The 144,179-nt window shown below is 45.2% G+C and overlaps 2 protein-coding genes across 10 annotated transcripts; both read right to left on the bottom strand.

Annotated features, from left to right (window-relative positions):
• Positions 1 to 1,106: 1,106 nt before the first annotated feature.
• On the bottom strand, positions 1,107 to 62,543 carry LOC135538986 (SEC14-like protein 1). 8 transcript variants are annotated; one of them, XM_064964905.1, is made up of 21 exons: positions 62,388 to 62,543; positions 61,271 to 61,396; positions 60,439 to 60,595; positions 59,579 to 59,754; positions 58,538 to 58,707; positions 57,630 to 57,789; positions 46,681 to 46,770; positions 14,422 to 14,571; positions 13,633 to 13,764; positions 12,242 to 12,370; positions 11,344 to 11,650; positions 11,077 to 11,186; positions 10,680 to 10,869; positions 8,600 to 8,688; positions 8,433 to 8,503; positions 7,581 to 7,752; positions 7,287 to 7,421; positions 6,962 to 7,096; positions 6,051 to 6,308; positions 5,554 to 5,732; positions 1,107 to 4,075 (listed from the first exon to the last, which is right to left on the bottom strand). In XM_064964905.1, exons 7-21 carry the CDS (start codon positions 46,741 to 46,743, stop codon positions 3,970 to 3,972), a joined length of 2,226 nt encoding a protein of 741 aa, XP_064820977.1. In that variant the 5' UTR covers positions 46,744 to 46,770; positions 57,630 to 57,789; positions 58,538 to 58,707; positions 59,579 to 59,754; positions 60,439 to 60,595; positions 61,271 to 61,396; positions 62,388 to 62,543; the 3' UTR covers positions 1,107 to 3,969. The 8 variants fall into 8 exon arrangements, with proteins under 8 accessions (XP_064820977.1, XP_064820940.1, XP_064820950.1 ...); XM_064964868.1 differs by having other exon boundaries at positions 10,680 to 10,914; XM_064964878.1 differs by having other exon boundaries at positions 10,680 to 10,914; positions 61,267 to 61,396.
• A 2,155-nt stretch (positions 62,544 to 64,698) lies between these two features.
• LOC135526521 (immunoglobulin kappa light chain-like) lies at positions 64,699 to 66,907 on the bottom strand. Of its 2 annotated transcripts, none has more exons than XM_064954972.1 (4): positions 66,745 to 66,907; positions 66,221 to 66,525; positions 65,907 to 65,949; positions 64,699 to 65,296 (listed from the first exon to the last, which is right to left on the bottom strand). In XM_064954972.1, the coding sequence occupies exons 1-4, from the start codon at positions 66,791 to 66,793 to the stop codon at positions 64,959 to 64,961; spliced, it is 735 nt and encodes a 244-aa protein (XP_064811044.1). In that variant the 5' UTR covers positions 66,794 to 66,907; the 3' UTR covers positions 64,699 to 64,958. The 2 variants fall into 2 exon arrangements, 1 of the variants encoding a protein (XP_064811044.1); XR_010453297.1 differs by having other exon boundaries at positions 65,240 to 65,296; positions 65,907 to 66,021; positions 66,472 to 66,525; positions 66,745 to 66,781.
• Positions 66,908 to 144,179: the final 77,272 nt, after the last annotated feature.

Genomic DNA, 144,179 nt, shown 5'->3' on the forward strand with positions numbered 1-144,179 from the left:
ACTGTATTTCAAACAACTGAGACAAACTCATAAAATATGCATTGTACAAAACGTGCAGTTCAAATCCTAAATCCTAACTGTTCAAATCTTAACTTGTCTTTTGGACCCGCATCCTGACTGGTTGCATAACTGCCCGGTACTGCAACTGCTCGGCCTCCAACCGCAAGGCACTACAGAGGGTCGTGAGTATGGCTCAGTACATCACTGGGGCCAAGCTTCCTGCCATCCAGGACCTCTATACCAGGCGGTGTCAGAGGAAGACCCTAAAACTTGTCAAAGACTCCAGGCACCCTAGTCAGACTGTTCTCTCTGCTACCGCACAGCAAATGTTACCAGAGCGCCAAGTCTCTGTCCAAAAAGCTTCTGAACAGCTTCTACCCCCAAGCCATAAGACTCCTGAACAGCTAATAAAATGGCTACCCAGACACCTCTTTTACACTGCAGCTACTCTCTGTTATCTATGCAGTCACTTTAACTCAACCTACATGTACATATTATCTTGACTAACATGTATCCCCACACAGACTCTGTACCGGTACCCCCTGTATATAGCCTCACTATTGTTATTTTACTGTTGCTCTTTGTTTTTATATTTTTTGCTTAAGCAAGCATGTCACTGTAAGGGTCACTACATCGGTTGTATTCGGCACGTGACAAATAAAATGTTGATTTGACTGTGCATATTCTGTTTGATATTTGATGATTGCCACCTACTGGGCATTAGGTAGTAGTACCTTGGACAGCTCCTCAATACCTATACAGTAATTAACTATTTTCATGTTGCCAAGAAAGCACTTTCAAATGAGATTTTAGGCTTCATACAGTCCCTTAGTGCATACTATCTGCTTGTAATTCAGAGACCATCTTCCATTCCAGTCTAAAAAACCCAGCTTGCATGTAATCCTGTCCATCCATTGGTTCACCTATTCAACCACTCAATGTTCAACTCTTTCTGCTTATCATTTTGCCTGAGATAGCTCAAGTCACCTACATACAGATAACAAAATGCATCCACATTGACAGTCAAATGGAGTTTAAACTGAGATTGCTGCGTGCATTGCAGGTTGAAGCCAGATCAAAAGTAGAAAGATATGTTACACAAACAGGACAACTTTTAATTCTCATAATTCAAGTTTAATGGTTTGAAAAATTGGAAAGGCGCTATTTTATATTAATTCGAAGTTATTTCTTTAAACATAATTATGAATTTCCAGGGAAATAAAGATATGCAACATTATCGTTGTCTTACAGGTTGGGAGGCTAGATGAGAGAAATGGAGAAATCAGGATATGGTTGGTGACAAACAAGACAGAAATAGCCCTCATATGTAAATGAGTTAAGTAAAAGTGAAGGTTGACAAGTAGAGCAAAGCAGGTTACATAGCAGATACATTTCAGTAGTAGCAGTGACATTATGTTGAGGTCAGTTGAAACTGAAAGGTAACTGAAGACATCGGCCTCTGGTTTAAAACAACAGTGAGCCACTTCTAAAGCACTGTTCCAACTCAGCTAAAGGAAAAACTAACATCGTCTCCTCTCACACGCATGTCGTGTTCAAAGAAGACTGGAACCTTTCTCTAAAGCTTGGTGAACCGTTGAGCACGTTACACATTGTGTTGATATTATGCTACACATTGTGGGCATTATGAGTTTCCTTTGATAGAGAGCTGGAAAGTAGGAAACTATGCTAATCACTCTAGACATGCTTCAAGGTGAAATTGAGTACAGAAGACAATAAGTACAACTATACATCCTCAGTCCTGACATGGGTGACACCCTTACAGACATTTAGTTACTCATTATTCCATTCATTCAATAACTTAATGAGTTAGTTCTGAACAGCTCTCGTTCTGAGCAGGTCCTTTCCTCAGTGAGCAAAGCATTTCATGCTATTCCAGTTAGACACACACTGTACATTAGACTGTTCACTTTGACCTTGGGTTTTCGTTATCATCGTTAAAAAAGTAGCATCTCAAAAAGCTGTTAAAAACAGACGTGCTGCTCGCCTGATTGGCCGATAATCCTTGAAGTGAGATCCAACGCCCCATCAACAAACACGTCTTTGGCCATCTTAACGTCAAGCAGCAGCATGGTGACTTGTCTTGAGAGCCTCAGCTTGTAATGCAAGGCAAAAGCTTATCGAACCTTTGAAAACAGCCGACAGTAATCTGTAGAGAAGTTCAATATATCTCTTTTGTGAGCTTGAAGCTCACAAAATATCCCCTAAAAACACTCGAAAATAGTTTGACAAAAAAACAAACAAACATGGAAACTATAAGACGGAACAGTTTTTTGTCGTCGTCTTTGGTGCTTTAGAAGCACAAGGTGGCTGTCCAGAACATTTGCATGGGTACGTTGCATTACAATGGAAACATCCTCCACTTCGCTCAGTCGAGGCAAAGGGGGTGTCCCCTAACCAAGCAGATATATTTCTTATACACATGGTTAGTTACAAAGGCTAAAATGGTGCTAACAAATGGCTCATGAGTAGCTACTATGGTAACTCCTAAACTAAAATCAACCATATCCCAATATGAACATGCAGCAACCCACTTCACTTTCAATGAAAACTAACAATCCAACCAGCACTAGCCCAAGTACATGTATGCATCAATACATTTCCATGAATGGCGCAGGAGCAAATGATAAACTTCACCACAAAAAACATTCACTTCCTCCCTCTCTATATCTACCCCTCTATAAAGAATAGCAGTTAGACCTAGACCTGTGACCCTGACAGTTCGGGGGATTCCATTGGCTAGCAAAAGCTCACCTGACCATCAGTAGCACATTCAAACCAATGACCACAACCACACCTAGCTACGGGTCAGGTTCATTCCTGCAGACAGGGACAGATGGGAAACACTCATTTTGGGGTGGAATCCAAGTCAAAGTAATTGAAATTCAATAATTTAAACGTAATCACTGGTTAAGTGTCTTGAGCCCAAAAGAGACTGGTAGATGTGTAGATGCATTTGCAAACACATTCAAAATGTGTCAATTCAAATTTCAAAAATAACCTCTGGCAATTTCTTTTGGCTATTTCTCCAAATGAAAGTTCAGCTAAATTAAATGTCTGTCTGTCCATCTCGTCACCCGGGAACTGGAAGGTCACCTATACATTGCACATATAGCACCCATGAGGAAAAACCTCCATACATAAAATTTTCATGGTAAATAGAAAAGTAATTATTTCAATAGTTGATATTTGAACTCTGCTTATTGCTTCTAAACGATACCTCGCTACGGCTTTACCCCCAATCCTTACATATAAACAATTCACCAGGTAGAGACCAACCCCACTGATGATATGGCAAATACTATGTTTCTCTGCATGTCATTTCAGGTGTGTTTATGGTCTGTGTCTATACAGTATGTGAGTGCGTGTGTCTTCCTATGTTTGAACATGTTTTGTCTGCAGGTAACGACGCATCCCGTTTCTTCAACCTATAAAAAGTGTCCATGTTCTTATGTAACAGCGCATCCAGTATCACCAATACCTTGGAAGTGTGCACGTGTGTGAAGTGTTCTAATGCACATATGTATCGACGCATCCCGTTTTTATCCAGTCCCACAGCTCCTTAAATGAGTGTGACAATTGCTTGAACTGACATTGCGCTCCATGGGTGCGACACTTCCCACACCTACCAAAGTCTCAGCAAGCAGAAAACGTTCTGCCAACGTTCTGTTCAGCAGCCCAGGAAAAAGCTGGGAAGAAATATACATGGACTGCTGCAAGAAAATAGGAGCCCTTTAAAATCACAAGTCTTTGTTTTCAGTTTTTCAACCGCCGACATTTCCTTTCTCCTCTGTTTTGCAAGCATGCTTCAGTTCCACATTGTGACTGACTAATAGTAGTACAGGTTTGAGGTGGTTAGGGCGGAAAGTGTGGACTGTGAAGGCTGGAGGAGCTGGGACTTGTAGTTCAGCAGAGGGAGAATTGTAAGTCCTTGGCAGGAGATGTAGTCCTCTACCTGGAGATCATGGAGCTGGACTGGGAGTGGTTAGAGGAGGAGGTAGCGTGGCTGAGCTGGGAGAAACCACTGTGACTCGACTCCAAACTGGTCATAGAGCCCCTGAGAGAAAAAAGGTTAGATTTTATTTAAACGCATTGTTGGCCTAACTAAGGTTTTAGAACTACATACTAAATGGGCTTAAAAATCAGACCTGGGTGCAAGTACTATTTGAAATCTTTCAATTACTTTGAGCGTTTGCATTAGGAGTGACCAGTGGGAGGGGTTTGCACTTGTGGGACTCGTTTATTGGTTATATTGCAGCAGGAAAGCTCAATCAAGCACAGCTGAAGTATAAACTAAAAAAAAAATGTTCTCTTGTCACATAGGAAACGATTTCAAATAGTATTTGATCTCTGGTCTGGTATTAATGATGCCCAGCTCAAGCTCCTGCTTTGTCAAGTCTAGTGCCGAATAGTGTAGATCATGCAGCAAGTCAAACCAAACGGAGGTGAATCCACTCTGTGTGACATTCATTTAGCATATTGCACTAAATAGGTTGTCCTTCTAACCCACGCGGACTAAAACATGGCCTCTCATGCTTCAGTGATAGTTTTGAGGGGCACGAATGAAAAGACTTCTTATCCTTATCAACCAATTTGCAGAGGCAGAAAAACACAGCAGGGATCATCAGCTACATTCAGCTATGTGCTGATTTGGTCTTGAGCAGATGGTCAGGGGGCCGGAACATAATTATAAATCATTTGTAGGACTGCAAATTGACCACAAGAAGCCCAAACAGATATCATATTTAGATTAAAACCTTTTCATTTTAAATGTACATAGATTTGTATGACATCACGTACTTCTATTATGCATGGCAATACTCTGGAACAGATTTCCTAAATTAAAAATAACTTTTATCCGTCTTTTATGTAAAAAAATAAACAAAAAAACACCCGCGAGCGGCCAGTTGGGGAACCCTGAAATACAGGTAGCCCTTTGTGGCAAAGGAGGAAGGCAATTCAAACTAAAAAGGCATGTTAGTCATTCATGCAAGGGTGAGACTAGCTAGCTTAGTGAGTGGCCTTTCTCTAGCTGAAGCACACAGAGAAAGCCTAGCATTGCTGGTGAGGTAATGCTCAAATAAAGCCATAAGCAAAGGGTCAAGATGCTAGCATCTTTGAGTTGTCGCTAACTGTTAAATGGGAGTTCTCATAAGCAACCAAACGCAATGCAAAGCTAAGGGAACACAAGTCCACTTACAAACTTTGAACATCAAAGCAAGCCATTCTTCACAGGAAGAGACAGAAAGAGAAGGGACAGAAGGAGGAGTAGAAGAGGGGTTGGTGAGCGATAAGAGGATAGGAGCGCATTGAAAAGAGAGTGGAGGGTAAAACGGACATCTCTCTCTTTAGGAGGGGAAGCCTACGCTTGGCACTTCATAATGGATACAATGTTGATGTCAATATTGTATACAAAAAATATAAAATGGAAAAAAGTGATGATACAATACAATCATAACACAATATACAGTATGATTTAAAAAATAATTAAAGTTACTTTGATGACCCATTTGATATCAACACACACACACTAACCTGAAGTCCTCGGAGCCAATGACCTCTGTGTAGTACATGACTTTGCACTTGTGTGAGGAGACCTGCAGGGAGGCGAGGACGTCGTCCACGCGGGGCAGGTTGGTGGAGGCGCTGCCCGGCATGGTGTGGAACTTCCACTGCAGGATGTAGAACCCGGGCCACCTGGTCACGTGGGAACCCTGGGAGAGGGACGGCGAGAGGGAGAGATGGGGTGGGGGGAGATGGGGGGTACATTAGATGATGTTTTAATAATTGTCAATCTGAATGTTAGATCTATTATTAGATCTATTAAGTATCGAAAGGCATTTCAAATCACACTTAACACTAAACTACTGGTTTCAACATTGGTGTAATATGCAAACCTGTATATTTTAATGAGTCAATCTTAATTCATTCATTCAGTCAAGAGATTCTCTCAGGCACTGACAAAGAGCCACCTGCATGCCTCATGTCTTTCTCAATACTATGAACATCTAGTCTGCTGTTCCAGTGCTGACCTGAACGCTCTCCCCCTCCTTGCAGGTGAGTGGTGACTCCACCATGCTGTAGTCCAGGCCTATGGTCCAGGACTTGTCTATGAGCTGGACGTTGTTCCCCCCGGGGGTGGTGATGCTGCTGTGTTGCCCCACTAGGGGGTCCTTGCGGGGGGTTTGGGGGGCGCGCTTGGAGTGGTAGAGGTGGAAGACCACGTCGCCCTTACACACATCAAAGTCCCAAGTGATCACGGAGGAGGCGTCGATGATCTCGATCACCACCTGGGAGGGAAAGCAGGGAGGAGGGAGAGAAAAAGAGGAGGGTTGAAGACGAGGGGAGAGAAAAGGAGAAGGAGAGAGAGGGATGAGAAAAGGAAGGATGGGAAAATCAGGAGAAAAAGAGATGAGAAGAGTAGAAGTAAAAGAGATTGAGAAAGAATTAAAGAGAACAGATGACTGAGGGAGGGAAGACAGCAGATTTCTACCGAGTAGTATCCACATGGCTTCGTTTATAATAGATCATATAATCTACTTTCCTGGAACAGAAACAAAAGAACAAATGGGTGCAGATTCCTCTCAAAGCAACGTTCATGTTCAATTTGTGACAGAACAGTGGCTTAATGTCTGAAGATCAGTTTGAATGCACTTTCAGGATTTCTCCAGTCAGTGGCAGTGTTGGTCAAGTAACTTCAGCAGACCAACGTTTGGCTTGTTAATTATTTTCCTCTCTCCATCCCCATCTTTCGCTCATTCTTCCCATACCTCTTTCCCCATCTCCCTCTTTCTCTCCTCCCGCCTATCTGCCCTTCTCTCGCTTTCTTATTTCTCCTTCTCCACAAATGACTTCAAAGCTTCAGCTAAGGCCACAGTCGCCCCGCTCTCCTCGAGTCGTCTCTGCTCTGCCCCAGCCGAGGTGCACCGTGTTGGGGGCTCACCTCGTGGGGCGCTCCCTTGAAGACGCTGGCACTCTGGTAGATAGTCTCTGTCCACAGGCTGATGTCTTCGTTCTCCAGCTCCTCTGCAGTACGGTACAGAGACTTGGGCACCAGGCCTCCCTCTGGGACTTCACACTGCACACAGACGACACACAAAGAACTAGGCCATAGGAGAACGAAAACTGCATAGAAAGTACATCTTTGCTACAATCTTAAATTCAAAAATTCATAATATCATTTCTAAAAAGGGATACAAACGTTATCATGGCAACCACACGACAACGTGACTATGTTGGGTGATGACACCACACACACAGTGACTCACCATACACTCTCCTCCCAGGAAGTCAGGGATGACCTCCTTGTCTATGTAGTCCAGCAGGCCGCCGGGGCCCTGGTAGTCATTCCCAGCGTAGATCAGGAACTTCTTACGGGTGTTCTCGTCGATGAACGGACTCACCTGAACACAGGACAGAGACGGTGGGACGAGTCAACACCCTACTGCTCTCGCCTAAACACATCATGCCTAGCTGCAGCTTATCTAGTGTCCTATGAGCACTATATAGGGTATAGGGTGTCGTTTAGGAGTCTCCAGCCATAGTATTTCATAGTGTCTCACCAGGGTCCAGAGCACAGGGAAGACTCTAGGAGCCCTCAGTATGAGCAGACGTCCCAGGGTCTCTGGGTAGTTGGCCTCCACCACCTCAATGATTCTCAGAAGGGCCTTAACCCCCGGTCGCCACAGGTGGCGCATGTTTAACCCTTCGAGGTCCACCAGACACGTCCAACAACTACACACACAGAGAGAGACAGAGAGAGAGAGAGATTGTAAGTACTCTACACAGATTGCAAGTACAATACACATTACATTTCCAAATACGACCTTATGACGTCAAAAAAGGGAAACGGACAGATTCCTCCCTCTCTCAATCAGGGGCTCTGGCTCCCTGTCTTACGTGAGGGAAGCTCCATGGCATTCCACCCGAGCACACTTGAGATTCCTGCATGGCTTCTCCCCACAGTCGCGCCTATCTGATAAGCCTGACAGCTGCCAGGTAACACCCCCCCCCCCTTCTCGCCTTCTTTCTTCTCTCCCCTCTCTTTTCCACTTCTCCTCTCACTCGCTCCATTTCTCTGTCACTTAATCAATTCCCCCCTCTCTCTCACCCACACCCTTCAGAGAGGAACCCTCCATTCTTTCCATCTTGCCTAGAGATAACTTTAAAGAGCATCCCCGACACTCAGCACTCTGTGTTAATAACCCCACTGCACCAAGGCAATGCCCATGATACACATTAGCTTAGCAACAGAGGTACCATAGGACTCATTACCGTTTAGTCCCCCTTCTCCCAGGAACTCGTGTCCTGTAGATCTGAGAAGCCTGGATAGGTGTATGCAATATGGCTTAAACTCCACTTGACCTATCAGAGGGAGTGGTGGAGATACTACCAAATAGCAACAGGGTGTGTACCTGATTGGTCGGCCGAAGACTTTGGTGTTCTCCTCACAGCGCCTTAGGCCCTCCTCGTTTATGGATAGAACCTGAAGGGTTAAAAACACACACACACTTAATGTAGGTATGCTCACACACACTTTAGTTATCACATGTGTGACTGATAGCAAAAGAGGCCCCCTCACGTGTCTGAGTAGAGACTCCTCCCCCAGGGCTCGGACCAGCCCCTTGGTGTCCATCTGTCCCAGACGCAGGATATAGAGAGGACGACCCTCTGGAAGGACACAGACAGACGCATATTTGAATAGTCTAGGGATGCAAATTTCGGTCCAGTTTGCTGCAGACTAACTAACCCTCGTTAACCAGTCAACAAACAAAAAATACAATTCCAAACAGTAAAATATTATGCATGCATACAAGGAATGGACATTTTTCATAATGAGAAACATGCAACAGCAAGTCTATCGTCTTCCAGTCAAAGGCTAATTACAGTCTATTATTGAACATTCAACTCCTGTAATGAAGCAGCTAATAAAGCATATTTTTCAAACATTTACCAAAATGCAATTTGTGGGAAAACAGTTCTAAAACAGTGTGCCTAATGCAAGTGGCTCCATATGACAATGATTTAAATCTCTGCTAGAAACGTAGAGGGGGAATCTAATAGCAACAACTAGGATGGGTTGGGTCTTTGGCTTCTGGACAACAAAATAAAGTTGATATGAAAACCAATAGAACAGGTGAGAAATGATGGTTAAATGGGATGGGGAAGTCTTTATAAAATCCCACTGGTTAAATGGGATGGGGAAGTCTCTATAAAATCCTACTGGTTAAATGGGATGGGGAAGTCTCTATAAAATCCTACTGGTTAAATAGGATGGGGAAGTCTTTATAAAATCCCACTGGTTAAATGGGATGGGGAAGTCTTTATAAAATCCCACTGGTTAAATGGGATGGGGAAGTCTCTATAAAATCCTACTGGTTAAATGGGATGGGGAAGTCTCTATAAAATCCTACTGGTTAAATAGGATGGGGAAGTCTTTATAAAATCCCACTGGTTAAATGGGATGGGGAAGTCTTTATAAAATCCCACTGGTTAAATGGGATGGGGAAGTCACTATAAAATCCTACTGGTTAAATGGGCTGGGGAAGTCTCTATAAAATCCTACTGGTTAAATAGGATGGGGAAGTCTTTATAAAATCCTACTGGTTAAATAGGATGGGGAAGTCTTTATAAAATCCTACTGGTTAAATAGGATGGGGAAGTCTTTATAAAATCCTACTGGTTAAATAGGATGGGGAAGTCTCTATAAAATCCTACTGGTTAAATGGTATGAGGAAGTCTTTATAAATTCATTCTGGTTAAATGGTATGAGGAAGTTTTTATAAAATCATGCTGGATAAATGGTATGAGGAAGTCAATATAAAATAATTAGTTACACATTTCTATGGATGGATGCTACTTCGAAGCAAGGTAAGACATGCCTCATTATTTGAAGTAAAGTAAAACGTTCAGGTTTCAAACAATTATGCTGCCTCACGCTCACATTGCAAAGTGGTGTGTGACACGCTGATAGCCTGCCTACCCCTGACTTTAGCTTATGCACTTGAACGGCGAATTGGAGGCGGGCTTTAATTACAAGTTGAGATTGAAAAAAAAAAAAAACAGTAGCTCTTTTCCAATCGTGGCCATCAAAACAGTTTACACACGATTGCATTTCGAGTTGTTGTTTGCTGCTTAGAAAAGCACGGAGCTGCTCTCGCACTGCTCCTCAAACAAGGCTCTTATACATTTAATTGTGTGATGAGCGCGATGCCTTGGGACTGCCGTGAAGACATGCAATAAACCAGAGAATGCAAATATCCAGGGCAAGTATGAAGTAACAACAATGTATTTGAAATTGGGACTGGTGAACTGCAATGTCAATTCTAAGTTGTAGTCCTTCATTGGACCAATATGGTGTAAGACAGGAAGTTGTGGCTTAGACTTCTTTTTCTATCACAGTGAAATACAAAGTGACGTTTTGGGAAGTTATTTACAAAGAAACCGGACACACAACAGTTGTTTTTATACCAATAATAAGAGTAAATAATACGAGTACAACACTGTTTGTGCCGTGTGTGTCTGAGTAATTACTGTATATTGTGAACATCATATGACTATCCCTCTACATCAAATCAAGACTTCATGACAATTATTAGCGACTAATTGTGTGTGTGTGTGTGTGTGTGTGTGTGCCTGTGCACCTCTCTCCGTCTCCATACCTTTATCATGGTGGTGCCACCCTCCAGTGTAGTAGTCATTGAGGACCTGTGGTGAGGTCCACGTCTCTAACAGATAGTCCACCTGGTGCTGTTTCCTCCATGTTAAGGACTGACACAGGATCTCCCTGGCCTTCTCCATGTTAAAGTCCCTGGCCCGCAGGAAACGAAGGATGTGTTCGTCCTTAGGGATCTGGAAAGGTGGTGAGGAGGGAGAGGAGGGAGTGAGGGTAAGGGTCTCCAAGGGGGGGGGGGGGTTCAGAGGGGGCAGGGTAAGAGCGTGCGCGTGTGAGCATGTCACACATGCCTCTATGTTTGTGTCTCAAGTAGCAGAGTATGATTTTAAAGATGGAATATGCTTTAGTACGCGTGTATTGACAGCTGTAAGGATGCGTCTCACCTTGCCCTTGTGGCTCTCCTGCAGCCACTGTCGTAGTCTGATCAGACAGCTCTCCTGCAGAGGCGTCAGGTCTCCCAAGTAGCGCTTGATGTAGTCTGCATCCAACTTGTCTACAACACACACACACTTTAGGGAATTCTCAAGTCAGTCAATTCAATCTCCTTCAAAATCAATCACGCCGCTAAACGCCACTTAAAAATAGTGTTTCCCATTTTCCTAGTGTATTGAAACTTTTGAACAGTGTCTCAATCATTCATTAGTACCAACCATCAGGTGTGCCTGTCTGGTTCTCTGTCTGGTTGTCAGGTTGGCTAGCGGCATCGTTGCTGGTGGCATCACTTTGGGTGGCATCATTATTGGTGGCAGTGGCAATCTCATGATCACTGGCATCAGTGGACACGGGGATTGAGACGGCGGGCGTGACAGGCAGCTCCAGGGGGAGGAGCTTTGGGGTGGCACAGACAGGTTTGGTGGTGACGGAGGAAGGAGCATCCAGGGAGGGAGTCCAGCGGGGCACGTGGCTTATCCCCTCTTCCTCCAGCTGGTTTAGGTAGAACTCTATGATCTCCTTACCCTGAAGATGAGGGAGGGGGAGGGAGGGAAAGCAAGAGAGATGGGGGAGGAGAGAACGAACGACAAAGTGAGAAAAAGAAGATCGTTATTAATATGGAGGGAGGCTAAATAGGGAATAGTAGCTTACCTTTGTTTACATTGGCTCAGCAAAGTGGCTTGATATTACATAATAAGAACCACTTAGCCCGAGACCTCACCACTCACGGCCCAATGGTATGTCTGCTGTATCAACACTGGATTCCATGGTTGGGCCAGTTAATTTTCATTTAACTCATTGCAGGAGATGAATTAAATTCCCAATACAATTAGGTTATTTTTGAATTGGAATTTCATTTCAATTATTGAGTTGAAATGGAACCTAGTTGGATTAATTATTTTTTGCATGAGGGGAATGTTTGACCTCTGGTGAATTCTCTACATTCTCTACATACATCTGGGTTGTATTCATTAGGGCGCAACGTACCAATGGTAAACGAAAACCAACATTTCTTACTGGACAAGGTTCAGGTATTCCTACCACCTTTCAGTCTGTTTCTTACTGTTAGTGTCTAATGAATATGACCCTGATCAGATCTGGATCACACACACACACCTTCTTGATACTGCTGGCGTACTGCTTCATGGCCATCTTCTCCACCGTGCTCTCGAAGCCAAAGAACGATTTGATGTCCAGGCTGGCCGACTGCTCGAAACACGTCCAGTCATCATTCTCAGGGTGGGCCTGCACACACACACACACACACACACAAAAGAGAATATACAAGTGTTACCGTGGCAACCACATACACCAATATGACTGTGCCGAGCACTGACGCACACTACAAGCTACACATCCTCAGCTATGTGTGGGAGTGCGTACCGATGATACTGCCCACTGGCATTATATCAATACTGACAGGTTGTGTCGTTATATGCCAATAAATATTGATAGGAGGGAATTTTGTGACGGTATCAAGCACAGACAGCACATTCACACAGCCTGAGATTGTATCAAAATAGATTTTGTCGAATGTCAGCGAGTGGAGTGTGTTAGATAGGACTGGGAGTGAGTGTTGAATGTCAGACACCGCTAGGCAAAATGGGGCAAGTCATACAGTGATCACTCCGTGACACACAACTTCTGAAAGAGCTTATTTTACTATGTAGCTCTTCGGCTAGCTCCGGCGTTGGATACCTGTTATCTCTGGCTACCAAAATATGTCAGCTTTAGCCAACTTTAGCTCAGTCTCATGGAGCTACCTAGCCCTGTTAGCTTCCGCTAGCTAACTGTAACGGGTCTTCCATAAGAAAAGCTGCATAACGGACCTAAAATAGGCCCGCTAGCCTCGTTAGATGCTAGCGCAATGTGTTTGACCTCATTAACTCAGAGCGCATTCATTCACCACGGGAGTCTGGTGAGAGTAGCACTGAGGTCAGAGGAGGGAGTGCCGCAACACACTGCAGTAGGCCTGGGCGGTGTGAAAGAACTGACTCCAGAACAGTGTGCGAGTGCGTTGAGGCGGAGTGCTGCAGGGAACAATGGGAGGTCTGAATTATTCAGTGGGAAGGAAGCAGCACATGAGAGGCTGGTTGGGACACAGCTTTCTCTGCATTGTGATTGCATTGGAGGGAAGGGCTTTCAGACAAGTGTGCCATCGACAACTTGCTTTTACAGGGCTGTGTGCGTGTCCGTGTCGTGTGGTGATATAAAACTAAGACTGAAGCGGCGTCTGTGTAGCTACATATCAGGAGCTGGTTGGAACACAACTTGATCCGTCCATTTGAAGAGACATTGTGAATGCACAGGTGTGCTGCCGACAGCTGGCTTCAAAGTGGTTTAACAGGGCTTTGTGAGTGTGTGATTGAGTGCGAGTGTGTGTGCATGCGTTTGACAAAATAAAGCCAAGGCTTGAATGTGTGTTAGCGAATGGACAGGTAGCTTATGTAACCATACCAACCAAAGGCACATTTTAAAATGTGTGTGTGTGTGTGTGTAAAACACACCGAGTAACTGCAGAGTTCGTGGATGATGACTCTGTTGGAAAAGGTCTCGTTGTGGGACTCGATGTGGAGCGTCCTCTCTCTCTTGTTCAGAGTGTTCTCCTGGCTGAAGTACACATAGTCCACCCCCGCAATCTGCACACAAAGAACACTCATGAAACCAGTTGCAGCAAAACTAAATGGTCAAAAAGGAAAAACGGATACACTGATTACAAAATGGCCGATGCATGATTTGCGTGTTACCTAAGGTCTTTTTATTTATTTTTGTCACGTCAGCTTCGAATGTTTCAAATGCAACTTTATTTCAACTGTCCCCTGAAAATCTCACTTAAAATGAATATTCTGTATCCAAATAATGTTGCCGACTCGTCCAATTCTCGTACTTGTGGCCAAAGCATAAATTGGAGAAAAACACCTCAAACTTGTATCTCAAATAAACCTTTAAAAAATGCTAGCTATTTCCTCATAGAAGAGATCATGTTCTTGAGAAGGATGAGCTGGCCAATCAGCGATCGACTCACATCACTATTTTCCATGACCGGTATACATCAACACCACTCCTTGTTTGGGGTATGCCAACACCATTCCAACACAGAAAATATACTTTATAACATACTAAATTAACATTTCTGGAAGGAAAACTATTTCACTCATATTTGAAGTAATTATAGGTCATATTTCTTTGATTGACTCACATTGACTGACAATGATTGATAAAAAAACATTTTATTGATTGACTGACAAGACTCAAGAGAGAAGTTAGCGAAAAGGTTAGCGACAAGTTAGCCGTACCCGTTTGAGGAGACGTGGGGCGTCCACGTCCAGTTTGCAGCGGCGCTGGACCTGGTGTATGGATCCATCCTCGCTCTCAGTTTCCTCCAACACCTCGCTGTCCACAAACATGGGAATCAGGTGACACGTGGGGAATCGCCTCTCGTAGGCCTGCGAGAGAGACGGAAAGAGAAAGGGTTATTAGTGTGGGACTCATTTGTTGAAACAACGCAAACTCCTTCACATTCCATTCCATGAATTGAGAGAGAGAGCGAGATGCATCAGACAAGATTGTTGGCCTTACAATGGCTAGACTATGACATTTAATTGATGGATATTCTAGTTCCCAAAATCTAATTTGTCAGCTGTTTTCATATCTCAAAAAAGTGAGTAAGAGAGAACGGTGGGCGTGAAAGGTTAGGACAGAGAAGATAGACAGCGAGAGACAAAACACCCTTCAGGTCTATTCAACTCCCTGACCCGCACTCTGGTTCTATCGTTGACTCGTATCCAATCGTCTCAGCAGCTGGCACACATTCCAGCATTACACAACGCATCGTTCATTATCTAGGATGCAAAATAATAGGCCCAGTAATAATAGGCCCATTAATGGCACCCCAGGCACAATATATCAGTAGAATTCTGCTCATAAACACATACCACCTAGGTCACGACCAAAATGGCACCCTATGGGCCCTGGTCAAAAGTAGTGCATGATGTAGGGAATAGGGTATAATTTCAGACACAGCCCTCGATTTATTGTGCTGCTGAAGGCAGCTGTTACACAATGTAAGGTCCTTGGCACACAATGGGCCTGCATTGGTTTCATAATGGTTTGATTACTGATCCTGGACCTAATTGGCAGGGCTACGTAAGCAGCAAGGGGACATGAATCGACAGGTCCCCGATCAGTTTGGAGAGGTGTGGGAGACAAGGTTAATGCTTCAGCCCACCTAAGTGACACTGCACTCAGTACAGTCAAGAGACTTGTACATTATGACAGCGTCTTTGCTAATTCTAGGCCAAGTCTATGCCATGTGTTGTAATAAAGGAACTAATTTTGTCTACTTCTTCCTGGCTGCTCGAGACACCATTATTTATTTCATTTTGTGCTGAATGGTCAGATTCTTATCCTGGCCCAGCTGGAGTCTGCAGTTTCGAGAGAGCGAGAGAGGAAGGAGTGAGAGCGAGAGGAGAGAGGAAGGAGAGAGAATGCGAGAAAAAGGAGGGAAGTTGCGTTGGGGCAATGAGAGGCAACCACCGGGCACAAATCCACCACTTAGTCAAGATGGCTCAGACTGAAAACATACATGTAAAAGCACTCACTAAAAGCTAAGTAAGTGAGCGAGCGAGAAAGAACAAGCTTTTTTACAAATGTTTTACTCAAGGTTGGCAGTGTTCACAGCTCACTCATCAGTTATTATGGAGCAAGATGTCCCCGTCCTCTAAAAATGCTTTGGGTTCAGCTCAGGTCCTCTAAAACCAGTGTTTTGAAATACTTTCATACCAGGGACTTGCAAGCTATGGCTTTTCCTTTTTGGGGCCACAGACTGGAGGTTGAGAAACACCCCTGTAGCCTAGACAACTACCTCATGCCCATACTGTATTTAATTATTTATCCATCTTGCTCCTTTGCACCCCAGTATCTCTACTTGCACATTCATCTTCTGCACATCTACCATTCCAGTGTTTAATTGCTATATTGTAATTACTTCGCCACCATGGCCTATTTATTGCCTTAATTCCCTTATCTTACCTCATTTGCACTCACTGTATATATACACCCTATCTTCTTTTTTTCTATTGTTCTTATTGACTGTGTTCTGTTTATTCCATTTGTAACTCTGTTGCTGTATGTGTCAAACTGCTATGCTTATCTAGGCCAGGGCACAGTTGCAAATGAGAACTTGTTCTCAACGAGCCTACCTGGTTAAATAAAGGTGAAAAAAGGGCTTTGTCATAACTGTAATAAGGGCTAGAGCTTACCCTGCTAAAATGGGACCGGTATTCAGGTTGGGGTGTGAGGCGACGAGCAAACCAGGCTAACTAGGGGCTTAGGAAATTGGCAATAGCTGCACCCCCCATTCTTTGTAGCTCCAGTCAGCATGGTACCAGACTGCCTAATAACACTGCCAGGGCTGTTGGTTGTGTCCCAAATGGCAACACATTCCCTAAAGTGCTAAGGTAGTGCACTATATTAGGCAATAGGGTGCTATTTGGGTTGCAACCATTGAGCTGTGTCCACTATCATCATGCTGAGTTCTGTCTCTCTCTCTGGTCGAGAACAGAGGCTCTCGGAGGTGTACAGTCAGCACTATGGCAGGAGTAAACACAGTGTTTGGTGTTCGCCCATCAAAACAGGCTACTGCATCAACAAATGCTCTCAACAGCACTAAACATCACATGAAGCGGTAGGCCAAATACAACAAACAATTCCTCACACCCAACAACATACCTCAACACAAAACACACATACTGCTCAAAGAAATAAAGGGAACACTAAAATAACACATCCTAGATCTGAATGAAATATTCTTATTAAATACTTTTTTCTTTACATAGTTGAATGTGCTGACAACAAAAATCACAAAAATTAGCAATGGAAATCAAATGTATCAACCCATGGAGGTCTGGATTTGGAGTCACACTCAAAATTAAAGTGGAAAACCACACTACAGGCTGATCCAACTTTGATGTAATGTCCTTAAACAAGTCAAAATGAGGCTCAGTAGTGTGTGTGGCCTCCACGTGCCTGTATGACCTCCCTACAACGCCTGGGCATGCTCCTGGTGAGGTGGTGGATGGTCTCCTGAGGGATCTCCTCCCAGACCTGGACTAAAGCATCCGCCAACTCCTGGACAGTCTGTGGTGCAACATGGCGTTGGTGGATGGAACGAGACATGATGTCCCAGATGTGCTCAATTGGATTCAGGTCTGGGGAACGGGCAGCCAGTCCATAGCATCAATGCCTTCCTCTTGCAGGAACTGCTGACACACTCCAGCCACATGGGGTCTAGCATTGTCTTGCATTAGGAGGAACCCAGGGCCAACCGCACCAGCATATGGTCTCACAAGGGGTCTGAGGATCTCATCTCGGTACCTAATGGCAGTCAGGCTACCTCTGGCGAGCACATGGAGGGCTGTGCGCCCCCCCAAAGAAATGCCACCCCACACCATGACTGACCCACTGCCAAACCGGTCATGCTGGAGGATGTTGCAGGCAGCAGAACGTTCTCCACGGCATCTCCAGACTGTCACGTGTGCTCAGTGCCGAATTTGCCAATCTTTGTGTTCTCTGGCAAATGCCAAATGTCTTGCACGGTGTTGGGCTGTAAGCACAACCCCCACCTGTGGACGTCGGGCCCTCATACCACCCTCATGGAGTCTGTTTCTGACCGTTTGAGCAGACACATGCACATTTGTGGCCTGCTGGAGGTCATTTTGCAGGGCTCTGGCAGTGCTCCTCCTGCTCCTCCTTGCACAAAGGCGGAGGTAGCGGTCCTGCTGCTGGGTTGTTGCCCTCCTACGGCCTCCTCCACATCTCCTGATGTACTGGCCTGTCTCCTGGTAGCGCCTCCATGCTCTGGAGACTACGCTGATAGACACAGCAAACCTTCTTGCCACAGCTCGCATTGATGTGCCATCCTGGATGAGCTGCACTACCTGAGCCACTTGTGTGGGATGTAGACTCCGTCTTATGCTACCACTAGAGTGAAAGCACCGCCAGCATTCAAAGTGACCAAAACATCAGCCAGGAAGCATAGGAACTGAGAAGTGGTCTGTGGTCACCACCTGCAGAACCACTCCTTTATTGGGGGTGTCTTGCTAATTGCCTATAATTTCCACCTGTTGTCTATTCCATTTGCACAACAGCATGTGAAATTGATTGTCAATCAGTGTTGCTTCCTAAGTGGACAGTTTGATTTCACAGAAGTGTGATTGACTTGGAGTTACATTGTGTTGTTTAAGTGTGTATATAGAGCAGTGTATATATATATATATATATAAAAAAACAGTCAACGTCCAACATGTTCAATCCCAATTTACACCCCAGACTGCATAAACAAAGAAAATATTTCTGGGCAAATACATTTGAATTCCATCACTTTTTGACAGTACCCCTTTTGATTTGAATGAAACATTCCATATATAGTTTCCCATTGTAGAAGTGGTCAGGAAGTGAGTTGTTGGACCTGAACGCCAAAACATTCATGAGATAAAGGTGATCAAAGTTGACATTTTGCGTACCCCATGTGTCTTCATCACTGGAAAATAAACAGTTGAGTGATAATTTAAAAGCTTACAAAACAGGGTTGTAAAACTTTTAAAATTTCTAGAGAATAGTAGAAAACAAAAATCAAATTAGTTATTTTTAACCTTTAACGTCAATTACACATTCGCATAGCTTAGACCCTATTTTGCATCAGGTTGTGATGAGACAACATGCTCTTGAATACAGGGTGGGTGTTATGTTTTGGCTGACAAATGTACTAACATGGGAATAACAGACATTTCTACTTTCAAATGGGAACACAAAGATGGTTGGAGGTCCACACATCAGAGAATGGGAATATCTGTTTTAAATTATACTGTCAATCCTCCATAGGAAACCTATTGAAATCCTAAAAATATAAATAGACATGACCATTTAAGTTGACATTCAGTGGGTGGAATGATGGGCATCTTTGGGGTTGTAAAATAAAAATAAAAAAAATAAATAAGCTAAATTGCAGTGGTCTGAAGGGATAGGTCTTTTCTATGGATTTAAATTACACCTGCCCCTGTTTTCAAGATCATGTTTTGGCTCAACCCAAAAACCTCAGACGATATGAAAAATGGTCTACGCTACAAAATATGCAACATTTGAGATGAAACAAATCGGAGTTTAAAAAGGTTTAACATTTTAGAATTTATGAAAAACTTTTTCCCGTGAAATAATAAAATTGTTTGACAACACTAAGCTTTTAAATGATAAACTCAACAGTTTATTTTCCATTGATGTTTCATTGTATGGTAAAGTATGGAAAATTGGTCAACTTTGAGAACCTTCATTTAAGGTCCAAAAAGGCATTTTTATGACCACTTATTCTATGGGCAAACACGTATGGCAAGTTTTGTTTTAATTAAAAAGGTACGTAGTTAAAAAGTGATTGAATTCTAAAATGGATTTACTCTCATGTCCAACATGATGTTTCAGACCAAAAACAACACACTTGGCTATAGGCTACAGGTAACTGTCAAAATAAAGGAAACACCAACATAAAGTGTCTTAATAGTGTGTTGGGCCGCCACGAGTCAGAACAGCTTCAATGCACCGTGGCATAGATTCTACAAGTGTCTGGAACTCTGTTGGATTGATTTGTCACCATTCTTCCATGAGAAATTCCAGAATTTGGTGTTCTGTTGATGGTGGTGGAAAAACGCAGTCTCAGACATCACTCCAGAAACTCCCATACGTGTTCCGGTGGGTTGAGTTCTGGTGACTTGAGAGGGCCATGGCAAAATGGTTAACATCGTTTTCATGCCCATCAAACTCTGTGGATGGGGGGCATTGTCATCCTATGGGGGCATAGCTCTGGTTGCCAAAATAATGGCCTTGCCAGCATTTTAATACACGGCCTTAAGCATGGCGGGATGTTAAATGCTTAATTAACTTAGGAAACACACCTGTGTGGAACCAACTATTTTCAATATAGGCCTACTTTGTATCCCTCATTTACTCAAGTGTGATTGATTTGGGAGGTTAGATGTACTTAAAGAGTCAACATACACCCAATGCTAAACAAAGGTCACATGACAAGGAAAAACAAACCCCACAATGAATAGGAAAGCAAAACAGGAAATGTAAAGGCCATGATAGTGACTATTTTTAACAGACAAACGCAACACTACTCAGGCCACTACTCAGTGTCCTGACTGCGGGGGGAGCTGACTCCAGATCAGTGTGGGGAAAACAATGGTGGTAACTAGAAATCACATAACCCGCCAAGTGCCTTCTAAACACGGTGCAGTGTGTAATATGTAGCGGCTGTTAGTGGTAGCCCAAAGACAGTGTGTAATATGTAGCGGCTGTTAGTGGTAGCCCAAAGACAGTGTGTAATATGTAGCGGCTGTTAGTGGTAGCCCAAAGACAGTGTGTAATATGTAGCGGCTGTTAGTGGTAGCCCAAAGACAGTGTGTAATATGTAGCGGCTGTTAGTGGTAGCCCAAAGACAGTGTGTAATATGTAGCGGCTGTTAGTGGTAGCCCAAAGACAGTGTGTAATATGTAGCGGCTGTTCGTGGTAGCCCAAAGACAGTGTGTAATATGTAGCGGCTGTTCGTGGTAGCCCAAAGACAGTGTGTAATATGTAGCGGCTGTTCGTGGTAGCCCAAAGACAGTGTGTAATATGTAGCGGCTGTTCGTGGTAGCCCAAAGACAGTGTGTAATATGTAGCGGCTGTTCGTGGTAGCCCAAAGACAGTGTGTAATATGTAGCGGCTGTTAGTGGTAGCCCAAAGACAGTGTGTAATATGTAGCGGCTGTTAGTGGTAGCCCAAAGACAGTGTGTAATATGTAGCAGCTGTTAGTGGTAGCCCAAAGACAGTGTGTAATATGTAGCAGCTGTTAGTGGTAGCCCAAAGACAGTGTGTAATATGTAGCAGCTGTTAGTGGTAGCCCAAAGACAGTGTGTAATATGTAGCGGCTGTTAGTGGTAGCCCAAAAACAGTGTGTAATATGTAGCAGCTGTTAGTGGTAGCCCAAAGACAGTGTGTAATATGTAGCAGCTGTTAGTGGTAGCCCAAAGACAGTGTGTAATATGTAGCGGCTGTTCGTGGTAGCCCAAAGACAGTGTGTAATATGTAGCGGCTGTTCGTGGTAGCCCAAAGACAGTGTGTAATATGTAGCGGCTGTTCGTGGTAGCCCAAAGACAGTGTGTAATATGTAGCGGCTGTTCGTGGTAGCCCAAAGACAGTGTGTAATATGTAGCGGCTGTTCGTGGTAGCCCAAAGACAGTGTGTAATATGTAGCGGCTGTTAGTGGTAGCCCAAAGACAGTGTGTAATATGTAGCGGCTGTTAGTGGTAGCCCAAAGACAGTGTGTAATATGTAGTGGCTGTTAGTGGTAGCCCAAAGACAGTGTGTAATATGTAGCGGCTGTTAGTGGTAGCCCAAAGACCGTGTGTAATATGTAGCGGCTGTTAGTGGTAGCCCAAAGACAGTGTGTAATATGTAGCGGCTGTTAGTGGTAGCCCAAAGACAGTGTGTAATATGTAGCGGCTGTTAGTGGTAGCCCAAAGACAGTGTGTAATATGTAGCGGCTGTTAGTGGTAGCCCAAAGACTGTGTAATATGTAGCGGCTGTTAGTGGTAGCCCAAAGACAATGTACTAGCTTGTTGAGGGTGTCGCTTGATGCTAGAGATGCCCTTGAGATACACGTCAAATCAATCCGGGATGCTTCTTCCAAACAGGAAATGACCTACTTATTACATATTTTCAAATTCCATATCAAAAGGCCCGAGTCACATCACTGAAACTCAAATACCACATTTGCAAGCATGACTCATTGCTCGGTCACAGCTGAGCACATCTTCAAACATCAGAAACTCACAAGGGAGACGGGGGTCAATATTTAGGCCTTAGGCCGTCTATTATTGACACAAAGCATCATGGTCTTTTTAAAGTCAATTCAAGATAAGGGTGTCGGTAAAAGTCACGGGAGAAGTGTGTCACGCTCGGCGTTGACAAGAGGAAGACGAGGACATGTTCCAATACTCTGACATGGTCTCCTTTCTTGTTTCATTTCCATCATTAATGTTGATCGGTGAAATGGCAGGATGGTTTCCCCAACATGTTTCTTGAACTTCTCATAGAGGTTGTGTACTGTGACGGAAAGGAAGGAAGAGGGAAATATTTAAGAATATTCAAAAGATGAAAAGGTAATTGGGACAAAGGCCTAGGCAGTCACGCGAGCCACCGCCCCATTGTCACATGACTAACAGAGCTACAGTCAGTCAAATGCAGCAGTTAATCCAAACAGACCCAACCGACAGAGCTCCACCACAGCACGGCAAATTTGGATTCGACTGCCTCCAGCTCAACTCTTCCCCGAAGCAGATTAGGCTAGCTATCAAACAAAACGGAAAGAGACATTTGACTAAAATTGGCTATATCATGTTTCCAAATAAGCATGAAAGCATGCGTGTGTGTTTATGTGTGTGTTTGTGTCAGCACAGGTCTCCATAGCTACAGGATACACTAAGAGGATAGGCAGGCCAAGTGTGTGAGTAACATTCCCAGGAATTTAGCTGGGACGTTTATAGGATCACTTTCCAGACATGCATGGGGAAATGTCAAAACAATACACAATACCTAATACTTTCCAGGAAATAGAAAACAGGCCTTCTTCCTTTAGGAAAGGATAGTAAGACTGAGGGTGGAAGAGGAACTATTTCTTAGTGTTTTCAGGAAGGGGAACGGAGCACACTTTGGAATGGAAAGAAAGAAAGTGAAAACAGTGGGAATAAATGAGTTGGGTGGAACCGAAGGATATTATCACGACTATTTCCAGACTAGAGGGGACTAGATGGTGTGTGAGTGTGGCTTTGAAAGAGACTGGTCTTTAGAAAGGGAAGGACACTGGCCAAGGTCAGGCTGCTGGAGCTGATGTGTGGGCGGGTGACTGCCTTCGTGTTGCCGATGACGTTCGTCAGTAGCAGTGATAATGTTTGAGTGTGTGTGTGTAAATGTGTGTTGGGAAGGGAAATTGACGTGCCCTGCGATGGTCAATGACCACTGAACCGTAGTGTGTTTATGAGACCCGTTCTGCTATTTATGCCTACTGTATGTGTGAAAGAGGTTGGGTAGGGTAGAGACGCATGTAGCTTGGGGCGGAGCAGCCTGTCTGCACGGCACACACACAATCATCCTCACATCACAACATTTACATCAGCTCTAATTAAGCTAAGATTTGCTCTGGGATCAGTTCTTCACCCTACTTGGCAATCAGCAGAGATCTAGCCCAACACTGAGAACTGACTCTAGATCAGATGACAGGATCTGATTAAGAGCATAAAAAAAATGGACAATGCAGACAGGCCCAACAACAATCTGAGATCACAAATACCTAGTCCTACACTCTCCCTAACACACACACACAGATAATATTGATGGAATTGCACAGTGCTGACGTAGCTTAATGGTTAAATCAATAGTAATGGGGGGACCCATGGCTTGTTAGTGGTTAGTGGTGGCTGTTTAACAGTCTGATGGCCTTGAGATAGAAGCTGTTTTTTTTTTTTCAGTCTCTCGGTCCCAGCTTTGATGCACCTGTACTGACCTCGCCTTCTGGATGATAGCGGGGTGAACAGGCAGTGGCTCGGGTGGTTGATGTCCTTGATGATCTTTATGGCCTTCCATATATATATATATCAAAACTTATATCTATATCTCAAAACTTATATCTTATAAGATATTAACTTATATCTTATAAGCTTATTATTAAGCTTATATCAAAACACTGTTTATAGTGACAATACTACAGTGCTGGGGTTACGCAAAGCAACTTTCACACAGTTGCAAGGGACATCATCTCAAACGCAATTGAAATTGCCTGGGACTCCTGTGGACTTCCTAGATGAGTGTGAGTGTCGTCTCCGGACTGTATCAGTAAGAACAACAGCGCCAAGAGCCAACAGGACATCAGTTCCTATATTTAGAACAGCCGTTCAACGGCGACAAGCAGGACATTTTGGTGAGGGGCCCCTTTTGAGATTAAAACATTTGATGAGGGCTTGGTTGCCGCGCAACATCTAAACAAAAGCAAAAAAACAAGGCATTTAGATGTCTGAGATATGGCCGGAATGTTTTTTTCTTTGGTTTTTAATGGTTGACAAAACAATTATCTTGTTTCGAAAAGACATATGTTTACCTTATAATAAAGCTATTTGTACAAAAGAGATTGAGGTATTTGGAGTGTTCAGTTACATACGAAGCTCTTTGGTCCAACATAGACCTACACAAGTCTTCAGAGGACATTTCATAGTAATATTTGAAATGAGAACAATCCCCTTTTTTACATTCCCTATATCCATTATTCCATTTCTCTTCTCTTTTTCCAGCACAAAGTGGATTTAATTCAGGGCAGGGCCCCCCCACACACACAGTAAACAGAGGAACAAAAGGAGCATTATTGTGATTGCCTTCAGCACTATTCTGGAAAGTACTGTACTGCCAATGCCAGGCCTGGTAGCCAGGGGAATGCAGTGTTGCTGACTATGATGGCAGTGATCAATGGACGCTTTGACTGTGTCTGAATTGGTACCCTATTCCCTATATAGTGCACTACTTTTGACCAGGGCCCCTATTGAACATGGCCCAGGGTTCCTGGTGGTTCAATATGTTGAATATGTTGTGCCACATGCGGGCTGTAGCCAGGTGAACGGTACAGGGTGGCATGGGCATGGTGGCTGTTGATTAGACTGACTGGGTCGTGTCTACTGACCTAGCTGGCAGAGAGGATGGTGTGTGTGTGTGACGTGTGTTGGTCAAATAACCACTTGACCCCAGAGTATATGTGACGCCTGTGGCTGGGTCTCCTGCAGTGGTTGGGTCCTCTGCAGTGGCTGGGCCCTGTGCTGCTATGTAGTCCAACTGGCAATATTTTTGGCACCTCTCCCACTGGCATTAAGCTGAAATATGACACATAATTCCACATCTATTCAAGAGATAACACACACCTGCTTACACAACTTGATTACAAGACTGCATCCATCCTAAAAGGGTCAGGGCAGGCGTTCAGGTGTGCTGCACTCTGCACCAAATGTAATGTGAGGGAAAAAAATTCCTCATAGTTTCTATTTTCAGTTTAGCCAGAAAAGCAGGTCACAGTAGAGAGAGAGACAGAGAGACAGAGAGAGAGAGACAGCTGTGTTCCAGACTGTTCTGAACGGTCAAAATGCTAAGAAAATATTGTGGTTTTGTGCAAGTCCAGACTTGGTAAGTTCCACAAAAATAGAGACTTAAAAAAAAAAAAAACTTGTCTTAATACTCCTGAGTGACTCCCTTTCCTTGTCTCCTTTCCTCTGTGAGTACTGAAAGGGGCTGGATAGATTTCCTAAATGTTCAACCATCACATCCTTGAGGATTAGGGGTCAAGGAAAGGAGATGAGGAAGGAAGCCATTACAAGCTACTGAGACACAGCCTAGGGGCTTTAAGGATCCCTTTGAGTATTCCTAGTATATTTCTATGGGTTGTCCTTTCTGTAGGCAGAGTAGAATAGCCTAAATTCCCTTTAAATGGCAAACTCCTGCCAGGTGTCACAGCCTCCATTTTAGTCTTTTCACTGCTCATCAAAACCGGTTTCCTTATCCTGCCCAGTCCCTCACCCCTCCTGTTTAATAGGATGATAGCTATTGACTGAGTGTGGCCTGGAGTAGGTGGAACCGCGTCGTTGGGAGTCCTTGGGTAATACGCCGAGGCCTGTCACTTCTGCTCAATACAGAGCATAGGCTAACAGGTTATACAGCTTTAACGTGGGGCATATCAGGATGCAATGGCTTCCCTGTTATACACAGAGTACAAATCATTAGGAACACTAATATCCACTTCAAATCAGTGTAGATGAAGGGGAGGAGACATGTAAAAGAAAGGTTTTTAAGCCTTAAGACAATTGAGACATGGATTGTGTATGCGCCATTCTGAGAGTGAATGAGAAAGACAAAAGATTGAAGTGCCTTTGAACATGGTACGGTAGTAGTTGCCAGGTGCACAGGGGTGAGTGTGTCAAGAACTGCCACACTGCTGGGTTTTTCACACTCAACAGTTTCCTGTGTGCATCAAGAGTGGTCCACCACCCACTTGACACAACTGTGGGAAGCATTGGAGTCAACATGGGCCAGCATCCCTGTGGAACACTTCGACACCTTGCAATGCCGAATTGAGGCAGTTCTGAGGGCAAAAGGGAGTGCAACAAAATATTAGGAAGGTGTTCCTAATGTTTTGTACATCATGTATGGGCTATTTTATTGTTCATATCCTGATTGTTTCCACACTTAATCTCAACGCTAAGTAGCTACAGAGTTTAACTGCAGTATTCAGTTTGGTGCACAAGAATCATGACTGTACAGCACACTCAAGAAGATTGTGTTTCGGTGTGTAGGGGTGAAAACTATTAGAACTATTTGAATAGCTACATATCTAGCCTAAGCTCTGTATAGGGCAGCTACTAAGTACCCACCACCACCCACTCTACAGCTCTCATCAACAGAGGGTAATGTCAGGGCAGTATTCTTAGCTCTGCCAAGGACGGTATAGTGGGCATGAGCCCCCTTTCTGGGAATGCAGTCGGCATATAAGAGAGAGCGAGAGAGAGCGAGAGCGAGAGAGAGCGAGAGCTGAGGAAGCCCATCTGTCAGCTGTAAAAAAACACTCTTGCCATCAAAACAGGAAATGCTGAGCTAAAAGTACACACTCACTATGCCACGGCCAGACAGGCATTTAGAGAGGCCACTGCCACCGTGACACACACAAAGCTGTTGGTGTTGCCCAGTAATGCTACACATGGTTAAATATCAGGACTACTTTATGTTGCAGAAGTAGAACCAACTGAGTTAGGCTACTTTAAAGGTGTCAAAAGTAGAGAACGAGGTGGTCACAGGGCAGAACGGGGCGGTCACAGGGCAGAACGGGGCAGTCACAGGGCTGATTTCATAACAAATCGAAAATCGGTATTTTTGGACACCGATTTGGCCGATTGTTATTTTATTTTTACCCCTTTTTATTTAACCTTTATTTATCTAGGCAAGTCAGTTAAGAACACATTCTTAATTTCAACGACGGCATACGAACGGTGGGTTAACTGCCTTGTTCAGGGGCAGAACGACAGATTTGTACCTTGTCAGCTCGAGGATTCTATCTTGCAACCTTACAGTTTACGAGTCCAACTCTCTAACCACCTGATTCCATTGCACTCCACAAGGAGACTGCCTGTTACGCGAATGCAGTAGGAAGCCAAGGTAAGTTGCTAGCTCGCATTAAACTTATCTTATAAAGAACAATCAATCATAATCACTAGTTAACTACACATGGTAGCATGTCCCTAACCATAAACATCAATGCCTTTCTTAAAATCAATACACAAGTATATATTTTTTTAAACATGCATGCATTTAGTTAATATTGCCTGCTAACATGACTCTTTACGAACTGTGTGAAGACTATTTCTTCCTAACAAAGACAGCCAACTTCGCCAAACAGGGATGACTTAAAAGCGCATTTGCCAAAAAAGCACAATCGTTGCACGACTGTACCTAACCATAAACATCAATGACTTTCATAAAATCAATACACAGAAGTATATATTTTCAATCCTTCATATTTAGCTAAAGGAAATCCAGGTTACCAGGCAATATTAACCAGGTGAAATTGTGTAATTTCTCTTGCGTTCAATGCACAGAATCAGGGTATATGTAACAGTTTGGGCCTCCGAATTTGCCAGAATTTTACATAATTATGACATAACATTTAAGGTTGTGCAATGTAACAGGAATATTTAGACTCATGGATACCACCCGTTAGATAAATACGGAACGGTTCCGTATTTCACTGAAAGAATAAACGTCTTGTTTTCGAGATGATCGTTTCCGGATTTGACCATATTAATGACCCAAGGCTCGAATTTCTGTGTTATTATTATGTTATAACTAAGTCTCTGATTTGATAGAGCAGTCTGATGAGCACTGGTTGGCACCAGCAGGCTCGTAAGCATCCATTCAAACAGCACTTTCATGCGTTTGCCAGCAGCTCTTCACTGTGCTTCAAGCATTGGGCTGTTTATGACTTCAAGCCTATCAAATCCCGAGATTAGGCTGGTGTAACCGATGTGAAATGGCTAGCTAGTTAGCGGGGTGCGCGATAATAGCGTTTCAAACATCACTCGCTCTGAGACTTGGAGTAGTTGTTCCCCTTGCTGTGCAAGGGCCGCGGCTTTTGTGGAGCGATGGGTAACGCTGCTTTGAGGGTGGCTGTTGTCAATGTGTTCCTGGTTGGAACCCAGATAGGGGCGAGGAGAGGGAGGGCAGCTATACTGTTACACTGGCAATACTAAAGTGCCTATAAGAACATCCAATAGTCAAACGTACAGTGGGGCAAAAAAGTATTTAGTCAGCCACCAATTGTGCAAGTTCTCCCACTTAAAAAGATGAGGCCTGTAATTTTCATCATAGGTACACTTCAACTATGACAGACAAAATGAGAAAAAAATTCAGAAAATCACAGTAGAATTTTTTATGAATTTATTTGCAGAAATAGTCCTATAATTCCTATAGTAACTACAACCTAAAACTTCTTACCTAGGAATATTGAAGACTCATGTTAAAAGGAACCACCAGCTTTCATATGTTCTCATGTTCTGAGCTTTCTTACATGGCACATATTGCACTTTTACTTTCTTCTCCACTTTGCATTTTGCATTATTTAAACCAAATTCAACATGTTTCATTATTTGAGGCTAAATTGATTTTATTGATGTATTATATTAAGTTAAAATAAGTGTTCATTCAGTATTGTTGTAATTGTCATTATCACAAAAAAAAAAATGTCCGATTAATCGGTATCGGCTTTTTTTGGTTCTTCAATAATCAGTATCGGTGTTGAAAAATCATAATCGGTCGACCTCTAATTCAAACCTTGAGTTTTTCTACATTTTATGTTTTATTCTAAAACTGATAAAAAAATCCTCAGCAATCTACACACAATATCTACACGCAAATGTATTAAAAAAATAAATAAAATTTAAATACCTTATTTGCACAAGTATTCAGTCCATTTGCTATGAGACTTGAAATTGAGCTCAGGTGCATTCTGTTTTCATTGATCATCCTTTAAAAATGTTTCTACAACTTGATAGGACAAGATTTGTAAAGGCACACACCTGTCTATATAAAAAAAGGTCCCACAGTTGAAAGTACATGTCAAAGCAAAAACCAGGCCATGAGGTCGAAGGAATTGTCCTTCGAGCTCCGAGACAGGATTGTGTTGAAGCACAGATCTGGGGAAGGGTACCAAAACTATCTGCAGCATTGAAGGTCCACAAGAACACAGTGGCCTTTATCTTTCTTAAATGGAAGAAGTTTGGAACCACCAAGAATCTACTTAGAGTTGGCTCACCCTGCCAAACTGAGCAATCGGGGGAGATGGACCTTGGTCAGGGAGGTGACCAAGAACCCGATGGTCACTGACAGAGCTCCAGAGTTCCTCTGTGGAGATGGGAGAACCTTTTAGAAGGACAACCATCTCTGCAGCACTCCACCAATCAGGCCTTTATGGTAGAGTGGCCAGACAGAAGCCACTCCTCAGTAAAAGGCACATGACAGCCCGCTAGGAGTTTGCCAAAAGGCACCTAAACACTCAAACCAATCGGAAACAATCTTCTCTGGTCTGATGAAACCAAGATTGAACTCTTTGGCCTGAGTGCCAAGCATCACACATGGAAGAAACCTGGCACCATCCCTACAGTGAAGCATGGTGGTGGCAGCATCATGCTGTGGGGGTGTTTTTCAGCGGCAGGGACTGGTAGACTAGTCAGGATCGAGGGAAAGCTGAACGGAGCAAAGTACAGAGAGAGATCCTTGATGAAAATCTGCTCCAGAGCACTCAGGACCTCAGGCTGGGGCCAAGGTTCACCTTCCAACAGGACAACGACCCAAAGAACACAGCCAAGACAGTAGGAGTGGCTTCGGGACAAGTCTCTGAATATCCTTGAGTGGCCCAGCCAGAGCCTTGAACCCAATTGAGCATCTCTGGAGATACCTGAAATTAGATGTGCAGCAACACTCCCCATCCAACCTGACAGAGCTTGGGAGAATCTCCCCAAGCTTGTAGCAACATACCCAAGACTTGGGCGGCAGGTAGCCTAGTGGTTAGAGCGTTGGACTAGTAACCAAAAGGTTGCAAGATCGAATCCCCGAGCTGACAAGGCTAAAAAAATCTGTCGTTCTGCCCCTGAACAAGGCTGTTCCCAGGCCATCATTAAAAAAATAAGAATTTGTTTTTAACTGACTTGCCTAGTTAAATAAAAGGTTAAGAAAATACTCAGGGCTGTAATAGCTGCCAACGGTGCTTAAATAATAGTACTGAATAATTATGTAAATGTGATATTTTTTATAAATTAGCAAAAATTAAAACAAATGTTGCTTTGTTATGATGGAAACAATCTACAATGTGCAAAACAATATACTAGATTGACGAGGAATCAAACTATTTGATCAATTTTAGAATAAGGCTGTAACCTAACAAAATGTGGAAGAAGTCTAGGGGTCTGAATACTTTCTGAAGGCACTGCACCTCCATTGACTTACAAGAAACACATATCCCTGGCATCTTTATTGATGGCTGTGGGAAGTTGGCAAACATCTTCCCATCCCCATTGGCACCTTTGCTGACAGCCTTTGGAAACTGGTCCTCTTTTCATCATTTCTTCCCATCCTCACTGGCTGTGGAGCAACTCCATTGACTGTATTAGTGAATGGTGCAGAGGCTGCATTGAGCGTGTCATCGCTTCCTGGAAATAAAGGCTGCTGTGTCAGGAGGCTATGGGCCGTGAAGCATGGGACAATGAGGAAGACCGGGGGAGCAGGGCGCAGGTGATTTGTGGTGTACTGCGTCAGAGGGAAATAACGGCACAGAAGGAGAGTGTGCGTTATTGTGTTTGTGTAAGTGAAGACGCAGGATGGGGGAGGGACTCACACACTGCACATATAGCCTAGCCTACATACTGGTATACAATACATATGTACACACATACACAAACATTACACTGTATGGGAATATGTAGGTCAATCATATTCCTATTAACGTCACACTGGCTCCCTACGTCTGTAGTGAGTCACATTGACTGCAGCTTGGCTCTACGTAGACCGCACCATACAGGTACAGCAGAATACGCTCAATTGTGTATACGGTCAATTGTGTGACGTGTGTGTGTGTGTGTGTGTGTGTGTGTGTGTGTGTGTGTGTGTGTGTGTGTGCTACTGCTGGAAGAGCGAGGCGTTGGGAGTGGGGGAGGGCTGTCGTCGATAAGTCGTCGCAGCATCTCGACCTTGCAATGGAGAGTCCTGTGATAAGTGAAACAGATCAGGATAATTCTCAGTCCCAGAGTCAGTTGATAGAAACTGATACTCTTATTAATACAGCTTACTCGCACATAGCAGGTCCAGAGTCAGTCTCATCAATGCTGCCTCACAGAGCAGAGCGCTTCTCTAGGGGCTACAACCAGTCTCTGGCAGACGCAGACCTGTATCCGACGAAGTGAATTACACTCCGCAGGCGGATGCTGCTCGCTGACAGACTCATTCACAAAGTGTGTGGAGGAACAATTCCGAAACAAAATATATTGTCATGACGCCAGCCACAGGGGAGAAGGCAACTCTCTGCATAATGCATAAACAACTCGCATCACAGAGAACGGAAATAATACTGTAGGCAATATGTAATGAGTTCATGTTTCTAAAACCTCAATTAAAAAGACCTCTAGCCTAACCCGAAAGAATGGAAAAATGTCTCAGTCTTGTATAAAATTCTCATTAGCGCAGTAAGTGCACTTGAATTCCCATTAGCTCACATGGTCAACATAGGAATGAAACAGCTGTACTTAGCCTACTACTGTTTCAATCCTAATGACAAAAGCCTGAAAGGTGACATGCTGGACAAGATGGATTGAGAGAATAAGTGGACAATCCCCAGGCTTAGGGGCCTATAGGAGATGGTAAGGAGATTAGAATAAAAATACAGCTAGAGACGGAGATGAAGAGAGAAACTACAACACTGCAGGTGAGAATGTGGCGAGAGCTGAAATAGCCTAGATCTGGGATGGAGGAAGAGGGATGAAGGAAGTGGGTCAGGATGAGGGATGGGATGAGACGGCTGCCAGGTCATACTGGAGTTGTTCTTCTACACTGGGCCAGAGAGACTACTCGACAGAGCACAGCTAGTCAGGTCAGCAAGCTAGTTTAGAAATTGGAGGTAAGCAGATCCACCTGTAAATCCAATCTTATTGGTCACATACACAGTTAGCAGATGTTAATGCGAGTGTAGTGAAATGCGTGTGCTTCTAGTTCCGACCATGCAGAAATATCTAACACGTAATCTAACAATTTGACAACTACCTTATACACACAGGTGTAAAGGAATGAATAAGAATATGTACATATAAATATATGGATGAGCGATGGCCGAGCGGCATAGGCAAGATGCAGTAGATGGTATAGAGTACAATATATACATTTGAGATAAGTAATGTGGGGTATATAAACATTATATAAAGTGCCATTGTTTAAAGTGACTAGTGATACATTTAATACATCCAATTTTGAATTATTAAAGTGGCTAGAGATTTGATTCAGTATGTTGACAGCAGCCACTCAATGGCCTTGAGATTGAAGCTGTTTTTCAGTCTCTCAGTCCCAGCTTTGATGCACCTGTACGGACCTCGCCTTCTGGATGATAGTGGGGTGAACAGGCAGTGGTGGTTGTTGTCCTTGATGATCTTTTTGGCTTTCCTGTGACATCAGGTGTTGTAGGTGTCCTGGAGGGCAGGCAGTTTGCCCCCGGTGTTGTGTTGTGCCGACTGCACTACCCTCTGGAGAGCCTTACGGTTGTGGGAGGAGCAGTTGCCGTACAGGCGGTGAAACAGCACGACAGGATGCTCTCGAGTGTGCATCTAAAAGTTAGAGTGCTTTTGGTTGAAGCCAATTTCTTCAGCCTCCTGAGGTTGAAGAGGAGCGGTTGCGCCTTCTTCACCATGCTGTCTGTGTGGTTGAACCATTTCAGTTTGTCCGTGATGTGTACGCCGAGGAACTTAAAACTTGTCCTTCTTACACCTTCTCCACTACCGTCCCTTCGATGTGGATAGGGGGGGTGCTCCCGCTGCTGTTTCCTGAAGTCCATGATCAACTCTTTTGTTTTGCTCACATTGAGTGTGAGGTTATTTTCCTGACACCACACTCCGAGGGCCCTTATCTTCTCCTTGTAGGCCGTCTCGTCGTTTCTGGTAATCAAACCTACCACTTTAGTGTCGTCTGGAAACTTGATTGCGTTGGAGGCGTGCATGGCCACGCAGTCATGGGTGAACAGGGAGTGCAGGAGAGGGCTGAGAACACACCATTGTGGGGCCCCATTGTTGAGGATCAGCGGGGTGGAGATGTTATTTCCTACGCTCACCACCTGGGGGTGGCCCGTCAAAGACCAGGACCTAGTTGCGCGGGCGGGGCTGAGACCCAGGGTCTCAAGCTTAATGACGAGTTTGGAGGGTGCGATGGTGTTAAATACTGGGCTGTAATCAACGAACAGCATTCCCACATAGGTATTCCGCTCGTCCAGATGGGTTAGGGCAGTGTGATTGTGTTGTTTGTGGACCTATTGGGGCGGTAAGCAAATTGGAGTGGGTCCTAGGGTGGAGGTGATGTGATCCTTGACTAGTCTCTCAAAGCACTTCAAGATGACGGGAGTGAGTGCTACGGGGCGATAGTCGTTTAGCTCAGTTAGCTTTCTTGGGAACAGGAACAATTGTGGCCCTCTTAAAGCATGTGGGAACAGCAGACTGGGATAGGGATTGATTGAATATGTCCATGCGCATGCTCTGAGGATGCGGCTAGGAACATTTGTGCATATGGAACATTTCTGGGATATTTTATTTCAGCTCATAATACATGGGACCAACACTTTACATGTTGTGTTGATATTTTGTTCAGAATATATGCTGTATACTGTATGCACACATTAAAATACAACAACTCAGTCATTCAAAGCAGCCAGCTGGCTGGCGAGGGATGCCGTCTGGGCCGGCAGTTTAGTTTCTGTCTATAGGCTGAGAGCAACAAAATGGAATCGTGGTCAGATTTGCCGAAAGGAGGGCTTTGTATGCATCGCGGAAGTTAGAGTAGCAATGATCCAGAATGCTGCCAGCCCAGGTCGCGCATTCGAATTTAGGGAGCCTTGTTCTCAGATTAGCTTTGTTAAAATCCCCAGCTACAATAAATGCAGCCTCAGGATATGTGGTTTCCAGTTTACATAGAGTCCAATTAAGTTCGCTCAATGCCGTCGAGGTGTCTGCTTGGGGAGACTTCTCCTGGTAGATAATGCGGTCAGCATTTGATTGTAGGGAATGTTAGGTCAGGTGAACAAAAGGACTTGAGTTACTGTATGTTGTTATGATCACACCACATCTCGTTAATCATAAGACATACACCCCCGCCCTTCTTCTTAGCAGAGAGATGTTTTTTTCCTGTCGGCGCGATTTGTGAAGAAACCGGGTGGCTGTACCGACTCTGATAACGTATCCCGAGTGAGCCATGTTTCCGTGAAACAGAGAATGTTACAATCTCTGATGTCTCTCTGGAAGGCAACCCTTGCTTGAATTTTGTTTACCTTGTTGTCAAAAGAGATACTGGCGAGTAGTATACTCGGGAGCGGTGGGCGATGTGCCCGTCTACGGAGGCTGACCAGAAGACCGCTTTATCTACGCCTACTGCAGCGCCGTTGTTTTGGGTCATAGTGAGTAAAGGGGTAAGGACAGTGAGGTTAACGTAATCTAGTCTGGTCTTCAGGTTTCAAATTATATTTCCATTGGGCTGGGGAGATGTGCGTTTGGTGGATCTGCAAGAATCTGCTTGATTTTATATTCATTTGTTTGCGTGATCGTATGTTTCTCCTTGGCTGTAGGTTCATCCTGAAAGGATGAGATAAGGCTTTGAAAATGCAGTACACAGTGAAAACAGTACTATAGTCAGTCCCTCCAGGATTCCGCGATCGCATAATTCAATGCAGAAATCAACCAATTAGCTCAGATTACACAAGAGCTCGCAATTCTGACCAATCCCCGCACTTTTAGAGCATAAAAGGGTCCAATCAAAAGCAGGTTTGTAATTTTGACCAATTACTGCAATATTAAGGTGGAAAATGGCCCAATCCAAAAACAAAGTTTTCCCCCTGGCCTGTCAGCGTTTTCATGTGCTAAAATGGGTGATTGTTGATGGCTGATAGGCAGTACAGTGAACAGAAATAAATCTCATTTGCCAACAACAAAAAAACTGAGCACATATTACTTTTTATTGCTTTATATAAAATGTACATGAAAAAAAAAAAAAAAAACATTGCAAAATGTATCGCAGAATTTCAGAAAAGCTGACGCAAAATCAGGCATTTTTGACCACAGATATCACAAAAACATTTTGCGAAATCCTGGAGGGACTGTAGGGTGCGAGAAGCTCAGAGGGACAACCAAGCGTGGCAGCAAACAGGCCTATTTGATTAAGCTGGCCATAGGCCAGACCTGCTGCACTGTTGGCACACCTTTACACTGAAGCCAAACACCCCACAGAGAGAAAGTGAGAAAATTAGAGAGAGAGAGAGAAACAGAAGTGACAAGGAGAGGGAGGAAAGTAAGAAAGAAAAAAGGTTAACCAGCCAGCTGACTACACACCGCACAGAGATTGGGAGAGAGAAACAGAGAGAAAGTGAAAAGGAGAGAGGTTCCAAGGAGAAAGGACAAAGAGGAAAGATGGAGCGAATTGGAACCAGTTGACTGCGGTCTAGTCAACAGACATCAGCTTTGTCCAGCGGTTGCCAAGAGCAGTTGTTATCCTCATAATGAGCTGGTTAAACACATAGTTACTGCAGATATAGGCTCTGCGTCTTCATAGCCAATCCAACACCCAGTGCTGCCTTGGCCCAAGGGGAGTCGAGTACCCGCAAACCTCGAGTGAAATCTAAACCCTCTCCACAAAATGTCTTTATATTTTACAACATATACGTCTAGACATTACCTAAAGATTCCACATGTAGTACTGTATAAGCCTCATTTTGTAAGGTAGAGGGGTTGGACGTCTTGTCAAATGGACATATTCTAGTTTAAATAATATCATAATTCTATAGGTTCTGAGGTTTCTCCAGCCAAGCCTCTGATTCTCAGTGTAGAATCATAGTGGAGAGAAAAGGCTACAGTGACTTCAGAAAGTCTTCCTACTACAGCCTGAATTCAAAATGGATTAAAACTAAAACTTTCACCCTTCTACACACAATAACCCATAATGACAAAGTGAAAACATGTTTTATAGATTTCTGCAAATGAAATATAAAATGTCATGTACATAAGTATTCACACACCTAAATCATTACTTTGTATAAGCATATTTGGCAGTGATTACAGCTGAGTTTTTCTGGGTAAGTCTCAGTTTCACACACACCTGGAATGTACAACATTTCGCCCATTATTCTTTTCCAAATTCTTCAAGCTCTGTTAAAATTGGTTGTTGATCATTGCTAGACAACCATTTTTCAGGTGTTGCAATAGATTTTTAAGTAGATTGAAGTTAAAACTCGGACCCTCAGGAACATTCCCCGTCTCAGCAACTCCAGGGACGATTTGGCCATGTGCTTTAGGTTATTGTCCTGCTAAAAGGTGACAGCATACGGAACCAGTTTTTCCTCCAGAATTTCCCCTGTGCTTAGCTATGCCTGAAAACCTCCATTCCTTAATGATTACAAGCATACCCGTTACATGATGCAGCCAGCCAGCCACCACTATGCTTAAAAATATGGTGTGGAACTCAGTAATGTCTTTGCCCCAAACATAACACTTCGTATTCAGGACAACAAGTGAATTGCTTTGCCACATTTCTTGCAGTACTACTTTAGTGCCTTATTGCAAACAGGATGCATGTTTTGGAATATTTGTATTATGTACAGGCTTCATATTCACTCAGTCAATTAGGTTAGTATTGTGGAGTAAATACAATGTTGACCATAGCTGCGGTTAGAAGTTTGGAGTGGGGCAGAAAGAAATGACGGTTATATTGGTCCACTAATACAGGACTAGGGTTGCCATCCGTTCGATAAAATACGGAACTCTTTCGGATTTCACTGAAATAAACATTTTGTTTTTCGATTTGACCATATTAATGACCAAAGGCTAGTATTTCTGTGTGTTTATTATATATATTTATATGATTTGATATTTGAAAGAGCAGTCTGACTGAGCGGTGGTAGGCAGCAGCAGGCTCGTAAGCATTCATTCAAACTTTACTCCCTTTGCCAGCAACGCTTGAAGCACAGCGCTGTTTATGACAAGCCTATCAACTCCCGAGATTAGGCTGGCAATACTATAGTGCATATAAGAACATCCAATAGTCAAAGGTATATGAAATACAAATGGTATAAGAGAAATAGACGACGAGTCATAATTCTTATAATAACTACAACCTAAAACTTTTTAACTGGGAATATTGAACCACCAGCTTTCATATGCTCGGAGCAAGGAACTTAAACGTTAGCTTCTTTACATGGCACATATTGCACTTTTACTTTCTTCTCCAACACTGTGTTTTTGCATTATTTAAACCAAATTGAGCATGTTTCATTATTTATTTGAGACTAAATTGATTTTATTGATGTATTACATTAAGTTAAAATAAAAATGTTCATTTCGTATGCTTGTAATTGTCATTATTACAAATATATAAATAATAAAAAAATCTAGGAAGGACACCTGTATCTTTGTAGTGATGGTGTATTGATAGACCATCCAAAGTGTAATAAATAGCTTCACCAGGCTCAAAGGGATATTCAATGTCTGATTTTATTTTTACCCATCTACCAATAGGTGCCCTTCTTTGCGAGGCATTGGAAAACCTCCCTGGTCTTTGTGGTTGAATCTGTACTTGAAATTTACTGCTCGACTGAGGGACCTTACAGATAATTGTATGTGTGGGGTACAGAGATGAGCTAATCATTCATCTAACATGTTAAACATTATTATTTCAAATAGTGAGCCCATGCAACTTATTACGTGACTTGTTAAGAACATTTTTACTCCTGAATTTATTTAGGCTTGCCATAACAAAAATGTTGAATACTTATTGACTCAAGACATTTCAGCTATTCATTTTTAATTAATTTGTAAAAATTCCACTTTGACCTTGTGGTATTGTTTGTAGGCCAGTGACAAAAAAAATGTTGATTTAATCCATTTAAATTTAGGCTGTAACACATCGAAATGTGGAAAAAGTCAAGGGGTGTGAATACCTTCTGAAGACAGTATAATACGGAATGCAAAGCTTTCATAGAGAGATTCGAGGTGAGAAAAGTTTGAAATTCTGAGATGACGTTTAAATTGTGTTGTTCTACCAGACAAATTATATCGAAAGAGAGTAAAGAGTCCACCAAAAACAGGGCCCCACAAGGTTAAAATTATATGCAGAAATTCTTGGAATCTGGCTTGAAAATCCACTCATCAGGACCACACAGACAAACATAGGCTACTCTCTCCTCTCTTCCGTCGCCCATCTGCATAAACGTGATGCTGTCTGATACAGTATCAGAGCTCCAACCCTTATTAGCCCATAGGCTACTATCCACAAGCATACAACCATCTGCCCAATGACATTAATTCGTGGAAAAGCTACTTAATTCACTAGTGCCATGGAAATTGCATCAGTAGTCTATACCACACAGATGCTTGGCTGATGGCAAAACACAGACATTTCCATTAAATATTAAGGGAGATTACCCTGCGATGGCCTCTATCTCTATCCGCTAGAGTGTGCGGAGGTAGCAAGGCTGCAACCCAAAGAGGATTTGACTAAAAAGAGGACTCTTCCGCTTCTCAAACGGTGCACAGATGTGCAGCTACAACAGCAGGTTGGCAATGGACACACTGTTCATTCCCAAGGTCCGAGGTGTTTTGTCCTAGCGGATTAGCCTAGCGCAACCCTCCACTTAAAAAATGGGCATGCTAGACTAGGCTAGGCTTACGGCCACGCTAAAAATCACCTTTCTGACCGTGCCCAGATGTGCAGCAGGCTGGCATGGGACACTCTGTTCCTTCCCTGATGGCCTGGTGGTGCTGTGTCCTAATCTAGTGGATTAGTGCATCCCCCTGTCTGTTGTGGCTCAGTTGGTAAGAGCGTGGCATTAGCAATCCAAAGGACATGGATTCAATTCCTGCAGGGATCACAAACACATAGGCTAGACCCACTAACAATGTATGTACTGTACTCTAAGTTGCTTTTGGTGTCGTCTGCTAAATATTGAGCCACGCTACTCTAATTCATCTGGACACTATTGGAGTCTGAGGGAGAGGGAGGAGTGGGGGTTGGTTGCTTCAAATCAGAACACAGAGCCTCTCTTCACCTGAAACAACAAACAGTGTTAGTTTCTCGCCTACTTTAGGAACACAATTTCCCACAAAGAGCAAAACTTTAAAAAAAACCATGTAGTCCGTAGGGGAAATAGCAGTTGTTTGTTTCAAGGAGGACACAGAGTCCTCTAACCTGGAACAACAAGTCTCGACATCCCTCTCTCCTCCCATTGGGAACACTATCTCAAATCAAATGTTATTGGACGCATACACATATTTAACAAATGTTCTTGCGGGTGTAGCGAAATGCTTGTGAAGTACTCATGGGCTCCATGAACCGGCGCGGCGTACTAATAGCAACAATAACAACTACACTTCCTATTCCGTTATTGCGGAGAAGGCACGCACGAATCGGGAGTGTATGCTGAAGGGAGACTATGGACCACTACTCTGTTTCTGTAGCTATTGTTTTATTTCCTTCCAAAGCCCTTCCTCTAGAGAAATATTACTCGGGTGAAAGCTGGACGGTATTTGTGCGACCTCATGCATATGCATGTCTCCAGATTACTGAAGCATACTAGTTAGCTGCTGCAGTAGCAGCCCATGGACACTTTCTTCCGAGAGACTGACATCATCTAGCCTAGTTAAAGAGGAAGTTGCGTTTCCCATTGCTGGGCTCGGTGTTTCTCAGCAATTCTCTGTCGTTATCAGTCACTTTCACAGGAGTCCTGAGTAATTATTTCCTGACTCCCCCTCAAAAAAAACTAATTTTGAAAAATGAGAAATCATTCAAGTTAGCGGTCTTATCTTTTTGAAATAATGTTCAGTGTTTCTTCTACTTCTTAGGAGGGGTGCAAAGGCAAACTAATTGGAGTGATATTGTATAACAGCATGCGACAGAGGCCTAATCGGCCCCCAATACATTTCACCTTTATTTAACCAGGTAGGCAAGTTGAGAACAAGTTCTCATTTACAATTGCGACCTGGCCAAGATAAAGCAAAGCAGTTCGACACATACAACACAAGGAGTAAAACAAACATAGTCAATAACACAGTAGAAAAATAAGTCTATATACAATGTGAGCAAGTGAGGTGAGATAAGGGAGGTAAAGGCAAAAAGAGGCCATGGTGGTGAAGTAAATACAATATAGCAAGTAAAACACTGGAATGGTTGATTTTCAGTGGAAGAATGTGCAAAGTAGAGAGAAATAATGGGGTGCAAAGGAGCAAAATAAATAAATACAGTAGGGAAAGAGGTAGTTGTTTGGGCTAAATTATAGATGGGCTATGCACAGGTGCAGTAATCTGTGAGCTGCTCTGACAGCTGGTGCTTAAAGCTAGTGAGGGAGATAACTGTTTCCAGTTCCAGAGACATTTGTAGTTCGTTCCAGTCATTGGCAGCAGAGAACTGGAAGGAGAGGCGTCCAAAGGAAGAATTGGTTTTGGGGGTGAACAGAGAGATATACCTGCTTGAGCGCCTGCTACAGGTGGGTGCTGCTATGGTGCCCAGCGAGCTGAGATAAGGGGGGACTTTACCTAGTAGGGTCTTGTAGATGACCTGGAGCCAGTGGGTTTGGCGACGAGTATGAAGCGAGGGCCAGCTAACGAGAGTGTACAGGTCGCAGTGTTGGGTAGTATATGGGGCTTTAGTGACAAAACGGATGGCACTGTGATAGACTGCATCCAATTTATTGAGTAGGGTATTGGAGGCTATTTTGTAAATGATGTCGCCGAAGTCGAGGATTGGTAGGATGGTCAGTTTTACAAGGGTGTGTTTGGCAGCATGAGTGAAGGATGCTTTGTTGCGAAATAGGAAGCCAATTCTAGATTTAACTTTGGATTGGAGATGTTTGATGTGAGCCTGGAAGGAGAGTTTACAGTCTAACCAGACACCTAAGTATTTGTAGTTGTCCACATATTCTAAGTCAGAGCTGTCCAGAGTAGTGATGTTGGACAGGCGTGCAGGTGCAGGCAGCGATCGGTTGAAGAGCATGCATTTAGTTTTACTTGTATTTAAGAGCAATTGAAGGCCACGGAAGGAGTGTTGTATGGCATTGAAGCTCGTTTGGAGGTTTGTTAACACAGTGTCCAAAGAAGGGCCAGAAGTATACAGAATGGGGTCGTCTGCGTAGAGGTGGATCAGAGACTCACCAGCAGCAAGAGCGAAATCATTGATGTATACAAAGAAGAGAAGTAGTTGGTGAACCAGGTGAGGCAATCATTTGAGAAACCAAGGCTGTCGAGTCTGCCGATGACGATGTGGTGATTGACAGAGTCAAAAGCCTTGGCCAGGTCAATGAATATGGCTGCACAGTATTGTTTCTTATCGATGGCGGTTAAGATATCGTTTAGGACCTTGAGCGTGGATGCTTTCCAATCTTTGGGAATCTCAGATGACACGAAAGAGGTTGAACAGGCTAGTAATAGGGGTTGCAACAATTTCGGCAGATAATTTTAGAAAGAAAGGGTCCAGATTGTCTAGCCCGGCTGATTTGTAGGGGTCCAGATTTTGCAGCTCTTTCAGAACATCAGCTGACTGGATTTGGGAGAAGGAGAAATGGGGAAGGCTTGGGCGAGTTTCTATGGGGGGTGCAGTGCTGTTGACCGGGGTAGGGTTAGCCGTAGAAAAATGCTTATCGAAATTCTCAATTATAGTGGATTTATCGGTGGTGACAGTGTTTCCTATCCTCAGTGGAGTGGGCAGCTGGGATGAGGTGTTCTTACTCTCCATGGACTTTAAAGTGTCTCCGAACTTTTTTGAGTTTGTGTTGCAGGAAGCAAATAACTGCCTGTGTATATTGGTTTCTAGCTTCCCTGAAAAGTTGCCAAGGACAATTGTCCGATAGACCTATTCAGATAGCAGCCGATGAGACAGCTAACGATTAGCGGGCCGCAGATAAGCATTCAGGTAACGTCACGATGGAGGGGCCAGTTGGATAACTCCTTCGGGCAGATAACGTCGGTAGTCCAGTCATGAAGGCCCGGTGGGGCCTACATGGGCCCAGCACAGGAAGTTGGTGGCACCTTATTTGGGGAGGATGGGCTCGTGGTAATGGCTGGAGCAGAATGGTATGAAATACAAAATCACATGGTTTTTCATTTCAAAAAGCAATTTAATGCAACGTAGGCCTACTTTAACTAAACTCCTCTCAAATTGTCCCAAGTCAAAGCGGGATAGAACCATTTTAATACTTTAAGAAAAAAAGACTTCATGATGCTGTTAATACATTCATTTGAGCCTAATGGCAACATTGCTAGAGGTGGAAATATTTTCCTTCAATCCTGTCATTGCCTTGAGTGGGTGGTTGAGGCACAGCAAAGAAAGAGGCTGTATTTCTTCTAGAAGGAATGCGTTTAAAAAGGTAATTGACAGACAGTCAGAGGAATGTAGCGCTTCAGTTCTCTCCTTTCAGAGACAGTAAGAGGGTGTTTCAGAAGACTGACAGTTTCCAAACAGAGAAGAAAAGTGGACAGGGAGATAGACATGCAACATTCCTCAAAGCAAAATGCCAAATAAAATCCCTTAAAGAATGAAAAGCCATGTTTGCCAACTTTCAAGTCTGTTGAAAGACGAACTGCAAGCCTTGTCATACCAAACAGAATCTGATGACACAACAGCACTGTTTATAAACACACCCTCAACGACATATCAAATCACACGCGCCCTGCAAAAACACCTAAAAACACGTACATTCTCATGCAGTGCACGCCACAGCTATGCTGCATGAAGGTGTGGCACAAAGTAGGGACACTCAAATAGGTGCAGTCAAGGAGTTAGCTGAGAGCAGAACAGGGACAGACAGCTTGCATGGCTTTGTGATCCCACTAGGGCATCAATAACACCAGGCCAATGTCCTGTTCAGTAAATATTCCCCCCCCCCCCGGTCTCTCAGCTCCATGGCAGAATATTTAGAGTTGCAGGAAATTGCTTTAAACATGCAACAATCTCTCAGCTCGATGGAGAAATCTGTATAATTGCAGGAAATAGTCTTAAAAATGCTAACATTTCTCTACGCCGCCCAGATGGGGGACCACCATCTCAGCCTCTTTTTGATACAGAAAATACCCAGAGTGTCTGCCAATTTGTAATTTCCCCGTGGAGAGAGAATATATCAAACTGCCTCTTCAAACGCACCAGCTTTAGGAGAGGCCATATCAGTCAGTGTAAATGTACCACTCACATCAATAAAGAAAAGAGCAGACAATAGGCTAGAGAATACGTGGCATAGTGAACCACCTCTTCTACTAGGCTACATAATTCTGACAAGTGAGTCAGGCCGACCTGTTGAAGAGATATCAAATAAATAAAAAATATACAGGAGACAGACAATTGGCCATTTCGACACACAGTGAACCACTTGTATCTGCACATAAACGTGTGCATCGTTCAACCATTGTAGAACCATTTTTCCTGCCAAATAACCCTCCGCCTTGATTCCTCATCTTCTTATGTTGTTTCTCTACCCCTCTGCTAGAGCCCCAGATTAACAGAACCCGTCCCATCTGACTCTAAAGGCGTCCGCATGCTTCCCATTTGACAGTTCGTAACAGTTTGTGCTTATATCATGATATTTTGTGTATTTTTTGTTAGTTTTGGTCTTCAGCAAAGTGTTTTTGTGGGGGGGGGGTTGTTCGTGCACACACAAACATTTCTCGAGGCAAGCCGAAGACGGTAGTGAAGTCTTGGCCCCTTCGTCGATGTTTGGTCAACAGTAGGGATTATTCAATCAAGTGTTGTCATTCAACGAGAGACAACTCGTTTTCATGTCATTTTTTTCACTTGAGAAATACTGCACCAAACATAAAATTGCATGACTGAGATCTCAGGAAAAACGTCAAAATTAATGACAGATCTCTTGCGTTACATTAATTCTGACTATTTTGAGGAAGTGTATACTGGCTACAGCGTCTCAAGATGGACAAAGTACTATTTCAGCTTATTTCACGTTTTTCAAGTGAAGGTCTTTTAAGAGCAACATCAAATCGTTTCACCTAGCCGAACCGAAGCCTTAAGGCAGCTCATCCCAGTTTGGATGCCCCTCAGGCAGCCCAATGTGGTTTTCCTGCCATTTCAGTCCAGCCCCCCTCCCCTGCAGTCCCCCAGGTGTAGTGTTCAAGCAGCCTCCACTCACTGACTATTTATAGCCCCCTGTCCAGTGCTTGCCCACCATTCCCCAAGGCCAGCGCTAAGGAGATTTGCCTCTTCTTCACTTTAATGGAGAAAGCTTATTTGAGGCAGCAAATAAAACCTGCATGCATGGCTACAATAGCCAAACTCAAAATAGTTTATTGAATCACATTCAATTGAAGCGCAGTTGAATGGGATTGAACAAAAAAAAATGCTTTGATTGCATGTCTTCTGGAAATAGTTACAGGTCTTAAAGTTGGCCAACCTTGATTTTCCAATGAAAACTGAGTAACACCTATTAAGTAAAGCAAAATGAGGTGATTAATTAACCAAAATTATGAATTATCGTCCTCCTCCTAGCTATGTGAAACACGGTCATGAAGTAACACTACTAAGTTACCACAGTGAATTATTCTGATAACCCACCATAACACAGTTTAATGTAGTGAACATGCGCCTCCCGGCCTGTAGCCACTGTACTGTGGTACTGTGGAGAGGCGGAATAAGCCAGTGTTTTTCCACTGCTCATCTGCCACTGAACCGTTTACTCAGTGAACCCTCTGTGACAGCCCTGCCTGACAGTCCTGTCCTCTAGCTCTGGAGGCTGAGAAGAGATAGAAAGAGGAGGAGGAAGAGAGGTGCCAAAATAGGGAGACAGATGGAGCAAATGAGAATGAAAAAGGGAAGGACAGTGATTGCATTAACGTTTACAGTAATCATTTGATATTAAACTGGTTAAGGCAGTAGGCATATTATGTAATAGTCATGTAAACACCTTACGCCGGCTCAAGGTCAAAATCTATGTACGCATACGCGGATTACAACACCTGGTTTTAAATCCAGCTGTGCGCTTGATCTGCGCATGTGCCAGCACCAGCCGAGTGAGAGTCCCTCTTTAGCGTGAGTGAAGTGAGTTTGGAACAGCTGAATATATGCAAAGTAGTTTTCAGAATTAAATATGTTCCCAAAAATAACATGGTTGCTGTGGTAGAATGTTTATTTTGGATGTCCTGCATTTATCAGTGCCATCAGGTAGCCCGATTTCAGATGTCTCCATGGAAACAAGACTATTAAGGAAATTGTTCTTGCAAAGCATGTAAACGTTTTAACCAAACTATTATATTAATCTGACTATGCGCAATAGGTCGCATTATTGAGTGCATGTAACCATACTCATTGAGGCAGAGTGGAGGAGAGAGAAAGTGATAGACACCCAGAGAGAGATAGACAGACCGAGGCAGATGCTACGTCTATACTTCCAGGTTGTATACTGCACGCATCCCCTCATCTTATCTGAGTGAGTACAACTCAAGCACACTATAGGAGGCAGAAGACACTCACTCACCAAAAGCCTGCACAGGTGCTGCATTTAACAGAGGAAACAGACCAGCAACCAATTCAGCAGTGGTACTTCTGTTCAACATAACAGTGCCCACCATTTACTATTGAGATATTAAAAGGGTTGGTGCACAGACATGGCCTGAGATGGTGTGGAGGTTTGAGTTGTCTACATACTAGATGGACTAGAAGAGATTTGTGCATCCTGGACTGGACTTCGCTTGACAATTCTTGAGCGGTCTGCTTGGTACATTACAAATGATCAGTCAAGAAGACCAGTCGAAGACCATCAAAGTATTATGACTGCTAGTGCATGTTAGACCCAAGCAGCTCGATTCGTACTCCACAGTGCAACACGACCACACATCATGTGGCACACATGTTCAATATGAAGCCAAGGTTGCCCTAACGTACTTTACCAACCCTTCCCTCAAGGTGGTCTTGGGGATCCATTCATTACCATTACATAACCCAACCACTACTGCCTGGGTATTTGTTAGACCTAGGCTACATCTCAAAACAACCATGTTGTCAAGTTCAAGTCAATCATATGAATGACAGGGTTGCCCTAACGTCCTTACCAACCACTTCCTAGAGGTGGTCTTGGCGACCCATTCATTACCGTTGCATAACCACTACAGTACATCTAATATTCATGTGGGGCGTCAATGGAGGTCAAGAGTCTAGGGTAGAGTAACACTTACCTCCATCACCAGCTCAAAAGGCTGCTTGTACACCCTGATGGGTGACTGATACTTCTGCACCATGGTGGGAATGACTGTGGTGCCAACAACCTGAGAGAAAACAATCTGATATTAGAGCTTATATAACCAACATCATAGACTTGTCTTGGTGAGAGAAGACAAAAATGGGCCAGACTGCATTAGACTGGGTGCGTAAGATACAAAGAAAATAGTTATTGAGTTGGTAAAATGGCAGTATAGTTCTGGATGGCCCCGCTGGAGACATCTGACATGTCATTAAGTAAGCCACGTTTGTTTGTGTGTGTGTGTGTGTGTGTGGCAGCTGGCGGGGAGCCCGGAGTACTTGGCAGTTTGTCTGCAGTGATTGCCTGCAGGAAGGCACTTTGCTCTGCCGTGGGAGAGGAAGCGCGTCTCATTGAACTGATCAATGAATGCAGAGTTTCGCACCATGCGTCACACATTCAGGTACTGAACTGCATAGGGAACAGAGATGGAGATAGCCATGGCCAAATACTGGAAAGTCAGGGACCGCTAAGTGCCAATTAGTCACAACCGCATGACTGATAAACTATTCAGGTAGACCTACATTGATGCGTATATAAATATTATGTGGAGCTAGCGGTAGAACTGAAAGCTTTGGAGTCATTAATACTGCACTACAGCCTACGTAAATGCATGAATGCGTGCTTGGCCGTAGAGAACTGATGAATTAATGCATTCTCTGTGATGTAAAATGTAAGCAGCGCATTCCAAGAACTTAGTGGTGGTAACTACCACAGTGCAGATGTTGGCAAATACAGTAGGACTAGGCTATGGTCCTGATAGAGCCAACAGATGTGGACCCTGAAAATGCTGGAATGTTCCACTGCATGTTATTTGGATTGGTCGAAATGTTAAAACGTGTATTTTTCAATATATAGGACACACCCTGTGTTTTAATAAAATCAACTATATATGCATAGAGCTTGTCTGATGCCTTAAGCACACCTTTGATGAAATAAGACAAATGACTCAAGAGGGAGCCAGAGATCAAGATAACAAAAAACTCAAACTGAACCTGACCATTCTCCTCCCACTTCTACTGACTCGCAGATTCTGCCATTACTCTCCCGAAGTTGCCTGTAATGGGCTACACGAGGAATCGGCAACCTTTCTCGCGTGGAATACCAATTTATCTTACCATTTCTACCAATCTGCGTGCCAGTTAAAGTTTTCATGTGCATATTTTCGTGAAACTGTTTCATCTCATTTATAATAACATCTTCATATTTCAAAATCATTGTCATGTGGTTAATCTAAATTATATCCAAATGAAAATGATACAATTCTAAAAAGTTACTTATACTGCCATTGCCAACTATGTAAAAATTGCCTATAACGCCAACAAATAAAAACATTGTAGCTTGCAGGTAGAGAATATCCTGATAATAAATATCCTATGAATCACATTGTCTGCAACGAACTTGAAACATATCAACTATTAACATGGGATATATGATAAATTATTCTGGGCCTTCAGAGTTTCCTGTAGGCTATTTGCGCAACGGATAAGAAGTCATTAGGTAGTCCTATTGTATGACATTTCCACTGGATCAGAGCATGACATTTTTCCTTTTCATGCTGAGTAGTTATCGAAAGGGAGAACGCTGGAAAGATCTTTTGAAAACTTTTAGGAACTATTGTAATTCTCAATTAATGTAAAAACAGACTGTTTGCTTGCTGTCTGTTTTGAAGAAAACATTACTTTGAGAAGCTACACAGCTCATTAGTGGTGGTGCGTTAAGCCAATCAGAAATACGATCAGATCCCCAAATGGACACATTTATATGCCTATATTTGCACGCAGGCCAGTAATTGTACTACTGGTGATCAACTGTATCTAATAGGGAATTGATAGACACTAACAATCAAACAATGAAGTTATGAAACAATGAATGTGCACAAATTAGCAGGAGAGACCACATTCTGGAGAAAGACGTGCATTCTGCATGGTCAATCCAACTTCTGCATTGGCCTCGCAACATTTACGGTGATACGGCATCTGCAGAAGTCAGGACATTCATTCTTTTTGTGCTTCGCGGAGCAGAGCGAAGTTTGAGTTTACAGGATCTCCTGCCCTAACATAACCAAGCACTAATCTAGTAGAATTCAATCATCTTTTCTGACTCACGTGTCTAACAGCTGATGATCAGATAAATTGACGAGCTGTACCAAAATAAACTAAATGGTGAGAGTCAACGCAATTGCAACACATTCGGAGTGCACACATTCGGAGTGCACACATTCGGAGTTTTCATGAACTCAAGTTCAATTTCAATAGGCGAACAACAAGTGGCAACCTAGCTAATACTTAGCAGTGATTTAGGAATCCTTGTAAGAATAATGAATAGTAGAAACTGCAGTTTCTACTGGTCATTGTTTTTAGGCTGGTTGTATTTGTGATAGCTAGTTACCAAGGTAAAGCTAGCTACCCCAGAAGTTGCGGTCGAACAAATGATGCTTTATTACCAAAGCGGTATTGTAAACACATTGTTCATGGCCAGTGTTTGCAGACTTTTTTTGTACAGCTTTGACAGTGCTACTGTATTTTTTTTGACACGCAATGACCCAAACTGCATTCCATAGTATGTATGTTGTGAAGCTAATAACAGTGACGCTATTACTGTGTAACTCCGGTAGGGCAACATCTGAAAAATAGAGCACTTGGTAGTGTGTACCGGTGCTCGACCAGTCGGTGAAAGCCAACATCACCCACGACAGAGAACGGTTGATTGTCAAGGGCAATGAATTCCATTATCTTAGCTTTAATGGACTTCGCCTTTGAGTTGTCTCGCTGAAATCTTCTTACTCTTTCAAATGATTGCTCGATCCACACAGCAGACATTGCGGGCTAGGTTAGGAAAGCTGTGTTGCATGTGTAGCGCAAAATTTTACGTGGTGTCATTACGTCATGTACCTACGTTATAAAAGTATGCACGGTCGCTTTGACATCGGTTTAACATTAACCTAGACTTTGGGCCGATACCGATGTCGGCAAATTTTGCTAATATCGGCCGATCCCGATACATTCACCGATATATCTTGCATCCCTAACTATAACAGCTTTTTACGCATACTATTTTATACGCTAGTATGGGTATTTGGACACAGATGTTATCTTGTACGATTCACAGATCATAGGGTCTTACAGGAGGAATGTAGGCCCTATAGTCTAAAAAGGCCTAAAATTGCCACTCTAATGGTTTGTGATACAAATGTAAAAAGCATGTCAAACATTCTTCCTCTCAAAGTTTCTATGTGGGAATTGCCAGACCAATCTGAGATAAGTTAAATATTTCCGGGCTGTCCAGGTGTGGAATTGCCCTGTTGTCAAACAGGCACAATGAGCACTTCTTACTGGACAGGTTCAGATTGTACTACCTCCCTGTTTCAGACCATTTTCTTATGCTTTGTGCCTACTGAACACAACCCAGATGTACAAGATCTCAAAACAAAAATCACATTGTGAAATGTAAGTGTTGCTGTAAACCTGCTCCGACAAGGACATGTAAAGATAGGCAGAGTACCTGCCCAGTCTTAGCACATGACATACCTTACTTGTTCAGTGTTGTTGATTTATTTAACGTGCAGATACATGTTACTAAGCAAGTGTTGCTTTACTTTTTCAGCAGCCTTGCGGCAAGGAAGGGACATCGTGTGATAGGGGTGTCAAACACTTGCTACACAGCACTACTCCTGGTAGGTATGATCCAACCAGGGCGTTAGGTTCGGCTTGAGCCTACAACGTTTAAGGCATAAGCCATACGTAATGCACTGGACCAGAGCTATACTTCTGAGTGATATGGGGCTTTTCAACTAAAACGTCCCACTGGCCTGTGTGTCACCCAGCCTGTTTTTTCAAATGAAATTTGGCATAACAATTTCATATGAGTTGGCAAGAGAGCAGAAGACGCTACATCTATGCTACTGTATGTAAAAGCTAAACATATTCTACTAAAGTAAAACTAGGCTAAACCTTTCCATTTAGGCAACTATAGGGGTTATTTAGGCTACTTAAAACAGGTGAACAATTGTTACCGTCATGTATTAGAGAGAGATGATACTTCCCTGCTGAACAACAGATGTAAATCAAGGGGAAAAGGACAGGTGACATTTCAGAAACCAAACCAGAATACAGGTTCGTTCACTGTTAACCAATACGCCATAGCCAGCAGCACTGTAATCTACTGTACAAACAAGCTGTGCCAGTGCTACTCAAACATTTATAGCTGAGCCCTTCAGAAATCAGCAACAATCACTGTGATGCTCAGTGAGTGACTCTCTCTCGGTCTCTCTCACACACACACACACACACACACACACACACACACACACACACACACACACACACACACACACAATATAGCTATAACATGTAGAAGCCTATATCGTTAAAAGCATGATTTAGGCTATTTAGCCTACATTAGCTAGTCATCACTGTACACAATCACTACAGGCATGTGCCTTGCAGGTCATACGAATTTACACATGTATAACGTTAACTTAACATATAAATGACACTCACCAATGAATTATCGAATTTCTTTAACAAGTATCTGCTTCTTTCGATATATTTGTCTCGTATTGTTTTGACTGAACAGGAAACTCAAGTACACTTCTAACTGTTAATCCATAGCTTTATTCGGTTCCCTTTTCGCCGGTCGGTGATGAACGAGTGCTGAAGGTTAGCTAGCTGTTTTGCTAGCCAATTAGCCATCGACTTGATAGCGACAACAGCACTTCAAAAAGGCATAGCTAGCTAACAGGTTCAGAATTGGGTTTTCATAACGAAGAGTCCAGATGCGAGCTAAAGGCAGCCAGCTGAAGGTTTGAGCCTTGAGGACTGGAGAGAATGAATGTATTTGAAAGCTTGAGCTTTCTCATTGACAGCTTCCCCCCTCCCCCTTTGGGACACAGAGCTCAGCAGTGCCGCGGTGTGGTGCATATGCGGTTCCAATACAAATCATTGACTATAAGTCCGTTTCTAAATCAATATGTAGGCCTATCAGAGAAATAATAGTTGAGTGATGGGACAGAATATTAGGAGACATGACAGATGAGCTGGCATTTGGTGATTGAAAATGATTTTTTTTTTATGCTTCCGGCTCAGCTGTCATAAGATTAATGTCAAATGTCATTTATACTGTGACGAGCGACAGAGGGAAAAGCTACATGATATGAGTAAAGCTGTCATCTTCACTGAGCAGGAACTGTGCACATGCACATTTGAAAAAAAAATATAAAGTTTAATTTCATGACCATGCATCAATTCATGATATTGGACAATATGCCCATGTGACATGTGTTAAGTCTCTTTCACCATACTTCTGTTTACAAAATGAGTAATTTACTGTGTGGATCCCCTAAAATCCATACTACATTTATAAAATATTTGCCCAATTCTGCACTCAAATATAATCTAAATCCCTCAATCTCGTATAATTTATGAGAGCTTTATCCATTTAAAATACAGCATTACATGCACTTCACAACTCAGTCTCTCGAAACCATTTACTGGATTTCAGATTAGTTCTCCTAAAGTCCATGTGCCAGTCTTTCAAAAAAGTGTGGGGCCTAAGTTGGCAGTACAGTAGATCATAAGCATGAGTTGAAGGGTCCCCCAAAATGATTAGGTTATGGTTACTGTATAAAATACAATTGCATGAGCAAAATGTTCAGTAGGCTGCAGAGTCAACATTGGGAATTCAAATCACCAGTATACGGCAAAATGAGTCATGGGATACAAAGGATGAACCATGACAAGATAGATGGAAATCATGAAGCTATCATGAAAACGTATTTTACTTTGTTTTACTTGACTAAACTGGTAATGACATTTTCAATACTAACCTCATTAGCCATGTATTATCTGCTTCCACCGCTGCAATGCCTTTATCAACATTCCATTGATTCAATTTGATAAAGTTATGACATTATGGCACAGGGGGACTGTTGTGTAAGGCATAGCCTTGTGTCCTCAAATGTTTTACATGTGAGGTTCCACAATTACCCACTTCCCCTAGGGCAGGGCTTCCTGTTGGATAACCATTTGAGAACACCAAATCCCAGCAGAGAAATTAAGAGGTAAGAATAATTTGCATTCAGCTGCAATATGGAAACATTTCACATGGCTGTGGAATCATGCACATGTAGTTATCTGCAGAGTTTAGAGCTAAGTAGAACAAAGATAATCCTCTAAGATCCACACAGGGCAATGTCAGTCTATCCGTGCCATTCTTAGCACGTGCGTGTCAAACATAGGGATTTTAGCTCATATTTCATAACAGTGCCATCAATGACAAGGCCTTCTGGGCATAAGCAGCAGCCTTGGGACGAAGCTTATTCTTCAGGCCATGGAATCACACACGGAGTATGCAAGACATTTAGCACAGATGGCTAGTGCTGATTGAAATGTAGTTGACTCCATTCTAAGGGAAACTAGTAACATGACATCCATTCAGCACCAAACCAAGGTCTACCATCAAACCCACCAAGGTTAAAACTTAAGGTGGTGCAAATGCTTTCATGGTGACATTTTCACAGCATTAAAATGAATAGATTTGACATGGAAAAAATGAAGTTGTTTACTAGTTTTATTGATGAGTCATGAACAATTGTACAGCAAAACTACAGTTCTGACATCATGCCACATTAGTTTACACCAAGAGAACAGCATGTTCCAGAAATACAGTCACACAAATGTGATATGGTCTTGGCTGAGAGTCAAGTTGTTACAGAGCCCCCTGCAAGGTCATTCTGTCATGAACACATTTTTCATGGTTGTAGCGTTTGTTGCTTGCTACAGGAAGTGGATAACAACATACATCACTGAATCTTTGACAAATGGTTATCGTGATGACAATACACCACTATACATAACATTTAATCTAGTTCTATGAATATACATCAGACAAAACATCAACGGTGAGTTTGATTCTGCTCCTTTACTGCTTTTATTTTTTTTGCGTTCTACCGCAAACGGTCATAAACAAAGCTCCCGGCTGCTATCCAATCTACACATCATTGACATTATCCCACCCACTGGGTAGCAACCATCGGCTTAAAAAGACAAACGTAACAATATCTGCCAATTCATTTCCAGCAATATTGCCCCAGTCTGTTTGGTGTGCGCATTTGTCTAGCACTCTATACATCCAGTTAGGGATGCTAATGATTGCCGTCTTGTGGGTCGACGCATGCTAATGATTGCCGTCTTGTGGGTCGACGCATGCTAATGATTACACAAGACCGCAGGCAGACTTTCCCCCAAAACCAATTAAAATGGTAACTGCATAGTAGGCTTACCTGACAGAGATATGATTTGTAGTATCAGTTGGGTTGCCATTGTTTTGCAAACTGTGCTGCAGCAGGCCTAACAGCAGAAACATAGCTAGACTGACATTCCTTTCTTGCTTAATGCATAATTAAAGGAGAATTAAACTCAAATGTGTTAGTTTCCACCAGACCTCAATGTATCTGATTTAAACATCGACATGGACTCAGATAACTACTCAATGCACATTTGTAATAATCCAATTGAGTGTAAAATTTCAAAAAATAAAAGTACAGAACACATTTTAATGGGGCCTCCTTCATGACCCATTATTTGACCAGTTATCAACAAACAAATCCCGTGGAAGAGTTGCAGAGGAGAATAATGTGCCAATTTGAACACTATATATATATAAAAAAAATTGTTTTAGTAGCTCTCATTAGTGATGCAACAATGACAATTTGCCGATATCCAATATTTTCCTTGACATTTTTTTAAATTAATAAATACAGATAAACATTTTAGGGGGCTTTTAAGCATTCTAGTACAGTTAAATAGTTACAAATACACAGCGGTCTAAGGCACTCAATGCAAGAAGCGTCACTACAGTCCTTGGTTCGAATCCAGGCTGTATCACATCCGGCAGTGATTGAGAGTCCTATATGGAGGAGCACGATTGGCCCAGGGTCGTCCGTGTTTGTCTTGGTTAAGCCTTCATAGTAAATAAGAATTGGTTAACAGACTTGCCGAGTTAAATAAAAGGTTACACACACACACACCAAAAAGTTATTTTGTTGGCATTTACGCATGTCCCCATTACAAGTAAAACATAATCAAAACCTATTTCTTTCACTTACATGCTGTGCTGTTTCGTTCATTCGTTTCATTCTCAACCAGGATTTCTATGGAACTCTGTTTGGGTCTTTGAGTGTCAAATAACACTAAATAAGCTTGTCGACCAATCAGGACCTGAATGACTGCACATAATTTAACACGTTTACACATTTTACACATTGATTACAATATCACGTCACAACGATTCATCGATACGTATGATATGCTGGTAAAGTTCTCACACACCTACAATGCAGGTCATAAAAAAGCTAGCTAGCTCATGGATGCAAACAATGTTCTTCCCCAAAAACATAGCAAAAAGACAACCGTTTCAGTAGCTATAGTTAGATGTCATCAAAATTAACCCCATTTACAAGACAGTTCTTATTTGATTAATGGTGATCAGACACCTATGAAGCTAGCCACAATAATGATTAGCCACAGTAGTGGACTTTGCAGTTATCCTTCAAAATAACAGTTTGGCATAGGTCTACTTTGTATTAATTTGCATCACTGTCAATTACATACGTTTATTTTGAAGGCAAACCGCAATTTCCACTATTGTGCCTAATCCTTATTGTGATTAGCTTCACAAAATAACCCAGTCCTGTCGAGCATCACTAGCCAGATGAAGCTCGCTGGCTGCTTATAACGCTAGCTTTCGGCAACAGGGTTAAGTAGCTGGCTAGTTACAATTTCAATAGTCGAATAACAATACTTACTCAAAAGGATTCCAAAATGACTTCTAAGAATAATGAAAATGACTGCAGTTTCTACTGGTCATTTTTTTCAGGCTGGTTATATTGGTGCTAGCTAGGTATCAAGGTAAATCTAGCTACCCCAGAAGTTGCGGTTGAACAAATTATGCTTTATTACCAAAGCGGTATTGTAAACACATCGTTCGTGGCCGGTGTTTGTAGACTTTTTTTGTACAGCTTTGACAGTGCTACTGTATCTTTTTTTGACACGTAAAGACCCAAACGGCGTTCCATAGTATGTATGTTGTGAAGCTAATAACAGTGACGCTCCGGTAGGGCAACATCTGAAAAACAGCGTACTTGGTAGTGTGTACCGGTGCTCGACCAGATGGTGGAAGCCAACATCACCCACGACAGAGAACGGTTGATTGTCAAGGGCAATAAATTCCATTATCTTGGCTTCAATGATTTTGCCTTTTAGTTGTCGCGCTGAAATTCTTACTCTTTCCAATGTTTACTCGATCCACACAGACATTGTGGGGTAGGTTAGGAATGCTGCGTTGCATGTGTAGCGCAACATTTTACGTGGCACCATTACGCCATGTACCTACGTTATATAGGTATGCACAAACGTTGACATCGGTTTTGAACATAAGCGTTAAACTAGACATCTAGTTTCTGATATGCTCACTGATATATCGTGCATCCCTAGCTCGCATGCTAGAAAACGTTGGAGACCACTACTTTTTACCATGGAATTGTTAAATACTCGTTTCGGATTGGTATTCTAGAGTATGCATTATTTCCCTATAACGCCATGTAAGAATTTTTTCTTAACTGACTTGCCTAGTTAAATAAAGGTAAAAATAAAACAGTATAATTCAATGGCTAGAGTTCATTCTTCCATGTTTGAACTGCTTTTTACAGCAAAAGTCAAATTGAAAACTTTTTCATAATAGTAAAATAAGACTGCTGGTTTGGTCAGATACTTTTGAGAAGCGGAAATTCCATTGGAATTGTATTAACAGCCATTGCGTAAATTGCCCATGTGTCATCAATGGGCCATCCTCTGAATTATGGGACAAGGAAAGCTCTCCTTCAAGGAGTTCATGTGGACAAAAACATTAGCATAAATTTCATCAACTACAACATTACACATGTTTCTCTCGAGATTATTAACTTGTTCTCAGTGACATTACGTACTGTTGAGGAAAATTGGCAGATTTTCACAAGCATGACAATTAGCTAACAACCGCGTGATGCTGCATGACAATGTGAACATGATTGGTGACAATCTGTTGACCGAGGAGTTATACAGTCGTCCATTGCCCAACGGGAGTCTTCTCTGGTTTGGTAAGCTAAATAAGCAAGTCTGTTTGGTTACTAAGGCAACTACTGTAGCTATCAATTAAACTTGCTAGCTACTTCAGTGGATTTGGAACACACTTCTGCTAATTATGCCAAATTATAGCCATGATACAACGCAGGGGTTCTATGCGTTTTCCAGAACGCAACACACTGGGAGGTAAGTTCCACTCCGCTAGTGCGTCGTAGAACATGCTTTCCAAGTCTTTCATAATTTTCCACAGAACACATAGCTCCTTGATTATCGCTTATGTAATTGACAAATCTTTACACAAGATAAGTTGGAAATGGTGGGTGTAGCCTACGAAGCATGACACATGCAATGAGGAAATAGGCTGGGAGTTGCACAATACACCTACAGCATTTAACCACCATAAAATATATAAGGGAGGCAGGCATACATCTGTTTTCTAAAGACCGTTTGTCTGCAGTATCATACATGAGCATCAAACTGCTGTATACATGCTCACACCTGCAACTGCCAGGGCAGCTTCACAGAACCCCCTGTTATAGTCTAGGTCCTACAAGACACGCTGCAGCATACAGCCATGATGGCTACACTGCAGCACCTGCCCAAGACCAGATTATCAAAAGCATGCACGTCCAGAATGACACACCATTCTCCATATAGTTCACTAACTTCTGACCAGAGCCATATGGGCCCAGGTCAAAAGTACTGTATTAAATAGGGAGTCATTTGGGACAGACACACTATAGGCAAGGCCATGTAGCCTACTTACCAGGTAGGCCAATTACAACAGAGGTGAGAGGGATCCATGGATCTTGGCGACACGGAAATAGAATCTGTCATTCTAGTTCTATGCTTTGGCCCTTCATGCATCTGGTCTCAATGCCGCACGTGACTTCAAGGACATTGACTTGTTAAAATATCCTGAACCACTACAGGTGGGAAAGATTACAGAAGTGTTTTAGTATGCAGTTTATTGTTGAAATGATTTACAGTTTCATATGTCAGACAGTTCAATTTATAAAACAGACTATTTGATCTGTCCCTCATGACTATTGATATTATCCTGGTATGCCTCACTGGAATATGTGTATCACTACCACCAACAGGGAAATCTTTCTGGGACTAGACTACTAGCTAAACCTGTGTACACTTGTCACGACAGTACCCCTTTGCCACAAAAGTTAACTAGCTGGTCAAATATAGTGTCATTGAATTGCAAAGACGTCTTACAGCATTTGATTTATGTCAACACAAAAGATAGAAGGGACACTTCTGCTATCTAAAGACAACGTTTGTCTGCAGTATCATACATGAGCATCAAACTGCTGTATACATGCTCACACCTGCAACTGCCAGGGCAGCTTCACAGAACCCCCTGTTATAGTCTAGGTCCTACAAGACACGCTGCAGCATACAGCCATGATGGCTACACTGCAGCACCTGCCCAAGACCAGATTATTTACATAGTGATTCCCTAATGGCACCCTAGTACCTATATAGTGCACTACTTTGACCAAAGCCCTGGACAAAAGTAGTGCACTAAATGGAGAATAGTGCCATTTGGTGAAAAGGCCAGACTATAGCCCAAGCCACATAGCTTAAAAAGTAGTGCACTAAGTAGGGAATAGTGTGCCATTTGGGACACAGGCTATAGGCCAAGCCATGTAGCCTACTTACCCAGTAGGCTAATTACAGCAGCGGTGAGAGGAACCCATTTCTAACAGAAATCGAATGTGATAATATATTTCTATGCTTTGCCTCTTCATTGTCATCATGCACCTGGTCTCAACAGACCACCCATCATGTGAGTTCATCAAGGACATCGGACACGATGAGATGCCGACCCACTACAGGTGAGAAACAGAAGATACGTTTTTAGTACAGTAGTTTGCTGATCTGATAAACATTGGTTTCATATGTGGGACAGTTCAATTTAATAATTTGATATGCTCCTCATGAGTTTATTGATATTATCCAAAGTATGCCCTCTACTGGACAACGTTATTGTTAACACCAACAGGGAAATCTTAGTCACTAGACCATGTGGGCAAACTCATTCAGTGGAGGGACGACTGTCTGCGGGTTTTCGCTTCTCCCTCGTACTTGCATGATCAATTGAGCTCATTGATTAGTTTTAAACTCCAGTCACCTGGTTGTTTAAGTCTATTACATACAAATTGAAAGGAAATTAAAAGGCAGCATACACTCAGCCCTCCATGGAATGAGTTTGACACCCCTGCACTAGACTACTAAACCTGTATAATCTTCTACAGTACCCCTTTCCCACTAAAGTTAGTTGGCGAAAGCCAATCTTGTTTAATTTAATTGTAAATACATCTACAGCATTATTTCAACACAAAAAAAATAGAAGGGACACTTCTGTTATCTAAAGACACAGTTTGTCTGCAGTATCATACATGAGCATCAAACTGCTGTATACATGCTCACACCTGCAACTGCCAGGGCAGCTTCACAGAACCCCCTGTTATAGTCTAGGTCCTACAAGACACGCTGCAGCATACTGCCATGATGGCTACACTGCAGCACCTGCCCAAGACCAGATTATCAAAAGCATGCACGTCCAGAATGACACACCATTCCCCATATAGTTCACCAACTTCTGACCAGAGCCATATGGGCCCAGGTCAAAAGTACTGTATTAAATAGGGAGTCATTTGGGACAGACACACTATAGGCAAGGCCATGTAGCCTACTTACCAGGTAGGCCAATTACAGCAGAGGTGAGAGGGATCCATGGATCTTGGAGCCATGGAAATAGAATCTATGTCATCCTATTTCTATGCTTTGCCGCTTCATTGTCATCATGCATCTGGTCTCAATGGCTCCCATCATGTGACTTCAAGGACATTGACTTGTTAAAATATCCTGAACCACTACAGGTGGGAAAGATTACAGAAGTGTTTTAGTATGCAGTTTATTGTTGAAATGATAAACAGATCCATGTCAGACAGTTCAATTTATAAAACAGACTATTTGATCTGTCCCTCATGACTATTGATATTATCCTGGTATGCCTCACTGGAAGGTGTATCATTACCACCAACAGGGAAATCTTTCTGGGTCTAGACTACTAGCCAAACCTTTGTACGCTTTTCACGACAGTACCCCTTTGCCGCTAAAGTTAACTAGCTGGTCAAATCTAGTGTCATTGAATTGTAAATACGTGTACATCCTTGTATTTATTTCAACACAAAAAAATATTGAAGGGACACAACTTTAGTTTTCTAAAAGACAACGTTTGTCTGCAGTATCATACATGAGCATCAAACTGCTGTATACATGCTCACACCTGCAACTGCCAGGGCAGCTTCACAGAACCCCCTGTTATAGTCTAGGTCCTACAAGACACGCTGCAGCATACTGCCATGATGGCTACACTGCAGCACCTGCCCAAGACCAGATTATCAAAAGCATGCACGTCCAGAATGACACACCATTCCCCATATAGTTCACTAACTTCTGACCAGAGCCATATGGGCCCAGGTCAAAAGTACTGTATTAAATAGGGAGTCATTTGGGACAGACACACTATAGGCAAAGCCATGTAGCCTACTTACCAGGTAGGCCAATTACAACAGAGGTGAGAGGGATCCATGGATCTTGGCGACACGGAAATAGAATCTGTCATTCTAGTTCTATGCTTTGGCCCTTCATGCATCTGGTCTCAATGCTCGTGACTTCAAGGACATTGACTTGTTAAAATATCCTGAACCACTACAGGTGGGAAAGATTACAGAAGTGTTTTAGTATGCAGTTTATTGTTGAAATGATTTACAGTTTCATATGTCAGACAGTTCAATTTATAAAACAGACTATTTGATCTGTCCTCATGACTATTGATATTATCCTGGTATGCCTCACTGGAATATGTATCCCTACCACCAACAGGGAAATCTTTCTGGGACTAGACTACTAGCTAAACCTGTGTACACTTGTCACGACAGTACCCCTTTGCCACTAAAGTTAACTAGCTGGTCAAATATAGTGTCATTGAATTGCAAAGACGTCTTACAGCATTTGATTTATGTCAACACAAAAGATAGAAGGGACACTTCTGTTATCTAAAGACAAAGTTTGTCTGCAGTATCATACATGAGCATCAAACTGCTGTATACATGCTCACACCTGCAACTGCCAGGGCAGCTTCACAGAACCCCCTGTTATAGTCTAGGTCTAACAAGACATGCTGCAACATACAGCCATGATGGCTACACTGCAGCACCTGCCCAAGACCAGATTATTTACATAGTGATTCCCTAATGGCACCCTAGTACCTATATAGTGCACTACTTTGACCAAAGCCCTGGACAAAGTACTGCACTAAATAGGGACTAGTGTGCCATTTAGGAAAAAAGACAGATTATAGGCCAAGCCATGTAGCCTACTTGCCCAGTAGTCCAATTACAGCAGAGGTGAGAGGGATCCATAATCTTGGCTCCACAGAAGTGTGTACTATTGTCAGCATGCATCTCTTGACTTCTAAGGACAGCCAACTCGTTGAGACATGCTGAACCACTACAGATGGGAAACATAGGAGATTAGTGTTTTAGAAGAGCAGTTTATTGTTGACAAACATTTGTTTCATATGTTACAATATTTTCTGTTCCTCTTGAGTTTATTGATCTTATCCTAGTACCCACGCCCTTTACTGGACAACATGTACCATTACCACCAACAGGGAACCCTTTATGGCAGTGGAGTACTAGCCAAACCTGTACTCTATTCTATAGTACCTCTGTCACTAAATTAGCTGGCTAGTAAAAACGAATCTAGTTTAATTGAATGGTAAATACATTACATAATTTTAGATTAACACAAAACTGAGGGGAACGTATGTTTCTAAAGACAAAGGTTTGTGCACAGTATCATGAGCGTCAAACTGCTGTATACATATTCACAACTGCCAGGCTTCACAGAACCCACTGCTATAGTATACGGGTAACTACCAAAATAAAGGAAACGCTTGAGTAAATGAAGGATACAACGTAGATTGAAAGCGTCTACACAGGTGTGGCTTCTGAATTCATCAAGCAATTAACGTCCCATAATGTTTTGGGTCATGTATAAAAAAAAAAAATCAAAGTCGCTTATTATTTTCACTACCATCGCTAGAAGAGTTTTGACTCTTTGAAAGAGGGGTCCCAAAGGAGCATATATGGTTTAAAGTGTGTACGTCAGTCACCAGATTTTAACACGCGAACGGTTACAGCCTACCGCCATGATGGCTACACTGCAGCACCGGTCCAAAACCAGATTAGCTACCGCGACACCGTGGTTGCCGAAAGGCACCCGATTTCCTAAGTGCCCTGATCAAAATAGGGAATACGGTGACATTTACATGTTATAAATACAACAGTCACCAGAAACAAGTTCCCGTTTTTTTACAAAATGTGACCGTCATTGTCCTAGCTAACGTTACACTTGTTTGGCCTGGTAGGACGTTTAACAATCGTAGCTTGCTAACGTCAGCTTTTGGCTGGTAGGTTAGCAAGGACACATTTCTTACCATGTTCATCAATGTGTTTCAGTAAATTCCATCCATGCGAATCATCTCCTTTCCTCAAAACATAAACGCATGCAGGGTTTTAACAAAAGTTGAAAATGAGCTCTACTTTGCTAGCATGCCGCCTCAATGACAAAAATACTTCTTCTTTGGGATTGTGTTGGCGGATCGCATCCAATTTAAGATGCATACACCGCCACCTACTGGAGTGTGAGGCCATTCACGACCTACATATACTGAACAAAAATATAAACGCAACATGTAAAGTGTTGGTCCCTTGTTTCATGAACTGAAATAAATGATCTCAGAAAGGTTCCATATGCATCAAAGCTTATTTCTCTCAAATGTAGTGCACTAATTTGTTTACATCCCTGTATGTGAGCATTTATCCTTTGCCAAGTTAATGAATCCAGTTGGCAGGTGTGGCATATCAAGAAGCTGAGGAAACAGCATGATCATTACACAGGTGTACCTTGTGCTGTGGACAATAAAAGTCCACTCTAGAATGTGCAGTTTTGTCATACGACACAATGCCACAGATCAAGACATCAGTCAGGAAGTTAAAGCTTGGTCACAAATGGGTCTTCCAAATGGACAATGACCCCAACTGTACATCCAAAGTTGTGGAAAAATGGTTAAAGGACAACAAAGTCAAGGTATTGGAGTGGCCATCACAAAGCCCTGACCTCAATCCTATAGAAAATGTGTGGGCAGAACTGAAAAAGTGTGTGCGAGCAAGGAGACCTACAAACCTGACTCAGTTGCACCAGCTCTGTCAGGAGGAATGGGCCAAAATTCACCCAACTTATTGTGGGAAGCTTGTGGAAGGCTACCCGAAACATTTGACCCAAGTTAAACAATTTAAAGGCAATGCTAACAAATACTAATTGAGTGCATGTAAACGTCTGACCCACTGGGAATGTGATTAAAGCAATATAAGCTGAAATAAATCATTCTCTGTACAATTATTCAGACATTTCACATTCTTAAAATAAAATGGTGATCCTAACTTACCTAACTGAACTTTTTGGACTCACATTGTTGTGCTCGGCTCACTTTAACAGGATAGTGGGGCAGCGGTCCTCCAAGTTAACAGTTGTTTTGAGCATGGCACAAATCATACTTCATTGACAGCAATGCCAATGTTAATTGTTTATAATTTTAAATTTGGAAAATAGACCCTTAATCCCAGATTTGGGACCACACAGCCACTGTCACTGATTCCTTCCAAACCACTCATTGAATTTGCGATTTCCACCTTTGTAGTGTTAATGTCCGATAGCCGATGAACACCTATACGTTTTATATATAATTTCTCTTCATATGACAAGGATTAAAAAGGATTTGCCAGTAGATTGTCAACTTGATTCATGATGATGACTGCTAGCTAAGATTGTGAAAGTAAGATGTTGACATGATCAGTCCAATCAAAGCTACTGTACATATAACGTGATTTGATGTAATTTTATCTGTGGCCACTGACCTTGAGCCTTCTTGGATGGGCACTTCTACGGCAGCAGCCGAAGGACGAAAATTTTCAATGTCTCCTCTTACACTTGGCAGTGACGTAAAGTCCCCACGAGTGATGGAACACTGAATCGTTTCTACTCATCTCTCCTCCTTCCAGGCTTTTTCATCTTTGAACTTATATGGTGATTGCATCTACACTTTCATAGTATTACCACGACAACCGGCAAAACAGTCCGTCTTTCAATCACCCACGTGGGTATAACCAATGAGGAAATGGCACGTGGGTACCTGCTTCTATAACCCAATGAGGAGATGGGAGAGGCAGGACTTGCAGCGCGATCTGCGTCAGAAATAGAAAGGAGTTCTATTTTAGCCCTTGGCATCGCAGATGCTCATTGGCGCATGAGCAGTGTGGGTGCAATAATTGAATAACATGGATTTCTACATTTATTTTGTGACGCTCGCGCACGCGACGTGTCCGTCTGGTCAGCATGTTACAGATTCGGAGATAGAAATGTAGACTAAAGGTCATTTCCGATTGAGCCGATATATGCAGCGTTTACGTGAATGTAGTATTTTAAACATTCCATTTGAATTTAAATCACGCTGTAAAGTTGGACTTCAGCGATGCGGACTGAATATACCCCTAAAATGAATTGCCACTCATGCAGTCTAAAGCATTCGTTGACACACACCCTAAAATGTTGGAGAGGTGCTGACGAACAGAATACGGTCCCAATAAATTCATGGATTAACACCAACACTGAAGAATTGTATGGTAAAAGTCTACTTTAAAGCCTTTGCACAATGGCTTTCATTATTTAAATATCAAATAGAGGCAACATCATATCATGAAATGCTTTATTCAACTCATCACATCAACATGCAGAAATTCTTCAGATTACTTCACAAGCAATACAGCATTCATCATCAGAGGTCCCTTCTAAAGCAAGTTGCCAATCTATTAAACTATGTGAAGCACACTAACAGTCCCTCTATCTGGTGGAACACTGCTGCTAGGGGTGGGGGGTGGGGGGGACAGTTCTAGGATCAGCTTCCCCTCCCTCAATCCTAATCTTAACCATTAGTGGGGGAAATGCAAACCTAACCGAACATTGAACATTGCCCGTTGTTCACACTCCTGCTCAGTGGGTTGGTCAGTGCTGAGTGGCTCAGGTGACAAGTGAAGGTCTGTCCGGAGCTCCAGCGTGTTGAGGGCAGACTAAGGAGGCTGCTCAGGGTGTACGTGCCGTCAGCCTGGCGCTGAGACTCGCCCTTCTGAACTTCAGCACCCGTCAGAGAGCCACCGTCATCAGACCAGGACAGGGAGGCACCGTCAGGGTGGAAGCCCTGCGCCAGGCACACCAGGGTGGTCTTGTCCCCAGAGAGAGGGGCCTGGGCTGGGGCCATCAGGACCAGAGAAGGGGGTGATGGAGGACGGGCTGACAGGGGAGGACACAAAAGATACAGACTGCAACAGTGAGATGGATCAAGATACTTTCTCATTGGAAAAAAATAAGAATGGAATTTAACTTGAAGTACACTGTAATTGTTTGAAATTCATTATATATCTTTGAACATAGATGTAATATCCCAGTGTTAAACTTTGAACTGCCTCAGTAGTCTATTTATATTTTCCAGAATATCACTTATAATCCTGAAAAAATACATGCTTTCCTCTTTCTCATAAGACAATTAGTGTACTTGACTTAATTAGGTTTATTTGAAAGACACAATTCACATTGATCAAGATTATCTCTGTAAATGTGTCAGATTTAACAAGCTGGCAAATTGTCATCTGTAGTCCCTGTTACCATAAATTAAATAAATGAATGTACAGTATGATTTTATCTAATATATTACCTCAACAATTATTAATATTCATTATTATTGATCATGTATATTTTGTGTTATATACATTTGAATCAACACATGCTGAAGATTTGAAAATGTATTCTAACCATTACATGTCACTTAATAAAGGTTAAAAAATACAGATTTGTTGATATAAGGAAACATATCACGTGATTATTTACAAGGGATTTTACTCACCAATGGTGACTTCAGTTCCTTGTCCAAACTTGGTACCATGTCCTCACAGTGATACATCTCGATACAAAAACATCTGTGCTGAAGACCGTTCTTCATGCTTTTCTCATTGGCAAGTCTCCATTCATCAAGATGTAGAAATCCATGAAAAAATGAAAAAAAGGACTTAGTTTGATATTGAATCATTACCCAACGCAATCCCCTTTTATTCACGGTGGCATTCAGTGACCTGTGCACATTTAATAAGTATTGTTTTCCAATCTGAAGCCCTGTTGGATTTTTGTACGAGCAGTCTATTGAACTGCATCACTGTGTTATGCACTGGCGCCACAGCCACCAACACAAGCACAGATATACACTGCCTCATCCTCAGCCGTGATTTCATTGATGTGTAGATACTCAGTGTAGCCAGATCCTGGTTCAGAATATGTGAACCTGTTAGGAAGCCCAGCTGCTCTTGTGGTGTCAACAAGCAAAAAACTTGGGCCACCTCCAACCTTCTGTCGGTACCATGAAATTGCCCAGGTCTGAGAGCTATCACTAACAACACAGGGTATTTTCAAATTACCTCCCAGGTTCACAGAGAGGGACTTTTCCTGGGTCAGTACGAGAGCTTCCATACCTGCAGAAATATAGAAAGATTTTGTTGTAATTGGGGATAAAAATACTACAATACATCATGATCCTACAATACAAGACCATTGTGCCTCCGAGTGAGTGCAGAGTATATCAATGGATCTGGTATTAATACTTCAGAAAGTCCTCATCTCCATATTTACAATATAATCTATAGTCAGGGATTTCACTTTACTGTAGTTAGTCAGTGTTCAGTCAGTCTTACCAGACAGAGTGAGTAGCAGGGCTGTAATAGAAGCAGTAGAAAGGAACATGGTGATCTCTTCTGTTGGAAGCAGAGGTGATATCAGAGAAAGAGATGTCTTCACACACGGTCTTCACTTCAATGCAGCTCTGAAACTCACAATGCCTCCTATAAAGAGCAGCTTACTGTACTGACACCGTCAGCCAGCCCCACTCCCCCTTCCAAAACCAGCCACCCATAAACACACACTTCCTCTACCATTTGCATTGGCAATGAACAGTTTAGCAATTCTATTTTTTGTAGCTTTTGAGTTCAATAAGAACTCTATGATTTCTCATTATGAAAAAGGGGTATGAACACATATCTTTTGATTCAATTGTGATATCATTAAAAGGTCTTGAATGTCCTCTCATAGGTACAACAGGCCCTAACAGAGTGGCATGTATGGCCTTAGACACAAACCAAAATGAATGTTTTTGGACAAAAATGAATTGCTGGGTCTCAGGAGAATATATCCACTAGATATGACATGGCGTCTTCTTTTCCTCTCAGAAGCATCTTCTGTCTGTCTGGTATCTATTTAAGCAATAAGGCACGAGGGGGGACTTTCTTGCTTTCTTGCTTCAGGTCCTGAGCTACAGACAGTTATATTTGGGTATGTCATTTTAGGCGAACATTTTTAAAAAGGGTCCGATCCTTAAGAGGATATATATACACTGCTCAAAAAAATAAAGGGAATACTTAAACAACACAATGTAACTCCAAGTCAATCACACTTCTGTGAAATCAAACTTTCCACTTAGGAAGCAACACTGATTGACAATACATTTCACAGGTGGAAATTATAGGCAATTAGCAAGACACCCCCAATAAAGGAGTGGTTCTGCAGGTGGCAACCACAGACCACTTCTCAATTCCTATGCTTCCTGGCTGATGTTTTGATCACTTTTGAATGCTGGCGGAGCTTTCACTCTAGTGGTAGCATGAGACGGAGTCTACAACCCACACAAGTGGCTCAGGTAGTGCAGCTCATCCTGCATGGCACATCAATGCGAGCTGTAGCAAGAAGGTTTGCTGTGTCTGTCAGCGTAGTGTCCAGAGCATGGAGGCGCTACCAGGAGACAGGCCAGTACATCAGGAGATGTGGAGGAGGCCGTAGGAGGGCAACAAAACCAGCAGCAGGACCGCTACCTCCGCCTTTGTGCAAGGAGGAGCAGGAGGAGCACTGCCAGAGCCCTGCAAAATGACCTCCAGCAGGCCACAAATGTGCATGTGTCTGCTCAAACGGTCAGAAACAGACTCCATGAGGGTGGTATGAGGGCCCTACGTCCACAGGTGGGGATTGTGCTTACAGCCCAACACCGTGCAGGACGTTTGGCATTTGCCAGAGAACACAAAGATTGGCAAATTCGCCACTGGCGCCCTGTACTCTTCACAGATGAAAGCAGGTTCACACTGAGCACGTGACAAACGTGACAGAGTCTGGAGAAGCCGTGGAGAACGTTCTGCTGCCTGCAACATCTTCCAGCATGACCGGTTTGGCGGTGGGTCAGTCATGGTGTGGGGTGGCATTTCTTTGGGGGGCCGCATAGCACCTGCATGCCATTAGGTACCGAGATGAGATCCTCAGACCCCTTGTGAGACCATATGCTGGTGCGGTTGGCCCTGGGTTCCTCCTAATGCAAGACAATGCTAGACCTCATGTGACTGGAGTGTGTCAGCAGTTCCTGCAAGAGGAAGGCATTGATTCTATGGACTGGCCCGCCTGTTCCCCAGACCTGAATCCAATTGAGCACATCTGGGACATCATGTCTCGCTCCATCCACCAACGCCACGTTGCACCACTGTCAGGACCCGGTTACGAACCTGGGTCTCCGGAGTGAGAAACAGTCACTTAACCAACTGAGCCACGAATAGTCAGCAGAACCCAGAAGATGAGGCAGACACAGCAGTACTTAAGACGGTGTATTTAATAAAGTAAAAAGGAGAAGTCCTTCAATACAAAAAATGGCAAATCCAAAAGGTGGTAGGAATAGCACAAAAAGCCTCAAGAGATACTCAAAAATAAAAACAGAATTCCACAAGAGCATCCACCGGAATCGACAAGAATACACAGAACACTAGGGCTGGGTGCTAACATACAAACACAGAGCACAGAACTGAGGGAAACTAAGGGTTTAAATACAATCAGGGGAAACGAGGCACAGGTGCAAATAATAATGGGGAACAAGGGAAAAAACATGAGGTCAAAAAGCACAATGGGGGCATCTAGTGACCAAAACCCGGAACAACCCTGGCCAAATCCTGACAACCACAGACTGTCCAGCAGTTGGCGGATGCTTTAGTCCAGGTCTGGGAGGAGATTCCTCAGGAGACCATCCGCCACCTCATCAGGAGCATGCCCAGGCGTTGTAGGGAGGTCATACAAGCACTTGGAGGCCACACACACTACTGAGCCTCATTTTGACTTGTTTTAAGGACATTACATCAAAGTTGGATCAGCATGTAGTGTGGTTTTCCACTTTAATTTTGAGTGTCAGTCCAAATCCAGACCTCCATGGGTTGATACATTTGATTTCCATTGATCATTTGTGTGATTTTGTTGTCAGCACATTCAACTATGTAAAGAAAAAAGTATTTAATAAGAATATTTCATTCATTCAGATCTAGGATGTGTTATTTTAGTGTTCCCTTCATTTTTTGAGCAGTGTATATACCAATATACCACAGCTTTCAGCCAATCAGCATTCAGGGCTCGAACCACCCAGTTTATAATATAACATAATGCATAGAGGTCATAACACGTCGCAGAAAACCTTTGTGTTTTAATTTTCAAAGGGGACTCATGAGTAAGCTGAATCATGGACCACTTTTATTATCACCTCCCTGTGTCATCTATCTGAATATTTATGCATCTCAAATGGCCTATTCTCAATATGGTGCACTACTTTTGACCAAGGCTCTGGTCAGAAGTAGTGTACTATAAAGGGTAGAGGGTATCATTTGGGACGCAGACATGTTTGTAAAAGAATGTGGGTGTGTATGTGCACTGACTTGTGGTTTGAGACCACATTTCGGTTCCCCTTTTTCTGTATCACTGTGCAGCTGTTGTCTCAGTTTCTCTGTCTTGGGGAGCTCCCCACCCCTCTCTGGTACTAAAAATACCCCAGAGCTCTCACACCTGCACATCACTGCACACTCACTAGGCACCTCTGAGAATGAGAGAAATGCTTGCAAAAGTCTACCATTTTTAATTGTAGAGGGAAATGTAGCCCGAGGAGTGAGACACAGTTGAACACAATAATTAAAAATAAGTCATGGCCCATGGAATAGTCAATGGCAATGCAAAACCAGACAAAATACAACTTCAAACTTGACCTATTTTGAAGAAATGTCAGAGAGTACGATTATCCTGAATACATCTTGTGTTTATTACATTTTGAAGATGCTGTTTCATTAGATGTCATGAACGTTTCAACAATGCCTTTTAAGATGCTGTTCATGATCATGCCTCGAGAACTCCTTCTGATTTTGGGGTTAGATGAATGAAAAAGAAAAGTCAATTACGGCATGAGAAGAAAAAACAAACCGTTATCTTCTTCATAACAAATACAAGGTCAAGAAATGAAGCTACTGACTGATAATGTGTTGTTTGAGACGTTCACTACCAGGTATAAAGCTGTGTAACACGGTGGCTGATAGTATTGGAGTTAAAACCACATGTTGACTAAAACAATCACCTGCTCTCATAGAGTACATACATGTCGACTCCTTTAGGAGCGCCAGCAGAGTCCCCGTTCCCTCAATGAACCACCCCTCAGTCTTTGGGGCAAATGAGCTGGCCTCATTGGGAGGTGGGGCGTCAACCTTTGGGGACTGTTTAATGGCAATGGAGGGAGCAATAGCCTGGGAGATAGGCTCCTCCTCATTGGCCATGGGTGGAATTGGGATGGTCTGGTAGGAGTAATGGAAGGGTCGCATCTCACGCCAAACCTTGTCCCTTGTTGAAATGGGATCCTCATCCTCCATTGTATCATTAGCTTTGGTAGTGTTGTCCTGGTCATCGACATGGGTGGAGGTCTGTACCTCACCCCAAACCTTGTCCTGTGAAATGGGCTCCTCAACATCTGTGGGGACATAGTTGGATGTCTGTGTGTTGTCCATAGGAAAGGAGCTGACTGGCTTCTTCTCCTTCTTCCTCTTCTCTCTCTTCTCCTTATCATCCCCAGGTGTGTGCAAGGGCGTGTGAAGGCGAGGGGAGGGTGGCTGGGCTGACAGTAGACTGCTTGCACCTTCCCTCCGCATGTCCTCCTTGGATCTGCATCAAGGTGTTTTCCCAGCAGTACTGAGTACAGCACTTCGGACTCTTTCACTCATCTGACAGGGCTGCAGCTTGTCCACACGGGCTCCGCACCAACTGACACTGCTGCTCGTCGACGAGGGGTGTGCCGTTGATCTCTGAGGACACCTGCAGGTCACGGAGGGGAAGTAGTATCACCCTCTAGAGTCCTTCACGTCTTCGAGTTTGAGTGGTTTTTCGTTCCCCCTAAGGAATGCCTGTATGTTGTCACAGAGTGGGGGTTCATTGTCAGGTGGGCTATCGATAAGTTTGTCGTCCAGGGGTTTGGCTTAACCCTCCGTACAGGTCTGTAGGACATCATCGCTGGATGGAGTATTCATCTCCTGAGAGGGCTGGTTCAGGTTCTTCTCAGAAGTACTTTGAACCACCGGGGAGGACCTGCACATTATCCAAGATGTACACAGCATACTCTGTGATCATCATCATTTTCATCACGAACCAATACTTGGCTGACGATACTCACTTTAACGTGGAAGCAGAAGAATGCAATAAACGGCCACAGGATGTAGCCAAGGAGGAAACTTCCTCTAGGTATATCATATCTAGAGAAGAGAAAACACATCACGTTTTGTTTTAACAGGCTGAGTGTCAGGATTTGGCCAGGGTTGTTCCGTGTTTTTGTCAGTAGATGTCCCCATTGTGCTTTTTGTCCCTGTGTTTTTCCCTTGATCCCCATTATTGTTTGCACCTGTGTCTCGTTTCCCCTGATTGTATTTAAACCCTTTGTTTTCCTCAGTTCTGTGCTCTGTGTTTGTATGTTGGCACCCTGCCCTAGTGTTCTGTGTGCTCTTGTCGATTCCGGGTGAAGTTCTTGTAGTATTCTGTTTTTTTGTTTTAGTTTAGTTTTAGTGAGTTTCTTTTTAGTTTTTTTTTGTGTTTTTCCTACCACCTTTTGGATTTGCCATTTTTATTTTAGGAGTTTTTCTTTATTAAATACACCGTCTTAAGTACTGCTGTGTCTGCCTCATCTTCTGGGTTCTGCTGTCTATTCGTGGCTCAGTTGGTTAAGTGACTGTTTCTCACTCCGGAGACCCAGGTTCGAAACCGGGTCCTGACAGAAACACAGAGCCAAAAATGAACCCAGAGGCAGCCAGTTCCCAGGACCTTTTTGCCACGCTGTCCCACCACCAGGAGACTGTCCAACGCCACGAAGCCGCCCTGGTTCAGCAAGAGGCCTTAATGGCTAGACATTCTCATCTTCTGTCGGAGATGCTGACTTCCATTAAGCAAGTATCTGATCGTCTTACCCCGGCAACAGTTCCGTCCCAGTACCTCAAGTTCACGTACCCATGGCAGTTAACCCCCTGGCTGAACCTCGTCTTCCACCTCCCCAACGGTTCTCAGGTGATCCAAGTGCTTGTAAAGGGTTTCTCACTCAATGTTCTCTCTCCTTTGAGCTGCAACCCTCGTCATTTCCCACCGACCGGTCTAAGATCGCATATATCATCACCCTGCTGTCGGAAAAGCCCTGGCCTGGGCTACTGCTGTGTGGGATGCCCATAGTTCCTGCTGTGCCAGCTACTCTGCCTTTGCTGAGGAATTCAAACGAGTGTTTCAAGGCCCAAGCAGTGGTTCTGACTCAGCCAAACAGCTCCTGACTCTCCATCAAGGTTGGCGCAGCGTGACGGACTATGCCATCCAGTTCCGCACGGTGGCAGCAGCGAGTGGCTGGAACAACGAGGCGCTCACGGTGTGCTTTCTGAAAGGCCTTTCCGACACTATCCAAGATGAACTGGCCACTCGGGAACCACCGGACAATCTCGAGTCCCTGATCAAGTTGGCCTCACGCATTGACCAGCGTCTGAGAGAGAGGGAACTCAACCGTAGACCTCTAGCCCCTATCAGTCCCAGCTCCGAGTCCCCACCTTTATCATCACTGGCTCCACCGGAACCCATGCAGATTGGACGCATCTCCCAGGCTGAGAGAGACCGCCGGATGAGGAGCGACGCTGTCTATATTGCGGCAAACCGGGCCATTTCCGTTCCACGTGTCCCAGGCTCCAGGGAAACGCTCTGTCCCGTACAGACCGGGGGGAACTGTAACGGGAAACATAACCTCCTCCCATCCGTCCAACTCCCGTCTGCTCATTCCAGTCACCCTCTCCTGGGACAACCACAAGCTTCACCTTCAAGCCTTGGTAGACTCTGGAGCCGCAGGTAACTTCATGGATGGTGTCTGGGCGAAGAAGAATGGCGTTCCCTCTGAACCTCTAAGTGACCCCATGAGGGTTACTACATTGGATGGAAGCCCTTTGGGATCTGGACTTGTCACTCATGTCACTACCTCCTTGAGACTTTCAGTTTCACAACACCAGGAATTGATGAACTTTCATTTGATCTCCTGTTCCGAGTTCCCTCTCGTCCTTGGATACCCCTGGCTTCACAGCCATAACCCTCACATCGACTGGTCTGTGGGCACTATCAAGCAGTGGGGTCCTACGTGCCAAGCTACTTGTATTTTCCAGAATTCCCCGAGTTCTACTCCCGAGTCTTTAGAATCCATCGATCTGACCCGAGTTCCCGAGTGTTACCATGACCTCAAACTGGTGTTTAGCAAACAGAGGGCCACCATGCTACCACCCCATAGATCTTACGATTGCCCCATCGACCTGTTTCCGGGCACTTGCCCCCCAGGGGTCGGATCTTTTCCCTATCTCCACCCGAACGAGCTGCTATGGATACCTATATCAAGGACTCTCTGGAAGCAGGCCTCATGCGTCCATCCACCTCCCCGGCGGGAGCAGGGTTCTTCTTTGTGGCCAAGAAAGACGGTGGGTTACGTCCTTGCATCGACTACCGGGGACTCAATGACATAACCGTCCGTAACCGTTACCCGCTACCCCTTATGGCCACAGCCTTCGAGCTGCTCCAGGAAGCAGTTGTTTTCACTAAGCTTGACCTGCGGAACGCATACCATCTTGTGCGGATCAGACCTGGTGACGAGTGGAAGACCGCTTTCAACACGCCTACTGGTCACTATGAATACTTGGTGATGCCCTTCGGCCTGACCAACGCCCCAGCGGTGTTCCAAGCGCTCATAAACGATGTGCTTAGGGATATGCTTAACATATTTGTGTTCGTTTACTTGGATGACATCCTCATCTTTTCGAGCTCCCTTCAAGAACACACTAAGCATGTCAGACAAGTACTCAAACGCCTCCTGGACAGCCATCTGTACGTTAAGCCGGAAAAATGTGAATTCCATTCATCCCGAGTACAATTCCTGGGATTTGTAGTGGAACCCGGTCGAATCCAAATGGACCCTAGGAAGGTAGGGGCGGTAGCGGATTGGCCCACCCCCAAATCCGTTAAGGATGTTCAGCGTTTCCTGGGCTTCACAAACTTTTACCGCAAGTTCATCAAGAACTTCAGTTTGGTGGCAGCTCCTCTCTCAGCTTTAACCAAAGGTGGCAATGCAAGGTTTTCTTGGGGAAGAGAAGCTGAGACGGCCTTCCAAGGACTCAAGCAGCGCATCCTCTCTGCTCCCATCCTGATACTACCGACTACGGATGAACCATTTGTGGTGGAGGTAGACGCATCAGAGGTTGGTGTTGGAGCTGTCCTGTCTCAGAGGGTGAAGATAAGAAGCTTCATCCGTGCGCTTTCTTCTCACACCGGCTTACCCCGACTGAGAGGAACTACGATGTGGGGGATCGTGAACTCCTAGCGGTTAAGATGGCATTGAAGGAATGGAGACACTGGCTCGAGGGGGCTTCTCACCCGTTTCAAGTGCTTACGGACCACAAGAATCTGGAGTATATCCAGCAGGCGAAGCGGTTGAACTCTAGACAAGCTAGATGGTCTCTTTTCTTCAATCGATTCCAGTTTATCCTCACCTATCGGCCCGGGTCGAAGAATCTCAAACCGGATGCCCTGTCCCGAGTCTACGCTCCTGCCATTCGAGATGACACGGACATGCCTGTCCTTCCTGCTGCTAAGATTGTGGCTCCGATCTCGTGGCAAGTTGAGGATACCGTGAGACGTGCTCAAGCTAGCGAACCGGACCCTAAAGGAGGTCCTGCCAATCGGTTGTTTGTCCCCAAGGCAGTGAGGACTCAGGTCCTTCTGTGGGGGCACTCCTCTCGCCTCACCTGTCATCCGGGCGTAGGTCGCACCTTGGAGTTCATCCAGCGTAAGTTCTGGTGGCCTACCATAAGAGAAGACGTTGCCACTTTCGTCAATGCCTGCCCCGTGTGCTGCCAGGGCAAATCTTCTCACCTCCGCCCTCAAGGACTCCTTCACCCTTTACCTGTTCCCCACAGACCCTGGTCCCATATATCATTGGACTTTATTACTGGACTTCCTCCATCCCATGGCAATACTACTATCCTAGTCATAATCGACAGGTTTTCAAAGGGGGCCAGGTTCGTCCCTCTGACTAAGTTACCTTCTGCCAAGGAAACTGCTGAGTTGGTAATTAATCATGTGTTCCGAGTCTTCGGCATTCCTCAAGATGTGGTTTCTGACAGAGGTCCCCAGTTCGCCTCAAGGTTTTGGAAGGCCTTCTGCCAACTCATGGGGGCTTCTGCCAGTCTATCTTCAGGGTACCATCCGGAGTCCAACGGCCAAACAGAGGATGAATCAAGAGCTGGAAACCACCCTCCGATGTATGACTCGTGACAACCCGTCCACATGGTCATCCTTTATTGTTTGGGCCGAATACGCGCACAACACCTTGCGCTCCTCCTCCACTGGTATGTCCCCGCACGAGTGTCAGTTTGGCTATGCTCCTCCATTGTTCCCGGACCAGGAGGCAGAAGTTAGAGTGCCTTCAGCCTTGAGATTCGTCAGACGCTGTCGGCTTATGTGGAGGAAGACCCGTCTTAATCTGATGCGTTCCTCACAGAGGTATCAACAACAAGCCAACAGACGTCGCCGTCCCGGGCCTACCCTGCGCCCCGGCCAGAGAGTCTGGCTCTCCACAAGAGACTTACCTCTACGGGTGGAGTCTCGCAAGCTGTCCCAAAAATACATCGGTCTCTTCAAGGTTGCCAGGAGAGTTAACCCAGTTTCTTATCGCCTGCACTTACCCAGATCCCTTAAGATTAATCCCACATTTCATGTGTCTTTGTTAAAACCTGTTGTTTTTTCTCCCCTTGTCCCGGCAGACAGACCTCCCCCTCCGCCTCGTGTCATTGGAGGCCAGCCGGCTTATACCGTCCACCGGATACTGGATTCCCGCCGGGTGCAGCGGTCCTGGCAGTATCTGGTGGACTGGGAAGGCTACGGTCCTGAGGAGCGCTCCTGGGTTCCTGCCAAAGACATCCTGGACCCTGACCTCATTCGTCAGTTCAGGGTCCTCCACCCTGAGAGAGCTGGTAGGAACGTCAGGAGCCGTTCCTAGGGGGGATTCTGTCAGGATTTGGCCAGGGTTGTTCCGTGTTTTTGTCAGTAGATGTCCCCATTGTGCTTTTTGTCCCTGTGTTTTTCCCTTGATCCCCATTATTGTTTGCACCTGTGTCTCGTTTCCCCTGATTGTATTTAAACCCTTTGTTTTCCTCAGTTCTGTGCTCTGTGTTTGTATGTTGGCACCCTGCCCTAGTGTTCTGTGTGCTCTTGTCGATTCCGGGTGAAGTTCTTGTAGTATTCTGTTTTTTGTTTTAGTTTAGTTTTAGTGAGTTTCTTTTTAGTTTTTTTTTGTGTTTTTCCTACCACCTTTTGGATTTGCCATTTTTATTTTAGGAGTTTTTCTTTATTAAATACACCGTCTTAAGTACTGCTGTGTCTGCCTCATCTTCTGGGTTCTGCTGTCTATTCGTGGCTCAGTTGGTTAAGTGACTGTTTCTCACTCCGGAGACCCAGGTTCGAAACCGGGTCCTGACACTGAGGAGAAAAAAGAGGCTTCACAGTCACACCATGGCCTTTGGAGCACCTTTAGGATTTGATTGGAGCATCTTTATGATTCTCGAAGATTTCTCCTCCTAATTAGTGGTGGTCAACAACCTGAATCGGAGCTCCTCCCACCCGCTAACTGTGGTTACCTGGCGACTGTCTCCTCTGTGGTCCCGGCATTTGCTGGCTGCCCAGCTGCTCAGTCCAAGCCTTTAGTCCAAGCATTTCCACTGTGGCCTCCACTCCGTCAGCTGGTCAGTCAATGTCCCGGTCTGAGTTCCACCGTGGACACACAGCAACCTATCACGTCATTCTTGGTCATTCTCACTGACTTTAACTTGTTACTCTGCAGAATCACGTCATTCATAGACACTTTCACGGGAAAACGTGTTATTCTAACAAATAGCATGTGAATTATGGACATTCCAATGGACGCTTAAAATGTTTCATATAGACACTGTACCTGATATTCTATCATATTTATTGCTGACCGTCTACTATCTATGCTGACTGTTTTTATTAAGTGTTTGTGTTGTGGCCATGTGTTTCTGTCCCGTTTCTGTCCCGTTGTGTGATATCTGTTCTCCTTGTGCTGTAACTCTTCTGTATTGACTTTTGTGTTTATCAATTGTACCTGTCATTCTGTCTGTCTTGTCCTGTGATTTCAATGTTGTTTTGTTATTTTATGTATTGCTCTGCACTTCCCAGTTGTCAGTGGCCAGGCTGTCATTGTAAATAAGAATTTGTTCTTAATTAACTCGCCTGAACCATCTAACATTGAGTGTTGTAAAATACTGAACTTCCTCTTTAAATACACCATTGGGAATACCATCCTCCAGGTTGGCAAAACAAATCAACTGTAAAGTGTCACACCCTGATTTGTTTACCTGTCCTTGTGTTTGTCTCCTCCTCCCTCCAGGTGTCGCCCACCTTTTCCATTATCCCCTGAGCACTTACACCTGTGTTCTCTGTTTGTCTGTTGCCAGTTTGTCTTGTTTGGTCAAGTCAACCAGTGGTTGGTCTCAGCTCCTGCTCCTTTTGACCCTTGCCTGTCCTGACTAGGAGCTGAGTGCCTTTGCCGGTGCCTTTGAGAGTACGTGCTTTTCCCCCACTACTCTGGATTACCGATCTCTGCCTGGGCCTGCTGTCCTCTACCTTTACCCCACTACTCTGGATTATTGACCCACTACTCTGGATTATTGATCCCTGCCTGCCGTCCTCCACCTTTGCCCCACTACTCTGGATTATTGACCCACTACTCTGGATTATTGACCCCTGCCTGCCGTCCTCTACCTTTGCCCCACTACTCTGGATTATTGAACCCTGCCTGCCGTCCTCTACCTTTGCCCCACTACTCTGGATTATTGAACCCTGCCTGCCGTCCTCTACCTTTGCCCCACTACTCTGGATTATTGAACCCTGCCTGCCGTCCTCTACCTTTGCCCCACTACTCTGGATTATTGAACCCTGCCTGCCGTCCTCTACCTTTGCCCCACTACTCTGGATTATTGAACCCTGCCTGCCGTCCTCTACCTTTGCCCCACTTCTCTGGATTATTGACACCTGCCTGCTTTGACCTGTTTGCATGCCCCTGTTGTTGAAATAAAGTGTTACTTCAACACAGTCTGCACATGGTTCTTATCTGAACGTAATGTGTATTCTAACTTTATGTATACAATTGTTACATTAGCTACAGGGAGTAAATGCCCAATAAAAAACACATTAATTTGCAGAACATTCGGAAAACATTCCATTACAGACTGACAAGGGGAATCCAGGTGAAAGCTAAGATCCCTTACTGATGTCATGTTAAATCCACTTCAATCAGTGTAGATGAAGGGGAGGATACAGGTTAAAGAAGGATTTTTAAGCCTTGAGACAATTGAGAGATGATGTATGTGTGCCATTCAGAGGGTGAATGGGCAAGACAAAATATTGAAGCGGGGTATGCTAGGCGCGCACTGGTTTGAGTGTGTCAATAAACTGCAACGCTCAACAGTTTCCCATGTGTATCAAGAATGGTCCACCATTCAGCCAACTTGACACAACTGTGAAGCTTTGGAGTCAACATGGGTCAGCATCCCTGTGGAACGCTTTTGACACCCTGTGGAGTCCATGCCTCGACGAATTGAGGCGGTTCTGAGGGCAAAAGGGGGTGCAACTAAACATTAGGAAGGTGTTCCTAATGTTTAGTGCAGATGCGCACACCAAACGCTATATTCCTTCAACAAACATGAACCATCCCTCCGCTGATGTCCAGTGCGCAGCACAGACAGTACTGAAAAGACATCAAACCACATCTGAAGGTGATAGCAAAACATCTCAATCATGATACGTTGACACTTTATGTTATACGTTATAAGGAATGTACTGAATTAACCCGTACATACAATAGACCCCTCCCCCCTCACACCCAACCCACCCCTTTCTATCAGCTGACTTTGCTGATAACTACTTTATTGAGGAAATGTGTACTTAGCATTCCTGTGATATGTGACTGTCCCACCTAGCTATGAATGCACTAACTAGTAAGTCGCTCTCGATAAGAGGGTCTGCTAAATTACTCAAATGTAATTCTATAAACTAGTATAACATGGATTCTGTCTGGTATATAAGCTAGCTGTATAAGATCTGTTTACTTACAGTCTTTCTCAATCGCGTACAATCATTTTTAGGATCTGTGTCGAAACGTATCTATGGCGGAACACCAACGATAAAATGTTGTGAGCTGCAGAACGTCAAGGACAGCCTGAAGAGACTAGCTCCGTGGGGCCATGCAGCAGAGAACCATTGAGGAGCGGAAGAGGAATGTGGAGGAGCCTTGTGGATGGAGAGAGAGGCCTTGAAGAGACATCTCATCAACTGAAGGATGACCAGGGCCTCCCTGCTGGAGAAGGCTCTAAAAGACACACTTAGAATCAACGAGGAGTCTGAGACCAGGGCCTCCCAGCTGGAGGGTGAGATGGCAGATATGGAGGCCAGACTGCAGGATGAGGAGAGCGGGGCCTCTCAGCTGGCTAGAGCTTTGAATGAGGAGAGGAACGCCTGCGACGAGCTAAGGAGTGAGCCAGGGAAAATGGAGGAGAAGAAGAGTGAGCTGGAGAACAAGTTCACTGAAAGGGAAACAGTCTTGACTATCTGCACCCAGCTGAGAGGGATCCAGGCTAATGTGGAGCAATGGCGGGCGAAGAGGATCTCCTTTGAGCAGCTCAAGGCTGAGCTGGAGGGCAAGATGGCAATAATGAAGGAAGAGAGGCATTTCCAAAAAGAGCCTGGGGCCAGCACTGAGTTGGCCACAAAGCTGGTGAAAGCAGAGAAGGAGATTGGCAGACTCTGGCAGCCCAGCAGCTGGCGGAAGAGGAGAAATCACCGCTTTAAAGATTTGATTGAGATAAACCAAAGTAATTTGTTAGGTAAAGAGTTAGCCTGTTTATGTTAATTGTGCGACAAGCCAACGTGTGATTATGTTTTAATACTCTTTCAGATGCTCAACAATAGGAGGGGGTGTTACTCACTTCAGAAGAGGAAAGAGGAAACATTAGGCCCAATGCCGTCAAAAACTAACATTTCCTGTCTTTTATATATATTTCTACACTATGAGGTTCGAATAATAATGTGAAATTGTGAACATAATGATAATGTCCTTTTTAGTTTTAGAGCTGTTTGAAAAGGCCGCCTGAAATTTCAGTCTGTTTAGGTAGGATGGAATTTTGGCCTGCCTGGTTACATCACCAGGTGGTAAATCATGCCATAGACCAATAAGAAAGAGGTCTAAACCTCTCTGACAATAACAGCTTTTTCTCCCCTTCCATACTCAGACCACTCCCAGAAAAAATTCTTGCTTGAGAAATTGCTCTTTGCTGAGAATATATTTTTGTTTATTTTCTACTTCTGTTGAGTGCGTCATACAGCAGTCACATTGCACATCCATATCATGTAAGTTATTGTGAGTATAAAAATAGATCACTGTTCATGGAACTTCTGTCTCCTGTTTCTTAAAAAAAAGAGCCACTAGATGGAGCCATACGCCATTTTATGAAGAGAACTTGTACATGAAAAAGTCCCTCTAAAGACAGCTGTTTTGGTGATTGACGGATGGACCATTGAACGTGTTGTCCCTCTAGATCACGCGATGCCATAAGATAGACTAAATGGAACTACTACGGTCCCAAGAAGGTTGCCAGCTCTGAGATCAGCAGCACTAGCCCTGCTTCACCATCATTATCATCACCAACAACCTTCACCTTACATTCCCTCTGTTCAACAATCATATCAATAATACTTCATCATCACAGGATCCATTTAATAAGGTCAACTCTGGAGGGAAAATAAAAAGGATCAACACAATGATGTTCCCCAATGTCAAGAGTTGCCGACTAAACTAGAGCAAAGCCAGAGCACAGCTCCATTGATTACTATGGTGCATTGCATGCCTCTCCTCTCCTTTCCAATTGAACTCCAATCATCAGCAGAGCTGTGAGAGGAGTGGTTGTGGTGGAGCTGTTTAATCCCCCTCCCTCTGTGGAGGCCAATCATCAGCGGAGCTGTGAGAGGAGTGGTTGTGGTGGAGCTGTTTACTCCCCCTCCCTCTGTGGAGGCCAATCATCAGCGGAGCTGTGAGAGGGGTGGTTGTGGTGGAGCTGTTTACTCTCCCTCCCTCTGTGGACGCCAATCTCCAGTGAGTGAGTGACGAGGAGCGTCCCTATTTTGATCCCTGTTTTTTTCCCGGGCACGGGGCACCCCCTCCTGTCTGCCATTACTCCTGTCCTGCTGATTAGAACATTAGAAGAGAACAGCAACCTTCTGGAGCAGACTGAGACAGAGGGAGGTTGATAAAGGCCCCAGGGAGGGTAGGATCTTTCCCAGCATGGACAGGGGGGAGTTGTCGTGTAGCTGTAAACCCCATGGAACATCGGGATAGTTTCTATAGCTAGAAAGGACTAACTAGACTAACTAGAATGAGCCACTGGTCCCGTTGGACCAAACAAGGTACCAGCATAGCTAGCTGATCAAGTGAATGTCCCGGTCCGCAGTTGATATAGCATTGCTAGTTGCTGCACACTGGTCTGAGATGTGTTGTAGGATGACCACAGTCATGATGACACACCCTGCCCATTTGTTTGTTTTTCTAAAGGACTTGTCTGATTGGGTCAGAGAGCTTAGCTTGGACCGCCACACTACGGTAACAGGCTACCCGGACTACTTGCATTGCCCACCCCCTTTTTTATGCTACTGCTACTCTGTTTATTATCTATGCATAGTCACTTTACCCCTATCAACATGTACCCCCACACATTGGTACCCCCTGTATATAGCCTTGTCATTGTATTGTGTTTTTATTTATTACATTTTTTTACTTTAATTTATATAGTAAATATTTTCTTAATTCTTATTTTTCTTAAATCTGCATTGTTGATTAATGGCTTGTAAGTAAGCATTTCACGGTAACACCTGTTGTATTCGGCACATTTTATTTATTTGATTCTCATGCAAGGTTAAAGGGCAGGTGTGTGATACTAATTAGGGGGGGGGGGTACTTGTTCTGTTACACACTTGTACAAATGCGTAATGAAAATGTGTTTCTTGCATATCCCAACTCCCCCTGAGACACCTGCAAGGAATGGGGTCACAGCCAGAGTCACCATTGTCCTGCACCCCTGGAGCAATTGGGGTTAAGTGCTTTGCTCAAGGGTACAGTGACACATTTTTCACCTTGTCTGCTCCATAATTCAAATCAGCAACCTATCAGTTACTGGCCCAATGCTCTAACCTCGAGGCTACCTGTATGTGTTTGTGTGTCTCAGCAGAGAGAGAAAGTGTGGTTGTAAAGTTATTCACTTTTGATGGGGCAGATGGCACAGTGATACATAATTGTGGTGCAGCATGTCAAAGAGGAGGCTCTGGGGAGGAGGAGAGGGAGGGAGGCAGAGAGAGAGAGAGAAAGAGATAAATGAGAGGAGAAAGAGAGGAGTGGGAACACATAAGAGATAACCCAGCTAGCACATAACGTTCTGAGAACCATATATTACTTATAGCTTGGTGAGAGTGTGGTTGTCCTATGGTTATTTTGCATAGAACCTTCCCACAACTTTCTGGGAATGGTGCAGGATAGTTGCTTGGCTTTGGAAGCAACTCAGCACGTTTAAGGATCGGCCCCTTTTTTTCAATTTTCGCCAAAAATGATATACCCAAATCTATCTGCCTGTAGCTCAGGCCCTGAAGCAAGGATATGCATTTTCCTGGTACCATTTGAAAGGAAACACTTTGAAGCTTGTGGAAATGTGAAAGGAATGTAAGAGAATATAATACATTAGATCTGGTAAAATATCTTTTTGTGTACCATCATCTTTGAAATGCAAGAGAAAGGCCATAATGTTATTTATTTCAGCCCAGGTGCAATTGAGATATTAGCCACTAGCCACAGTGTATGTGCAAAGTTTTAGTCTGATCCAATGAACCATTGTATTTCTGTTGTGTCAAGACTGCCCAAATGTGCCTAATTTGTTTATTAATAACTGTTCATGTTCAAAACTGTGCATTCTCATCAAACAATAGCATGGCATTACTTCACTGTAATAGCTCTGTTAATTGGACACTGCAGTTAGATTAACAAGTATTTAAGCATTCTGCGAATATCAGATGTCCTGGGAAATGTTCTTGTTCCTTACAACCTCATGCTAATCGCATTAGCCTACGTTAGCGCAACCATCCTGCAGGGGACCCACCGATCCTGAAGAAGTTTTAACAGAACGTCTCCTGAAAGTTCATACATGTTTACATTTCATTTCAATTTTGGTAATGTTCTACAAACGCTCTCCAACTGGTTTGACATTGGAATGTTGTCAAATAGTTCAGAGAACGTTAAGCAACAACATTCTTCTGTGGGAGTTTTAGTGCTTCAGCATAACGTTTCCTACAAGTTTCCATATGGTTCTTTCTATTTAATGTTCTCACATTGTTCAGAGAACGTTAAGAAAACCTTTCATAAAAACCACAAGAAAACCTTAGTAACCTTCAGAGAACGTTCTAAGAATGTTATTGAAAACATATACATTCCGTTGTCAGCATCAACAAAACTATCTAGCCATGGACTAATTCCATGGCTAGGAAACAGAAGAGCATAGCTTAGAAATTCACTAATGCTGTGCCACAATAGAAAATATGTATTTGCATGATTAATGCCTAAGCAAATCAATTTCCATCAGTGCTTGGAGTTCAAAACAGTTAACCCAAACTAAGCTAGCATTGTTATCAAAAAACATGTTTTCAGAACATCATTTTTATTACCTTCAAATAACCTATAATTTACATTCAAAGAAACGTTCAGTGAACCATAGTAAAACGTTCTCAGAACCTCCCTGCAACCTAAACATTAAGGTTCCCAGAACAGGGAACTGTAATTCACTTCTCGGAAAGTTGAAAATACTGTCAGTTTTACCTGTCAGGAAACGTATGGCTTTGTACCCAGAACCAATGGAAAACCAAAAACGTACTTTCCCACAACTTCCAAAGATCCAAATGTTCTAGCTGGGAGCACCTCCGCCCCCCACACCACACCCCTCTCCTCTCTCCGTTCTTCTGTCCTTCCATATCCCAGGCTGTATGGGAAAATCTATATTAGTAATCTCGGGAGCTGACATGTCTCATGTCTCAAGCTCCCAGCTCACACGACAATCTCAGTCACAGCCATTTATAGATAACCTGCATCCTCCTTTCCTCCCTCCACCTCCTCCTCCCCCTCTTCCTCTCCATTCGATCCTCACGGAGTGGGAGGCTGATGAAGACAAACGACACCTTTCAGTTTTCCATCACCATCTGCTTCCCAGGAACAGATGAGGCAGAAAATCCCTGGGAATTTCTTCCCGGTATTCCATATGGGTCTCGCTCCTGCAAGCCTGGAATTGGATGGGATTACAAATGGGGTAGGAAAGCTGCGCAGGCAGATAGAGGGATATCAGTCATGGTCGTGCTTCTAAAGTCCAATGCTCAGTGGATTTCAAATGCAGATGAAGCAAACTGAGAGAACTAGGCAAGTCATTTGACAGAAGGGTTAGAATGTAATTTTGGTTCTATGATACCAAGATGACAAGGCTGATAAAGGATTGGCAAAGCATCAAGAGTCCCGTGCATTCCCCACTGGTTAGACACAGATGTCACTTCTAGTTTTGATTTCACTTTGGTTGAGTTGTCAACCAATGTCAAATTAATCAAATATTTCACCATGTCACAGGATTAAGGTAAAAAAAATAGGGCGATCCCCCACCCTCCATACGTCGATGACAAATAATTTTGTTGAAATGGCGATGAAGTGACGTGGGAACAACGTTCATTCTGATCCGGGGTTTTTTCTCAGCGGGTCTGCTTTTGAACAGCAGAGGTTCTTACTCTAGCTGAACACACAAATGCATGAATGAATTAAACTAACTTCACCAGTGATGGGACAATTGTAAAAGAATCCCTTGTATGAGGCTTCACATGTAACTTTCAATGTAGAGCAGTCTGGGTTACTTCACATATATCACGCATACGGATACTTGTAAAGTAGACGCATGGAAGGAATACAAAACAAGAGCAGCGTCTAACAAGGAAATATAAACAATACTACCTGATGACTGACAGAAATAGAGTGCTAGATAAATGGTAAGTAATCAAGGATGATGGGGCGCAGGTGTGCGTAGTGATGGGTTGCTAGGTGTCCGTAATAATGGGTTGCCAGGTCTGGTGGTTAGTAAACCGACAACGTTGAGCGCTGGAGCGGGGCAATTGGAGTAGACGTGACAATACTGTATAGATTAACATAATGTTCCATTAATACACTGCAGTCTACAGTCCTTCCTTTGTTAACAGCTTTGCGACTCTACTTGTGCTATGAGTTATTGTATTGTGTACAGTGTATTCATTACCCCTGTTTTCTGTCCATTATAGAACCACTACCATTCCATGTCCATTTCATTCCTGAATGTGTCAATCTAGTATCCTTGTGTGGAACTCTGAGGTTGCCACATTCCCCTCTTACCAGGGGAGGTGCTAGCGGGTCACATATCAGCCCAGAGAGTCGTTCTCTTTCATTAAGTGTATGTGTATGTGTGTATATGTATGTGTGTATATGTATGTGTATGTGTATGTGATGTGTGTGTGTGTGATGTGTGTGTGTGTGTGTGTGTGTGCTTAGTTACACCTCTATATGAGGACAGAATGCCCTTCAAAGAAAGCAGTCTATTTCACTTAGCTTGGCACCTTGAGCCACTAACACAGGCAGCAGCCCTGAAACACAGCAACCAAGCCAGTAATTACTGCTTCACTCCTCTCTCCTTCATTCCACTCTCTTTCCTTCCTCTCTTTGTTTGGTGGTACGGTCTCAACACGAGAGTAGCTGGGGAAAAAACATCCCAGCCTTATATCACGTAAGTTGGCTTGGAAAGGAATGAGAGAGACATGGTTCCAAATGAAAGAAATGAGGTACTGATTTGCAGTTATGTTGAGCTGAACAACATCTATCATATGAAACATCACACAAAGACTGAGACGCAGGTGTCTACCCTTTCAATTAGGCGCAGGTGTTTGGCTTAGCGAGCCAATGCACTTTTCACGAGACATGGGTTTGAACCCTGTCAGTGTCTCACACACATACATGCGCACGACAGAGCAGATGCTTAGAGAGTGTGTCGATGATCCCATGAAGTAGAGCTAATTGGAACAGGCTTGGATGGTGCGATAAGCTGTTGTTCCAGAAGACCAGGATAAATAACACTGTAGAACACAGCTGGGATGGAGAGAGAGAGAGCATGGAGAGAAAGAGAGAGATGGTGGAGTGAGAGGGAGAGAGAGAGAACGAGACAGACAGAGACAGAGATGGTGGGGAGAGAGAGACAGAGAGAGAGAGAGACAGAAACAGACAGAGAGAACGAGACAGAGAGAGCGAGAAAGAGAGACAGAGATGGTGGAGAAAGAGAGGGAGGGAGAGAGACAGACAGACAGAGAGGGAGATGGTGGAGAAAGAGAGGGAGGGAGAGAGACATTTGGAGAAAGACAGACAGAGAGGGAGATGGTAGAGAGAGAAAGAGTGAGAGAAAGACAGAGAGAAAGACAGAGAGAGAGAGAGCCCACGCTGAGACACTGCCAAGTGGGCCAGTGCAGTTAACTAGGCTGGGCTTCTTTCTCTGTCAGCACTGTATGAACCTCGGCAGCAGAATCTGTGTCAGGCTTCTTCATGCAGATTTAATATTATAATATCCCATACAATTCTCAACATGAGGTCATTCATGTCTTTTTTTTGTCTCAGGTGGGTGCTGATGTTGACTTCTTTTGTTTGCCTTTCATTGTGTCTCTTTGTAGCATACAAAGTAACTACAGGATGCTCAAATGGTCCAATCACACTCACCAAACAATATAGCCAGTTAGAGAAAGACACCTGACTTTCTGAAAGATGGCACTTGAAACATGCCATCTCAAATGCCTCTGTTATTATCTAGTGTTGATCACACAGTAAGAGCACAAATGTACTGAATGGAGCTGTAGAGAATCGAAAAGAACATCTCAGGGATACACCACTGAAAAGGCTTTTGTGTCAGACAATCTGGAGGACGAAGGACACTTGCATAAATAAGATATAGATTTGTCTCTTCCTGCCGGCCTGCGTATAAAGTCTCACCGGCCACAGATGAGTAATGTTCTGTTTATTTCAAGGTAAAATTCAACTCTTCACTGTTGGACCTTTCTCTCTCTGGAAGTGTGAAGGAGTGGAAATTCGGCCCTGACTGGGGTGCAAACTCACAACCCTCCGCACTGCAACACAACAAACTCCCGAAACATTGTCTATAACACTGGCCCTGAAAAGCATTTCTCTAACCTGGGTGACAGCACTTCTAGGTCTCAGGAAGGATGCAGCACCGGCTGGTTCCACTGGCTGGTTTGGGATACAGGGACTTTTGTACTACGTCCACACTATACACATCCTGTATCTCAAAGGCATAGCCAAAACACAAGCTCACCTTACTCCTCTTCTGGCAGCACTTTTAAGGGGAGGCAGCCAATGGGGTGGTCAGGAATAATTCCGTGATCCTGCGCTACAAACGCACCTGGGAGACGGTGTTACAGACAGCCACCTCCTGCCACAGACTGCTGTTTAATTGGCTGGTCTCCCTTGGCAGTTGACATATGCTGGCAGGCAACATATGCTGCAACACCACGAGATGTAGCGCGGCGTTACCAGTTCCCCAGCCCCTGGCCACATGACCTGTTCTGACACCGTCGTAGAGCAATTATACAACTAGAAAGCAGAACTAAAAATGTACATTCTCATAGGAATATCACATTCTCATAAGAAGATCACCTTCTCATAGGAAAAACTATTCACTTTGATTGTGGCGGTGAACAATAATTGATTGACAGGTAGAGGATGCTGCCCATGGACATTGCCTTCAACTTGTGAGACATTTTAATTATGGGGATAAAAATGTTTGATTGACAGGTAGAATATGCCCGTACATGAACATTGCCTTTAAAACACGATCCAGTCGCATGATTGACTGCAATGAGGAGTGAAAAAGCCGTAAAAATGTGTATTCTATATTAGTGTCAAGTTCTGGGAGGAGGAAACTCCTGGCAGTTCTTCACCACTGGGCAGATATGAGATTCATGAGAAGGACCAGAGATGGACGCGCACATATCCCAGCATAATGGCTGGGTGTTAAACTGCACAGAAACAGTATGGCCAGTGGCGGGATGGGAGAGGGATCGGTGATCGCTCTCCCTGAAAACTGTCAATCAAAGCTCTGTAGGATCAGATAGAAATCTCTCCAAATCGATGGACGAGGGTTAAAAATCTGCCTGGCTTTGGTGGGATACAGCTGCTGCATTAGAAGTAGTGTGTGAGTGTGAATGTGTGTGTGTGTGTGTGTGTTGGGGTGCTGTAGTCCCGCCTTCCGAGCATCTATCTGGTTCTTTGATAGAAAAGAAATGCTAGTGCAGAGGTACACTCCCCTACATATTTATTTGGACAGTGAAACTAAATCTTTTAGTTTGGTATTTGAGATCAAATGTTTTATGAGGCGAATGTATAAAATGTCACTCTTTATTCGAGGGTATTTTCATACATTTGTTTTGCCATTTCGAAATGAATGCACTTTAAGTATCTTGTCCCTCCATTTGAAGGTGTCCTAAGTAGTTAGACAAATTCACTTTTATAGCGTATTACATTTAGCCAAAAAGTTTAGGATTTGGGCTCCTAGCACACAATGTCGACATCAAGCTTGTAACTCTACAAACTTGTTGGAAGCGTTTGCTTATTGGATGAATTTGCATAATCCAAAACAAAACCAAAACAAATTGCAAATGGATCCAACAAGTTTGTAGAGCCACATGCTTGATCAGTAGCGTGCCGTGGTTCTGGGGCCTGGGCCTTCAGTGAAGTCCTACACAGTCCCACCCAAATTAATCCACCTCTTATTACCATCATTATGATGCCATGGCTCTAGACACTATACATTTAGACAGAAATGCAGTATAACCAGGCGTTGCGTCACCTTGAAATTGACATTTTTATTCAGAGAATTGCAGGGGAAGAGTACAATACCTTTTCATTGTGCAGCTTCGTTGCCCTGCGCGCTTGTTCGTTGAGCTGTAGATCCACTCGGGTGTCCCCAGAAGTTTTCAAAAGCACCATTGTTTGTAAGTGCCCAGCCGTACTTTGGTGTCTCGTTGCTGCCTTGGTTAGACAACTCAGGTGTGCAAAGCCAGTGTGGCTCCAAACACCAAATCGATCACTTGCAAATAATAGGCATTCCCAGCAGTACAGTTTGCAGTGCTTCTCGGAGCCTGTCTTTGTAGCGTCGGCTTTGTAGCGTTGGCGTCTACCTCTCCTGACAATGTCTAACTTTTCCTTGACCAAATCGATATCTTCTCCTTCCGCCATTGTGGGTTGAAAAAACAGTTTAGTAGTACGCAAATTAATTAGTTGAATCAATTTCAGTTTCCTTGTTCTGAGACCTGCAATGGCGGAAGGAGATCAAAAGACGTGCAGGCACTACGCCTGCTAGCTGGCTCCTGTGTAACACTGGAGCCAGCCAGCAGACGTACAATAGTCAACTCTAAAGCTGATTGGTTGACACTAAATTTTAATTTCCATTCACTTTAAGCTACAAGCGCCCGCACTGTTGATTCTGAAGGCCTGAGGGCAGATTTTAGACCCCTGGCAACACATGATGGCTGAATATGATTGGATAAAATATCTAACATAAAGACCAGCCCTCCAAATCTCAACCTGGGGCTGGAAGCAGTGCAACCAAGAGGAACGCTATGAAATGAAGAGTGTAACTCTTACTCTGGGGAATAATTTAATACATATTTGTGAGAAAATATATTTAAAAAAAAATTATATTCTGATGATGTTTAGGCCAGCAGAGAAGGCCTGGCTGGCCCTGACGGCCCACCACTGTGCTTGATGTCGTCATCGCTGGCTAGGAATACGGTAGAAAATACTCAACTTTTGACTCGTCTAAAACACTATAAGTGAATTTGTCAAAATATTTTTTTTAATCCAGGGACAAGATACATAAAGTGCTTTCATTTCTAAATGGTAAAACAGATACGTATGGAAATAACTTCAAATAAAAAGGTGACATTCTATACTGTCGCCTCATATGACACGTCTGATCTCAAATCCAAAATGCTGGGGTATAGAGACACATTTACCAATGTCAGTTTCACTGTCTAAATAAATACATAGGAGAGTGAATGTTGATAAAAAATTATAGCCGTATGTTTGGGTGACTGATTGTACATAGTGACTGTGTTATTGCGATTAACTCTGAAGCGCTTTGAAGCACACTTTCAAAGTGAGTGTGTGCTTCTTCTGCCCATTTGTACTCAAAATGAGAAAAAAACGATGTTATTCCACTTATATTCCACTTCAGTGGAATACATCTTCCATTTGAAAGCTCCAAGTCTAGACTGAGTCTGTCCAATCCAATGTGTTGATTACAGTCAAATAGTGTTTATATTCATGGAGAAACATTTGAAAGATTTATTTGATTAATTTCTCTGTCGTGTAATCTGTCTGAACAAAGGCACCCCTGGAGTCCCGAGTGACAGGCTTGGCGGAAATGAAACGAGTGGGTAGGAACTTTGTTTTTGACGCCTTTGTTCACAGGCATAAATAGAAGAGAAACACCTGACCCTCTCACCACTCAATCATTTATGGACCTGGTCAAATTGGATGCTGCCGAAGTGCCTTTGATAGTCAGTGCGTCTCCGAAAGTGTGTGTGTGTGTGCACACACCTGCCATTTAAACTCACATGATAAGTATTATTGATAAGCATTTATGCCCCTCAGCACATGCACACATACACACACGCACATGCAGACATACACCCTCACACGAACACACACCTGTTCTTTAACCTCTCGTGCGAAGTGCCTGTTCCCGTAGTGGGCGATTCAAGGATATCTCCTCAGCCCCAGTCAGACTTGTCATTTAGAAAAACAAACAAATGACCAGGGTATGGTATGTCACCATTGTAACAGTGACAGTGATGGCTAATGGGATTCTTCCTGCTTGGCAGTTATACCATTGTGATGGACAAAGCAGGTGCAAAGAAATTAAAGGTTCAGGGCCTGTATTGGCAAAGTGTCTCAGACTAGGAGTGCTGATCTATGATCAGATCCTACCAGTCCATATAATCTTAAACATTATGATCTAAAAGTGAAAACTGATTCTAGATCAACACTTCTACTCTGAGACGCTTTGTGATTACAGGCCCAGAAGAAAAACTCTCCACTTTTTATTCTGTTTTGACGCAAAACAATCCATTTCACTAATACAGACAGTATCATCTGCAACAGGGACCGTCCATCAAATCGACCTTTGAAAAAGGTACATTGTTTTGCATAATTGAACATCTAATACAGGACTAACTACTTGAATTGCCACCAAATAAACATCCCCGTAGATTTGTCTGGTTGTGGTTGGTATGGCAACATCAAATCAAATTAGTGGGGCACTTTAATAGTCAGATTGCAGACAGGCTTCGGGCAGCCACACTAGTATAATTAAAGAATATTTGAATTTATTACAACCAGAGAGCCACTCAGATACAAGAAGAACTAGTGAGGGTGGACTTCTAATCTCAACTAACAGTGTAAAGTTAATGGATTATCCAACATTTTCTAATAATATAAAGATTCTTCATGCTGAGGTCTCCTTGTGTGTTGGCCTAACCGTCAGAGTTTGTTGCTTTGGCAATCACTTCAGGTTGGCATTGCGGCAGCACCCGCTGTGAGGCACACTTCCTGTCTAATAACCTCATGAAAGAGGTGAAGAGGTCTCCGATTGGTTGATTCAGCACTGAATGGCGCTCTGCTGCCTCCTTCCTCCCACCAACTGGGTTTGATCATCACTAAGTGTACTCAGGTCCGTTCTGTAAGGGAAGGAGTACAGCAGAGGTGCAACATATTCCTATTAGCGCCTGGTCTCCGTTGGACCCTCGGTCATAACCTGTTGTTCACCTCCAATGTGTTCGTGTCGAAGATGCAGTTAGCTATTAGCAACCTGGCGGGCTACTTCAATTGACACGGTAAATATAGAACCCAACACGCTAATAATGGAAATGCACAACAGTCGTAATTGGCTCACATTCAGCCTTGCTGTCAGAACGGTATTTTTCTGGGGAAGTACGTATTAGAGCCGAACAGCAAAGGCATACTGTATGCTGCTTATTTGAATATCATAAAGCAGACATAATTGCTTACCTCCAATGGCTCACAGCAAAGTTAAACCTGAAGGAGGAACAGGGCTGAGTTGAAAGTAAAATAGCTCTCATTGAAAAGTTGTATGAGCTTGTACTTTACAGTGTGTGTACTTTTTCACTGTCTGTAGGAACATTTTCAGAAGATAGTGCATGTTTAAATTAAAATGGGCGGTTTTTTTATCGTTATTGTTCAAACGTTATTAGGATTTGAGAGGAAACCATTTTGGACTATAGAGATGCACCCTGTCCTCTTCACTGATGGAGGACGACAGGTCAGTCTAAGGCTCTCTGCAGAACTCCTGAGCTATTGCCCATGTTTTGTCAAACATAGATGTGTTTCTCAGATACCAAAGAATTTTGATTGTCCCAAGATGAGTCTTTCATTAGTTTCTTCTCAAATATCCCTCACACACTGGACATGAGGAGCACTGTGGAGATTGTTTATTTTTAAAATCTTTATTTAACTAGGCAAGTCAGTTAAGAACAAATTCTTATTTTAAGAATTTAAGATGGTCTCTCCATTGCGGTGTTGTGTTCAGATGTGAGGTGTGAAGTAAAGTGTATTTTGTTTTGTTAAAATCTTATTCGAATTTGAGAGAAAAGCATTTTGAACTATTGAGATGCACCCAATGAGATTCTCAAGTCCCTCTTCCCTAAAAAGCTCTCAGTCTCTAGTAGCAGATTAAGCTGAGTTCTTTCTGGCAATCCTTGGCCTCCCACCCTGCCTCTGTTGCAATTGCCCCACAGAGAAGGTTCCAGGCGGGGGCACTGATGCTGTCCACCCTGGGGCCTCGTCCTCAAGGGGATCCCCGTTCACCCACAGCCAGCGGTCGGCAAAATAGCGCAGGCCCGTCCACACGTGGGCCGAGGTGGTCTGGGCCTCCCTGCTCTCCCTCGGGGCCAGAAGCGGCTCCGTCTCAGACACCAGGCTGGCGAGGTCTGTGTGCTGCTCCCTGGAGTACTCCAGAGCCTCCTCCCACATCTTGCTCTCGCTCACCACAATCAGCACAGAGCAGAAGGGGGATGGAACATTCTCATAGTTATCATGCCACCCATCACAATAGAGAAAACCAGCGTTTTTTCAAGAGATCGTTGTTTGGTTGTACGGGCGCACAGGTCCCAAGGTAGGTTGCATATCCACCTCCTGATCACCTCTAGCCTGTTAGGATGTAAGGCTCTCTGTACAGACCAATGCAGATCCAATGGTACAACCAACCACCTGCAACACTTCTTAGCTGTTACTCTTCCCAATCACTGCTGATGGAGGACAGGCCAGTATAATGATCTCTGCAGAACTTCTGAGCTTGTGCCCAAGTCATCAGTCTCTTTCCAAACACCCACCACACACACTGGACATGAGGAGCACTGTGGAGATGGTCTTCACCATTGCGGTGTTGTGTTCAGATGTGAGGTGTGAAGTACAGTGTGTCTGTTCTGCTGTGTCTGATCCGCCTGATGATTTGACTCATGAGTGATGAGGATGAGGCTGGTCTGTTTGGAGGCACAATGGACATTTGTTAGTTGTTTTTGAGACGAAAGGAAAGTTCCTTTGAATGCTCATTCAAACACGCGACAAGCAAATCTAGAAACACAAATAATTTTTTCCCCCAAACAAATTCCCTGTCCGATGTCTGGAAATGTGACTGATGCACTGGGTACACAGTGGGTACACAGTGGGTACACAGTGGGTACACAGCGGGTACACAGCGGGTACACAGCGGGTACACAGCGGGTACACAGCGGGTACACAGCGGGTACACAGCGGGTAGGAAGGTTTGAACAGGTGTGTGCAAATGAAGTGCATCATTTTGAGTGAGGAGCAACAGTCATGTTTTTCCATGTGTCTTCCTCCAAAACAAAATTGTATGGAAAACCTGGCACATGCAAAAGTGGTTTGAACAAGTGTTCTGAAAGTTACACAGGTGGACTAGCTCAATGAATGTCTTTCAATGAAACTCTCTGACCCAGCCTGGGAAGCTCTTTCAACAGAAGGCAAACAAATGAGGTAGCTAAGTGGTAAATAATAACTATTGTTGACATAAGGGTGGAAACCCAGATTGGACACATGTAGAAAAACTCGAAGCGTCTGCTCGGGGCATCCAATCATTACCAAATATGGTGATGAGAGGAAGTGTAGTGGCAAGGCGGAGGCAGAAGATTAAGCTGGGCTGACATTCTGCAAATGTTCTCACGAATGACATCCTATCTCAGTACAGTGCCCCGTGGTGGTGGGGTTATGTTATGGGCAGGCATAAGCTACAGACGACGAACACAAGTGCATTTGATCAATGGGGATTTGAATGCACAGAGATACCGTGACAAGATCCATTGTCATGCAATCCATCCGCTGCCATCACCTTGTGTTTCGGCATGATAATGCACGGCCCCATGTCGCAAGGATCTGGACAAAATTCCTGGAAGCTGAAAATGTCTCAGTTCTTCCATGGCCTGCATGCTCACCAGACATGTCACCCATTGAGCATGTTTGGGATGATCTGGATCGACATGTACGACAGTCTGTTCCAGTTCCTGCCAATATCCAGCAACTTCACACAACCATTGAAGAGGAGTCGGACAACATTCCACAGGCCACAATCAACAGCCTGATCAACTCTATGTGAAGGAGATGTGTCACGCTGAATGAGGCAAATGGTGGTCACACCAGATACTGACTGATTTTGTGATCCAAGCCCCTATCTTATTTTTTAAGGGTTCTGTGACCAATAAGATGCATATCTGTAATCCCAGTCATGTGAAATCCATAGATTAGGGCCTAATCGATTTTTATGACAAATTTCTATATATGAGCTGTAACTCAGTAAAATCTTTGAGGTTGTTGCATGTTGAAAGTGAGCTGAATGTGCCGTTTCTCTAATGAGAAATCATATCAAACACGAGATCAATAATCAAATCAAGAACGAACTGTGGGAAGCTGTAGGGAGTTGTAGTTTTCAACAGGTAAATATTCAACCTAGGTCAGTGCAGCACATGTGGGAATTAACTACAATCACCAGAATCCCTTGCACCTATTCTTCTTGGCCCCTTGCACAGACCGCATGAGAGCGAGATGAATGTACAAAACACAGTGACGTGAGCGATAGAGACAGTTCATGAAGTAGCTCTACCCGATTGATAGTTGTAGCAATATTGATAGTATGCTTTGAAGAACTACTTAAATAGGGATTTGGTCAGACAGCTGTGCAGCATGGGCAGCTGTGGCAACCCAATGATTACGGGCTAGACTTTTCGCTAGCCAAGGGGAGCTTGTGTCTGGCTGCTACTGCCTGAGCAGAGATGAGATGACTTTAGATGTTACAGTGCTTTCAGAAAGTATTCATACCCCTTGACTTATTCCATATCTTGTTGTGTTACAGCCTGAATTAAAAAATTGATTAAAAAATATATATAATTCTTACCCATCTACACACAATACCCCGTACTGACAAAGTCAAAACATGTTTTTAGACATTTTACATATTAATTGAAAATGAAATTCAGAAACATCACATTGACATAAGTATTCAAACCCCAGAGTCAATACATGTTAGAATCACCTTTGGCAGTGATTACAGCTGTGTGTCTTTCTGGGTAAGTCTCTAAAAGCTTTGCAAACATGGATTGTACAATGTTTGCACATTATTATCAAGCTCTGTCAAGTTGGTTGTCGATCATCGCTAGACAGCCATTTTCAAGTCTTGCCATACATTTTCAAGCTACTTTAAGTGAAAACTGTAACTAGGCCACTCAGAAAATTTCAATGTCATCTTTGTAAGATACTCAAATGTATCTTTGGCCTTGTATTTTCGGTTATTGTCCTGCTGAAAGGTGAATTCATCTCCCAGTGTCTGGTGGTAAGCAGACTGAACCGGGTTTTTCTCTAGGATGTTGCCTGTGCTTAGCTCTATTACATTTATTTTTATTTAAAAAAACTCCCTAGTCCTTGATGATGAAAAGCATACCCATAACATGATGCAGCCACCACCATGCTTGAAAATATGAAGATTGGTACTCAGTGTTGTGTTGAATTTGCCCTAAACGCTTTGTATTCAGGACATAAAATACATTTCTTTGCACATTGTTTTGCAGTTTTACTTTAGTGCCTTATTGCAAACAGGATGCATGTTTTGGAATATGTTGTATTCTGTACAGGGCTTCCTTCTTTTCACTGTCATTTAAGTTAGTATTGTGGAGTAACTACATTGTTCTTGAGCCATCCTTTTATCCTACCACAGCCATTAAACTCAGTTAAATGTTTTAAAGTCACTGTTGGCCTCATGGTAAAATCCCTTAGCGGTTTCCTTCCTCTCCGGCAACTGAGCTAGAAAGGATGCCTGTATCTTTGTAGTGACTGGGTGTATTGATACACCCTCCAAAGTGTAGTTAATAACTTCATTTACCATGCTCAAGGGGATATTTAAGCTGTTCTGGACTGGTTCCGACTGACATTTTGGTGTACAAAGCGCTCTGTGAACGTCGCAGGATCCAGTGCCTTGAAGTGCCAGAAAGCCCCATCTGTCTACTTTCCACTGTCAGCGGAGCTAACTTGAAGTGTCAGGTTTCACACCCCACATTTGCATAGGGAGTGATGTGTCACAATTTCTGTCCCCAAGCTGACAAAGAATCAGTCTGCCTCTGAGCGACGGAGCCCAGCCTGGGAGACGGAAATGGTGGTTTCATCTCTCTGTCTCACTCTCAACATGAAAAAATACAAAATAATTTTGAAGAAATGAAACACGCCCACTTTCTCTTGGTCACAGAGGGTCACTTCGTGAGTAAACCGAATGGACCTTAAAAAACACTAATTGCTCAGCTCTTCCCTTTGCCAGAGTTTCCAAAATGGCTGTTGTTTAGAAGGAATCCAATGGCGAATTCAAGTTCTTCAACACACGTACTTCAGAGACGTTCCCTAACGGAAATATGCTAATACAGTACATGCTAGAATGTGCCAATTGGATTTCGCTCGCTCTTGCATGGCTCTGCCCACATCCTCCCCACTGTAAAAGGCCCATCTGTCCCATCCCGAGTTAGTTAAAAGTCAATTTGTCGATTGAAAGTAATTAAAAAGCGTGTATACAATTACATTTCTCTCTAAATCAGATCCTATTTTGCTATGATTCTAGGCTATTCTGCACAGGCAGCCGGGAGGTGGAGGAAGTGGCCGGGGTGTCAAAGGAAGACACTCCTAAAGCAGTGGCGCTAAACTAACAACTGTTCCTCCTCATTCAAAGTTATTCACGTTATTTGCACAGACCTCAACCTTTTCCATCCATTTTCTACAAGCAGCCTTTTCATGTGTCAGAGAATTTGTTTGACTGGTAGAGACACAATGACCAGGCAAACAACTTTGGCCCCTCATTCAAAGTTCTACGTGTCACTTGCTGACTATTGTTAAACTTGTTCCACCCATCTTCAGTGAGCCCCCCGAAGAGACATCATTTGTATGTTCGATTTTGCCTTCCTTATGTTTGTACAGGTGAGCATATTTGCAAAACAAAAATGTAAAATGTAAAACTCTTCTATTGGTCCCTCATGCCTCAAAACAGACCAGCGTCATCAATCAGAGCATCAGACAGAGCAGCATCATCAATCAGAGCATCAGACAGAGCAGCATCAGCAGAGGAGACACACTTCACCTCAACACTGTCATGGAGAAGACCGTTTGCACAGTACTCCTCCTGTCCAATGTGTTGGAGGCATTTTGGGAGATGGGATACGGGGGGAATCAACCATACATCTCTGTGTCTGGGAAGCACGTCTATGTTCATGACCAAAAAAGGTGGTTAGAAGCTCAGGAGTACTGCAGAAAACATTACACCGACCTGTCCTCTATCAGCAGTGTGCAGGAACAGAAGCAGCTACAAAGGCGGGGAGATAAGTGGATTGATTTGTCCACCTGGATTGGTCTGTACAGAGAGCCCCACAACCTAACAGGCTGGAGGTGGTCGGGAGGTGGATACGCAACCTACCTTGGTGCCTGGGACATGGGTCAACCAAACAACCAACATGGAAAAAACTATGGTATGATTATAGGAAATACATGGCATAATGCGTTTGAAGACCTTCAGATACCCTTCTTCTGCTTGAAGCTGATTGTGGTGAGGGAGAGCAAGACGTGGGAGGAGGCTCTGGAGCACTGTAGGGAGCAGCACACAGACCTCACCAGCCTGGTGTCGGAGACGGAGCTGCTTCAGGCCCAGAGGGAGAGCAGGGAGGCCAAGACCACAACAACACACTTGTGGACGGGCCTGCGCTACCTGGCCAACCGCTGGTTGTGGGTGAACGGGGACCCACTGGAGTACGAGGCCTGGCCCCAGGGTGGACTGCATCAATGCCCCGCCTGGAACCTCCGCTGTGGGGCCATAGCAACAGAGGGAGCATGGGAAGCCCGGGACTGCCAGGAGATCCTCAACTTCATCTGCTACTGAAGACCAATTCCACATGGAAAGATAACCTTTACTTCCTATATCCTTGATAGATTTAGCGTTCTCTTTATTTCTACATAATTCATTGTTTTGCATATGGGATTTCTGCTAATAATTGTATAAATACTTATCCTACTATGTATATTGTCCTTATAATTGTTGAATCACTTAATCAATTGATAATACTTTTAGGTGTGAATAGGCCTATTTCCTAACTTTATAATCTAATTGCTTTATTAAAATGTTGACTTAAATTAACTTTTTAAGCGATTGACTATGATTTCCACTGATATGTAAGTTGGTCTTCATCCCTGAAAAGAGGGTACTCCAACTACAATGCCACGAAGGACTTATTTTAGTAGGGCACCAAACAGATTAAAACAGGGAGGGACTACCTGGATTCATCCAATAATAACCTCTTGTTTTCATGTTCGGTTAAAAAAAAAATATTTGTCCAAAATGGAACCACTTGTTTCATTTCACGTTGAAAAGCGTTTTGCTACAGTGTGCCCCAATGAAACAACCCAGATGATTGCAGGCCATAGAAGGACAGATGACTAGAACCCATCATTTTGTTGATTTATTTTCCCTTTTGTACTTGAACTATTTGCACATCATTACAACACTGTACTGTTTATAGACATAATGACATTTGAAATGTCTTTAAATCTTTTGGATGTACATTTTTTTTAAATTGTTTATTTCACTTTTGTTAATGATCTATTTAATTTGCTTTGGCAATGTTAACATGTGTTTCCCATGCCAATAAAGCCCCTTAAATTGAATTGAAATTAAATTGGTACCCAGGCTAAGGGTATAAATCAACCAACCAGCCTCACTCAAGGTTCCGCTAGATACAAGTTAAACAATAAGCTCAGGTCATTTCCCCTTCTGATTAAACACTGGCTAGAGCAGCGTTTCCCAACTCCAATCCTCCAGTACCCCCCCCAACAGCACACATTTGAGTTGTAGCCCCAGACAAACTCACTTGATTCAACTCCTCGAGGGCTTGATGATTAGTTGACAAGTTGAATCAGGTGTGCTTGTCTGGGTCTCCAAAAACAATGTATTGCTGGGAGTACATGCTGGGAGGAGTTGTGAACCACTGGGCTAGATCAAATGTAATGATCATTTCCCAAAGGCAGCCATTTAAATTCACAGTAGGGGAGCTCTCACCATAATAAAGTGGATAATCACATTTCAGAGCACAGTGTGATAGAAATGATGTATTCGCTTTAGCTAGGAGGTACTCTCCTGGGTCATGTTCATTAGGCACGAAACAGAAGAAAACAGACTGAAACAGGAATGGGACGAACTATCTATCCAATAAGAAATGCTAATTTTTGGTTTCCGTTTTGCAACGGTGTGCCCTAATGAACACAGACTAGCTCTTTCTAACAAAGACTACATTAGAAACAGGGAAGACAGCTTCTGGGTGCAACAAAAACAACTTACTTAACGACATAAACAGGGGCATAAACAGGATAACTAAACCAACCAGCCTTTGGTGCTGAGGCTGTTTTTCTAACTATCCACGTGTGTGGTTGCCTTGGGAAGAATTACTGTTGACGTTGATTCACTGATATGTTATAGGTGGCAGGGGCAGGCGATTGATGCGCTGTTGTTCGATGATGAAAAGATGATGACAAATGTCCTCTTTTTTCCCCTCAGAGGGGGAAAATAAATGTGTGTTGCAAATTGCATTACAATAGCAAATTAAATGTGAGATTGAATTCTCCAATTGGAGTCTGTTTGACTGATGTGGGTTTGTGGCAAAAAGAAGAGGTGTCAATGAGGGATATTTAATGGGAAAACGCCATATGCAAAGACTCCCCCTTAGTAACTCACATTGGATCCTACCATAGAGGCTCATTCAGACAAGCCTAAATTGTTACTAAGGATTATATACAAGTTAATGATTTTTCATCTCGGCCTAATCTGAATCAACTGTATCTGAATTAAAACAACAAATCACATAAAGTAAAGCCCCATCAAACAGTTGGGGGGTCAGGAGGTCATGTGGGGGTCAGATATCAAGCACGCCAACCCAGAGGGTCAACGCCGACGGACGCATCTGCCTCATGGCATCCTCTTCCCAGGGTGGTCAGTCAGTCACGCAGAACGTACACATGCGCACACAGTCAGTCACAAAGAAAAACAAACCATTTAACTATGCTAATCCAGGTTATGCTAATCACACACTAATTAGAATTAAAGAGACTGCCTGCTGTAACATGAGTCATCTCTCTGGGAGGGAAAGACCTTCAAACAACAAAAACAGAACTGCACTGCCGAAGGTTGAGGTAAATAATCAAGGAGATAAACAGAACACGATACATTTCCCTGCTTCCTTTTGCGTCTCCCCAGGTGCACCGGAGCAGAGCTAACCAAAATAGTGGGGCAGTGCGTGTGTGTGTGCGTGTGTGTAAAAACAGGAGAATTGCAGGACTGTGTGCTTCGTACATGGATATATTTGCTAGTGTGAGTGGTGAGTGTGTCTAAATAGCAGATGAGTGAGTTTGCTTGTATGTGTGTGTGTGTGTGTGTGTGTGTGTGTGTGTGTGTGTGTGTGTGTGTGTGTGTGTGTGTGTGTGTGTGTGTGTAAAAATAGGAGAGTTGCAGGACTGTGTGCTACGTACATGCATATATTTGCTCGTGTGAGTGTGTCTAAATAGCAGATGAGTGTGTTTGTTTGTATGTGTGTGTTCGTGTGTGTGTGTTGACATGTCACTGTGTGTGTGTGTGTGTGTGTAAAAACAGGAGAGTTGCAGGACTGTGTGCATATATTTGCTAGTGTGAGCGTGTCTAAATAGCAGATGAGTGTGTTTGCTTGTATGTGTGTGTTCGTGTGTGTGTGTTGACATGTCACTGTGTGTGTGTTGACATGTCACTGTGAGTGTGTGACATGTCACTGTGTGTGTGTGTGTGTGTGTGTGTGTGTGTGTGTGTGTGTGTGTGTGTGTGTGTGTGTGTGTGTGTGTGTGTGTGGGTATGTTTGCTTGTGTGTGTGTCTAAATAGGAGCTGTGTGTGTGTTTGCTTGCGTGTGTGTGTGTGTGTGTGTGTCTAAACAGGAGCTGTGTTTGTGTGTGTGTGTGTGTTTGCTTGTCTGTGTGTATGTGTGTCTAAATAGGAGCTGTGTGTGTGTGTGTGTGTGTGTGTGTGTGTGTTACACTGGTAAAGCTTAACCTTCAAAACTACAAAAGCTAATGTATTGCATAAACGGACCCAGGAGAGTCAGACCCAGATTGCCTCATGCCAGACAATAGAAGGGCACAGTGGTACAGACTGGTACGCCAATGAGGATGCAGCACAGTGGTACAGACTGGTACGCCAATGAGGATGCAGCACAGTGGTACAGACTGGTACTCCAATGAGGATGCAGCACAGTGGTACAGACTGGTACTCCAATGAGGATGCAGCACAGTGGTACAGACTGGTACGCCAATGAGGATGCAGCACAGTGGTACAGACTTGTACGCCAATGAGCAGATGGTACAGACTGGTACTCCAATGGTAGGATGACACAGTGGTACAGACTGGTCCAATGAGGATGCAGCACAGTGGTACAGACTGGTACGCCAATGAGGATGCAGCACAGTGGTACAGACTGGTACTCCAATGAGGATGCAGCACAGTGGTACAGACTGGTACTCCAATGAGGATGCAGCACAGTGGTACAGACTGGTACGCCAATGAGGATGCAGCACAGTGGTACAGACTGGTACGCCAATGAGGATGCAGCACAGTGGTACAGACTGGTACGCCAATGAGGATGCAGCACAGTGGTACAGACTGGTACGCCAATGAGGATGCAGCACAGTGGTACAGACTGGTACGCCAATGAGGATGCAGCACAGTGGTACAGACTGGTACGCCAATGAGGATGCAGCACAGTGGTACAGACTGGTACGCCAATGAGGATGCAGCACAGTGGTACAGACTGGTAGGCCAATGAGGATGCACCACAGTGGTACAGACTGGTACGCCAATGAGGATGCAGCACAGTGGTACAGACTGGTACGCCAATGGAGGAGCTTGGTTCAAAAGTGACTGATTCCGGATCATATTACAGTATAGTAAAGGAAACAAATGCACGAACAACGTTTGGTGAACAGTGTACGTTTTTCAGTGGGAACACAAACAGGCTTAAAAGACTATGGCTCTACACAGCACAAGGCCCAGTGAAGTCATTCTTTTTGTCCCATTGAGACCAAGGAATGTTTCACAAGGGAGCCCTACATATGGGGCATCAGGGTAGCCTAGTGGTTAGAGCGTTGGACTAGTAACCGGAAGGTTGCAAGTTCAAACCCCCGAGCTGACAAGGTACAAATCTGTCGTTTTGCCCCAGTTAACCCACTGTTCCTAGGCCATCATTGAAAATAAGAATTTGTTCTTAACTGACTTGCCTAGTAAAATTAAGGTAAAAAATATGCACAAGTCATACTATTTACACAATGTATACTATTTAAGACATAATAGAAACATACAAGATCTACAAGCCATTCAAGTAAAACAATCACATCCCTCAGCAAAGAGGTCTATAATCAACAATTTGAACTGCCTCAGAGACACTAGAACATCAAGCTGCAGGGAGTCCTGTAGATTGTTCCATACATGAGGTGCAAAAGACGGAAGGGATCTCTGGGGTTAGCCAATCATGAGACTGGGTCTGGTAGCTCGTATGTCTGTAGATTAACCAGGAAGTAACGTACGGCTGAAGTTTCTGATACAGAATGCAGTGATGTGTACTGAACCTGTCATCCATGCTTATAGAACGACATCAGCCTCTTCAGAGTGGATCTTTCAGTGTGTGCCCAGTGTCTCTTTACTGTGGGCATGTCAATGGCTGGCTGGAGGCATGTTTGTGGTCGGGGTTATGACACACACACACACAGCAGCGTTGGGCACAGGGCCAAGCCTCCTTAAGCAGCACTGATGAGAATTATTAGGCCTGATCAAAGCAGGAGATTACACCTGTGTCTGAGAGAGAGAGAGAGAGATAGCGAGTGAGAAGAGAACGTAAGAGAGCGAGAGGGCGAGTTAGAGAGAGGGAGAAGAGTGAGAGAGAGAGTGAGAAGAGAATGTGTGAGAGAGAGAGAGAGAGAGGGAGAGTTAGAGAGAGGGGGAAGAGAGAGGGAGAGAGAGGCTGAGAGAGGGAGAGTCAGAGGGAGGGAGAGAGAGAGAGAGAAGAAAGAGGGCGAGTTAGAGAGAGGGATAAGTGGGAGAGAGTGAGAAGAGAACGTGAGAGAGAGAGAGAGAGAGAGATGCAGAGAGTGAGAGTTAGAGAGAGGGAGAAGAGAGAGAGCGATGCAGAGTGAGAGTTAGAGAGAGGGAGAAGAGGGAGAGAGAGAGGGGAAGAGAGAGAGCGAGAAGAGAGAGGGAGAAGAGAGAGAGAGAGAGTGAGAAGAGAACGTGTGAGAGAGAGAGAGAGAGACAGAGAGGGAGAGTTAGAGAGAGGGGGAAGAGAGAGAGAGAGAGAGAGGCTGAGAGAGGGAGAGTTAGAGAGAGGGAGAAGAGAGGGAGTGAGAGAGAGAGAGAGGGAGAGGGAAGAAAGAGGGCGAGTTAGAGAGAGGGATAAGTGGGAGAGAGAGAGAGAGAGTGAGAAGAGAACATGAGAGAGAGAGAGACAGAGATGCAGAGAGGGAGAGTTAGAGAGAGGGAGAAGAGAGGGAGAGTTAGAGAGAGGGAGAAGAGAGAGAGAGAGAGAGAGAGAGAGAGGGGGGGGGAATAGAGAGAGAGGGAGAGGAGTTGAGGGAGAGAGAAAGTTATAAAGAGATTGGGTCCATCTCAATAGTCTGTTGTTGCCTCTTCTCCTTGTCTCCTTTCCTGCACTGGCATTGAACAATGGCAACGGCCCATAGAGTGAGAACCCTATAATAATAGTGACGGATGTCACAGACTTCTAGTATGACAATCCTCCATCCTCCAGTAGACAAAATGAACTCCTCCTGCCGTCAAACACGTTCAGGATGACCTAAAGCTATTCCACCATACCATGCAAATGACTCCATTACTTTGATACACCCAGTTCATATGAAGAAGCACAGGAGATGTGATTGTAGCACTAAATCCAACTGTAGCACTGCAATGAGACGGAACATGTTGGAAAGCACTGGACCAGAGGCCCCTCATTCCCGCTCTCCACATCCTGAGGTAATGTTCATGGGGATGTCCCAAATGGCACCCTATTCCCTTTTAAGTGCCCATATGATTCTGGTCCAAAGTAGTGCACTATGTGGGGACTAGTGTGTCATTTGGGATGCAATCAATGCTAATATATTCAGTCCCGGAGAAGCTTTGATAAATTGACTTCATTATTAACGAACATGTTAGTTGGCGGCAGAGTGAAATATACGGTATGTGCTTAAGTACATGTCATGAATACATGAAGCCCTTCGCCCTTCGCTTACTGCTCGTGATTAATTACAACCGTGAGGGATTGTGGGTAATCACCTTTGAAAATAGTCATTTGCAAGTATCCACTCACATGGGGTTCGTTATACACTTAGAACATTAAAAAGGCAATATATGCTAAATATGCCACTGTAGGAGAATGAGGAGGATGTGATGGTGGTATTTAGTCAGCTCATCTTATTGAAATCAGATTGCGAGCAAGTACTGTACATGACGTAGTATTCTGCTCCTACTACAAGTTGCAGTATGAGACAGGAACTTTGAGGTGCACACACACACACACACACACACACACACACACACACACACACACACACACACACACACACACACACACACACACACACACACACACACACACACACACACACACACACACACACACACACACCATTTCTGAGATAGTGTCGCCCGTTGTCTTGTGTGTCTCAGAGGACAACTAAACTGTAGGGGTAATTCTCAGAGGAACCATTCTCTCTGGGATATTGCGGGAGTGTAGTGTACCCTTTTCACCGTCGCACATGCACAGTACACACCACTGTGGCTTTGCCCCTTTTATCTCAAAATAATGATCCATCCTCTCCCGCTGCTCTCATTGTCTAGTCTGGGGTGAAGAAACAGAGACAAGACAATGCTATTTTCCACCATATAAAAGATAACATTGACTCAACCCATCTCCAAAGGCCTCCTAACCACATAACACATAGTGACTTATCTGGGAAGTCTTACATGATCTTTCCATTAGCCAAACAGCGAAACCACCGCCTCTTGTGTTGAAAATAGAACAGAATGGAAGCATACCTTCCTAGGCAATGTCCTGGGTTAATACTTTAACCCATGAAGCATGAGGAAGGACCGCTACACTTTCCTTTTAAAGAAGACTTAAATGGTTGTTGTTCAGCCACCAGCTGCTTTGATGGAAGCCCCATGGTGTGTGTGTGTGTGTGTGTGTCAGAATTCCCCATCTCCTATAGGGAGCAGTCAAGACATCACATTCCCCCATTGGACACTGCTACACAGCCCAAGATACTGTCTGGAGCCTTGGGGCCAAGTCATTATTTTCTTGGCAGAGTTTGTGTCCAATTTTTGAAAGTTCACACACACACACACACACACACACACACACACACACACACACACACACACACACACACACACACACACACACACACACACACACACACACACACACACACACACACACACACACACACACACACACACACACACACCATATCTCTCTCTCTCTTTAAGACACACAGTCTCTTAGATTCTGTTTTTCACGCACGCCTGTACACCCCCCCCACACACACAGTCTCTTAGATTCTGTTTCTCACGCATGCCTGTACACCCTCCCCCCACACACACAGTCACTTAGATTCTGTTTCTCACGCACGCCTGTACACCCCCCCACAGACACAGTCTCTTAGATTTTGTTTCTCACACACGCCTGTACACCCACCCCCCCCACACACACAGTCTCTTAGATTCTGTTTCTCACGCATGCCTGTACACCCTCCCCCCACACACACAGTCTCTTAGATTCTGTTTCTCACGCACGCCTGTACACCCCCCCACACACACAGTCTCTTAGATTCTGTTTCTCACGCATGCCTGTACACCCTCCCACCACACACACAGTCTCTTAGATTCTGTTTCTCACGCACGCCTGTACACCCCCCCCCCCACACACAGTCTCTTAGATTCTGTTTCTCACACACGCCTGTACACCCACCCCCCACACACACAGTCACTTAGATTCTGTTTCTCACGCATGCCTGTACACCCTCCCCCCACACACAGTCTCTTAGATTCTGTTTCTCACGCACGACTGTACACCCTCCCCCCACACACACAGTCTCTTAGATTCTGTTTCTCACGCATGCCTGTACACCCTCCCCCCACACACACAGTCACTTAGATTCTGTTTCTCACGCACGCCTGTACACCCCCCCCCCCCACACACACAGTCTCTTAGATTTTGTTTCTCACACACGCCTGTACACCCACCCCCCCACACACACAGTCTCTTAGATTCTGTTTCTCACGCACGCCTGTACACCCCCCCACACACACACAGCCTCCATTCTCCTTGATGTCCAGCTCTGATAGCCAGAGAACAGAGGTCCTGCTAATCACATGATGAAGAGGGCTTGCAGGCCTCCAGAGGGATGGAGGGGGGAATGGAGGGATGGAGGGGATGGAAGGAGGAATATAGGGGGGAATGGAGGGATGGAGGGAATGGAATGAGGAATGGAGGGATGGAGGGGGTGGAAGGAGGGATGGAGGGGGAATGGAGGGATGGAGGGGATGGAATGAGGGATGGAGGGGATGGAAGGAGGGATAGAGGGGGGAATGGAGGGATGGAGGGGATGGAAGGAGGGATGGAGGGGGGAATGGAGGGATGGCGGGGATGGAAGGAGGGGATGGAGGGGATGGAAGGAGGGATGGAGGGGATGGAAGGAGGGATGGAGGGGGAATGGAGGGATGGAGGGGATGGAAGGAGGGATGGAGGGGGAATGGAGGGATGTAGGGAGGGGATGGAGGGGATGGAAGGAGGGATGGAGGGGATGGAAGGAGGGATGGAGGGGCGGAAGGAGGGATGCAAGGGGGGATGGAGGGATGGAGGGGATGGAAGGAGGGAATGGAGGGGATGGAAGGAGGGATGGAGGGGATGGTGGGGATGGAAGGAGGGATGGAGGGGGGAATGGAGGGACGGAGGGGATGGAAGGAGGGATGGAGGGAGGAATGGAGGGATGGAGGGGATGGAGGGAGGGGATGGAGGGGATGGAAGGAGGGATGGAGGGGATGGAAGGAGGGATGGAGGGGGGAATGGAGGGGATGGAGGGGGCAATGGAGGGATGGAGGGGATGTAAGGAGGGATGGAGGGGATGGAAGGAGGGATGGAGGGGCGGAAGGAGGGATGCAAGAGGGGATGGAGGGATGGAGGGGATGGAAGGAGGGATGGAGGGGATGGAAGGAGGGATAGAGGGGATGGAAGGAGGGATGGAGGGGGTGGAAGGGGGGATAGAGGGGATGGAAGGGGGATGGAGGGGATGGAAGGAGGGAAGGGGGATGGAGGGCATGGAAGGAGGGAAGGAGGGATGGAGGGGATGGAAGGAGGGATGGAGGGGATGGAAGGAGGGAAGGAGGGATGGAGGGGATGGAAGGAGGGATGGAGGGGATGGAAGGAGGGATGGAGGGGATGGAGGGGATGGAAGGAGGGATGTAGGGGGAATGGAAGGAGGGATGGAGGGGATGGAAGAAGGGATGGAGGGGATGGAAGGGGGATGGAGGGGATGGAAGGAGGGAAGGAGGGATGGAGTGGATGGAAGGAGGGATGGAGGGGATGGAGGGGATGGAAGGAGGGATGGAGGGGATGGAAGGAGGGATGGGGGCGGAAGGAGGGATGCAAGAGGGGATGGAGGGATGGAGTGGATGGAAGGAGGGATGGAGGGGATGGAAGGAGGGACTGAGGGGGGATGGAGGGGATGGAGGGGATGGAAGGAGGGATGGAGGGGCGGAAGGAGGGACTGAGGGGGGATGGAGGGGATGGAGGGATGGAAGGAGGGATGGAGGGGATGGAAGGAGGGACGGAGGGGGATGGAGGGGATGGAGGGGATGGAGGGGGTGGAAGGAGGGACGGAGGGGGATGGAGGGGATGGAAGGAGGGATGGAGGGGATGGAAGGGGGATGGAGGGGATGGAAGGAGGGAAGGAGGGATGGACGGGACGGAAGGAGGGATGGAGGGGATGGAAGGAGGGATGGAGGGGCGGAAGGAGGGATGCAAGGGGGATGGAGGGATGGAGGGGATGGAAGGAGGGATGGAGGGGATGGAAGGAGGGATGGAGGGGATGGAAGGAGGGATGGAGGGGCGGAAGGAGGGATGCAAGGGGGAAGGAAGGGATGGAAGGAGGGATGGAGGGGCGGAAGGAGGGATGCAAGGGGGGATGGAGGGATGGAGGGGATGGAAGGAGGGATGGAGGGGATGGAAGGAGGGATGGAGGGGATGGAAGGAGGGATGGAGGGGGTGGAAGGGGGGTGGAGGGGATGGAAGGAGGGACGGAGGGGGATGGAGGGGATGGAGGGGATGGAAGGAGGGATGGAGGGGATGGAAGGGGGATGGAGGGGATGGAAGGAGGGATGGAGGGAGGGATGCAGGGGATGGAAGGCGGGATGGAGGGATGGAGGGGATGGAAGGCGGGATGGAGGGGATGGAAGGAGGGATGGAGGGGGTGGATGGAGGGATGGAGGGGATGGAAGGAGGGATTGAGGGGGTGGATGGAGGGATGGAGGGGGAATGGAGGGATGGAGGGGATGGAAGGAGGGATAGAGGGGATGGAAGGAAGGATGTAGGGGGAATGGAAGGAGGGATGGAGGGGGTGGAAGGAGGGACGGAGGGGGAATGGAGGGGGTGATGGAGGGTTGGAGGGGGGAATGGAGGGATGGAGGAATGGAGGGATGGAGGGATTGGGGGGGAATGGAGGGATGGAGGGGATGGAAGAAGGGATGGAGGGGATGGAAGGAGGGATCGAGGGGGGATGGAGGGATGGAGGGTATGGAAGGAGGGATGGGGAGGTGGAAGGAGGGGGGGGTGGAGGGATTGAGGGATGGAGGGGATGGAGGGGGAATGGAGGGATGGAGGGGATGGAAGGAGGGATGGAGGGGATGGAGGGGATGGAGAGGATGGATGGAGGGATGGAGGGGATTTAGGGATAGAGGGATCGAGGGGATGGAAGGAGGGATGGAGGGGATGGAAGGAGGGATGGAGGGGAGGAAAGAGGGATGGAGGGGATGGAAGGAGGGGATGCAAGGAGGGATGGAGGGGATGGAAGGAGGGATGGAGGGGATGGAAGGAGGGATGTAGGTGATGGAAGGAGGGTTGGAAGAAGGGATGGAGAGGATAGGAGGGGGGGAATGGAGGGATTGAGGGATGGAGGGATGGAATTAGGGATGGAGGCAATGGAAGGTTGGAAGGAGGGATGGAGAGGATAGGAGGGGTGGGGGGGGAATGGAGGGATTGAGGGATGGAGGGATTTAATTAGGGATGGAGGGGGAATGGAGGGATAGATGGGATGGAAAGAGTGATGGAGGGGATGGAGGGGATGGAAGGGATGGAAGGAGGGATGGAGGGGATTTAGGGATAGAGGGATCGAGGGGATGGAAGGAGGGATGGAGGGGATGGAAGGAGGGATGGAGGGGATGGAGGGGATGGAAGGAGGGAAGGAGAGTATGGAGTGAGTAATGAAGGGATGGAGGGGATGGAAGGAGGGATGGAGGGGATGGAAGGAGGGATGGAGGGGATGGAGGGGATGGACAGAGGGATGGAAGGGATGGAAGGAGGGATTGAGGGGATGGAAGGAGGGATGGAGGGGATGGAAGGAGGGATGGAGGGGATGGAAGGAGGGATGGAGGGGATGGAAGGAGGGTTGGAAGGAGGGATGGAGAGGATAGGAGGGATGGGGGGAATGGAGGGATTGAGGGATGGAGGGGGAATGTAGGGATTGAGGAAAGGAGGGGATGGAATTAGGGATGGAGGGGATGGAAGGAGGGATGGAGGGGCGGAAGGAGGGATGCAAGGGGGATGGGGAGGTGGAAGGAGGGGGGGGTGGAGGGATTGAGGGATGGAGGGGATGGAGGGGGAATGGAGGGATGGAGGGGATGGAAGGAGGGATGGAGGGGATGGAGGGGATGGAGAGGATGGATGGAGGGATGGAGGGGATTTAGGGATAGAGGGATCGAGGGGATGGAGGGGATGGAAGGAGGGATCGAGGGGGGATGGAGGGATGGAGGGTATGGAAGGAGGGATGGGGAGGTGGAAGGAGGGGGGGGTGGAGGGATTGAGGGATGGAGGGGATGGAGGGGGAATGGAGGGATGGAGGGGATGGAAGGAGGGATGGAGGGGATGGAGGGGATGGAGAGGATGGATGGAGGGATGGAGGGGATTTAGGGATAGAGGGATCGAGGGGATGGAAGGAGGGATGGAGGGGATGGAAGGAGGGATGGAGGGGAGGAAAGAGGGATGGAGGGGATGGAAGGAGGGGATGCAAGGAGGGATGGAGGGGATGGAAGGAGGGATGGAGGGGATGGAAGGAGGGATGTAGGTGATGGAAGGAGGGTTGGAAGAAGGGATGGAGAGGATAGGAGGGGGGGAATGGAGGGATTGAGGGATGGAGGGGATGGAATTAGGGATGGAGGCAATGGAAGGTTGGAAGGAGGGATGGAGAGGATAGGAGGGGTGGGGGGGAATGGAGGGATTGAGGGATGGAGGGGATGGAATTAGGGATGGAGGGGGAATGGAGGGATAGATGGGATGGAAAGAGTGATGGAGGGGATGGAGGGGATGGAAGGGATGGAAGGAGGGATGGAGGGGATTTAGGGATAGAGGGATCGAGGGGATGGAAGGAGGGATGGAGGGGATGGAAGGAGGGATGGAGGGGATGGAGGGGATGGAAGGAGGGAAGGAGAGTATGGAGTGAGTAATGAAGGGATGGAGGGGATGGAAGGAGGGATGGAGGGGATGGAAGGAGGGATGGAGGGGATGGAGGGGATGGACAGAGGGATGGAAGGGATGGAAGGAGGGATTGAGGGGATGGAAGGAGGGATGGAGAGGATAGGAGGGATGGGGGGAATGGAGGGATTGAGGGATGGAGGGGATGGAATTAGGGATGGAGGGGGGAATGTAGGGATTGAGGAAAGGAGGGGATGGAATTAGGGATGGAGGGGATGGAAGGAGGGATGGAGGGGCGGAAGGAGGGATGCAAGGGGGGATGGAGGGATGGAGGGGATGGAGGGGATTTAGAGATAGAGGGATCGAGGGGATGGAAGGAGGGATGGAGGGGATGGAAGGAGGGATGGAGGGGATGGAAGGCGGAATGGAGGGAATGGAAGGAGGGATGGAGGGGATGGAAGGAGGGATGGAGGGGATGGAAGGAGGGATGGAGGGGATGGAAGGAGGGATGGAGGGATGGAGGGGGTGGAAGGAGGGATGGAGGGGATGGAAGGAGGAAAGGAGAGTATGGAGTGAGAGATGAAGGGATGGAGGGGATGGAAGGAGGGATTGAGGGGATGGAAGGAGGGATGGAGGGGAGGAAAGAGGGATGGAGGGGATGGAAGGAGGGGATGCAAGGAGGGATGGAGGGGATGGAAGGAGGGATGGAGGGGATGGAAGGAGGGATGTAGGTGATGGAAGGAGGGTTGGAAGAAGGGATGGAGAGGATAGGAGGGGGGAATGGAGGGATTGAGGGATGGAGGGATGGAATTAGGGATGGAGGCAATGGAAGGTTGGAAGGAGGGATGGAGAGGATAGGAGGGGTGGGGGGGAATGGAGGGATTGAGGGATGGAGGGATTTAATTAGGGATGGAGGGGGAATGGAGGGATAGATGGGATGGAAAGAGTGATGGAGGGGATGGAGGGGATGGAAGGGATGGAAGGAGGGATGGAGGGGATTTAGGGATAGAGGGATCGAGGGGATGGAAGGAGGGATGGAGGGGATGGAAGGAGGGATGGAGGGGATGGAGGGGATGGAAGGAGGGAAGGAGAGTATGGAGTGAGTAATGAAGGGATGGAGGGGATGGAAGGAGGGATGGAGGGGATGGAAGGAGGGATGGAGGGGATGGAGGGGATGGACAGAGGGATGGAAGGGATGGAAGGAGGGATTGAGGGGATGGAAGGAGGGATGGAGGGGATGGAAGGAGGGATGGAGGGGAGGAAAGAGGGATGGAGGGGATGGAAGGAGGGGATGCAAGGAGGGATGGAGGGGATGGAAGGAGGGATGGAGGGGATGGAAGGAGGGATGTAGGTGATGGAAGGAGGGTTGGAAGAAGGGATGGAGAGGATAGGAGGGGGGGAATGGAGGGATTGAGGGATGGAGGGATGGAATTAGGGATGGAGGCAATGGAAGGTTGGAAGGAGGGATGGAGAGGATAGGAGGGGTGGGGGGAATGGAGGGATTGAGGGATGGAGGGATTTAATTAGGGATGGAGGGGGAATGGAGGGATAGATGGGATGGAAAGAGTGATGGAGGGGATGGAGGGGATGGAAGGGATGGAAGGAGGGATGGAGGGGATTTAGGGATAGAGGGATCGAGGGGATGGAAGGAGGGATGGAGGGGATGGAAGGAGGGATGGAGGGGATGGAGGGGATGGAAGGAGGGAAGGAGAGTATGGAGTGAGTAATGAAGGGATGGAGGGGATGGAAGGAGGGATGGAGGGGATGGAAGGAGGGATGGAGGGGATGGAGGGGATGGACAGAGGGATGGAAGGGATGGAAGGAGGGATTGAGGGGATGGAAGGAGGGATGGAGGGGATGGAAGGAGGGATGGAGGGGATGGAAGGAGGGATGGAGGGGATGGAAGGAGGGTTGGAAGGAGGGATGGAGAGGATAGGAGGGATGGGGGGAATGGAGGGATTGAGGGATGGAGGGGATGGAATTAGGGATGGAGGGGGGAATGTAGGGATTGAGGAAAGGAGGGGATGGAATTAGGGATGGAGGGGATGGAAGGAGGGATGGAGGGGCGGAAGGAGGGATGCAAGGGGGGATGGGGAGGTGGAAGGAGGGGGGGGTGGAGGGATTGAGGGATGGAGGGGATGGAGGGGGAATGGAGGGATGGAGGGGATGGGAGGAGGGATGGAGGGGATGGAGGGGATGGAGAGGATGGATGGAGGGATGGAGGGGATTTAGGGATAGAGGGATCGAGGGGATGGAGGGGATGGAAGGAGGGATCGAGGGGGATGGAGGGATGGAGGGTATGGAAGGAGGGATGGGGAGGTGGAAGGAGGGGGGGTGGAGGGATTGAGGGATGGAGGGGATAGAGGGGGAATGGAGGGATGGAGGGGATGGAAGGAGGGATGGAGGGGATGGAGGGGATGGAGAGGATGGATGGAGGGATGGAGGGGATTTAGGGATAGAGGGATCGAGGGGATGGAAGGAGGGATGGAGGGGATGGAAGGAGGGATGGAGGGGAGGAAAGAGGGATGGAGGGGATGGAAGGAGGGGATGCAAGGAGGGATGGAGGGGATGGAAGGAGGGATGGAGGGGATGGAAGGAGGGATGGAGGTGATGGAAGGAGGGTTGGAAGAAGGGATGGAGAGGATAGGAGGGGGGGGAATGGAGGGATTGAGGGATGGAGGGATGGAATTAGGGATGGAGGCAATGGAAGGTTGGAAGGAGGGATGGAGAGGATAGGAGGGGTGGGGGGGGAATGGAGGGATTGAGGGATGGAGGGGATGGAATTAGGGATGGAGGGGGAATGGAGGGATAGATGGGATGGAAAGAGTGATGGAGGGGATGGAGGGGATGGAAGGGATGGAAGGAGGGATGGAGGGGATTTAGGGATAGAGGGATCGAGGGGATGGAAGGAGGGATGGAGGGGATGGAAGGAGGGATGGAGGGGATGGAGGGGATGGAAGGAGGGAAGGAGAGTATGGAGTGAGTAATGAAGGGATGGAGGGGATGGAAGGAGGGATGGAGGGGATGGAAGGAGGGATGGAGGGGATGGAGGGGATGGACAGAGGGATGGAAGGGATGGAAGGAGGGATTGAGGGGATGGAAGGAGGGATGGAGGGGATGGAAGGAGGGATGGAGGGGATGGAAGGAGGGATGGAGGGGATGGAAGGAGGGTTGGAAGGAGGGATGGAGAGGATAGGAGGGATGGGGGGAATGGAGGGATTGAGGGATGGAGGGGATGGAATTAGGGATGGAGGGGGGAATGTAGGGATTGAGGAAAGGAGGGGATGGAATTAGGGATGGAGGGGATGGAAGGAGGGATGGAGGGGCGGAAGGAGGGATGCAAGGGGGGATGGAGGGTTGGAGGGGATGGAGGGGATTTAGAGATAGAGGGATCGAGGGGATGGAAGGAGGGATGGAGGGGATGGAAGGAGGGATGGAGGGGATGGAAGGCGGAATGGAGGGAATGGAAGGAGGGATGGAGGGGATGGAAGGAGGGATGGAGGGGATGGAAGGAGGGATGGAGGGGATGGAAGGAGGGATGGAGGGATGGAGGGGGTGGAAGGAGGGATGGAGGGGATGGAAGGAGGAAAGGAGAGTATGGAGTGAGTGATGAAGGGATGGAGGGGATGGAAGGAGGGATTGAGGGGATGGAAGGAGGGATGGAGGGGATGGAAGGAGGGGATGCAAGGAGGGATGGAGGGGATGGAAGGAGGGATGGAGGGGATGTAAGGAGGGATGGAGGGGATGGAAGGGATGGAAGGAGGGATGGAGGGGTTGGAAGGAGTGATGGGGGGGGGATGGAAGGAGGGGTGGAAGGGATGGAGGGATTGAGGGATGGAGGGGATGGAATTAGGGAAGGAGGGATGGAAGGGATGGAAGGAGGGATGGAGGGAATGGAAGGAGGGATGGAGGGGGGATTGGAGGGATGGTGGGGATGGAAGGAGGGATGGAGGGGGGGAAGGAGGGATCTAAGGGATGGAGGGATTGAGGGATGGAGGGGATGGAATTAGGGATAGAGGGATGGAGGGGATGGACGGAGGGATGGAGGGGATGGAAGGAGGGATGGAGGGGATGGAGAGGATGGAAGGAGGGATGGAGGGGATTTAGGGATAGAGGGATCGAGGGGATGGAAGGAGGGATGGAGGGGATGGAAGGTGGAATGGAGGGAATGGAAGGAGGGATGGAGGGGATGGAAGGAGGGATGGAGGGGATGGAAGGAGGGATGGAAGGAGGGATGGAGAGTATGGAGTGAGTGATGAAGGGATGGAGGGGATGGAAGGAGGGATGGAGGTGGAAATGGAGGGGATGGAAGGAGGGATGGAAGGAGGGATGGAAGGAGGGATGGAGGGGGGAATGGAGGGATTGAGGTGATAGAAGGAGGGATGGAGGGGATGGAAGGAGAGATGGAGGGGATGGAAGGCGGGATGGAGGGGGGAATGGAGGGATGGAGGGGATGGAAGGAGGGATGGAGTGTGTGGAAGGAGGGATGGAGGGGATGGAAGGAGGGATGGAGGGGTTGGAAGGAGGGATGGAGGGGATAGGAGGGATGGAGGGGATGGAAGGAGGGATGGGGGGTGGAAGGAGGGATGGGGGGAATGGATTGATGGAGGGGATGGAAGGAGGGATGGAGGGGGTGGTATGAGGGATGGAGGGGATGGAAGGAGGGAAGGAGAGTATGGAGTGAGTGATGAAGGGATGGAGGGGATGCAAGGAGTGATGGAGGGGATGGAAGGAGGGATGGAGGGGATGGAAGGAGGGGATGCAAGGAGGGATGGAGGGGATGGAAGGAGGGATGGAGGGGATGGAAGGAGGGATGGAGGGTGGAATGGAGGGATGGAGGGGATGGAAGAAGGGATGGAGGGGATGGAAGGAGGGATGGGCGGGTGGAAGGAGGGATGGGGGGATGGAAGGAGGGGTGGAAGGGATGGAGGGATTGAGGGATGGAGGGGATGGAATTAGGGAAGGAGGGATGGAGGGGATGGAAGGAGGGATGGAGGGGATGGAAGGAGGGGTGGAAGGGATTGAGGGATTGAGGGGATGGAATTAGGGAAGGAGGGATGGAAAGAGGGATGGAGGGGATGGAGGGGTGGAGGGATGGAAGGGATGGAGGGATTGAGGGATGGAGGGGATGCAATGATGGATGGAGAGTATGGAGGGAGGGATGTAGGGGATGGAGAGATGGAGGGGATGGAAGGAGGGATGGAAGGAGGGATGGAGGGGGAATGGAGGGATGGAAGGAGGGATGGAGGGGATGGAAGGAGGGATGGAGAGTGTGGAGGGAGGGATGGAGAGTATGGAGGGAGGGATGGAGGGGATGGAGTGGATAGAAGGAGGGATGGAGGGGATGGAAGGAGAGATGGAGGGGATGGAAGGAGGGATGGAGGGTGTGGACGGAGGGATGGAGGGGATGGAAGGAGGGATGGAGGGGTTGGAATGAGGGGTGGAGGGGATAGGAGGGATGGAGGGGATGGAGGAGGGATGGGGGGTGGAAGGAGGGATGGGGGGGAATGGATTGATGGATGGGATGGATGGAGGGATGGGGGGGATGGAAGGAGGGATGGAGGGGATGGAAGGAGGGATGGAGGGGATGGAAGGAGGGATGGATGGGATGGAGGGAGGGATGGAGGGGATGGAGGGAGGGATGGACGGGATGGAAGGAGGGATGGAGGGGGAATGGAGTGATGGAGGGGATGGAAGGAGGGATGGAGGGGATGGAAGGAGGGATGGAGGGCATGCAAGGAGGGATGGAGAGTATGTAGGGAGGGATGGAGGGGATAGAGGGATGGAGGGGATGGAAGGAGGGATGGAGAGTATGGAAGGAGGGGATGCAAGGAGGGATGGAGCAGAGGGATGGAGGGGATGGAAGGAGGGATGGAGGGGATGGAAGGAGGGATGGAGAGTATGGAAGGAGGGGATGCAAGGAGGGATGGAGCAGAGGGATGGAGGGGATGGAAGGAGGGATGGGGGGATGGAAGGAGGGATGGAGGGGATGGAAGGAGGGATGGGCCAAGGGGGAAAGTAATGAAGCCGGCTATAATCAGCCGTCCTCTCCATCATGTCACCTCCATGACCTTGGCTAGATCGGACAGGTCACCTCGCTGGGTACTGAGAGCGGAGGAGGGAGGGAGATGAGGGGAGAGAGAGAAGAGAGATGGAGAGAGAAATGCGATAGAGGCTAATGTAAAAGGTTAGAGAGAAAGAGAGAGGTTAAGAAAACGAGAGAGAACGAGAGAGGGCTGTCTAATCATGGTACCTTACACGAAGAGAGAGAGACAGAGAGAGAGAGAGAGATGTCTGTCCAATCATGGTACCTTACATGAAGAGAGAGAGAGAGAGACAGAGAGACAGAGACAGAGAGAGACAAAGACAGAGACAGAGAGAGAGAGAGAGAGAGAGAGAGAGAGAGAGAGAGAGAGAGAGAGAGAGAGAGAGAGAGAGAGAGAGATGTCTGTCTAATCATGGAGCCTTACAGCAGGAGGCAGGTCCTGCCAGCCTTGGAATTCAGATTAAACAAGCAGCCTATGCCAGCCAATGATCATTCTCTTAAATTTGTTCTCGCAATACCGGCCTCACCAGACTGAGTCTCAATCTGCTGATCCCATCTCTCTCAACACTTTTTTTAGCTGGTTTAGTTACCCCTTAAACTTGACGTATGCTTCCCAGTCAAAACAGTTGGCATATAGTGCCTTCAGAAAGTGTTCACACTCCTTGACTTATTCCACATGTTGTTGTGTTACAGCCTGAATTCAAAGTGGATTCAAATGTTGCTCACCCACACACAATACCCCATAATGACAAAGTTAAAACATGTTTTTAGAAATGTTGCACATTTTTTGAAAATGAAATAGATAAATATCTAATTGATGTAAGTATTCACACCCCCGAGTCAATACACGTTAGAATCCCCTTTGCCAGTGATGACAGCTGTGAGTCTTTCTGGGTTAGTCTCTCAGAGCTTTGCACACCTGGATTGTACAATATTTGCACATTATTCTTTAGAAAAATTCTTCAAGCTCTGTCAAGTTGGTTGTTGTTCGTTGCTAGACAGCCATTTTCAAGTCTTGCAATAGATTTTTAAACTGATTTAAGTCAAAACTGTAACTAGGCCACTCAGGAACATTCACTGTCATCTGGTGTTTTAGAAAATTGTCCTGCTGAAAGGTGAATTTGCTGGAAATCAGACTGAACCAAGAATTCCTGTAGGATTTTGCCTGTGCTTCTCTCTATTTGTTTATTTGTATCCTAAAAAACTCCCTAGTCCTTTCCAAAGACAAGCATACCTATAACATGATGCAGCCACCACCTTGCTTGAAAAAATGACGAGTGGTGCTCAGTGATGTGTTGTGTTGGATTTGCCCCAAACATAACACTTTGTATTCAGGACATAAAATACATTTCTTTGCTACATTTCTTGCAGTTTTACTTTAGTGCCTTATTGCAAACAGGATGCATGCTTTGGAATATGTTGTATTCTGTACAGGCTTCCTTCTTTTCACTGTCATTTAAGTCAGTATTGTGGAGTAATTACAATGTTGTTGATCCATCCTCAGTTTTATCCTATCACAGCCATTAAACTTGAACTGTTTTAAAGTCACCATTGTCCTCATGGTAAAATCCCTGAGCGTGTAATGGTTGTCGTCTGGAGATAGAGAGGACCAAAGCGCAGCGTGGTTAGTGTTCATCTTTTTAATAAATAACTGAACACTTCAAAAATACAAAACAACAAAGTGACAACCGAAACAGTTCTATCTGGTGCAGACACACAAAGACTGAAAATAACCACCCACAAACCCCAACAGAAAACAGGCTACCTAAATATGGTTCCCAATCAGAGACAATGACTAACACCTGCCTCTGATTGAGAACCATATCAGGCCAAACAAGAACCCCAACCTAGAAACACAAAACATAGAATACCCACCCAACTTACGTCCTGACCAACTAAAACAAAGAAATAACACAAGAACTAGGGTCAGAACGTGACAGTACCCCCCCGGACTCCAGCCGCAAAACCAGAACCTATAGGGGAGGGTCTGGGTGGGCATCTGTCCGCGGTGGTGGCTCTGGCACTGGACGTGGACCCCACTCCACCATAGTCTTAGTCCGCTTCTGTGGCCCCCTAGGAACGGCGACCCTCGCCGCCAACCTAGGACTGGCAACCCTACTAAAAGGGCCCCACTGGACTGAGGGGCAGCTCCGGACTGAGGGACAGCTCTGGACTGAGGGGCAGCTCCGAACTGAGGGGCAGCTCCGGACTGAGGGGCAGCTCAGGACTGAGGGGTAGCTCCGGACTGAAGAGCAGCTCCGGACTGAAGAGCAATTCCGGCATCGCCGGCGTGACAGGCAGCTCTGGCAGCTCTGACGGCTCTGGAAGGTCCTGGCTGGCTGGCGGCTCTGGAGGCTCTTGGCTGGCTGGCGGCTCTGGAGGCTCCTGGCTGGCTGGCGGCTCATGGCTGACTGGCGGCTCTGGCGGCTCCTGGCTGACTGGTGGCTCCTGGCTGACTGGCGGCTCAGGACAGACTGGCGGCTCATGTATGCCGGCCCGAGGAGACGCACTGGAGACCAGATGCATAGAGCCAGCTTCATGGCACCTGGTTCGATGCCCACTCTCGCCCGTCCGATACAGGGAGCTGGAATGTACCGCACAGGGCTATGCACACTCACCGGGGACACCGTGCGCACCACCACATAACACGGTGCCTTCCCGGTACAACGCCTTCTCTTTCCACGATAAGCACAGGGAGTTGGCGCAGGTCTCCTACCTGCCTTAGCCACACTTCCCGTGTGCTACCCCCCAAGACATTTTTGGGGCTGCTTCTTGGGCTTCCTTGCCAGCCGTGTTCCCTCAAAGCGCTAGCTCCCTTTAGCTGCTGCCTCCGCTCTCCTGGCTGCCTCCACCTGTTCCCATGGGAGGCGATCCCTTCCAGCCAGGATCTCCTCCCATGTGTAGCAACCCTTGCCATCTAGAATGTCCTCCCATGTCCATTCCTCCATATCGCGCTGCTCCTTCTGCTGCTGCCTGTTACCACGCTGTTTGGTCCTTTTTTGGTGGGTGGTTCTGTAACGGTTGTCACTTTGTTGTTTTGTATTTTTGAAGCGTTCAGTTGTTTATTAAAAACCACGCTGCGCTTTGGTCCTCTCTATCTCCAGACGACAAATGTTACAGAGCTGTTTCCTTCCTGTCTGGCAACTGAGTTAGTAAGGACGCCTGTATCTTTGTAATGAATGGGTTTATTGATACATCATTCAAAGTTTAATTGATAACATCACCATGATCAAAGAGATAATCAATGTGTTTTCATTTTTATTTTACCCATCTACCAATAGGTGCCCTTCTTTCCGAGGCATTTTAAAACCTACTTGGTCTTTATGGTTGAATCTGTGTCACGGTTCATGAATCCACTGCCTCTCTCTCTCTCTCTCTCTCTCTCTCTCTCTCTCTCTCTCTCTCTCTCTCTCTCTCTCTCTCTCTCTCTCTCTCTCTCTCTCTCTCTCTCTCTCTCTCTCTCTCTCTCTCTCTCTCTCTCTCTCTCTCTCTCTCTCTCTCTCTCTCTCTGTCTCTCTCTCTCTCTCTCTCTCGTTTGTGTGGGCGTGGTTCCCAATCTCGGCCTGATTGTCTGCGCTAGCTGGAACCACTTATCTTCCCTTTATATGTTCTGTAACCAGTGTTGCTTGTTGTCAGATCGTTGTTTCTTCCCTGAGGTTGTGTCGTGTGTCCGTGCTCTTCTCTCACCACCCTTGTGTGGATTATCTGCTGTGCTCCTTCCTAACCATCCGGACACACTCCCCTGGATCTCTCAGCACGCTATCATCGGAAGATGCGCCCGAGTCCCTGGGTCGGATTCCGTCTGAGTACAGTCTGTCTGTCCTGTTGCTGCTGTGAACTATATTCATTAAACCATCGTTGCTTGCATCTTGCATCCGCCTCTGTATTGTCACAATCTGTGTTTGAAATTCACTGCTCGACTTAGGGACATTACAGATAATTGTATGTGAGGGGTACAGAATGTGGAACATTTATTTGTTCGTTTTGGTGTTCAGCAGGTTTTTCGGCTGTTCCATCACACAAAATTTTTACTGAAGTCAAGCCAAAGTTCGGTAGCCGAAGTCTACGCCCCTTTGTCGGTGATTGGTCAACAGTAAGGATTCTTCAATGAAGTACCTGTTGTCATTCAACGACAGACATCTGGTTTTCATGTACCAACAAAAAATATCACTTGAGAAATACTGCACCAAACATCTTAGTTAGATGTAAAATTGTGCAACTAAGACCTCCTCACCAAAAACATCAAAATTAATAACAGATTTCTTGATTTATCCAGACAATATAAATATATATATATATTTTTAACCCCCCTTTTTCTCCCCAACTTCGTGGTATCCAATTGTTAGTAGTCACTGTCTTGTCTCATCGCCACAAATCCTGTACGGGCTCGGGAGAGTCGAAGGTCGAGAGCCATGCTTCCTCCAAAACACAACCCAACCAAGCCGCACTCTTTCTTAACACAGCGCGCATCCAACCCGGACGCCAGCCGCACCAATGTGTCGGAGTAAAACAGCGACCTGGTTAGCGTGCACTGCGCCCGGCCCGCCACAGGAGTCACTAGTGTGCGATGAGACAAGGATATCCCTACCGGCCAAACTCTCCCTAACCCGGACGACGATATGCCAATTGTGCGTCGCCCCATGGACGTCGCGGTCGCGGTCGACTGCAACAGAGCCTGTGCTTAAACCCAGAGTCTCGGGTGACACATCTAGCACTGCGATGCAATGCCTTAGACAACTGCGCCACCTGAGAGGCCTGATTCTGACAATTTTGAGGAAGTGTTACTGTATGTTGCTGCTACGGCATCTGAAGAGGGACAAACAGTAAAATTGAGGCTTTTTCCAAGTATCTTTTTAAGGCCATAGACGTTTGCTTCTCCAAACCGAGTTCTGCTAGTAGCAAATAAAACCTAGTATGCCTTTAGCCAAGTATTGGTGTGTGTGTGTGTGTGTGTGTTTGTCCAACAGTTAAACGACTATGAACGATGACTCCAGCATTCCACCACATCTGTTCTGAATACACAAACCCTGCACTCCACTACCTCAGCGACCTTCACTGGTAAAACCTCTTGGGCCAGTGTGTGTGTGTATGTGTCTGTGAGTGTGTATATGCCATCTTTTGGGCCAATTGGTACCTCAGCAGATATATAGCTTAGCAATTTAACTGTTAGTTATTTTGTGTCCCTGTCTACCTCTGTGAAGGAGTATTGGGCTGTTAAAGGAGCAAGCAAGTTTAATTTCCTGTAAGTAATAGTGCTGTTATGGGCAGTGGCTAGCACTGACTATGTGTGTGTGTGTGTGTGTGTATGTGTGGAACACGTCTGAGTCAACACGCGTCCGGATCAGTGTGTGTGTGTGTGTGTGTGTGTGTTTGTGTGCGCGTCAGCGTGTGTGTCTGAGCGGTCAAGCTCTTGTACAGAATGGCTGTAGTATAGTGGTTATTAAAGCTAAAGTGAATAGCGGCGGAAAGGCAGAGCGGTGCGCTGGGAGTATTTACGGTGGTGGAGGGGTCACACGGAACGTTCATTTGAAACATAGGGGCATGTTTCATGGGGTATAAAGACTAATTTAATGACTTTGTTCTCAGAGAGGTGACCTCAAGATGGTGTGTTTGTCTTCCTCGCCACAGCTGCCTAGACACATTGCAAACACAGAAATTGGGGAAATAACTAGTGAATGATAGTAGTCAGTTACTATATATATACACACACACACACACACACACACAGTCGTGGCCAAAAGTTTTGAGAATGACACAAATATTACATTTTCACAAAGTCTGCTGCCTCAGTTTATATGATGGCAATTTGCATATACTCCATAATGTTATGAAGAGTGATCAGATGAATTGCAATTAATTGCAAAGTCCCTCTTTGCATTGCAAATTAACTGAATCCCCCAAAAACATTTCCACTGCATTTCAGCCCTGCCACAAAAGGACGAGCTGACATCATGTCAGTGATTCTCTCGTTAACACGTGTGAGTGTTGACGAGGACAAGGCTAGAGATCACTTTGTCATGCTGATTGAGTTTCAATAACAGACTGGAAGCTTGAAAAGGAGGGTGGTGCTTGGAATCATTGTTCTTCCTCTGTCAATCATGGTTACCTGCAAGGAAACACGTGCCGTCATCATTGTTTTGCACAAAAAGGGCTTCAACAGGCAAGGATATTGCTGCCAGTAAGATTGCACCTAAATCAACCATTTATTGGATCATCAAAGAACTTCAAGGAGAGCGGTTCAATTGTTGTGAAGAAGGCTTCAGGGCGCCCAAGAAAGTCGAGCAAGCGCCAGGACCGTCTCTTAAAGTTGATTCAGCTGCGGGATTGGGACACCACCAGTACAGAACTTGCTCAGGAATGGCAGCAGGCAGGTGTGAGTGCATCTGCACACACAGTGAGGCGAAGGCTTTTGGAGGATGGCCTGGTGTCAAGAAGGGCAGCAAAGAAGACACTTCTCCCCAGGAATAGCATCAGGGACAGACTGATATTCTGCAAAACGTACAGGGATTGGACTGCTGAGGCCTGGGGTAAAGTCATTTTCTCTGATCAATCCCCTTTCCGATTGTTTGGAGCATCCGGAAAAAAAGCTTGTCAGGAGAAGACAAGGTGAGCGCTACCATCAGTCCTGTGTCATGCCAACAGTAAAGCATCCTGAGACCATTCATGCGTGGGGTTGCTTCTCAGCCAAGGGAGTGGGCTCACTCACAATTTTGCCTAAGAACACAGCCATGAATAAAGTATGGTAGCAACGCATCCTCCGAGAGCATCTTCTCCTAAACATCCAGGAACAGTTTGGTGACGAACAATGCCTTTTCCAGCATGATGGAGCACCTTGCCATAAGGCAAATGTGTTAAATAAGTGGCTTGGGGAACAAAACATCGATATTTTGGGTCCACGGCCAGGAAACTCCCCAGACATTAATCCCATTGAGAACTTGTGGTCAATCCTCAAGAGTTGGGTGGACAAACAAAACCCAACAAATTCTGTCAAACTCCAAGCACTGATTATGCAAGAATGGGCTGCCATCAGTCAGGATGTGGCCCAGAAGTTAATTGACAGCATGCCAGGGCGGATTGCAGAGGTTTTTAAAAAGAAGGGTCAACACTGCAAATATTGACTCTTTGCATCAACTTCATGTAATTGTCAATAAAAGCCTTTGACACTTATGAAATGCTTGTAATTATACTTCAGTATTCCTTAGTAACAGCTGACAAAAATATCTGAAGACACTGAAGCAGCAAACAAAATGTATATTTGTGTCATTCTCAAAACTTTTGGCCATGACTGTACACACACACACACGCACGCACACGCACACACACACACACACACACACACACACACACACACACACACACACACACACACACACACACACACACACACAAAGTATATGTCCTAACCGACTTGCCAAAACTATAGTTTGTTAACAAGACATTTGCTGAGTGGTTGAAAAACTAATGTATGTGTATGTAAACCTCCGACTTCAACCGTATGTTCATTGGTCTTGGTGAGATTAAGGAGAAAATTATAGAGAACATACTAGTTCTATTAAATACATTCTGTGGATTAAAGTATCAAACAAGTTATTGATGACAGAGAAAGAATCTACATTTGTCAGGTCAAATAAGACGTCTGCATGAAATGAATCGACTCATATCTAATATAAAGTACAGTAGGCCCATAAGCACTTCAAAGTAATCAACATTATTAAACTCAATTATTAACTTGATGTGGAGGAAATTCAATGAAGTGCAATATTATATAAGTAGTCGTCATGCGTCATATGTGAACAGAAGATGATAATGAAAAATACAGTGGATTTCATAGAATATTCTCTTCTTCAAGTTCATTCAGGAGCAAAGAACAGTGATTCTGCATTGGTCACACAAGTTAATCAGGACCAAGAGCCCTGCGGATGTGATTCAGAAGGAATAGGCCAGGTAGTGTTCAGTAGACACAGAACTGAGAAAAACACTTTGAAACAGAGCAAAACCGCCATGTCTGAACTTGTCCAATAAAAATTGCCTGTTTTTGCTGTTAAAATAGTTTTGCTATGTTTGTGCCCTTATGAACACGAGCCATGTTTAAGCCATGGCAAAACCCCATTTTAACCTCACTGACATTAGGACATGACCCATATCTGACCCAGAAAAGGAGAGTATACCCCACTAAGAATGCTCCAGTGAATGACTAAATGTCCCTCACACAGATAAAGTCCCACTTTGCATTGTGAGATGCAGACATCCTCTCTAGAGAAACTATACAGTCCATTGTTTGGCAGACCATCCATGGACAAGGACAGCTGGCTTTTTTCCCTTTTATCGATCTGCCCTGGGGCAAGGAGCTTAACCCATTATAGCTCCATGGGCTCTGCTCTACGGCTCTACTGCTTCAGCCTCTCACCAGAGGGGTTTTGTGTTGTCCGGGTGGTTGGTAAAAACAAGCAGCAAAAACAACATTTGTTTCACAATTAAGAGAAAAATACTATTAAGAAGAGGCCAAAATACTAATATGTGTGCATTTATAAATGAGAGGAGACACAGAAAGTGATTGAAAGTGTCTCGGTGGCGAGGGTAATTAAAAACGACAAATCAAAGTCCCTCCCGAGTGGGAAGACTTGGCCTTCCGCTAAACCAGGCCCAACTGTCGTCATTTCCCTCCAAGGAATAATTTACACAGGAAGCGGTGGTACAGCGTGTGTGTGTGTGTGTATATGTGTGTGTGTGTGTGTGTGTGTGTGTGTGTGTGTAAGTCAATAATGACTTCTATGGTAATCAGATGAGGTAGAGGGAAAATCTCTCAAATGTGCACACTTTTTTGGGGTGTCTACAGCTGTGATGACAATGATGTATGCTTTACAGTAGTATCTCTGCCACCTCCTGAAACTACGTCTCTATGGGAGTAACCCAGGGGTTGCTGGGGTAGGCCTGGAGTAATGAAACTCGCAATGGACCCAGACAACAAGTAACTCGCCCTCCAACTTAAAGCTACAATCTGGGATTTGTTTTTCAGCATAATGGCAGGCAAACCACTTGTATATATCAATCATTTAATTGGCCATTGAACAGATACCAGATCGCACCTTTAATCAACTCACCAATGTACTCAAAGTTAGAATGTAATCACACTACGATGGAACCAATGGGGAAGCACTGTGGCGTTATGTGTTGAAACACAGCACACAGGCACTATGGTTAGCGACGAGGACAAAAACGGAGAGAGATTATTCTGCTCTGGAAAAAAGAAAGGGTCAGGACTTATGCAAGGTCTGTGCTTTTGTGTGTTGTTTGGATTTGCTTGTACAATGATGGATAACGTGTTTAACAAATTAGCATTTTAATAATACCAGGGTGCTGTCAAACTAAGTCTGAGGAAGTAAAGAGCCTCTAACTTTTGGTAATGTACATTAAAACTATGTTACGCAAGAGTTATTCAAGAGCTCTGAAGTAACTTGATAAGCTTTTCCCCCCTGTGACAGTCACAAATAGTGTCATTTCTCTCTTAAATAACCTGAATGCTACCGTACATGTTGGTTCAAGACTACGTTAATAAGACAATAAGTCATATTAAATGTGACCAGGCAAAGATCTGTGCCCCCGTAATAGCATGACATGACTAGAGCCCCGAGTTTTTTTTTGTCACGTGGTCAGGAAAAACTCTGGGCTCTGACTAATAAGACACAACCACAGTCTGTCAACAGTAGTACCACGTTTTACCATTCCTCAGCAGGCTTCACATGTTTAGCACTAGGATCAGTCCTCTGGGGCTGCTCTCCCCTCTAACAACCCCATAACTGAGGTATGGGCTGATCCTAGAACAGCTTTCATCAGCTACAGCTCCAGCTCCCAATGTAACCACAGTCTCCTGTGACCCATTAGGAGGGCAAGGGAAAGGAGAAGCGTTTATCCGGCTCTGTATAAATATTTCACTCTTACCCCCCTCCCCCGTGTGTGAGAAACGACGACAGAAAGAAAAAAAAAACGTTTTATCCGCTACTTGCTAACCTGGGGCCCTGTCTCTCCATGCGCTGCCTTCCAGGCCCCATAAATCCAAAGTCCCAAATGCCACTCTATTCCCTGTATAGTGCACTACTTTTGGCCAAAAGTAGTGCACTATACAGGGAATAGGATGTAATTTGGGACACAAACAAACCCCCTCTCAACCAGATGTATTAAAGTAGGACCATCCTGCTCTCCCTCGCTGAAGGAACCTGAACCTTCACATCTAGAGAGCCTAATTGGGGGTCCGTGAACCAGTATGTAGAAGCTGTTACTGGTCCTGTGTGCCGCAGCATTACCACCCTGTAGCCAGGGTTCGTCTGTTCCAATTACCTACCCTGAGTGCTGGTATGCATTCAATTGGCACCATATTCCCTATATAGTGCACTACTTTTGACCAGGGCCAAAAGGGCTCTGGCCAAAAGTAGTGCACTATATGGAACAGGGTGCCATTTGGGATGCATACCTAGACTCCTCTCCTGCCCATTCACCACCAAGAGGGGGGTTGTGATTGGAAGTGTACCCTGAATACATTTCACCTAATCAGCAGCTTGCATAAGTGAGAGCCTGTCTTATGAGTACATTGCGATCTGTCACTGAGGGCCTTGTTGTTCTAGCCCTGGCAGTCACTCTGAATGCAGATTGAGGGAATCACAGAGGTGGCAGGTACTGTAGTCTAGTGGTTAGATTATTGGGCGAGTAACGGGAAAGGTCGATAGAATCCCCGAGCAGACAAGGTGAACAATCTGTCGATGTGCCCTTGAGCAAGGTACTTAACTCTAACTCTAATTGCTCCAGGGTCTCTGTTGATAATGGCTGACCTTGGCCGTGACACCACTCTCCGAGGGTGTCTCAGGGAGGAAGCGATAAGCAAAAAATGTAAAAACGTTTTTTTTTTCATCTAAATGCATTTCTTTGTTGCCAAAATACTTTTGTGAACATGTGAACTTATGTGCCGTAATATCAGATGTATATACTCATATTATAGACACCCACCAAATGATGGTTATTTTGCCCGTGGTTTACACTCTGGACTTCTCCTGTAATGGAGAGTTGCTAGCTGGATGTGGGTCAGTCCAACACCCCTCCACCCCCGTCTCCCCCCATCGCTCTGTGTGAGATGGGCTGCTTCATCACTGTCACACGGCGGCCAGATTGGGTGTCAAGGCACTAATAAAGAACAAGGAATACATTTCGCCGAGCTGATAAATACACCATGTGAGAGTGTGTGTGTGAGAGTGTGTGTGTGTCTGGAGTTTGGACCAGGCTACCACAGACCTCCTCAATGCAAAAGGAGACAGCAGTTGGAAGCTCAAGCAACATAGACCACAGTAGTAGCTATACAGTAAATACCAACAGGAGTTGCTATCCTTTTGACATAATCACCTCACAGTTTATTTCCTGAGAGGTGCCATGGTCTCCATTGGGATCATGAGCAGTTTGCACAACCACCCCCAGCCACCTACAATAACGACTGTGGTATGCGGTTTAAGACGATATAGGTTACAGCCTAGTTACACAAATCAACCAATATTAGCCATCTAACGAGGCTTCATTAAGGAGAAAATGTCCGCCCACTCTCCTCATCTCTCCATTGACAGTCAGCTCCCCCCGACCTAATTGGTTGACCCTTTTACGGTGGGTGGCACAAGGTTTAACGTATTAACAGTATTTGTTGACCCGACATCTGTTCCTGACCTCTCCGCTACAGGTTAATGACAGGTCAATGGGGTTTTGACAGGGACAAAAAAAAAAGTCGGCCCCTTTTCTTGATTGGCTTCTACCTAACAGGGCAGTTTGCCAATTGGCTGTAGCAGTGCATTCCTCGCACGATCCACCAGATTGTAGACAATGAGGTAAGTTAGACCTGACAACCCGTTTGAGAGAATGAATAGAAAAATAATTGAGTGCCGCTGTGAAACAACTTGCACAATATCGTGATTGTCTTCACGGTGTGTTTGGATGTAATAAAACCAAAACATTTGTGAGAGTTAGAAAACATGATCAATCACACAGCTTAGTAAATATGCTACGCATCGACTTCTGACACAAAATTGAAGGAGACTGAGGGCACAGGCGTAATCGCATCAATTCAAAGTGACACATCTCGCTTCAGACATCTATTCAGTCAATCTATTTTTAAGGTTTCTTCCGGTGAAGGAGAGGAGGACCAAAATGCAGCGTGGTTATCTTCATACATCTTCAATAAAGATAATGACGAATAATACAAAACAATAAACGTACCGTGAAAAACCGAAACAGCCCTATCTGGTGCAAACAAACACAGAGACAGGAACAATCAACCACGAAACATTCAAAGAATATGGCTGCCTAAATATGGTTCCCAATCAGAGACAACGATAAACACCTGCCTCTGATTGAGAACCACTCCAGGCAACCATAGACTTTTCTAGACAACCCCACTAACCACAATCCCATAACCAACAAAAAAAACATGTCACACCCTGGCCTGACCAAAATAATAAAGAAAACACAAAATACTAAGACCAGGGTGTGACAGAACCCCCCCCCCCCCCCCAAGGTGCGGAATCCCGGCCACACACCTAAACCCATAGGGGAGGGTCCGGGTGGGCGTCTGTCCACGGTGGCTACTCTGGCGCGGGACGTGGACCCCACTCCAACACAGTCTTAGTCCGCCTACTCCGCGTCCTTAGATTGGCAACCCTCGCCGCCGACCTTGGCCTAGTAACCCTAAAAAGGGCCCCACTGGACTGAGGGGCAGCTCCGGAATAAGGGACAGCTCGGGACTGAGGGGTAGCTCGGGACTGAGGGATAGCTCGGGACTGAGGGATAGCTCGGGACTGAGGGGCAGCTCGGGACTGAGGGGCAGCTCGGGACTGAGGGGCAGCTCGGGACTGAGGGGCAGCTCGGGACTGAGGGGAAGCCTGGGACTGAGGGGAAGCTCGGGACTGAGGGGAAGCTCGGGACTAGGGGAAGCTCGGGACTGAGAGGAAGCTCAGGACTGAGAGGAAGCTCAGGCAGGTTGATGGCTCTGGCAGATCCTGGCTGGCTGGTGGTTCTGGCAGATCCTGGCTGACTGGCGGTTCCGGCAGATCCTGGCTGAATGGCGGATTCTGGCTGACTGGCGGATCTGGAAGATCCTGGCTGACTGGCGGCTCTGGCGGATCCTGGTAGACTGGCGGATCCTGGCAGACTAGCGGATCCTGGCAGACAGGCGGATCCTGGCTGACTGGCGGCTCTGGCTGCTCCATGCTGACTGGCGGCTCTGGCTGCTCTGGCTGCTCCATGCTGACTGACGGCTCTGGCTGCTCCATGCAGACTGGAGGCTCTGGCTGCTCCATGCAGATTGGCGGCTCTGGCTGCCCCATGCAGACTGGCCGCTCTGGCTGCTCCATGCAGACTGGCGGCTCTGGCTGTTCCATGCAGACTGGCGGCTCTGGCTGCTCCATGCAGACTGGCGGCTCTGGCTGCTCCATGCAGACTGGCGGCTCTGGCTGCTCCATGCAGACTGGCGGCTTTGGCTGCTCCATGCAGACTGGCGGCTCTGGCTGCTCCATGCAGACTGGCGGCTCTGGCTGCTCCATGCAGACTGGCGGCTCTGGCAGCTCCTTGCAGACTGGCGGCTCTGGCAGCTCCTTGCAGACTGGTAGCTCCTTGCAGACTGGCAGCTCTGGCGGCTCCTTGCAGACTGGCAGCTCTGGCGGCTCCTTGCAGACTGGCAGCTCTGGCGGCTCCTTGCAGACTGGCAGCTCTGGCGGCTCCTTGCAGACTGAACAGGCGGGAGTCCGGCAGCGCTGTAGATGAGGAAGGCTCTGACAGCGCTGGACAGGCGAGGCGCACTGGAGGCCTGATGCGTGGTGCTGGCACTGGTGGTACTGGGCCGAGGACACGCACAGGAAGCCTGGTGCGGGGAGCTGCCACCGGAGGGCTGGTGCGTGGAGGTGGTACTGGATAGACCGGACCATGCAGGCGCACTGGAGCTCTTGAACACCGAGCCTGCCCAACCTTACCTGGTTGAATGCTCCTGATCGCCCTGCCAGTGCGGCGAGGTGGAATAGCCCGCACTGGGCTATGCAGGCGAACCGGGGACACCGTGCGCAAGGCTGGTGCCATGTAAGTTGGCCCAAGGAGACGCACTGGAGACCAGATGCGTAGAGCCGGCTTCATGACACTTGGCTCGATGCTTACTCTAGCCCGGCCGATATGCGGAGCTGGTATGTACCGCACCAGGCTATGCACCCACACTGGAGACACCGTGCGCTCCACAACATAACACGGTGCCTGCCCGGTTTCTCTAGCCCCCCAGTAAGCACAGGAAGTTGGCGCATGTCTCCTCCCTGGCTTCGCCATACTCCCTGTGTGCCCCTCCCCAAGACATTTTTGGGGCTGACTCTCGGGCTTCCTTGCCAACAGTGTTCCCTCGTATCGCCGGCTCCCCTCTCCGGCTGCCTCTGCTCTCCTAAGTGCCTCCTTTCGCTGCTCCTGCTGCTGCTGCCTGTCACCACGCCGCTTGGTCCTCTTGTGGTGGGTGATTTTGTTAAGGTTTTCTTCCGGTGAAAGAGAGGAGGACCAAAATGCAGCGTGGTTATCTTCATACATCTTTAATAAAGATAATGACAAACAATACAAAACAATAAACGTAAAGTGAAAAACCGAACCAGCCCTATCTGGTGCAAACAAACACAGAGACAGGAACAATCACCCACGAAACACTCAAAGAATATGGCTGCCTAAATATGGTTCCCAATCAGAGACAACGATAAACACCTGCCTCTGATTGAGAACCACTCCAGGCAACCATAGACTTTTCTAGACAACCCCACTAACCACAATCCCATAACCTACAAAAAACCCGTAGACAAAACACACCACATAAATAACCCATGTCACACCCTGGCCTGACCAAAATAATAAAGAAAACACAAAATACTAAGACCATGGTGTGACAGCTATTCTATATACACTGGACGCGGAATGATATTACAGCAGACAAGACCACAGTATCAGGGGATATACTATAGCCTGCTGGCTCAGGCACGAGGTGTATTTGTGTCCTACACTACTCTGCAGGTTGCCAAGGCGACTACTGTGTCATTGTCTAATTAATCAAAGAAAGAGAGCACAACTCCTACACTATCAGGCTCTATCAGGTTAGTTTTCATTAGTAAGCTGTAGGTTGCAGCCCTAGTGTTCCTGCTATAATGTAATGTACAGTGTCCATTTATATATATATATATATACACACACACAGCAGCATTGTGTGCCTAAGACAACTCTCCCCTCAGGGACACTAAAGTTCATCTTATCTTATTCTTTCCTGTGCCTGAGAGTTTTCGTAAGATCTATGGACACTAAGCTACATGCTAATATGCAGTCCTTGCAGATTTGCATGGAGTTGAATCCGTCTGAGAAAGGTCGAGAGTCAGACACGCCATCTCCATTTTACGTGTCTTCATTCTTACTGTTGGCCATGCAGGAAAGGGTTAACCGACATTACTCATCCCTTTCAATCTGACATTAGGGGTTAAATGGAGCAGTGATGAAATGGTGAACAGTAGGATTCAATCTCGTCTCCAGTCGAGGTAATGAGCTTGATCAAGTAGTTATCACTTTTTAATACGACACCCAGTGTCATAGAGAAACGAGAGTGAGGGAGAGGGAGGGGGGGTACTGTGTGTGTGTGGTGTGAGAGAGAGAGATAGAGATTGTGAAACAGTGAAACTAGGTGAGATGAAAATGAAAGGTGAACGAGCGATTGTTATCTATTTGTCTGTCTGCCAGCCAGGCTGTGTGTGTGGCATTATTGACTAGCTGGTGTCTCATCACCACTGAATGGACTATTGATCCATCCATTATAGAGCTTCATATGAATCTCCGTCTCTGCTCCCGTCAGCAGGACAATGTGTGTGGGCGAGATTACCCTCCAGCCGTACACAATCTGACAATGCAGCCTCACCCCTAATCACATTACCACTTTTTCCTGTCTAATCCACAGCTAAACAGCTCATATAGACATTACCCCTAACTATGATCTATCAACACAAATGCTTGCACCAGCCATAGCTATAATCACAACTCTGTAGCCATACACATCATCATCACTAACCGCACATTTTCATCCACTGAAATTACCCTCTAAAACCCAGTGTAATCCCTGTGCTTGCCTATGCGCGCACACGCACACACACACACACACACACACACACGCGCAAACACACACACTGCCCTGGCCTCCTCCTATCCACAGCAGCTCTCCGCACAATGCTATCTCCTCTCATTAAGTCTGCATTGTGTATCTCCCACATAGCAGAGTGCACAGCCTGCCAGATAGCCTATTATACTCCGCTGTCAGTCAAAGGAAACAGCAGCCAGCTTAACAAAATGAAAATTTCCATAATATTGAACTCGAATGCCCAAACGCCCTCTCGGCACAGTTGGCAAATAGCAAAATATCAGAGGTGAGGCCGAGCAGGCGAGAACCATACAAAACCGGCACACCTCTCACGATAATAATGGCGTCCTGACATTTTGAACGGCACCGGTTTAAGGGGGTAATGGCTTTTTTAGAAAGTGTCTTGTCGTAAAATAAACATAAAAAGATAATTTCCATGAAAGGGAACGATGGGTGTGTCTAAAGGTGAGGCGCGGCAGCTGCCTGGGGATTTCTACGTCAATACAGGAAGATACGGGCGAGGAAGACACTTACTGTACTGTAGCTGAGGTAGTGAGGAGGATGAAGCAGAACACTGGTGCTATGGTAACAGTTAAGACTACAGGCTACAGATGCAAGAAAGAGAAGGATGGAGGGAGGGAGGATACAGAGCAACCCCCAGCAATAGCGCCACTGAGCAGACCAAACTACGTTGCACTTCAGTTGCACAACTCCAAACACAGTGACAGGCACCCAGGTGAGAGAAAGGAGGAATGAGGAAGAAGGGATGGAGGGAGGAGAGGGAAGAGAGAAGATGGAGAGCAACCGTCTCCGTATGTGATGAGAGCTAATAATGATGGCATGGTGGGTGTGTGGTCCCCTACACTGGCAAGCCCACCCAGGCTCCCATCTGTCTCAGTGTGTAGCTTTGACTCTAATAGGATTCAGTTTCATTAAGCCTCGCCAGGCACTAAAGCCACTATGGTTCCCTTGTCAGTTTTGACTGTGAAGGGATGAAGGGACGAGAGACATGAGGGAGAGTCGACGGGAGGTCAGCGAGGAGACCCACACACATATGCTTTCTCTCATGCTCCTCACAGTCAGAGACTAGTGAACACACACACACACGCACACACAGTCTTGTATAACTAACCTCATGGGGACACACAATTCAGTCCAATTCAAAATCCAATTTTTCCTAACCCCTAAACCTAGTTCCTAACCATAACCCTAATTTTAACACCAATTTAACACTAAACCTTAAACCCTTGAGAAACCAACTAAATGTCCCCAATTGGTCAAATCTTTGTTCGTTTACCATTTTAACTATACACAAGTAAAGTTAAACATGTACATTCACACTCAACACTTGAATAGTAAGCAGCCTCTCATGTTCCCCATGTGGCCATAAAGCACTGATCAGCATCCATTACACACGCACACGATAACACCCCCACACACACGCTGTGGGTTAACCGACCACAGCAGAGGTCATATCCTTAAAGCATTAAAAAGGGAGCATAATAAGCATTCAAAGCCACTTCCTCTCTATGGGTTGATTATGCACAATAGCCAAAGTCACTGAATATTATAGAGTACATTTGCATATTCATCGTTGTTATTGCCATTTAAAAAGGTCACTTCTTATTTCTAACAGAAAATATTTGCATTGCAGACAGAGGAGTGCAAAGGAAGGTCAGCCTTGGTTTGATCACAACAACAGCCATTCGTTCGGTTCTTTGGAGGCCAATGTCTTTCGATGCTGCACAATTTATTCATCTACAGTTGTTGACAAAGTCGTTGAAGAAGGAGCATGGGTGCATCCCAAATGGCACCCTATTCCATTTATAGTGCACCACTTTTGCCCAGGGCCCCTTAGGGCTCAGGTCAAAATTAGTGCACAATGTCAGGAATAGGGTGCCATTTGGGATGCACAAATGCTCCTTCAACAACATTGTTATATCAGGAACTTCCTTTGATCTCAGCTCATGGCCATGAAGCTCTTCAAAAGTACATCTCTGCTTTCATTTAGTTTAGTGTATTCATTTTGAAGGATTTTTATACAGAGAGGAGCTTTACGTTGCATTCATGAACTTTGTAACAAAATACTGCATGGTTTTGATGGGGAGAGATCAATGGTATTAGGAAGAGAGGTGGGTTTGTTTAGAAGGAGAGAGAGAGAGAGAGAGAGAGAGAGAGAGAGAGAGAGAGAGAGAGAGAGAGAGAGAGAGAGAGAGAGAGAGAGAGTTGGCAGGGAGGGAGTGAATGAGAGATACAAAGGACAGGACCACAGAGGCTCAACCAGCGCTGAGAACAGAGCCTGTTAAAGAGAGGCAGAGAGACGAGCGAGACAGAGACAGAAAGAGCCCGAGACTGAGAGCGACACTGCCGTCTCCCAGGGTGGCCTCTCCAGTGCCTGAGGGAAATCAGGACCCTGTTTTCTGCTGAGCTGGCCTTTTCTCCTGCCTGACTAAATGAGGTCCTCTGGGTCCTCCGGATAGCATCATAATACCACAGAGGGGAGCAATAGGCCTAAGGATGAGAAGTCTAGAAATAAAAGACCCCAAAGAAGTACCCCTCCTCTCTTTCTTTCTTTCAGAAAACAGTTCCTTGCTCTCTCTCTCTCTCTCTCTCTCCCTCTCCCCTCTCCCTCTCCCTCTCCCTCTCCCTCTCTCTCTCTCCCTCTCCCTCTCTCTCTCCCCCTCCCTCCCTCCCCCTCTCTCTCTCTCCCTCTCCCTCTCTCTCTCCCCCTCCCTCCCTCCCTCCCACCTCCTTCTCCCTCTCTCCCACTCTAAAGACAGGCCAGTTCTTTCCCCTTTTATGTGAATAGTATTTTGTATTTCCGGAGCCCTTATCCTTATAGGAGGATCTAGCCCGCTCAAGGTTTCTTTCAAAGCCTCTCCCAATCAAGGCCATTATTATAGACCTTAGCTCTAATCAGCCATCTAGAGACCACAGCACCGCCTTAGACCGATCAATAATCACCATAATGACCGTGATTAGCATCCCAACCACTTTGATTAAGCCACTGATATAGCAAATGATCTTGTTAGCAAACTTGTGATTACTTTCTGGACTCCCACGTGCTGTAAGAGTACATCCACATTGAACTTTTATTTAACTAGGCAAGTCAGTTCAGAACAAATTCTTATTTACAATGATGGCCTTCCCCGGCCAAACCCTAACGATGCTGAGCCAATTGTGCGCCGCCCTACAGGTCTCCCAATCACGGCTGGTTGTGATACAGCCTGCAATTGAACCAGGGTCTGTAGTGACGCCTCTAGCACTGAGATGCAGTGCCTTAGACCGATGCATGCAAACTATACATACACACCAACTGAAATGCTGACTCACCCTCCCAACCACACCCAGATCCCAACTCCATTGGATTGGCACTGCCAAAGCCAGTCCAGATGGGCAGTGCCAGGTACCACTATGGCCCGCCGGCACCCAGGGCTCATTGAGACAGAGTGACTGACTACACTACCTCACGCCTCTCCGCACACACAAAACAGTCTGATGAAGACTAATGGCCACCAATCGCATCAGTGCCGTCACTATCGTCTATGGGGACAAATCCCAATGGCCGCTATAGGGAGTAGGGAGTGGCTGGCATATTTCTGTTCTCACTATGTCCATCCATCCATTTCACTGGCTACTACTGAGAGTTGTGTCAGATGTTTTAACCAATGAGATCCATCAAAGAGGTTTGCTGGGATTTTGAAGGCTGGGAGGTTGTAGAGTAGGCTTCCTATACAAGCCACCTCAGTTGTGCGTAGACATGATGTGATATTAAAAGAAGTCATTAAAGAAGGTCAGCGTTTCTATGATCTTGTAAGTAATTACACCAGTTCAACGCTCTGACATCTCAACCTGCTGCTCTTCTTATCTCAGTCGGCAAGGCTTTACATTAACACCGAATGTTCATGCGCACAAGGTCAATCATAAATCATTGCCAAACATGGATGCAAAAACAACCTGTACAAGTGTGTTTTATGGTTATTTTAAACAGATGAGAATGCCAGTTACATTTTCTCACACATTTTTTGGCCCACTCTGGTGTTGGCAAGTGCGCTTTAGCCAACAACGCTATCTGCACGCGGTTGGCCAGAGCGCACGTATAGCCTACATGATGAGTTTATCTGGACAATGGAGAGAGATTCTGATTATTTTTTCAAAATGGCAGCAAAGAATTGATCTTCATGTCACTAGAATAAGACCATCGATATTTATTGGAAAGTAGCATTACGCTCATCACTTTCACCCACCTCTGAAGTTCATTATAACTTATTTCATATGAAGCTTAATCCAGCAGCTGTGTCCGATTTCAAAAAGGCTTTACAGCGAAAGCACACCATGCGATTATGTTAGGTCAGCGCCTAGCCACATAAAAGCATACAGCCATTTTCCAACCAAGGAGAGCTGTCACAAAAGTCAGAAATAGTGTTAAAATGAATCTCTTACCTTTGATGATCTTCATCGGACGGCACTCCCAGGTCTCCATGTTAGACAATAAATGTTCGTTTTGTTCGATAAAGTTCATGTTTATGTCCAAATACCTCCTTTTTGTTTGCGCGTTTAGTCCAGGAATCCAAATGCACAAAGCGCGGGCAAAAAGTCCAGACGAAAAGTAAAAAAAGTTCCATTAAAGTTCGTAGAAACATGTTAAACAATGTTTCTAACCAATCCTTAGGGCGTGTTTATCCTAAATATTCAATAATGTTTTAACCGGACAATACTGTTTTCATTAGAAAGGAAAGGGAACAAACCTCGCGCTTGAAACAGCTCTTATTTGATCCCCTTTCACAATACAAGCCTGAAACAAATTCTAAAGACTGTTGACATCTACTGGAAGCCTTAGGAAGTGCAATCTGACCCAATAGACACAGGATATTGGATAGACAATCACTTAAAAAAACTACAAACCTCAGATTTCCCACTTCCTGGTTGGATTTCTCTCAGGTTTTTGCCTGCCATATGAGTTCGGTTATACTCACAGACGTTATTTTAACAGTTTTGGAAACTTTAGAGTTTTTCTATCCAAATACAAATCTTATATGGATATCCTAGCTTCTGGGACTGAGTAACAGGAAATCTACTCTGGGCACGCTTTTCATCCAAACTTCCCAATGCTGCCCCCTATCCCAATGAAGTGAATAAACTGCATGCTTGACGAGTTGTCGTCCGAGGACCACACAACATGTCATCACGTGACTCCAAGTTTACTTTGATATGATGGTTATTATATAAATATTTGCGTTCAAAAGCTTTTCCATCCGATTTTTCTTGCATAGTTCATTTTACAGACTGAAAAAGTTAACCTTGTCGAGCACATTTTGTTTAGTCGACATTTGGAACGTTTCCATAAGGCCTGTCATGACATTTTGTATCCCACACGTGCCTTACTCGCATAAAAAGGTTTGATGGAAACCTGGTTATTGATAAACAAGGAAAGTCACACACATTTGAAATACAACAATATACAAACAACACAACTAAAGAATTGTGTGCGTCAGAGTGTCTGTGTGTGCGTCAGAGTGTCTGTGTGTGCGTGTGTTTGTGTGTCCCCTCACAGTCCCCGTCGTTCCATGAGACGTTGTTTCCTTCATTTTTTAAAGGTCATTTTGCTGTTTGCTTGAGTATTAGGAGATGGAAGGGAGTTCCATGCAATCATGGCATCTGTATAATACCGTGCGTTGCCGTGAATTCGTTTTGGACTTCGGGACTGTGACGAGACCCCTGGTGGCATGTCTTGTGGGGTATGTATGAATGTCTGAGCAGAATGTTATTTGATTATGCAGATTATTTCATCTCAGTAATATTTCTCATGAAAACTAGAAGGCAAGCAGTTGACCTTTCATCCACCCTCAACCAGGAAAGACTGGCCTGCATGTTGTTGATGTTAGTTCTGTGTGTGCAGTTAAGGACAACAATGTTCTGAACCAGCTGCAGCTTTGCTAGGTCTTTCTTTGCTGCACTTGACCATATTACCAGACAGTAATCAAGATGGGACAAGACCCGAGTCTAGGCAACTAGTACAGTTGATTTTTGTGTCAAAAGCGCAGAACATCTTTTTATAACAGACATACCACTCCCCATCTTCACAACAACTTTGTCAAAATGACACCACACAGTACATACCGTAACTGAAATTGGATAAATAACTCTCCAACCATGTGAATGGCAGGTGATGTAAAGCCATAGCAAGCGAGTTTCTTCAATAAAGATGAATGATCAATAACATCGAAGGCTGCACTGAAATCTGACAATACAGAATCGACTATAATCGTACCAATTTCTTTTAACCAATCAAATCAAATTGCCTTTATTGGTCACAAACAAACATATTCAGCATATGTTATTGCGGGTGTAGAGAAATGCTTGTCATCTGTCATCTAAGTCAGTGCAGTACAATTTGAATGCCCTTTTCTATATGCATGCTGAAAGTCAGTAGTTAACATGTTCTCTGAAAAATACTGTAGCATTGTTTGGTCAAACACAGTCTACTCCGTCAGTTTCCTAAGAACAGGCAGCAAACTGACGGGGCTATCACGTCCTGACCTTAGTTCCCTTTTTATGTCTCTATTTTAGTTTGGTCAGGGCGTGAGTTGGGGTGGGCATTTTATGTTTTTGTTCTATGTTTTCTATTTCTGGTTTTGGCCTGGCATGGTTCCCAATCAGAGGCAGCTGTCAATCGTTGTCTCTGATTGAGAACCATACTTAGGCAGCCTGTTTTCCCACTATGGGTTGTGGGTAGTTCTGTTTTGTTTTGCTGCACCTTACAGGACTGTTTCGTTTTTTGTTTCACTCTCTTTGTTATTATGTTTAGTTTTGCTGTTCCAATAAATAACATGAACACTTACCGCGCTGCGCATTGGTCCGGTCCTTCATCGTCAGAAGAGGAAGACAACCGTTACAGGGGCAGCAAGGGTGCTTTACTATTTTTAGGTAGTTGAATGACTTTAGCTTCCTTCCACATCTGTGGACACACACTCCTTTAGGCATTGTTTAAAGATAAAGCAAATAGGGGTGTGAATACAGTCCTACTATTCTCAATCGTTTACCATCAAGGTTGTCTATACCTGGTGATTTATCATTATTATAGATAACAATAGTTTGCCATCAAGGTTGTCTATACCTGGTGGTTTATCATTATTATAGATAACAATAGTTTACCATCAAGGTTGTCTATACCTGGTGGTTTATCATTATTATAGATAACAATAGTTTACCATCAAGGTTGTCTATACCTGGTGGTTTATCATTATTATAGATAACAATAGTTTATCATCAAGGTTATCTATACCTGGTGGTTTATCATTATTATAGATAACAATAGTTTACCATCAAGGTTGTTTATACCTGGTGGTTTATCATTATTATAGATAACAATAGTTTACCATCAAGGTTGTTTATATCTGGTGGTTTATCATTATTATAGATAACAATAGTTTACCATCAAGGTTGTCTATACCTGGTGGTTTATCATTATTATAGATAACAGTTTACCATCAAGGTTGTCTATACCTGGTGGTTTATCATTATTATAGATAACAATAGTTTATCATCAAGGTTGTCTATACCTGGTGGTTTATCATTATTATATATAACAATAGTTTACCATCAAGGTTGTTTATACCTGGTGGTTTATCATTATTATAGATAACAATAGTTTACCATCAAGGTTGTTTATACCTGGTGGTTTATCATTATTATAGATAACAATAGTTTACCATCAAGGTTGTCTATACCTGGTGGTTTATCATTATTATAGATAACAGTTTACCATCAAGGTTGTCTATACCTGGTGGTTTATCATTATTATAGATAACAATAGTTTATCATCAAGGTTGTCTATACCTGGTGGTTTATCATTATTATAGATAACAATAGTTTACCATCAAGGTTGTTTATACCTGGTGGTTTATCATTATTATAGATAACAATAGTTTACCATCAAGGTTGTTTATATCTGGTGGTTTATCATTATTATAGATAACAATAGTTTACCATCAAGGTTGTCTATACCTGGTGGTTTATCATTATTATAGATAACAATCGTTTACCATCAAGGATGTCTATATTATATCATGGGCCTCTTGGCTGCTGTAGATCTCTGCAGTTCATCCAGAGTGATCATGGGCCTCTTGGCTGCATCTCTGATCAGTCTTCTCCTTGTATGAGCTGAAAGTTTAGAGGGACGGCCAGGTCTTGGTAGATTTGCAGTGGTCTGATACTCCTTCCATTTCAATATTATCGCTTGCACAGTGCTCCTTGGGATGTTTAAAGCTTGGGAAATCTTTTTGTATCCAAATCCGGCTTTAAACTTCTTCACAACAGTATCTCGAACCTGCCTGGTGTGTTCCTTGTTCTTCATGATGCTCTCTGCGCTTTTAACCTGTTGATGCTCTGGGGGCGCTATTTCATTTTTGGATGAAAAACGTTCCCGTTTTAAACAAGATATTTTGTCACAAAAAGATGCTCGACTATGCATATAATTGGTAGCGTTCGAAAGAAAACACTCTGACGTGTCCAGAACTACCAAGATATTTTCTGTGCGTGCCCTAGAACGTGAGCTTCAGGCAAACCCAAGATGAGACGGCATCCAGGAAATGAGCAGGATTTTTGAGGCTCTGTTTTCCATTGTCTCCTTATATGGCTGTGAATGCGAGAGGAATGAGCCTGCCCTTTCTGTCGTTTCCCCAAGGTGTCTGCAGCATTGTGACGTATTTGTAGGCAGATCATTGGAAGATTGACCATAAGAGACCACATTTACCAGGTGTCCGCCCGGTGTCATGCGCCGAAATTGGTGCGCAAAAGTCACCTGCCAGTATTTTTCCATGGGATACAGAGAGGAAAGCAAGCTTCCACGAACTGCATATCAATGAAGAGATATGTGAAAAAACACCTTGAGGATTGATTCCAAACAACGTTTGCCATTTTTCGGTCGATATTATGTAGTTAATCCGGAAAAAGTTTTACGTTGTAGGTGACTGAATTTTCGGTTCGTTTCGGTAGCCAGACGCAATGTAGAAAACGGACCGATTTCTCCTACACACAGACGCTTTCAGGAAAAACTGCGCATTTGGTATGTAACTGAGAGTCTCCTCATTGAAAACATCAGAAGCTTTTCAAAGGTAAATGATTTTATTTATTTGGTTATCTGGTTTTTGTGAAAATGTTGCGTGCTAAATGCTACTCAAAATGCTATGCTAGCTTTGCATACTCTTACACAAATTAGTCAATTTCTATGGTTCAAAAGCATATTTTGAAAATCTGAGATGACAGTGTTGTTAAGAAAAGGCTAAGCTTGAGAGCAGACGCATTATTTTCATTTTATTTGCGATTTTCACAAAAATTGTTAATTTTGCGTTATGCTAATGGGCCTGAGGCTTTAGTCACAAACCCGGATCCGGGATGGGGAGTTTCAAGAAGTTAACAGACCTCTGAGACTATCACAGTGCAGGTGTATTTATACGGAGACTTGATTACACACAGGTGGATTGTATTTATCATCAATAGTCATTTAGGTCAACATTGGGTCATTCAGAGATCCTCACTGAACTTCTGGAGAGAGTTTGCTGCACTGAAAGTAAAGGGGCTGAATAATTTTGCACACCCAATTTTTCAGTTTTTGATTTGTTAAAAAAGTTTGAAATATCCAATAAATGTCGTTCCACTTCATGATTGTGTCCCACTTGTTGTACATATAAAAGGAAAGTCACACACATTTGAAATACAACAATATACAAACAACACAACTAAAGAATTGTGTGCGTCAGAGTGTCTGTGTGTGCGTCAGAGTGTCTGTGTGTGCGTGTGTTTGTGTGTCCCCTCACAGTCCCCGTCGTTCCATGAGACGTTGTTTCCTTCATTTTTTAAAGGTCATTTTGCTGTTTGCTTGAGTATTAGGAGATGGAAGGGAGTTCCATGCAATCATGGCATCTGTATAATACTGTGCGTTGCCGTGAATTCGTTTTGGACTTCGGGACTGTGACGAGACCCCTGGTGGCATGTCTTGTGGGGTATGTATGAATGTCTGAGCAGA

This window comes from Oncorhynchus masou, chromosome 5 (assembly GCF_036934945.1).
Source record: "Oncorhynchus masou masou isolate Uvic2021 chromosome 5, UVic_Omas_1.1, whole genome shotgun sequence".
Taxonomy (NCBI): Eukaryota; Metazoa; Chordata; class Actinopteri; order Salmoniformes; family Salmonidae; genus Oncorhynchus; species Oncorhynchus masou.

Excerpts from the sequence above, each read along its gene's own strand:
- LOC135538986 (XM_064964883.1), bottom strand. The coding sequence starts at position 46,743 with ATGGTGCAGAAGTATCAGTCACCCATCAGGGTGTACAAGCAGCCTTTT. Across the intron at positions 13,765-14,421 it reads CCCCACGTCTCCTCAAACGG|ATTGCGGGGGTGGACTATGT; the intron begins GTACGGCTAACT and ends CTTTGTGTGCAG. Across the intron at positions 12,371-13,632 it reads ACGAACTCTGCAGTTACTCG|GCCCACCCTGAGAATGATGA; the intron begins GTGTGTTTTACA and ends GTGTGTGTGCAG.
- LOC135526521 (XM_064954972.1), bottom strand. The coding sequence starts at position 66,793 with ATGTTCCTTTCTACTGCTTCTATTACAGCCCTGCTACTCACTCTGTCT. Across the intron at positions 65,950-66,220 it reads GTGGCTGTGGCGCCAGTGCA|GGACATGGTACCAAGTTTGG; the intron begins TAACACAGTGAT and ends GTATCACTGTGA. Across the intron at positions 65,297-65,906 it reads AGGAACTGAAGTCACCATTG|CCCGTCCTCCATCACCCCCT; the intron begins GTGAGTAAAATC and ends CTCCCCTGTCAG.